General features: G+C 40.8%; 9 protein-coding genes and 2 long non-coding RNA genes across 12 annotated transcripts; 7 read left to right on the top strand and 4 right to left on the bottom strand.

The window, feature by feature from the left end:
* Window positions 1-3240: 3240 nt before the first annotated feature.
* Window positions 3241-24574, top strand: LOC145453771 (uncharacterized). Its single transcript, XM_080331763.1, has 14 exons — window positions 3241-3387; window positions 4583-4726; window positions 4797-4964; window positions 6685-6801; window positions 6871-7009; window positions 8542-9549; window positions 13094-13402; window positions 14103-14311; window positions 18330-18667; window positions 20768-20927; window positions 22539-22722; window positions 23397-23541; window positions 23933-24092; window positions 24154-24574. The coding sequence occupies exons 1-14, from the start codon at window positions 3324-3326 to the stop codon at window positions 24378-24380; spliced, it is 3372 nt and encodes a 1123-aa protein (XP_080187889.1). The 5' UTR covers window positions 3241-3323; the 3' UTR covers window positions 24381-24574.
* Window positions 20929-21668, bottom strand: LOC145453772 (uncharacterized). The gene has a single exon (XM_080331764.1). It carries the CDS (start codon window positions 21572-21574, stop codon window positions 21002-21004), a length of 573 nt encoding a protein of 190 aa, XP_080187890.1. The 5' UTR covers window positions 21575-21668; the 3' UTR covers window positions 20929-21001.
* A 14901-nt stretch (window positions 24575-39475) lies between the features above and the next one.
* Window positions 39476-45661, top strand: LOC145453605 (uncharacterized). Its single transcript, XM_080331573.1, has 6 exons — window positions 39476-40792; window positions 41868-42033; window positions 42392-42436; window positions 42497-43063; window positions 43462-43537; window positions 45014-45661. The coding sequence occupies exons 1-6, from the start codon at window positions 40610-40612 to the stop codon at window positions 45129-45131; spliced, it is 1155 nt and encodes a 384-aa protein (XP_080187699.1). The 5' UTR covers window positions 39476-40609; the 3' UTR covers window positions 45132-45661.
* A 2483-nt stretch (window positions 45662-48144) lies between these two features.
* On the bottom strand, window positions 48145-54462 carry LOC145453606 (uncharacterized). Its single transcript, XM_080331574.1, has 8 exons — window positions 54183-54462; window positions 53901-54011; window positions 53770-53824; window positions 53210-53254; window positions 52580-52762; window positions 51830-51895; window positions 50361-50436; window positions 48145-49201 (listed from the first exon to the last, which is right to left on the bottom strand). Exons 1-8 carry the CDS (start codon window positions 54354-54356, stop codon window positions 49078-49080), a joined length of 834 nt encoding a protein of 277 aa, XP_080187700.1. The 5' UTR covers window positions 54357-54462; the 3' UTR covers window positions 48145-49077.
* Window positions 54463-66473: 12011 nt separating this feature from the next.
* On the top strand, window positions 66474-68107 carry LOC145454779 (uncharacterized). Its single transcript, XR_013920227.1, has 3 exons — window positions 66474-66682; window positions 67059-67179; window positions 67737-68107. It is a non-coding gene; the product is annotated as an uncharacterized LOC145454779 (long non-coding RNA).
* A 422-nt stretch (window positions 68108-68529) lies between these two features.
* On the top strand, window positions 68530-70144 carry LOC145453632 (uncharacterized). Its single transcript, XR_013919851.1, has 2 exons — window positions 68530-68622; window positions 68977-70144. It is a non-coding gene; the product is annotated as an uncharacterized LOC145453632 (long non-coding RNA).
* Window positions 70145-70790: 646 nt separating this feature from the next.
* On the bottom strand, window positions 70791-85746 carry LOC145454010 (uncharacterized). Its single transcript, XM_080331985.1, has 8 exons — window positions 85228-85746; window positions 83788-83892; window positions 82789-82840; window positions 82606-82719; window positions 77510-77764; window positions 76365-76454; window positions 74131-74206; window positions 70791-73409 (listed from the first exon to the last, which is right to left on the bottom strand). The coding sequence occupies exons 1-8, from the start codon at window positions 85432-85434 to the stop codon at window positions 73328-73330; spliced, it is 981 nt and encodes a 326-aa protein (XP_080188111.1). The 5' UTR covers window positions 85435-85746; the 3' UTR covers window positions 70791-73327.
* A 10184-nt stretch (window positions 85747-95930) lies between these two features.
* LOC145454755 (alanine--tRNA ligase, cytoplasmic-like) lies at window positions 95931-99012 on the top strand. The gene has a single exon (XM_080332740.1). It carries the CDS (start codon window positions 95982-95984, stop codon window positions 98883-98885), a length of 2904 nt encoding a protein of 967 aa, XP_080188866.1. The 5' UTR covers window positions 95931-95981; the 3' UTR covers window positions 98886-99012.
* Window positions 99013-101573: 2561 nt separating this feature from the next.
* LOC145454756 (stromal interaction molecule 2-like) lies at window positions 101574-120599 on the top strand. 2 transcript variants are annotated; one of them, XM_080332741.1, is made up of 14 exons: window positions 101574-101786; window positions 103930-104033; window positions 104819-104939; window positions 105333-105444; window positions 105911-106020; window positions 107177-107363; window positions 107913-107973; window positions 110456-110626; window positions 112113-112193; window positions 113341-113441; window positions 114983-115122; window positions 116252-116333; window positions 116399-116467; window positions 117507-120599. In XM_080332741.1, the coding sequence occupies exons 1-14, from the start codon at window positions 101681-101683 to the stop codon at window positions 118087-118089; spliced, it is 2028 nt and encodes a 675-aa protein (XP_080188867.1). In that variant the 5' UTR covers window positions 101574-101680; the 3' UTR covers window positions 118090-120599. The 2 variants fall into 2 exon arrangements, with proteins under 2 accessions (XP_080188867.1, XP_080188868.1); XM_080332742.1 differs by lacking the exon at window positions 101574-101786 and adding an exon at window positions 101820-103072.
* Window positions 120600-120949: 350 nt separating this feature from the next.
* LOC145454757 (hedgehog-interacting protein-like) lies at window positions 120950-124566 on the bottom strand. The gene is made up of 3 exons (XM_080332744.1): window positions 124055-124566; window positions 122077-122269; window positions 120950-121295 (listed from the first exon to the last, which is right to left on the bottom strand). The coding sequence occupies exons 1-3, from the start codon at window positions 124559-124561 to the stop codon at window positions 121201-121203; spliced, it is 795 nt and encodes a 264-aa protein (XP_080188870.1). The 5' UTR covers window positions 124562-124566; the 3' UTR covers window positions 120950-121200.
* A 5952-nt stretch (window positions 124567-130518) lies between these two features.
* LOC145454747 (gap junction beta-2 protein-like) lies at window positions 130519-132304 on the top strand. Its single transcript, XM_080332732.1, has one exon. The coding sequence runs from the start codon at window positions 130857-130859 to the stop codon at window positions 132162-132164; it is 1308 nt and encodes a 435-aa protein (XP_080188858.1). The 5' UTR covers window positions 130519-130856; the 3' UTR covers window positions 132165-132304.
* The last annotated feature ends 11875 nt before the right edge of the window (window positions 132305-144179 follow it).

Raw genomic sequence — 144179 nt, 5'->3', positions numbered from 1 at the left:
GTGACATGCTGCTGCTATTTCCGAGGCACTGGTGGGATACCGCAAAAGCAGCGCAATCCGGAGTCTCTATCGAATTCGAAAGATTCCCTCATCTCTGATCCAGCTTGCTGGCAGAAATCACTCCATCGGTCAATATGAAGATGCAACTATTACGGATGGTCCAGATCTGACTCAACATGTTTCCTCGCTTCTAGAACAGATCAGTAATGATTCGGGCGACCTATCATTAACGAACAGGTTAAACGTTTTCAGCTATCATTACCACATAGGTTGCCATAGATTACCATAACGTTTTCAGATATCTGGATGATGATTCACAATCCCATATTATCAAGGTTTAAGCGTCATCCTTCATCACCTTGATTGACATGGTAGTCATTCATCCCATTTTCTTTTGTTCGTGCTGTTGTTAATATGAGTAAAAAAAAACAAAAAAATCAAAATAATCATGATTTGAATTATTTAATTGATTAAAATCGATTTTAATCAAGGGCAAAATGATTTAAACCAGAACCCTATTTCTTTGTCTAAATGGATTTTCAGCACTCGTTCATATGAAATCGAAGGCGCGGATTCTAAAGAAATGCAGTTGCAGAATTCGCTTTGAAATAATAAAAGACAACTCAATTTCTGCATATATATAGTATGATGTTATTTTCAAGAAAAGTCATTTTGTTGCTGTTTATCACTAGCCTACAGTTATCATTTGCAAAAGACAGATGGAGATTGTACGATAATTTAGCTAAATTTGACCTATAACTTCGGGGGGGGGGAAGGGGTCCTCGAAGACAAAAAGGTTGAGAACCACTGTCCTATCTGTTCATTACATCGCATTGTGTTTTATCGCATTGTACATTGTGTGCGTCTTGATCATATGAAAATATTTTTATTTATCTATTTCATGCATACAGCAGTGGGGGCTATCGCCTGTTAACGTCATGTTCTCCACGACAATGAATTGGTAACGGTCAGGATCTTTGCCTCCGTAATCCACACTCCCGCGCTTTCAACATCACTCTCTCTCATTTTGCGTGCGCCCAGAACTTTATCTTTGCTGCCGACTTTTTTGGCTCGGCTCACCACCACTCTGGGCTTTTTGAAACACTGCTATATGGCAGTGAGGTTAGCGATGAGGTGCCCGGATAAACCTCCGAAACATAGAAACTTGGTAGAGTCGAGAATCGAAACAACAATCATGTAGTTCGAGTAGATAAACCATATTTGAGTAATCTAAAAAGTAAAAGTACTTTGGCACTAACCACGACCGATAATATCTTCAACTTCATATTTGAATCTTTCGAGTCTCTCACTGGTGTATATGGCGTCATACTGAGTATGACACTCGAGTCGGAAACACCCATTTCTCTGTCACAAGACCGAGCAGAAATTGTGCTAATTTCATATTAGTATCACCATCTGTGTGCAAATTTTCGAAGGTTCAGTCTCCGTCCAGATAACGTAGATAGTCTATATACGCAAAATTAGTCGACTCTTCTGAATGGTTTGATTGAAACCTGCCATGATTGAAACTTGCATTCAACTGAAATAGACGACATTTTGATCGATACCTCATTTACGTCATGCTAAGCGTTGGAAACCCCGAACGCATTCCTTGAGGACTTCTTCGATTATCCGACCAAGAGAACGCTTCGGTCTCCCTCCTTTCTCTTGTTGGCACGAGTTTAAACCTTTCTGAGGCATATCATACAAATGGATTAGCGGTCAGGTTTAAGTGACTGTTTACCAAAAGCCTGCCAGTGCGTGGTACAAAACTTGAAGATTGCTTTCATCACGACATGCATTGGTATTGCAGGAGTACGTTTACTATAACTCGAATGGTTTTTGGGTGTTTCCTATCAAGAGTTATCAGCACACATTAGGTTTCAATCAGATTCAAAAGTGAAACCAATATGACAATCAGTATTACGGACCATGAAACTCGCATTCACAGCCTGTGATTTCTATCAATAATCAAGTTGTATCATGGTAAACAATCGAGAGAAATCACTTTCAAACCCCGAGGCATATGACTCGATTACCAGGAATATACTGGTACACGAATAAGTTTCGAAATGGTTCCTTTAATCAGGACAATTTCACGAGTGAAGGCGTTGTAAACGCGGATTGTGTCCCATTATATCTGCCGAAACTTTAACTGTTCGTAGCTAGTCTTTATCGGCGTTTCGAAGCGCGAGCAATCCTACTACTTAGCGGAGGTAGTCTGCAGTTTACCAATTGATACTTCAGCAGATATTCAGAAGTATGTTACATTCAAAAACATGTATTTAAAGAAAGAGCGTTTTTCGTGTGTGCGATTGTCCCAGCGGATCGGTACTTAGTACTGCGATTCAGACAACGAAGTGTTACGCCGCCACAATTTAACTGGTCTTGGGACCTCCCACGCGTTTTGCTCGCCACCGTTTGGGTTTTGGAAAGAGAGAGTCAGCGGGGACCGAATCAGAGACCTATGATTTGCGAGACCCGAGGTCCTGTCACAACATACGCAATTCGATGTAGGCCTACTCCAATTCGACTATACGTGCAGAAATTTGACTGTAGTCCTATATGTAGCTTTGCGGTGACGTCGAAATTTAATTGTCAACTAGGGCCGGGCAGCATTGAGTACCTGCGTGATTCGATTGTGATTCGCGTGTTAGTTATCAGCACGTCATAACTGTGGATTATATGGGAGTTCAAATGCGTACGACATGCACGTTTATGCGACCGCAAAGAAAATGACGCCAGTTGCGTTCCACGTTAAAGAAATTTCATGTTTTTGGACCGTACCTAGATTTCATTGCCCTCTGTCAAAATACTACGAGTCGATCACTAATTCACAGGAATGCTGTGACTACTAATGTGTGTAGCTTTGTGGTAAGTGTTTGGGATGCTGTGACGCGACAATCAGATGTTTCAATGCTACGACGGCGGGAACGAAGTATCAAAGCTATGATTCTCGTTGACAATATGACTCTCAGTGGCAATACTTTCTATCTAATAATAATAATAATAATTAATACTCGATTGATCCCAATTGTATTGGTCGCATCGTATCTGATCATGGGCGAGAAGTTGAATGTTTAAGTCAAATTTTTCAAAGATTGAGGCCGTTGGTATCTTGAACATGCTTTTTTGTTTTATCGCGGACCGAGCTTTGACGAGGCAATGTACCGGCGTAGTATCATGTCAGAGTCAGAACAGTGAGTGAATGTCACTCCTCGCCTTCCTCACTATTTGAAGTTGACAACCTAGTTCACCTCAACAATGCTTGTAAAACGCATTCTCTGCACAGATAGATGTAACTATATAGTTCCAGTACTACGATGTCATACTTTGTTTTCTTCGTCGGTCTTTTAGCATTCGTACCGAGCATCAGATCACAATCAGGTAAGAGGTGATAATAGGAATGATTGGTTACGTCCTTAATTAGCGATTAAATTCGTGTAATAACTCTAATCGCGAAAAGGCGGTTCAAGTGGATGAATAACGCGACCAATAACGTCTGATCTCAGGTCGCTAATTTGGAAACGGACATTTTAATTCCAAGACGCAAATTTTTGTCGCTGTTGTTACCTAAATAGTTTTTGTGACGTGAACCACCGCAAAAACTGATCGAATTATGGATGATGTGTTATTTATGAAAATCTTTGGTGTATCACTGATCTCTAGTGGTCGCACTATAGTCACTGATATGACTCAAGTATAAATGCTTACTCACTCAGCAGCGTGTCTTTAATACGCCTTTAACATGCTGATCCCCATATATTGCACATGCATATGTCTGGAAATCTTTAGCGGGCAATGTTTGATCCTTGAATCAGACATCTATAAATAAGACTGCCGCATACAACACAATTGGCATTTAACGAGCGTCAAATCTTGACGATTAGTGACGGAATGTGGTAAATTGTAAGTCGTCATTACAATTACGCACAATTTAAGATATCATAAAACATCAACTGTAATAGTATCGATATCATCGAAAAATTTATGTCATTTGAACCACACGTGCTGGTCAACTCACGAATGGGGTTGTGTTCGCGCTGTCATCCAACTCTAATCGTTTCAGCCTGAACTCTATATTCGGATTCGAGAAGTCACGGTCAAGTTCTAGCGTGGTAACTGATTATTATCGTATAAAAATGCCATGCGTTAGGTATATAGGTGATCAGTGGTGACCCTATCATTGGGGAGGGCGGTCGACCCTTCCAGGAGGCCCTTATCTATATAAAGGTCACGTCATTTGGCGCTATAAACTTTATTCACTGTAGATTAGGTATAGACATCAAAGTACGCCTATCTGTAAAGATTATTTTCAGCTAATCGCATAATGAATAAGATACATGAAAACGAAGTAATGGGGACCACCTCCAACATTTGCAGAGATTTGATGATTGACCCCTGTGTACGGTACCCACCCCACCCCATGTTAATGTGACAAACCTGTAAGGGAATATTTTATGATGCCTCGGCCTTTTATAGGAGTTTTTGCGTTACAAATTTCGAAAGTGTAAAAATGTGGTGCCGCACACACTTACAAGATGAGCCGAACGTCGCTTAACATCTCAATATAATATTCCAGGATGTGGTTGTCAGACGAATGTGTGGAATCGACAATTTTGCAGGGCGTCGCCATTCGCAAGGGGCCAAGTCGCATGCGAAAGAGCTGGGTGCTGCTACAACCCTTCGATATTATCCATAGGTCCTCGATGCTACAGCAAAGACTGTGAGTATATAATGCCGCTTCCGGAGTCGGAATTCCATCCATCATTTCATTACCTTTTTTCCATACATAGTGAGCCAATGTCAAAATCAAAACCCACCCTCTGCTCCGATAGGAGGCGTTCCGGACACTTGCGTCGCTGCCACGCCCCTTCAGTCATGCATATATGGGGCGGACAGGCAGAACTGTGTGCGAAATGGATGCTGTTATAATCCGCAGATGTCTCCTTACTGTTTCCGAGGTGATTATAGGTTGTGATGAGTGACTGTTATGTCAAATCTGAAAATTTAGAAATTGTGGAAGTGCATCTTAATGCAAAGTAATGTAGTCTCTATTCATTATGCGCATAGGTGAGTAGTCAGCGTAGCTACTCAAGTAGAAACAGAAGTAACGCCATAAATTTCTGCACAATTACAAACGTAGAAATTTTCAAGACATGTACTTCAATTGGAGGTAGCAAGTGAAAGATTTCAAAAGTACTCGAGTATTAAAAAGTATAAATTTTGCGATCAGAGGTGGCTGTTTTCAAAGTTGCAAGATTTATCTCGCGACCAACGCAAAATGACTATTGACACTCTGTAGTATGTACGTACGTACATAGGTAGAATATTTAGAAATAGATTCAGTTACCCTGATACAAGGAGTTATATTTCAAGCGGCTCTTATGACAATGTCTCTCATAGAAGTGAGAGAGAGAGATAGAGTCTTTATTTTCATCCAATCAAAATACATAAAAAAAAACAGACGGCAATGATGGTGGTACAGAAAATATGCATGCACAGTATTTGGTATCAGATAGGAATGATCGATATGACCGTGAAGGTCAACTAGTCTGATCACACCAGCATCAAACAGGTACACTTGACTCTATACCAATGGTTCTCAACCTTCTTTTAGACACGTCCCCCTTTATGATAGTGGAAATTTTCGCGCCCCCCTTATCGTCATATCACAAAATCCAACCGGGATGCTAGCAACCCCAACAGATTGTTTGATGACATCGAAGGTTATCAATGTTGATGAGAGAATTCAAAAATATGAAAATCGGTCTATATATAGAGAAACACGCGTGAATTGGAGGTAAATCGCGATGAACGCGAAAATATTGTTCAGTTGACCGCTTCTTCGCGCCCCCTTCAGATGCTTTCACGCCCCCAAGGGGGGCGTGCCCCCCAGGTTGAGAACCACTGCTCTATACAGCCTGGCTGTAAAAATGTTGGGTTGAAAGGGAAATTAAAGAAAAAGTAAACGATGGTAGCAAATGATCAATGAAGCAATGTCTGGGCGAGGTGGGGCAACAGTGTTAGTATAACAACAAGAGGTGATTAAGTAGGTCTTTTTTGAATCTATTGTAAGGCAATTCGCGGATATCTTGTGGTAATGCATTCCAGATGATAGGTCGTGAGTAGTCGATAGATCTCTTAGCTAGGTTGCTATTCAAGCAGATTTACTATTGGGTTTATTATTATTGGGTGGGGGCAAGTAGATATTTCCCTTAGATGAGGATCTCGTGTATTGGGAGTGGACATTTTTAGCAGGTACGAAAAAGTCATCAAACACATGAGGCAAACTATTGGAGAAATATTTGTGTATAACTTTTGATACTTCGAAGCGATATAGTTCGTCAACTCGCAAAATTCGATGCTTGCGGTAGTAAGGCGATAGTGAAGTGGTGGAGACGTATATCCTAAGCTGCTGTCTTATTTTCAAAATCCAAATTGTAAAAAGTATGTAGTTTTGATAAGATGTACTGTAGAACTAGCAGTATAGTCTAAAAACTCTGGAGTGCACTTCCTATAGGTAGTCTAAAATAGGAAAAACTAACGTTGATACTACTATTTGGCCGTCCTTACTGAACACCTTTGGATTCTAATCGCGTGACTGACAAAAATGCGACGGTCGTAACTTAATTCGAATATAGAGTAAATAAAAATTTGCATTTCGTCCAACACGCTCTGCAGCTATATCATTGGGAGGCGGACAACAGCCAGTTACGACAGAGTGGGGACAATGGTCGGGTTGCTCATCGCTGTGCTCTACCGGAACTATGACAAGAACGAGATCGTGTTTGCTTCCTGGTGAGTTCCTACGTAGTTCGGATACAGGTAAAATACATACTTCGGCAAAAAAAATCCTCCGTTTATCAGATAGTTCGGCGTGCAATCTGCGAGGAATTGATCTGACGGAAACTAGCATATGCAACGTGGAACTTTGCTCCCAGTGGGCGTTATGGACGAATTCACAATGCTCCGTAACTTGCGGATCAGGAACTTACACCTCCACCAGGTAGGCTACATATGTGTCAGAAAAGATTGTTGCCTCATTGGTGTCTTCTGTTCAACATGCGGCTGTAAGATGTTGCCAAAAACTCCTAATGGCCAGTCATGCATGAATTATTTATTACTTTCAAGTTCCGAAAGACGAACATTTAGGCAGACGCTTTTCGGTGACATCATGCATGCAGTATATACGCAAAAGCCATTTATCATGAAGGATGCTACTTTACCATCAATGAAGACCACACTGTTAAAAAAAATCCGCCAAATTACTGGACTGGTCCTCGCAGCAGTATATTTCGTTGCGGAGACCAGTAAATTTGAAAACGCCATTCCCGTAAATATCATTTCCCGTATGTTTTTTATTAACTGACCATAGAAACATTAACGAGAAATTTCCATAATAGGGTTACATATGTCATCCTTTTTCAGGAAATCGGAAATGTCCTCCAAGGTCGCCGAAATGTCTCACTTTTTTGAAATCCGTATAGCTTTGACACCCAGCTTTGACAGGCTGAACTAAAAGACGCTATAAATGACGTGAAATCTGTAATGCGGACGTTCGAGCGGGTCATTCGGAATTACAAGACTGGAAAATTGCCTTTTTGTTTTAGTCAACACGTATACCACATCAGTGGGTAATTCGGGAGTCGAGCCGGAAAAATTACTTTTTCAGTCATCACAAGATTTTTACTACTAATTTTGAAACCAGCAGTTTTTCCGGTAATCTGACTTTTAGGATTTGTAAAAAGTGCCCTCCATTCCGGATACAAAATATCGTAAAACTATTACGTATGGCGACCGTATTACGTATACGTAATACCAATACGCTGGTCTGGTCCTGGCAATAGTTTGAAGTTCCCTAGACCGGCCAATTTGAATCCCAATTACTTGGTTCGCAATCCTTACACACAATAAAAGTAGAAGTGAAGAGAACAATAATGTATATCCAGGCTTTGGCGAAGGAAGGAAGCAGAAGTTCTCAAAGTCAGTTACAGATTGATTGAAGTGTGTTTGTATCACAGTTCCATCAGCTTTTAAAGATTTATACTTGATGCCACACTTTTTGGTATAGGGTTCGAGTCCTGAGCAAAAATCAGGCAGTAACCGTTACAGTTACCATAAAAACAAGGCCCGATAGTGTTAAATATTGAAACTGTCCAAATTCATGTCACTGTCCTATGCCGCGTCATTCTCGAAAGCTCTTTGTATTGTTTTTCCATTGCATGACATGCAAAGATCGACCGCCATAATTATAATCCATCTTCGTCACTGGCACGGCCGAAGTCATGATTTAGAACGCCAAAGCAATGCTACGCTTTCACTTTGGTATAATTCCAAACAAGTATACTCTATACTTCACAGCAATAACTCTCGTAGGCATAAACTATCAGCGAAACGGACTGAATAAAATGATACCTCTAATATAAATATAATGCTCGTGTTGTTTAAACATAACTAGCCTACGTGTAAGCAACTCACTCATCTATTTAGATAAACGAGTGCAACGCCACACATTTAACGCCGTCTATTTCCATTTAGGAGATGTCTGGGATTTGGCAGTCTTGGGCCAAGCAGCTGTCACTCAGTCACAGCCCAGTGCACTTTTTCCCCGTGTCCCGCCCCCGTTCGCCCGGTCTTCCGCCCACCTTCTGTAGCGTGGTCTCAATGGGAGCCGTGGCAAATTTGCAGCAACGCGTGCGGACCAGGGAGACGCGCCAGAACTCGTCAATGCAAGCTGGGCGGGACTACAGTCGCTGTCGACCGATGCAGTATAGTCAACGGCGTGTCTTCCTTCGAAACCGAGCCATGTAACGTAAATCTTTGCTCGTCGTGGACGAGGTGGATCTCTCCGACGGGCTGCCCAGTGACTTGCGGCTCTTTCGCCACTCGCCTCGCAACTAGAGAGTGCAAAGACTCGCTTAAAAGAGGCGCGGACGCTACTATAATCAGAAGTTGTAGCCGTCGCCGCGAACCGTGTGTGCTATCACCTTGCCCGGTCACAGACAAGGCTAATTTTAGAACGACTGTCCGTCCCCCTCGCGAAAGGCAAACGGTAACCACGACAGGCCCTACCTGGATATTCACTGTGTCGATACCAAACCCTACCGCGGCACCGTTTCAAACACCCTCTAGCACGGAAGGTTCTATATTTTCGATCAGCTGGACACCGCAGTCGCGTAGGCCTACAGCAGGCGGTTCGCAACTCACTTCCTCGGCGAATTTATCACCGAATCCTACGGTTACGAATACTCCGGTATCGCGAACTTCTACATCGACAGTACGAGGGAGCGGTAGAGGCGGTAGCGAGGTAACTTCCGCATCATCGGTAGCGACGACGGTGGATTTGGACGAATTCAAAACGACCACGCCGGCTTTTGGGGCTACTGCTGTGTCCGGAGTCACTATCACTCCAATATCGACTGATCCTGGTGATAGTAATGCCGTTAACGACCTAACACCATCCTGGCAACCTTGGGCGGCTTGGACGACGTGCTCTAAGGACTGTGGAGGTGGTTTTCGTGTGCGGGCTAGGATTTGCACGTTGGGGTAAGTGTATGTATAATTGTATGCGCAAGAAAGGCATATCGAGGCATCAGTATGGAGAATTACCCTAGATCTACGACATTTGTACGTTGAGCATTGTCGCGACACAAATCACATTGATCGTATGTCAGTTCACGATGCGAATTTTAGTGTCGCATATACAAAAGTGTGATCAAGATATTTCTGTACATTGATTTGGGAAGTTCAGAAAGTAAATGTAGGTTACACAAATACACATAAACATAGGATTAAATAGTATATTCATATTGAAATGAACCCGAATATTTTCGGCTGACACTCGTCAGGGGTAATCGTCAGCAACTAGTAGAGAATTGGAAAGAACATTGTATATCAACAATCGTATCACAAAATATGACGTCACCAGCATGAAAGAGAGAGCGTTCAATGTACTATTTTTAGGTGGTACACGAACTCCTTTTGTTGACAGAGTTTTGGTTGGTGTATTTTGATAAAAGTTGATTCCAAGGCACACAAATGGAATTGTGAGCGGCCTTGTGTGCCTTAGAATCAACTTTTATCAAAATACACCAACCAAAACTCTGTCAACAAAAGGAGTTCGTGTACCACCTAAAAATAGTACATTGAACGCTCTCTCTTTCATGCTGGTGACGTCATATTTTGTGATACGATTGTTGATATACAATGTTCTTTCCAATTCTCTACTAGTTGCTGACGATTACCCCTGACGAGTGTCAGCCGAAAATATTCGGGTTCATTTCAATATGAATATACTATTTAATTGTATATTGAAGTTCTGTACCTCCAAGAAGCTCTATAAACATAGGAGATTTCTATAAGGTTCTTGTATAACTGAGCTGGGGAAGCGAGTGGCGCAGTTGGTTAAGCACCAGCGTCACGACACCAATGGCAGTGGTTCGAATCCCGATTCGGACCGACTTCTATGTGTCGGAGGTTTCTCTGGGCTCCTCATCGCCGACCTCACTGCAGTTGCAGTGCATTGAAAAGCCCAGATTGAAAGTGAGCTGTGCTACAAGTCTGCAGCAAAGACCACGACGGGGACGTATGGGTGCGAGAGAGCATGATGAATTGATGATTGACTGAGAGAAAGGTTGAAGAATTCGTCCCCAAGATCACCACAGACAAAGAAATATGAACATTACAAAAATTAGTGTCGTGGTGCACATAGCCTGTAAAAAACGAGAAGCACCACTTTAAAAATGTCAATATTAATAATAATATAGTAATAACAATTTGACTGCATTACTGAAATTTTAAAAAAATTACTCCAATCTCGCCATTTTCCTTTGGGTGCAGGTTGCTCCCCGGATTATGTGTGTATTGACCAGTTTCTTACTGTGAATGAAGAATAATAATAATATATAACTGAATGCCGTCGAGAATTGATGGATGAGAAATTTCGCAACAATGGACGACGAATATTGGTCAATGGACATGCATTGCGTATTTAGTGATAGGCCTACCTAACAATCATTCAGATCAGGGGTGGCCAACCCGCGAGACGGTTTTGAGTGACCCGCACGCATATTTTCGAAATGAGTTATCTTATTATGTTATCAAATTCTTCGCTTAGTTAATTTATGGTTAGGGTTACCATACGTCCTCTTTTAAGAGGATTTGTCCTCTTTTTTGACTTTTTTGAAAGTGTCCTCGGAGGACGCCCTTTCGTCCTCTTTTTTGAGATTTTGTCCTCTTTTTTGAAAATTTAGGTCACATTTAGAGCAAAATGCGAGTGATATGCCGTAAATTAGCACAGAAGTGACGCTCCGGCGGGTATTTCGGAGTGAAAAACGGTGACTTGAGCTCTGAGCGAAAAATTGACCTTTTTTTTAGTCAACCACCTAGCAATGTGGAGAGAAAAACGGTAGCGGAAAGTTGACCTTTTTTTTTTAGTCAACCAATCACAAAGTGGGAAAAATTCAGCGATTTTTGAGAATTCTTCTCCGGTTTTGCAAGTCTCAAATTTCTGAAAAAGTGTCCTCTTTTTAGATTTCCAAAATATGGCAAGCATATTTATGGTGAGCTTTCATTCCCTGAAATTTCCATGGCATGACGTGCCGGCTACTAAAAAAAGGTCAGCACTTTCGTCCAGTTCACGGTCACCGCAAAAAAGCTTACTGTTGAGATTTTTTAATCATCACTTTCGTCGAGTCACGGTACGCGCAATCATTCGTCAACCACATGTGGCCCTTTGGCCTAAAAGGTTGGCCGCCCCTCGGGCCCTGATTAACATGGGAATTCAAAATGTGAATGCTTGTATGGAAATCGAATGACGGTTTATATATATTCGCGGTCGGACACTGTCGTCAGATGTTCAATTGCGCTGAGCATAGTTATACCAAAACTGTGGTCGACATCTTTGCCGAATATGATCAATTAATCATGGGATCGTTCCACGATTATTGATTTTTGGCATAATCGGACTGAATCACCATTTACAACAGTGGTTCTTAACCTGGGGGTAATTACCCCCAAAGGGGTAATTTACCAATTTCTGGGGGGTAATTCAAATCTTTATACTTATAAACGCCGCACTGAATTATTTTCAAACGTACGCATGAATGTAGGCTAACATATGTTTTTGCGAGCTTGTATATATTTCGTTTCACTGAACACACCATGCCTGCTGTGATATTATAGTAACCATTAGGGATTATGAATAACAGGTCCGAATGTAGTTTAGTATAGTGCTAGGTAAGTCCAATTTATTTTGCAGTAGTGCGGATCAAATAGTGTTGCGCATGCTGAAAAATTGAAAAAGAACAAGGGGCGTCTAAGTTTTGCTTTACACCTATAATGCAGTAGCAATATGGTAGAAATATAGTTGTTAGGATTGAAAAGTGTAGTGATGGTCTAGTCTAGTCGGTAAAATTAAGTCTGAAATCATCAAAAAGCCTTCGAAGAAACGAGGAGAAGATTTCGGAACATTTTGGGTTCGCCTTCAAAAATGAATAACCAATCTTTGTCATAATGGCATTGAACCTTCTGATTGAATTTCCTTCAACTTATTGCTGTGAAGGATGATTTTCTGCAATGGTATACCTATAAAAACGAAATGAGTTTGTGATTGACAATTACATATTACATGAGAGATGCTGTCTATTATTATCGTCTCTTTTGCCTAGATTTGACCACTAGTGGATAACACGAAAACAGCATCGGTATTCGCATTGACTTGATATTTCAACAGTGTAGATCTCAGTGTACATTATGACGTCATATTTGTCATATTTTTGAAAAGGGGTAATTGCATCCCGTCATTTTCTTCCTGGGGGTAACGACATGAAAAAGGTTAAGAACCACTGATTTACAAGATGCCTAAAGTGATCGTGAGTGGGATTTTAACGAGACTCTTGTGATGGAATGGATTCCGATTCAGTAAATTGCAGAATCCGTTTACCTTTAATGTGGAAATTCAGTCTCCGAGAACTAACGTCTGAATATTCAGGGTCAAGAAATTTAGTACGGTCATCGCCGTGGAATGCTGACACCGAAGCATGTTTGCTGATTGGTTATCGGACATAGTATTTCAGAAATTATTTCACAGAAATGGAACCGAAGCGACGTCCGCATCGTTTTGCGGTAACGATGCCATCGACGCCGCTCAATGCAACACCGACCCCTGCATCGCATCCTCTAGCACAGTAGAAGTCATCACCACAACTTCAACAACTCCCGAAACAACCACCACCACCACCACTACAGCTGCGCCTATAGTGACCACTCGGTCTACCACGACAACGGAGACGCCGAGAGTGGAAGTATTGGCTCAGTGGGAAAATTGGGAGGCTTGGTCCGTGTGTTCGTCGACCTGCTCACCCGGTTTGCGAATTCGATCGAGGGTGTGTAAGGATATGTAAGTCCTCGACTTGTTGTGAATGATTTCGAGTGCTTTCAGTTCGGTATGTCACAATTAGAGGTGGTCATAAAGTCATTTCGACTACTTTTTGGAAGTACTCAAGTAGGTTTTGCCTTCTACTTCTACATCTAACCGAGTACTAACGATGGCTACTTAGACTACCCTGGTCACAGTGCACATTATCGGTATTATTTGCGAAATTGGGTACGAAATAGAATTTGCCGAATACATCATTTACATGGCGAAATTACAAAACAGAAAAATATTGGAGAGGAGAAAATAAACTTTCAGGACAATGAAACGTCTTGTAGCACGACCCCCTTCTAGGCATCGCTTGTTCGCTTGATATGGCGAGCAGCAGTCTAGATATAGGTCCTACACTTAGATATTAATGTTGAAATATTCTAGCGGCAACAACATATGACCCGGGTATACATCCTATGCCGTTCCCTTCTTGTTATTGGTCTGTATAATCTACGGAAGTATTTAATCTAGCATGAACTACCCGTATTAATTTACATATATATATAGTCGTACAGAAGCAGATAGCCTACTATCCATTTTTAAACTTTGATGACCCTATACGCGTCGTAACAGGACCTGTTTCTACTTCTTCCAATTTGTTGTTTTATACTATTTACTGCGAGTGAACACGTGCTATAATCAGAAATAATTCATGTCACAACTCACAATGCAGAGCCAGCGGAGAGGAATTGGATCCGAAGGAATGTGATCGCGCCGATCCGGGTTCTATGTTTGACGAAAGCTCATGCAACACAGATCTGTGTCCCATGTGGACGCAGTGGAAAAGTACCGGATGCTCTGTCACCTGCAACCGGGGACCGAACGAGCCTCCGGGCGTTGTGCTGAAGCGGAGGAGATGCGAAGGAACCGAAACGAAAATAGGTACTTTTTGCGCGTGAATGCAGTCTAATCTATAGCCTGCAAAAGGTCGCATTATGTCTTTACGTGATGCGTGATGGATTGTAAATGAGAGAGATTGTCTGATTGCTTCAAATGTGGGTGGAATTGCCAAAGTGGATCAATGATCACTGCAGTGTGATGCGCATCATGATTTCACTGAAGATTTATGCCGCATATACCCTCCCTACCGCATCCCTACCCACTTGAGACCTGGTACTGGTTGTGCTCGCCTTCTCATCAAATCCTGTCACAATCGTAACATTTCATTCACGACCTATAACCTCTTAGATATACCTCCAACACTTGAGTAGAAATTCTCAAGTCCGACCGAGGTCGACTCCAGAATTCTAACCTAAAAGGGTTTGAGGTTTATTTTATAGGCTCCTTCTCGCCATCTCACACGTGTAACTATGGTGACTTATTAAAGCCTAGAGATGGGCCGTGCTACAAGTCGGCAGTTACGATATATAAATAAAGAAAATTGACCTGTTGTAAATGACCATATAGTAGTCGACAAACGCCATGAATATCACAAACAACAACAATCAATCATATATTTGTCACACCAGCGAAAATCCGGTACGGACCAGGATGACGACGAGGGGCCGCAAGGCCTATGTACACAGTCGTCACCTGTAGGAGTGTACACAACCTCTTAAAGTCCTGCCTGAGCTATTAACTACGGTTGCCGAGCTTATGATATGGTGTGATAGTTTCCATTAATTTCGACCCGTATAGGGGAGATGTGGTTCCGATGAGACAGTGGAACCGAAAATACTCGAAAAATTCTCTGTTATAATCCCATGATTACAGTACGCGAATTTGTTTACAATAGCATGCTGGCAGAATCTTTCCTCACGTGCAAAAAACCTAGGGGGTCTGTGACAGATGATTTATGTTTTGGGGGTTGTAAAGTAAATTTAGATCGACGTATACATTTCTCTATATCACCTTTCACACTAACAAACCAGCCATAACAAAATGAAAAATTCGAGTTTTTGAGCGTATATCTCATAGGTCTCATGGTCGTGTTCATAAATATTTTTTGAAAAGGCGGATATTCATGTAAATGTCCGCGATAGGTAGAGCTTGGATCAAAGTGTTGAGCCAGCAAAAGATCTGCTATTCTCGGCTGAATATTTGAGGGCCAGAGATCATTTTGCAATTTTTGATCCATCGGTACTACATCTCCCCTAGCAAAAGCTAAATAGTAGGGATGGTGTGAACGAGAGGTTCACGTTCGCGTTCTGTGTGTGAGCCTCGGAAATTTAGAGGTTCACGTTCGCAAACGAGCCCTGGTAGGTTCTGGACTGTGAACCTTTTTCATATATTACAATTTTCACTTCATTATAACATCTTTGGTTGAAATTTATTGCATTTAACTGCAGGCCACTCTATACATAGCGCTGGCAGCATAAAAAAAAATCAACACTTAACGACCATGCCCCTTGACAATCTTAAAAAAAATTACTTGTTTTGTTACAAAAGTTTGCTCGAAATATCCAGCTTTCGGTTGGTGAATATTTAGTGACTCTCTGATGTGAGCTTCACCCGCTATCACACAACACCAAGAGCGAAATACACTACATGTAGGTAGTCAGCGAATGATGGTTATTCAGCCAATCAATGAAATTGATATCGTTGTCTCATGTAAAAAATCTGGCAGGTGTAGGGGTCAATCTGTACTTCATATGTTTATTGTATCATAAGAACCATTATCCATGCGATTGCGGTATTGCGTATAACTTGTTAATGGGGTAATATCGGTAGCAAGTATGGAAACCCGCTTTACACTTCGCTCAATATAAATAGAGCAATTCTCAGACGCCGACTACATTGCCCGTTCTGGCGTAAGCTTTTATTCCCTTGCAGTCTTCGTCGAAATTGTCGGCAAAGCGACGGAAGAAAGTGATTTTGTGGGATTATTATATCATTTGATTGGCCCAGTTCATACATTTGGCGACGTTTAAAATGTCAATATGTACTTCAGCATTGTGGCATTATGTAGCCCAAGTCGTCGCCAGGTGTCGTTTACTGTACTGTACTGTACATTAATATAGGCTATCACTTCTCTGAGATGTAAGGCTGGAATTAGCAAAATGACGTCACGTGACGTCATGAGGTTCACGTTCGCGTTCACCCAGAACCTTTCAAAAAGGTTCGCGTTCACACGAACCTGAACCTTTCACAGGTTCACTCCATCCCTACTAAATAGTGTTCCAGAGTAACTTATGACAGAAGCTAGTTAGACTAGTTACAGACCGTGGCGCACCAGTCCCTTATGGGAGATAAGCGCCACAACTACTTTTTACAATACTAATAATGGTTGTGCTCTCCAGGGGCTTAGATCGTGGGTACAGTATTGTAGGAATGGGTCCTGTAATGACTGGACTTGACTCGAGTCACTTCCGAAATTGACTTCACGTGACTCGTCTTATGAGAAATATGAACCGAATCGATGTCAAATTTTTGCGGCAATTTTCAAGTCATCAAATCTCTGGTGTTTTGTAAAGCACGTTAAAGGTGTCTGTGAGAAGTGACCGCGTCGTTGATAACGTAATAATTCTTCAGTTACTGTTGCTGATTCAAGGATGTTTATTCAATCATTCAACAGAAAGAATTGGAGCTTGTCGCCCGCTAGTATTTACCCAACGTGTAATGAAAAAAGCACAGTGTACATAGCACAGCAATATATTATATTAACTAACGATCAAAGTTCGGAGTTGAATATCGACACTCCGAAAAAATTTTTACATAGTATATATAAAATGTGAATGAACAGATTGCGATGACTCGAAATGGCTTAATCTCAACACTGCCCTCTGGTGTTTGAGACCAATCGTGTTAAAACAATACAGTGTCTGTCAGATTATAGATAACTAGGGCGGTTTTTTTTTTACCTAAAAAAAAGAAAATTTTGACCTAAAAAATCAAAATTTTGACTTTTTTTGACCTAAAAAAACTGAATTTTGACCAAATTTTGACCTAACGTATGCAAATTAGGTGTTTTCCCAAATAATGTCAAAATTGTACCAGTTATCTACATTTCCGGTTGTAACTGGCTGTCCCAACGAAGTAGTTTGACCTGAAAAAACGTTTTTGGCATAGAAACAGGCAACTTTGTACATACAAAAAACAATATTTTAACGAAATCTGGCCCTATGAAGAATTCCAGTGGTTGCAATACGTATTATGGTGGAAATAATTTAAAAAAAATTGTAGTACAACGAGAGATACTTTCCTATATTCTTGGGTAAAAAGTGCATGTCCTTACTTGCCAAGGACGTTCAACAGCAGCAGTTGTAGGCTGACAACACTCAAGTTGTGCATACACTACTGGTGACACACCATGTTGCTTCATTCTGACAATGTTGTCTATTACAATTTTTCATCATGCGCTTCTCAATATAAGAATGATGCCCCAGTTAGGATATTGCGGTACGTTGACCATAATACCATGTCCACCTATTTGTTTTATTTGACCGTTGATGATTCAGTATGAGCAGACAATTAGCCGTTTACAACAGTAGGCCTATAAAGTAGGCTACAAGCTTTAAAATATCAAATGATACGTTCACCGACAGTGCAAAATCTACGATACAATACAAACGAAATAAAGACGTCAAAAATTTTTTGACTTTATGAACAATTTTGACAAATTTTGACCTAACGCTACAATTTTGACAAAATTTTGACAAATTTTGACATGTCAAAAAAAAACCGCCCTATAGATAACTAACCTACGTAGGTTAGTTATCTATAGTCAGATTGTGAACATTCAATAATACGTCTGCTTGTTTGACTACAGAAACCCTATCCATATCTGAAATAACTCGAATTTACACTTATTTAACCCAGCTTCCCCTAATGTACTTTGCATGCGAAGTAACTTCGACAGCATGTGTACGGTGTGTTTGTGTATTTCACGATAACGATCCGATACAATTACGGGATGAGACCCGTTATCCCAGTTTAGGCTAACACTCGATTTCTCACACAGCCGCATCAACCTGCTACCTGATCTCCGATTTGTGCAACGCCACAAAACCGTGCCCGGTACCCACGACTACATCTACAACAACTACAACGACCACCACCGTATCCACCACCACGTCTACGATCGCTACCACCATGTCTACGATGGCTACCACCAAATCTCCTGAGCCCACCGAGGCGAGCGGTAACATATGGGCACAGTGGGGTGAATGGACGCCGTGTTCTTCGCCTTGTGCGCCTGGGATACAAAACAGAGTGAGGCAATGCCTACCCGGCGTGCCTGAACAGCTGTGTGTCGAAGGCGGGTTCAGTTCCAGAGAGTGTAACCGGGAATACTGCACTGTAAGTCGAATATTATGGCTCTTACATTCCAGACTTTGACAACTATAGGTCAGGGTTCGGGAACCTTTTTTTGCTCGGCGAACCGGTTTCAAAATGTTAATTTTTTCACGGACCGGTCTTCAAACGAACGTCTATGTCTCATTTCGCGTCAAGAGGTTCCCGCCAGGGTTGGTACGATTGAATAAACAACAAACCAAACCACGCGTAAAATCCAAGTCTCAAATTCATTTCTTACGCAAATTATTATATAAAATTTGATTTCCATAGCATATTTTAACCCAATTCAATATTTGAAGAGCTTTTTTGGGGGTACAGAACTTCAATATACAATTGAATGGTATATTCATATTGAAACGAACCCGAATATTTTCGGCTGGCACTCGTCAGGGATAATCATCAGCAACTAGTAGAGAACTGGAAAAGAACATCGTATATTAACAATCGTATCACCAAAATATCACGCCACCAACACGAAATTTCGATTACGAGAGCGTTCAATGTATTATTTTTAGATTGGTTCACGAACTCTTTTTCTTGGCACAGCCTTTGGTGGTTGGATAATCCCGCTTGTGCGAAAAATTATCGAGAAGACAGATTTCGTGTCGTTGGGAGGGGCCGTTAACACTTTCATTTGTGTGCCTTGGGGTCGACTTTTGTCAAGATACACCAGCCAAGGCCGCGCCAACAAAAAGACCATCTAAATATAGTAGGGCCTATACATCGAACGCTCTCGTATTCGAGAGTTCATGCTGGTGACGTCATATTTTGTGATTGTTGATGGCAATGTCTTTTTCCATTCTCTACTACAGTGGTTCCCAACCTGTGGTACGCGTACCACTAGTGGTACGCGAAGGTCTTCCAGGTGGTACGCGAGCATTTTCCCGTGAAAACATTGATCACCTCTCAATGCTCAAGGCTGAGTTGAATGTTCCATTGTAACGGAGGTTGGTATTGTGATGCAACCATGCCGTCTGAGGCTCAGGAGCAAGTCCGCACGAGAATGAGAGTGCGAATGCTCAATAGGGCTCTTCAAAAATGACTTTTTTTCTCAAATCGTACTGGCTACTTGATAAAATTGTTAGGTTACCTAATTTAAGCCTACACACAAAATTTGGTTCAATTCCAACCAGTAACCGCTTTGCTACAGGAGAAGAAAGTTTCTATTTATTATATAAAAATAAATAGTAAAAAATTTGAAAATTTTCTGTTCACCCCATGAAAGTGTTAGGCTGTCTATAGAAACGATGCTCACCAAATTTGGTTCATTTCCAACCAGTGGAAGCGAGGTTATTGCCATCGAAAAAATTTGGATTTGAATAAAATAGTATTTACGGTGACCGATTCTTTGTTTATTTATTATAGTTGTGCTCACCGTAAATACTATTTTATTAAAATCCAAATTTAAATTTTTTATCAGTGATCGTATAACCGCTTTAATTTTGAACTTTCACATAATTTGCGAAAGTGACATTTTTTTCGAGGGCCAGCGGTTGCCGACCACTGAACTAGATAATTGCAACTGACTATGTAATCAGACCAAAATGGCGGTAATCTAATTTGTGAAAGGTTTCTACGCTCTCATTCCCCACGTGTGAGCCTTGAAACCTCAAATGGTCGTATCATAGCATACAAAACATAGACTACAATGCTAAGTATACTTTAGTGAAATATCATTTCTCTGAAGACGCGACCAACCTGAACTCCAGCGGCATTGACACAAAACCCAATGCGATAGGTACGGTCGTTGAAATGCCAAAATTTCGTAAGCTATGTAGTACTGGTATTATTTTCTTTTTGGTCGCATAAAAAGGCCGTACGAACTGTCCACGTCATCCATTTTATTACGACGTCACAATGAGTGGTGCTCGTTTTTGCCCATAGCTCTACTTATGAGAGGGAACTCTTATTTGATATGAACTGAACTTGATTTTTTGTACTTAATTTTAATTCGGAACTCGTAATTCTAATTGCTCATTAGTTTGTACGATTTCAGTAATTCTAATCTAATTTCAGAAAAACTGTGTTACTTTAATTCGAATTTGGAACAAGCGATAATTTTTTGGTTGTCCAACTATGACATAGACTTATACTTGTACGCAGGGATGGTCCGCTTGGAGAACCACCCCTTGCGACAAGACATGCGGAGACGGCGCCACTAAACTGAGGAGAAGGATCTGTCTCAGCGGGCAATCGACCGACGCTATGCCCGAGTCTTGCCATCAAGAATCGCAGCCCTGCGAGGAAATAACGGCATGCAAGCGTAAGGCTAATGATTTTCAATCCGAATTACATTTCATTTAAAAGTTGGTATACATAAAACCGTAAAATTATTGCCTAAACCGCTGTCGAATCGTCTGATAAAAATGAGTTGTCAGCAGACGCGTCCTTACCACTTGGGGTTGACTGTAAAGAGTTAACGTTAGTGCCAGGCGTGCTCTTGGTATTCTTTTTAGTATATTTCCTTTTCACGATCGGAGCGCGCGGGCTCACGCCTAGCAGCTTGCACACTTTAGTTACTTGAGTTTTGCGGCACATGGTGCTCATCAGCAGAGCCAAACAAGCCTCGTACTCCCGTTCCGGTATGACTTGGTAATCTTGCTCGTCTTCGAGGATAAATTCGGCCAGATTTTCCGGCAGCACGCCGCCGCCGTGCGGGTTGCCGTACACGGCGCTTCTGCGATAAGGCCGCTTCTTTTTAGTGGAGCTCGGGGGAGTCGCTCTTCGCTTTTTCTTTGGAGATTTCAATGTCGGCGTCGGCTCGTACCAGAGCGGATTAATGGTGAATCCACATCTGTCGTCTTCGATAACTTCAACCTCTAACTTTGGTTGTATGGTTATTGCGTTCTCGGCAGTGGGACTAGCGTCGAATAACTCACGGCTGGCACCGCGCTTGCGCAAAATATCCATGCTCGAAGAACAAAGCCTGTCGACAGATAACTGCTAACTTTGAACGAGTAAAACTTTTGGCCTGTTTCATTTGGTAGGTTTCGTGATGTAAGAGGTCACGACCTAATTTCAATTATCTCCAGTTATGACGTCACAAAATGTCTATTTGTATTGTTTCGCCTGCAGTCAACTGTATCGAGCATAGGAATTTTGAAAGAGTGGCAGTTTGATCATAGCCTTCATAAATGCTATGGTTATATAATGAAAATACAACCACAACAAACAAATACAACATTTTGCAGCTATACCATCCTTATAGGCAATACCGCGCATTATATGTATTAAAATGCATTGATATATAGAGCATGAAATTTATGCTATAATAAGTTTGAAACAGTTTCTTCTGTCAAGAATAAGTTGGTAACAAAGTAAAATGGCCGAACAGCCGGAAAGAAGCTGGAACATCAACAGAACGGATAGCGGTAATGCTCATATTTACAAAGGAATAAAATAGGAAGGTAAACAAATATAGCAAGTTGTCAATTTACAAATAAATATGCAAGTTGTCATGTCATGGAAATACGATACTGCAAACTGCATCGTACTAGATGGAGATGCAAGGAAAACTGCACCAAACTTTAATACGACATATGTATAGATGGCATTCAAAATGGCTACAGGCCGAACTGTGACCTAAGAAGTTGTGACACAAGCAGAATGAAAAACAATATTAAGCGAATTATCAAGGGAATTAACTATGAAGTAAATAAATATACCGAGTTGTCAATTTATCAATCAATGAACAACTTGAGTTGAAATGATATGCTTCAATCATAGTTCTAGATATCCATGTTTTCTATTCGCTGAACATCACAGAGAGCTGTACTGCTCACCGATGTGTCTTGTGAATACAGTATGTATAATTGTATATACCTGATTGCCCAATTACAAATCTGCATTGAAATGATCGGTCATGACTCTTAAGGTTCAGAAGATGGCGGTGGTCTGTATCCCAAGTTGGACGTACTGTTCCTCGTGGACTCTTCAACGCACGTCGATGACTGCGACTCCATCGTAGACGAAACCGGATTGTCCCCGCCGCTCCGGGCGCATCAGCTTCCAAATACTAGCGCACCTACCTACGCCAGGATAAAGAAATTTCTGACCGAGTAAGGGATATAGGGGCTTTGAGTGGGGGAACCTTTTGGGTACGCGGTCCAGATTACGTTTTATGCATCAAATACCGTGTAAAAAGCCTAAAGCACACTCGTGATGTCATGTCGAGAAGAGGTGGTCGATAATGAAGTATACTTCTACTTATTCGGGGTACTCAAGTAGGTTGTGGCTACTTGCAGTAGTTATTCAAGTGGTTTTGTTTTAGACTACTTCAACATTTTAGACAAAATTATTAGTTTTACACTTTTGAATTTAAAAAGTAGAAAATAGTTTTGGATCACTTATAAGCAAGTCAAAATAAGGACAAATCTCAGAAATATGGCAACCTTGCCTATAAGAGTGAAATAGTCATAAGAACCGCGTGAAATAACCCCGTACCACGTTAACTCAATACATATTTTTGTATTATTATTTTGAACAATATTTTCGAAGATTCTTCCTCTTTGTATAGCATCGTATATCATTAGTCGCGAAGATGCGTTCCGCAATTTAAAAGTGGCCACCTCTGATTAACGGCTAAAGTGTGCGACTTGTAGGCCTAATTGAGTAGAAATTCACGGCATTTCTACATGTGTAGAAACGCTTACTACTTTGACCGCCTCTGAATGCTAACATCCAGTTGCGTCTGTACTCTCTATCACCAACAGCGGCGTAACATTTCATTCAGTTTTTCAAACGCATGGCAAGGGATATCGAACAACGGGACGAGAGTCGGTATTCAGCTAATCAGCGGTTTATGCAACGGAAGGACAAGGGCCAATTTGTACGTGGAAAAACGATACAACGAAACACACGAATTTCTCAAGGAATACGTACGTCTTGTCGAGTAAATCCGTACCAATATACCCGGCGTAGGCGTACTTGTACAAACTAGACCTATATAGTTAGTTGACGGTCAACTAGCTATACTGGTTTGTTGCGCATAGGTCTAGTTCTAGTTGTGGATTTTGATAAGTGTGTAGTTTAAGTTCTAGTTGCACATCTAAAGAAATTAGTTGCCGATCAACTCGAAAACACCTGTCGTCGTTTGGCTTGATTCGTGACACCCGTGTCCTGTTTTGTGATGTTCTAGCAGCCATTGCTAGCTCCCCGAACCGTCACTGCTAATAGTGGCGTGTAGCCATGGGATGGGTTTTGGGGGTCGAAACCTCTCCCATTTCAAACATATTTACCATTTTCGAAACACATCGATTACGATTACAGATAGCCGAAATGCCGTACTTGTGCGGGGACTTCTGGCTTGATTGGGCGATGCAGTGTTCGTATACTCCAATCATGTCAGAGAGATTTGGCGATCGGAAGAACATTCCCAATATTGTAGTCGCTATCATTAGCGACGTGCCGACCGCATCGCTTCCGAGAGGTATTTATTCACTGCGTTCCGGTTATCACTAGTTTCTAGCTATCAATTCCGCAAATTTTAGATTCTCTCTTGCGACGGGTGACAAAACGGTTACGGACCAAAGCCACTATATTATCAGCCACCGCAACGCGTACAACGCAAATGGGCGCGGATGCCCGCAAACAATACATGGAAAATACGAGAAAGTTATCGTGCGATGGCGATGAAGATTGTCCCCGCTTTCTCGGATCCATTTGGGACTTGGAATCGTCTGCGGTGGCGACTAAAATCCGGGACGCCTTGAAATAACTGAAATCGCACTGCCGTATCATTCATGAACTCTATGACTTACGTGTATATCAGTAGAGTGATCTGTTCCATTCTCTTTTACAAGTAGACACTATTTATGCTTCGATCACTATTCGCTAATATTTGGAAACAGCATCAATGAAACGATCTAATCTTTGCGTTGAAATATACATAAATCTACGTACAGTACAGTACACTACACGCATCGTCGTTCTTACTATACAACAAGGCGTAGAATTTTAGTCCAGTCAAGGCCCAGTATAGAAGCGAACTAATAGAATATCAAAGACCCTGGGATGAGTGGCAAGATAGCGTAATCCACAGCTGCAACACCAATTGGTTGCGGGTTCGAGTCCGACTGAGGTTGACTCCAGAATTGTTGGAGGTTTATCTATATAGGCTCCTCCTCACCATCTCAACCGCGTAAGCGGTGTCTTACACAAAGCCTAGAAGTGGGGCGTGCTACAAGTCGGCAGTTACGGAATAAAAATGAAGAATGTCGGCCTGGTGTAAATGACCAATTGACCATAGTAGTCGACAAACAGCATGAATACCGCAAACAAACCATGGGATGAATTACTTTGATCAGTCAATCAAACAAATTGCGTTAATGGCATTCTTCCAATTGCGACACTTGCATTGTGTCGTAAGAACGATCTCATTACATTTTTTCGGAGTAAAACCAATTTGTTGAGGCTACTTTATTAATCGGTGGATGCAAAGTACACTGTACTGTAAAGTGTACAGGTACAGTAACTCTGTATGACACTGAATTTATAAATGGCTATGACTAGAAATACTAGAAACAGAAATCACCTCATATTGTACCGACATATAGGCTTGTGACTGCAGGAATCTCAACAAGTTCATAGTGAAGTGACAACACCAAATGTACTCTCCGGTTTCGTCACAAAGATGCTCGATGAGATTAGGTCCCAATCAAGTCTCAAGCTGAAGCATGCTTCTTTCTGGTAGATAGTTAGTACAGCATGATTTCGACAGAGATGAGGCATAGTTTATGAATGTTTATCTGACTTCAGTTTTGCTGCTCGGTAGCTGCCATTGTGCTAGGATCTGGAAGTAAGTAATGTACTCTTATAAACACGTGGGTTGTTCTTTCTGGTACATTATTAGGCGCTTACGTTGGAATAGTAAATATAACAATTAACAAGTGATGCATAGAATACTTTTTGATGTTTCATTCTTGTAAGTTAACTTTTAGTTAAGGTGCGGATTCGTGATTTTCGGTATTGCTTATAGCAATAATACGAACAGCTAATCGCAATTTATTCAAATTATATTTGTTTTGACGGCAGTACTAAGTATATATTGTATCTCAGTGGTTCTCAACATTTTTGACCTCGCTTAACGGTAAAACTCCAAAACAAATCTTGCGTACCGGTGAACCATCAAAAACTAAAATTCACCTTGCATCTCATTACGACAACTTGGGTGTAATATTGGAGATTCGATTTATTGATGCCTTTTTGATACTAGATTTATATGTGGTTCTATTGGAGTTTCTGCAAGGCGCTGTTCGCGAAGTCCTGTTGAATACCAATAACTTGATTGTGATTGTTTGGTGTCCTTTGAAATAAATGTGACTTTGCTATTTGCTGTATATAGGCTCTATTATACTGCCATGAATTGCATAATTGAAATTTGTTTTAAAGTCTCGTTAGCTTTCACATATAAATTTTTGTCCGAAACGAGTAGCGGGTTGCCGCTACTTTTTGACGGTTTCTTATTATAACACTTGTACCATTGTGACGAGCGCCTGCAGTAGACCATGCACTCTCTATTGCAAAACCATGCGAGGCCATAACAAAACCACTTCTAAATAAATTTACAATCTGATGTTCATTCCTCTAATTAATGGACAAGCAGCCAACTTCGTGCATTTGAGAATTGCGATATAAAATTCTTATGTATCTGGCGGACCGGCAGAAAACCTGTCACGGACCGGCGGTTGAGAGCCACTGGTATATACTATATAGTAGGGACGGTGTAAACGTGAGGTTCACGTTCGCGTTCTGTGTGTGAACCTCGGAAATTTAGAGGTTCACGTTCACAATCGAACCTTGGTAGGTTCTGCACTGTGAACCTTTTTCATATGTTAGAATTTTCGCTTCATTATAGCATCTTGGGTTGAAATTTATTGCATTTCAACTGCGGGCCACTCTATGCATGGCGCTGGCAGCATAAAAATCAACACTAAACGAGCATGCACTTTGACAATCTCAGAAATTTTACTTGCTTTTTTACAAAAGTTTGCTCGAAAATTCAGTTTTCCGTTTGTGAATATTTAGTGACTCTCTGTTGTGAGCTTGACCCGCAATCACACAACATCAAGAGTGAAATGCACTGCATGTATAGGCAGTCAGCGAATGATACTTAATCAACCAATCAATGAAATTGATATCGTTGTCTGATGTAAAAAATCATGCCGGCGTGCTGGGTCGATCTTGATTTCATTAGTTTATGGTATCGTAAAAACCAAATCTGTTCGATTGGGTGTTGGCTACTGCTATATAACTTGTAATATCGGTAGCAAGTACAGAAACCCGTTTTACACTCTGCTCAATATGAACGTATAGCAATACTCAGACGCCTAAGACAATGTCCGGTATTGCCTAGTAGACCATTGAGGCGTGAGCTTATAATCCCTTGCAAGCTCTCGTCGAAAATGCTGGCAAAGCGACGGAAGATGTTGATTTTATGGGATTTTTATATCATTTGATTGGTCCACTTGATACACTTAGCGACGTTTAAAACTTCAATATGTACTTCAGCAATGCGGCATTATGTGGCCCGAGTCATCGCTAGGTATCGTGTACATTAATATAGGCTATCACTGAAATGTAGGGTTGGAATTAGCAGTATGACGTCACGTGACGTCATGAGGTTCACGTTCGCGTTCACACAGAACCTTTCAAAAAGGTTCGCGTTCACACGAACCTGAACCTTTTCGAGGCTCACACTATCCCTAGTATATAGTGCAGGGGTGGGCAAACTACGGCCCGCGGGCCGCATGCGGCCCGCAACACCGTTCTGTGCGGCCCGCGAGAGTCTGAAGAAACTTATTCAAAATATTGATAAAATGCTTACTAAAAATCGAATTAATGCAACTTTTTCTTAGTATATTGCAACATGATTATTCTAAGGCAGTGGTTCTCAAACTGAGCAGCTCGCCCCCTTGGGGGCGTGAAAGCATCCGAAAGGGGCCGCGAAGCTGATCTCAAATGAAAAAATTTTTCGCGCTTTGCGCGATTTACATCCAATCCCAGTTATGGCTCTGTGTTTAGTATGAATTTCATATTAAAAAATCTCTCATCCACAGTCGTCATCTTTCATGCCATCAAACTATCCGATTCGTTCTCTATATGCGTAGAATTAGGGTATTTATATTTTATCTACACATAGTAGAAGCGTGTTTGATGCTAACATGGTTATGATGCTGTCAGCATTGTGTGTGCTGGCACTAAACCAAAGTGGAATTAGTAAATCTATGAGCAGTTAGCTGCTCACATATTCAAATTTCAATCCTGCTCTAAGAATAGGGACAATCGATTTTCATCTCTACAGTTTTGACACATTGGTTATTGAGTTCGACCAGCCTATGAAATCTCGCCACTGTTTCTGACGCGTGTACGATATCATCGAAGCAATGTTTGGTTTTAAGCCTATAATATTATCTCCATGTCCTCGCTATGTGATCAAATACCAATATTGCGTTTTGCTGCGGCCCGCGAATGGATTCAGATGTTGAATGCGGCCCGCGAGCTCAAAAGTTTGCCCACCCCTGATATAGTGTATGGTTTATCTTCATGCTGCTAGGACTTTACATTATACGAGCACTAAATGCTTTTTAAGGCATGTTGTATCGTATGGCTCAAGGTCAGAGGTCATTTCATTTTATTGAGCACTACATTTCTAGAAATTGTGTCGTTGGCTGTAAATTAGAGTGTCTAGCCATGTAGGAGCTTGTTTACGGTACACCGCTATGTCATATGGATGACAGTAACGCCTATATCGGCGTAGACAATCTATGAACTGTTGTTCTATCCAATGCATGATGTTTGAATACTTTGACGCCCTCGTGATTCCATTGTCACTATTGAATGGTGATGTAAAATTCATTATTGTATTATAATGTTCGCTCTCCGTTTGCACATAATTTGTATGGCAGCGCCCCCTTTGCTGCGGTACTCTTTCCTGGGAGCGAGCAATTATGTTTCTACCAGTAGGCCTACTATATATAATATATTATATGGTACCGGTGCTCAGTGGCGGCTCGTGACAATATCGGGTGGTGGGGCAAGGGCTGCAAGCGACTTTTTATCAAGATGACGTCACAATGGCGTTTTCCAACGTAAACAAGTAACTTAATGATGGTACGGTAACATGAATTTCCCGGCAACAGTGATTTTAACGTATGTGCCACGAGAGGTCCGCTGGTGAGCTGTGACTTGAAGTGTGGTAACTGCGTAAACGGCGTACGGAACAAAGATTCAACACGGTTCATGTTCGCATTAGACCTGACTAATTATCTGCAGAAATGGAAATGACTATAACTCGAGAGATAGCGTAAGCCTAATTGGAAAGGTCAACGAATTCGGACAGATACGCAATTGTTATCTCATAGATTGGGCCTGTCCTATTGAATCCAAAACATCATTGTAAAGGACTAAGAATAGCAGCCTCGGAAATTTGGTCTCGGTACAGCATAAGAGATTTTGGCCTTGAAACTGGAGACTGTAACACGACACATACGTTTTTATTACTGTCTTGTAGGTCTGCTGCGAAATCGCCTTTGAAAAATATATTACCGAATAAATACGTGGATGAAAGCCTTAAACTTGGTACACTGTTACATGACATTATCGAGAAGTGGCCTCATGGCCCTTTTCGGTATGGTACACTGTCAAAATTAATGCGAACAGACCAACACCGAATTTTGCGTAAAATTTACTGAGGAATAGGCTGATCAAGTGACGAGGGGTTGTACGCAAATGGCTTGAAGGCCACAATTTCACGGTGAAATTGACATTGGAGAATATACGATCAAAGTAAATATTTGAATGCAAACTGAGAATGATATCATCATCTCACTTAACGTTACCGCAGATACACCGGCTTTTGCGTGAAATCCGCAATGTGTTGTAGGCTAAAGTGTCAGATCGGAGCACATCTTTACCATACTCGACCTTGATAACGGAATTACTGCCCTAATCATTGAGTGTCAACCTTGAGACTTGGCACAGCGTTCGATACTAAAATCAAGACATACCGTGCAAAAGCTTATGACGGATCTAGGTAAGGAGCATCGTTAAAATCAATAGATACCAATACCGGCTTTGCGTATAATCTGTTAGCGATAAATGACGAGTCAGCTCTCACTCGAATTAGGAAACGAAATTACCACTAACACAGTTCAGTGACAAACTTAAAACTTGGTACAGCGTTCGATACTAACATTAAGACGTACCGTGCCAAATGTCATAACCGATCTCAGTATTGAACACCGTCAAAACCAATGGATACCAATACCGGCTTTTGAGTAAAATCTGTTTGCGATACATGACGGATCAGCACACACTCAACTTCGGAAACGGAATTACTACCCTAAACTTTAAGTAGAAACCCTGAAACTTGGGGCAGTGTTAAATACCACCATCACTACATGACATAACAAGTTTCAAGAGTTTTCATGGTGTGAAACCCCATTAAAATCGACCTATACCAACAAAGGTCGACTAAACGCATATGACGGTAACAGAGTTCAGCTATAGATACGATTGTTACATCACACCTTAAGGGCACAGAGCTATCGTGCCCCGGTTGCTCGGTAATTTTATGAATAGGAGAGAGTAAATCACCGTTTCTTTATTATGCGCGGTTTTGAGAGAATAGACAGTGAAAGCTTGTTATGAGCGCTACCGGGGCAAGCCCCGGCTAGGCATTCGCAAAGCGAAAACACAGAAGAGAATTTGATTTTCGCATAGACTTCGCTATATATGGGCATTTACAAGCGAAAGGACAAGAAGTATACGATTTTCGCTGTGATTTCGGTTTATATAGATAGGTGTGCGTCTATAAATGGTAAAGAATTGTTATTGAACAGAATTTTAGGTGGGGCAATGCCCCAGTTGCCCTATAGGACGAGCCGCCACTGCCGGTGCTGCCTCTTCAGTCATCACTCTACTTTTCGGGCATTGCTGCAATTCTCTTGTGATGCTGCAGCAATCAGTAAGTGATTTATGCGACGCTGCGAGTGCGTTAGCGATCTTAACGAAGAACAGGAATTAATTTAGCACTGCAAAACTTAAATTAGGATCGTCTCTTTGAAATAATGCTCGTATTTTATTGTACAGGCTCAAGTTTCACAAGACCCGTGTCGTTAGTAGACTCTCGGGACTGGTTGTTCCAATTGAGAGTCGGTCAATAGCAGTGTAAACAAATCAAACTTGCTGATGCCGGCGAATACGCCATTCAGATCATTGTCTGCTTTAAACTAAGTCGAACAATATAGCCGTAATCAAAAGAACATCGTGTTCTAAGCATTGCGTCGTAAATGCATACTGCGCTGTTGGACTAATTTGGCGGGAATTACTGTTCTAATTGTTTGGTAATATATTGTAAAGACTGCCGCCAGGGCGTAGGATATCATGTCTAGTCGGTCACTTTGTCAAAGAATACATCATGTATCTCGTTCTTATGCTTGCTATATGGTTTGTTTGTCATATTGTCATGGTCGTCAACTGCATGGAAATTGAAACAACTTACTCAATATATATCTATATATGCATATTGTGTCGCAATTAGCAGAAATGATGACTCAATGTTCAGAATCATATGGGGGCAGGATAAACACGTACACTTTCTGTCCATCTGACACGCCGGTGCGTTTTGCATTATAAAGTCCAAATGATAGCATGAATTACATTACTTAGTAGTTACCATCCAAGGCTTTTAATTCTATTCGGGAGGTATATATGAGTGTGCGGTTGTGCCCGACTAAAAAAAAAAGGATACCGGACGGTAAAAAATTTATAATTTTCAATACACATCACTTCTCTGGTGATTGCACAGAGCATAATCTTGATTCTTGTCTGCGTGACTGTTAAAATTTGGGAACTGCGAAGTGCCAACTCAGACACAAGTGAGTAAAGTATTCCTGTAATATCTCATCCAACAGTAACTGCACATTTATAATCGCGTGTGTTATGTGATCGGATTATCGATAAAATAGATGTAGTTGTCCGATGGATAATCCTTTGCAGTCCTTCAAGGGCTGTCACAAAAATATCAGCCTACATATAACAGTACATTGATGGATTTGAGCTTGTTTTCTTTAACCTTGTACAAAATGCGATCAATTATTTATTTCATCCCTAACCACTCACTTATGATGCCAGAGTCATATTAACGACTATCAATCCGAAACGGTTATATATATCATTCATTATGTTTAACGCTTTTTTTAGTTGAACGACGCATCGAAATAGATGGCACCTTGAAATCATGTCCCTCTATATCGGGTGTCCGGTCAATACCGAGAAAACCATTACCGAGAATGCAATTACCGAGAATGGACACCACCGAGAATGGACATTACCGAGAATGGACACCACCGAGAATGGACATTACCGAGAATCGACACCACCGAGAATCGACATTACCGAGAATCGACACCACCGAGAATGGACATTACCGAGAATGCAATATATGCAATGCAGGCATGTTATGCACATGAACACTATGAACAGGGGTGTATGTGTGCACCACGGCGTTGCCACATTCGGTATCGATGCTCACTGCTCAGGTATAAATTTCTCGACTTCGTCAGTCCCAGTAAGCTATATTCTTGACATTGTCCATTCTCGGTAATGTCCATTCTCGGTAATGTCCAATATCGGTAATGTCTATTCTCGGTAATGGCATTTTCAGTATTGTCCATTCTCGGTAATGGTTTTCTCGGTAATAGCATAGAACCCTATATCGCGTTTTGGTTCCGCCAAAGCTAACGCCACGCGTAACCTCGGCCGATCGGCACGCGCGCTGCCATCTGGAAGCCGAGATCACCTGCAGCGCGCGACAGATCGCGAGTGTAATATCTGCGCGCGATCGCCGAAGCCGACAACAAAATAACATGACGCATTAATTATGCAACATTTCGCCATCGATCTATAAAAGACGGATCGCTCGGAATATTGATGTCGCCGTATCAAAGGCGCGTGTCCGTAAGATGCCGGAATAATGACGGTCTCTGTGGATATAGTATTTCCGTCGCGTCCGGTGTAGCGAAGGCTTCGTTCTACTAATCAGTTACATCACCGCCGACAAAGTGTCACTATCCCTCGAAATGACTACAACTCTGATGCATAGTGTTATGCATATCCTGTGTTACATGATTGGGATTTTTTGGGATCTTTCAACACGATTACATATAGTTTCAACTCAGGTGCGATTCAATGTAATCTTTTCGAGCTTGTAGGTCACTATCCCTCGAAGTAACTACAATTCCTTATCGCCTGTTATGCATATCCCATGCTATATGTTTAGGATTTTTTGGGATCTTTCAACACGATTCGGTATAGTTTCAACTCAGGTGTGATTCAATGTAATCTTTTCGTGCATATAGGTCATTATATTGGCCTTGTCTTGCACCGTACCATATTCGGTTTTCAAGAAACTGGATTCGGATTCAGACTTGCAAATGTCTTTTTTTATTTTTCAAATAATTGGCTTTCTCAAATTTTCATCGTAAGCCACACATATGAATGCTGGTGTCCAAATGCTATTAGAGTCGATGGAAATGTATACGTATTCAGCGCATAGGCCGAGATTTACCACTGGCTCTCATTATTATTAGACTATTTTGTTGAATGAACAATCGATAACATTGGCCAATCCCACGTACAAATCACCCGTTTGAATAAACATTCAGACAATCCGCTTAATAGAAAGGACACACGCCTTCCTAAATTCACGACAAAGGCAAATTGGATGTCTTGGGGTCACCGTTAGACCCGATTAGACGCAAACACATTCCAGATTTCGACTCCGGACGGAATAGCTTTGCCTTCCGCATAATGTGCAATTATCCATAAAATATTCATAAAGCCAACACAAACAAAACGCGTGGCATTTCCTTCTTCGTCGTTTCATCCGTCAGCTGCATTTGCAGTACATTGTGCACTACAGCAATTTTGAAGAATGATGCATTGCAATCAACTTCATGACGATACGGATGCTAAGGGCTTGACGCCATTTTGCGTTATCGCAAGAAATATCACAAACAGAAACCGCTTAAAAGGTACAAAAGTTCATTATCGATGATTACACGACATAAATAAATTATGTGATATAGTCAACCCGCAGATTTGATCAACCCCTGCTTTCCTTTGAATCCATTGTCCTGTTTCGAATGATTGAATGCGCAGTGAGTCAAAAGTGCATTGAATAGCGTTTCCTTGCTTAGTGCAACGGTGGCCTGCATGCTTAACACCGAATCGAGACACGGGGCATATTCGGATGCGCTGTGACCCGGTCGCGAGGGGATTATCATAATGCACATAACTATTTTCGAGACGTGAATTCTGTCATGTTCACTTTTCCTGTTATTGGATTGCGTGAGACTTACGATGTGAGTGGAAATTTTGTGCTGCAATTGTAAGGAAACCTATATCCTGGCGTTAGTGATCTGACAATCTGACATCGACATCGTGCCGGTATTACGATAATGCCTGTGTGAAGATAGATGCTGTATTGACATCAAGGAGTACTCATCAGGCCAAGAAACATATTTGATTACATGGGTTATAGGTAACAGAATAATTCGCACGGTGAGGTGACGATTCCTTGCATCTGTCACCATTCAGTTCATATTTCAGTATACTCTGTTTTACTATAGAGATTACTAACCTCCGTAGGTTAGTAATCTATAGTTATACTGATCTTTCTTTAACTTTTCCCATACCTTCACGCACTAGCGCTATCGCAATCAAGTTCGTAGCATTAAAATATCATTATCAGCCCTCAAGTAATAACTTTCCAGGCAATAAATTTCATCATCGTTACAGGTATGTTTGATATAATTCGACTGTAAAATCGCTAATTGCCTCATCTTGTTTGTATTGCTCTCAATGCGATAAGCCGGCACTTGAATATAATTCGTCTTGAGTAGACTGCAATTAGCTTCGGTTATGGCACTTTTACAGTAATACGATTACAATACTTATTAAAATGTTTATTGCACGGTTAATCATCAAGTCGGTCGGATATTTTGCGTGGAGCACGTACAGATCCTCTTGAAAATTATTGTAATGTGCCACACTTTCACGTGAGGCTTTATGTGGACATCCGGTGGCAATATACACAATTTCTGTTCCAGAAACCAGACTTCTCGGCAACTAGACTTCAGAACAACAATATGATTAGCTTGATTTTGGTTTCGAGACCAATAATAATATAATCCGCGATCCGTCGGCAATGAAACGCAACTTTTTCGGGGCACCCACTTATCCCTAGCGATTTCATCTGTCTGCCAACACGCGCGGCGTGTGATTATATTGTATTCCACACAGCGCAGACCGTATACACAGCGACACGCGACATCGTAGCTGCCCATCGCATCAGTATGACAGAGCGGGTAATTCATTTGCTCGCGGCATATGCTAAGCGTGTCCCGACGCAGGCTGCCGGTACCAAAACTGACGGGCAACAGATTCCCCTTTCTTCCCGTCCAAACAAACTGACTATACACAAAATCCATGGGCTGATAAAAAGCTATTTTCTTGCGCATTTAATCTTTTAATATTTCTCCCGGTTCGGAGTTAAAAGACGAACATCTGCCACGCATTTGCTATGAATTTATGTGGAAGTTTGCCACGCGGCTAAATCCATCTTCGGGTTAGCCTGTGCCAGATGTCGTATCGATCTATGAACCGCTAAAAGACGGATAACAAAGATAAACCGTCCAGAGTAAAACTGTATGATTAACTGGAATAATATAGGAAACGGCATACATCAACACAAGCGTTCGATTGTCGTTGATGATTTAGTCATAAAGTAATAATGACAAACCAGCGAGATCCATGTAGCCTGTTACGGATTTTATGCTGAAATCAAACCCCATCCTGTATTTGCGATGTGTAACTTACCCGAAAAAGTTATCGCTGATAGACAAGACACGGACTGAAAGGTAATTCCATACTTATTCTGTCAGCGAAATCGGACTCCAAACACCGATCTAACGTCGCGAATACGCGTGATGACCGCATCTTCTACGACATACATTCTCGTGTTACTCATGTTATTAGATATCGTGTTTTGTGAGTCCCGCCTTTTTGTAGACTTCATCGGCAACAGTTGCGGATCGGGCGGGTATCATTGCCGCTCGTGCGGAGTCCGATTGCCAACGAAACTACCGATTTGCACTTGTTGACATTAGCTCAAAAGCTCAATTTATATTTGACCTTCTGTCTGCCGGACAGATTTCGGCGCGTGAAGATGTTGCCAAATAGTACTTATAATCGAAGGCATTGTTTCCGCAGACGCAATTTGTTTGCGCATGCAAACAATTGTATTGTTCGGTTTTAGGCACCCGCTGGTTTTCGCGAATTCGTGAACGCACCGATGTTTTGACATTGCATTTCACGCCGAGACAAAGATTACCAAGTATATTGGCAAACACCTGACAAATAGTAATTACTCATCAGAATGTTTGCTAATGTCAACACTCAACATTGATTTTGTAATCTGATGAGATTCAGTCGAAAAGCTTCGAGTGGAACAAATTTGGCAGTATTAATATCAGGGTCGTGGAGTCGGTAAACTTGAACACCGACTCCAACTCTAACTCCGAATCCAGACATTTTCAATAGGCCGACTATAAATCCGACTCCCGAAATTTAAACGCACCGACTCCAGCAGTAGGCCTACTACAAATATACTTCGAAAATTATCGGCCACGGTGACGGTCATCGTTTTTATGTAACCATGAAACGTATGAAAACACAATATCATGATGGCACGGTCATTGTGGCACTACTTGAAATGCTCACTGTGAAATTAGCATGTCTGTATTCATTTCGAAATATGCTTCCTTGTTTCATACATAATAAGTTTTCATAACATAGACAAGCCACATATACTTTACTATGTACGAATCATTCAAAATGATATATCCCATCCTGTATAATTATAATGTGGATAAAACAAAAAAAGTGTAGCTGTTGTGTGCGGCAACTAATACAGAGATTTACAAATTCTCACACCACACACCATACTGATGACAGGCACACGATCTCACTACCCCTAAACGGTGCTGATCACAAACGAAATTTAGGGAGTAGCGAAATAGCATTTGTCTGCATGCATTACTTATAGTCAAGTAAGTATTCATGAACTATACTTGCACTATTTGTTCGACCTAAGCGGCCGAGCTACTAGATATTAGGGATGGTGTGAACGTGAGGTTCACGTTCGTGTTCTGTGTGTGAACCTCGGAAATTTAGAGGTTCGCGTTCACAACAGAACCTTGGTAGGTTCTGCACTGTGAACCTTTTTGGTAAATTGTAATTTGCACTTCGTTATAAGATCTCTTTGGTTCAAGTTTATTGCATTTCAACTGCGGGTCACTCTATGCATGGCGCTGGCAGCATAAAAAATCAACACTAAACGAGCATGCACCATGACAACCTTAAAAGTTTTACTTGCTTTTTTGTTACCAAAAATTTCTCGAAATATTCAGCGTTCCGTTTTGAATATTTAGTGACTCTCCGCTGTGAGCTTGACCCGCAATCACACAACATCACGAGCGATATACGTAGTCAGCGAATGATGCTTATTCAACCAATCAATGACATTGATATCGTTTTCTGATGTAAAATATCGAGTGGGCGTACGGGGTCAATCTTGCCTTCATATCTTTACTGTATCATTAAAACCAAATCCGTGCGATTAAGGTGCTGGCTACTGCTATATAACTTGTTGTTTATGGTATCGGTAGCGAGTATAGAAACCCGTTTTACACTCTGCTCAACATCAATGTAGCAATACTCAGACTCCGAACACATTGTCCGGTCTGGCTAAGACCATTGAGGCGTAAGCTTATATTTCACGGTAAGTCCTCGTCGAAATTGTTGGCAAAGCGACGGAATGTATTGATTTTATGAGATTATTATATCCTTTGATAACCGCGGTTTATACATTTAGCGACGTTTAAAACGCCAATATGTAGCCTACTACAGCAATGCGACATATGATGTGGCCCGAGTCTTCGCTAGGTATCGTGTACATTAATATAGGCTATCACTTCATTGAAAGATAGGGTTGGAATTAGCAATATGACGTCACGAGGTTCACGTTCGTGTTCACACAGAACCTTTCAAAAAGGTTCGCGTTCACACGAACCCGAACCTTTCAGAGGTTCACACCATCCCTACTAGATATGGAAGAAATATTTGATTATATTTGCATCATCTTATAAGTGATGTCCTCGCCCACATAACTGTACAATGCTTTACTCTTTCACAGTTAAGACACAATTATAAAAGTTGCACCAATTTTGGGTTGGTCGCGAAGATGCATTTTGTATTAGTCTTTCTAGTCCACCTAAAAATATTGAACGCTCTCTCATTCACGAAATTTCATGCTGGTGACGTCATATTTTGTGATACAATTGTTGATACACAATGTTCTTTCCAATTCTCTACTAGTTGCTGACGATTACCCCTGACGAGTGTCAGGCGAAAATATCCGGGTTCATTTCAATATGAATATACTACTCAATTGTATATTGAAGTTCTGTACCTCCAAGAAGCTCTTCAATTCGCAATTCGCAAATAATATGCGTATGTTTTTAAATAATGTCAATAATATCAATGATATTGGTTGGTACATACAAATCCTATTTTACTTACTATTGGCGATTTTCAGACTTCATATTAAAGTACATGTAGTTGGAGTCGGAGTAAGGAGCATTTTTACAAACTCCGACTCCGTCCAGTATTTTTTTACCGACTCCTACTCCAACTCCGACTCCCAGGAGCGCAAACAAATTTTTGTGACTCCGACTCAGAGTCCACAGCCCTGATTAATATAATATTTGTTGCGATATTGAAGTATGTGTTTCTGAAAGCCTACAATCTTAAAATACCTCGCCGACACAAGTAAAGTAAAGTTGTGCTTGAGATTGTGACAAGTCTCCATTCTTGTTTGTTCTGTACTTGTTCATTGCATTGCTTTACACGCGTCGCGATCAATAGTTGAGGGTGAATAATTACCTCGGCAAATGCGCATGTGCAAAGCAGATGTTGTCGTGATGATTTATCAGATGATATCAAATGATAAATCGAAATCGTAGCCTTCGTCAGCGACAAGAGTATTTTAACCGCGCCGAATATGAAGCATCGTAATGTCTCGCGTGGCCATTTGAAAATTACGGTTCATTCTATTCGCAATATCGTGTGATTTGAGATTCTGCCTGTGGAATTCGACAGCCGTTATGAACGTGAATACTTGAGTTTCGACATTTGATTGATCATCACCCAATTTTGTTGGATTATTTGCGAAATAGAGCATGTATTAACGCAGCTATTGTATTGCTAAACCACATGGTCGCAATGCATTGAATTTCCATAAAAATACCACCAATCATTACTAGGCGATCCAATTGCTGCGTCTGCGAGTACCTGGACATGAAAGGGCCACTGCGCTGCCGCTAAAATTAGGAACGCCTTTGAAAATTACAAGCTTCTAAAGAGGCGTGTCTTGTTTCCATGGGCGCAGATTAGCCGCTTCTGCAGTTCATATTATGTTGCGCAAATCGCCGGCCTGCGATGACCGTTTTCGCGATTAGGGCCAGGTGTTTAGATATCCCTGTTAGGGCTTGCTTTCAAACGCCGCTGTTTTGATAGCGCGTGCGCCAGCGAACGTCTACGCTTATCGTCTGACAACTGCCTGCCGCACGCAGCGTAACACAGAAAGCGGCAGACAGCGAATCTGGAAGGCGCGTGCTCTCCGCGGAGAAAAAAAGGACCGCGCGGGTACTTATGTCGAACTGTCTCAAGCGATCGCTATTCATGAGTCGGTCTTCATGGCGGCTGGTGCCTGGTGACGGGGCGCACTTGAAATCGTAAATTCGCAGATACCTTTTAGGAGTTATTGGGATGAGTAGTTGCAGATTTGCTCGGCAAACACGGCCGTCGTGAGAAACGGGCGAACTTTGGGTGCGAAAGATTACTGTCGCGGTCGAGGGTTTTCTGTTTGGCTTTAAATGTGTCGATTTGCGCTATTCTTTCGTATTTAGCTATCTAGGCTCTCCAATACACGTAGCGGCTCGAGGCGAAGGTTTTTATAGATATACTCATATATTTATTATATGACGATAAAGGATTTCTCATTTGTTGCCGGGAAACTATTATTTTCTGCCAGACAAGAACAGATTTGTTAATGAATAATTTATCAATTATAGAGTTCATCAGGCGTATAAACTTGTAGGAAAACGCGATGCGGATGAACGATACTCCGATTTTGATATTAACGTACTTATGATTTGAGTTATTACTAATCGGGCGTATTAATGAATTATGCGATGTAATTTAGTATCATGAACCATTATCCTTGTAATTATTTCTCTTGCATATTATCAATGTGAACCCGCATATCACTTATGCGTAGTTTACGCATTACCGAACTCATCCGATGAGAATTGCAAGAATTTTTCGACCGCAATTCTAATAATGTAATATTGAACCGCTTTATGACTATTGCTGTTGTAGGAATAATCATATAGTAGTGTCTGATAATCCGTCAAAAGTATGTTGTACGGGTGTTGTGAACATCTGATATATGCATTTGACATTGACGATGGCACGTTGTATAGCAAGGATAACATCCCGTATACGTGTTGTTATCGGCGAAAAGTAGTTCGCAATTCGAGCCGTATTTGTTCAACCTGTCACGGTGCAGATGGTCAGCGCGAGTGAAGCGGCCGGCAAATTTCGCCGAATCTCAGAGGTTGATAACTCTCCTGACAGCAACTTTTATATAAATTCGCGCACAACGCGCGTGACAGCTGTCTACGTATCTAAAGTAGCAGATGCTCGATATTCGTCGCTACTAACACAAATGCGTTACTATCGTATAATACCTCGCTAACGTCGTCTTATGTTGCAGTCGATCGATTTTTAGCCTAAGAACATTACATCTTAATTGCTATCATGCGAAGTTACGTGTTTCCCGTTGTGATACTGCTGAATGCCAGCGCTGTGTTTGCGTCTGGGGAAGATTTCGCTTCGAGACTTCGAAGAGCAGCTCGTACTACGTGCGAATCGTCGTTCGCGAAATGCGAACGGCACCAACACTGCGGCGCCGCGCTCGAAAAGTTTGAAGAACGATGCAAAGTAAGTGACCTGTTGTGTTGATTTGGGATGTAAATCTGTTGGGGGATCAAAACTTCACGGACGTAGCATAAAAATGCATATCCGCGTCCAGTTACCAGTGAAAATGTCCAGTCCTTATAGCATTGGTCAGCGTCAGGGTGAGATGTAAGCTACCATCGATTAAATGTGAAAATATGTGAGTAAATATAGTATTGTCTACGTGACTTTACAAGACACTGAACTGAATTATTCACAAATTTCCCACAAGTTAATGGCTCCATTTCCACATCTCGAGGTCTCATCTTTTACCCTGACGCATAAACCTCTTCAGAATTGCACGAGGATGATACCATAAGGTGTTCCTGTTCTTTTACACCTCATCTGCAGATGATTACGTATAATCCTTGTACGATACGGGTATTATGGGACGTGAGCTCTCGCTACACAGTCTCTTGAGAGTGGAGAGCGAGCGGTTGCAGCACTTGCAAATCCTGCGGATGGGTTTTTAATTGGGTATTTCCTGCGCGATTCATAAACAGACGCATTTGTGATTTAATCCGGTTGTGACGTATTTATCCCTTTTGCAACTGTCCTTGCGCGACGAAACGGCATGCTTCTTCTTGTAGACTTTGTTGAGCAAAAGAGAGGATTTCTATAGTTTATAACGCACTGGACTGATTGTGCATTCGACCCACAATTTGATATCTTCGAATTGTGGATAAATCTGCAAACATAATACTCATGAAATTGCAGTGTTATCCAAATCACTCTGAGTCAATGATTTTAAATTCAAACCAACAAGTCTTTCGCCACATCTTCAGAGGTTGTCAAAGTAATCATTGTTTGCACTCAAATACAAGTATTATAGACCTAGTTTTGACTAAAAATCCTTAAACTGCCTAGAATTAGAAGTTACTTGAACCTACTTGAGTACTTCAAAAAAGTAAAAGTACCACGTTAGTGACCGCCTCTGCACACATCTGCGCTCGATCGCATCATAAAAGTTCCGTTTTCAATTAAAGCAGTGCTTGGCATTTTCGAATTTCCTGTTTTCGTGTCGAGCGGGCTTTTTACGAATCAATATCAACCATTCCAGGTAACCGAAGGCAGATGCAACGCCAATATGAAAGACCTTCCCAGATGCGGCCTGATCATGGATCATTTATTTCGCTATGGCTTTCCGATGGAGAAATGTGCGTGTCTCGGACACGACGCGGATTGCCTTCACAATCGGACGAGACTCTACGAGAATCCTTGTTTTGGTAAGCATACGGTTTTAGAGCACTTCACAACGCAATTTGTAAAGCTAGTTTGTGCCAATAAGTTCTAGATATCCTTACAACAGAAAGAGTTCATGTACCATCTAAGAGTAATACATTTAGCGATCTATTCGCCTTGATTATACAAAATTCCATGTGTGTGACGTCATATTACTTAATAGGATTGTTGATGTTGATATGCAATGTTCTTTTCAATTCTCTACTAGTTGCTGTCGATTACCGCTGACGAGTGTCAGCCGAAAATTATTTCAATATCAATATACTATTCCATTGTATATATTGAAGTTCTATACTTCTGAGAAACTACATGTAAATTCACACTGACTTTTTATCTTTACAGCCGCGATTCGAATGCTTCGCAGTCAAAACTTATTTCCAAAGAGCAGTAAGTCAAAATTGCTTTAATTTTGCTGCAAAATTACTTAGTATTTCATTCTTTTTCTAGTCGATGCGTATGATAAAGTCGCGAAACCAGAAACCACCACCACCACCACCACAACAACAGCGCCTACTACGACTGCGCTCATCGCAGCATTGTATACAGGAAAATTCAACAAGCCGCAATTCCAAAACACAGAGATTAGCGCGGACTCTATTCGACATACAGATGATAAAGTATCTCATCCGTCTGGCGACAGTGCTTTCACGCTCACTGCAAATAACGTTGAGGATATCACCTCAAAAAAAGATGACACCATTCATGACGAACAACACACTGTCGTCATCACCACTGAATCACAAGGTGTCGCTATGGAAAAAGAATTTGAGCCATTCCAAGCTAGCAACAACAAACCACAGTTTCCCGACAACGACTACCAGCGATCCGTAATTGAAATCCCTGTGCAAATCCCGCCTCGCGATCCCAACAAGTACCACAACGAAGGCCGTTCACGAGAGCCGTACACGGTGAACAACGAAAATGAATTTAGATTGAGCACAGTACAAAGGCGACTCTCCGGGGAGATTGTGCTGCGCAGGGAATTAATAAAGACCGCCACTAACACAGATTACAGTAAGTTATTTTACATTATTACGGGCATGTTCATTCTGGTCGTACAAGATTTCAGAAAGTAATTACATAAACTCCCGGTGGGACATTGTTTTCTCACAATTCACGTGGTTTTAGCGTTCAGGTATTTACCAACCGTTTCTTACTATTAGATATTTAAGTTGCAACCATCATCGTGGCCTGTAAAGGATTATATTTTTGATAGGTTGACTTATAAAATGATTTTACAAATTTTGAAATCTCGATGCAAACAAATGCATCCACCACATTGAAAATATTACTGATCATTATAAAAATTGCCGTATTACCACTTACCAGTTGTGGTGTGGCAGGTGTTGTTGTGCACCTGGGGATATCATTGACTTGGCAATACTGTAATATATCTCATCATTACCTTTTAGAATCGATGGCAATCATACTGGGAATTTTGCTGGGCTTGGTCGTTTTATGTTCGGTTATCATCGTCTTATGGACAAGGTAAGCATACGACAACATTCAAGAGAAATTGTCCCGTTATCGAAACACATCTAGTACCTAATTATGGGTTACTTAAAAAGTGCTGTATCCACTTGCACTAGCTGTTTACATATGTCTCAATTCGAGTACGCTTCGCGAGCTAATTTTGCGATAACTGTGTTTGCAAACAATCTCAAATTTCATATTTACTCGCCGCTAGGTGTACTACTGTACAGTACACGCGCACTATCATCCCCATTGTCCATTCAGAACTTAATGACTTACCTTAGACCCGACAACGGCGCCAAAATCAGGTAACTTGACCCTGTGAGAATGTTTGACTCAACGTAATGTTAGGCTCTATAATGACACCCGAACAATGGCTAGCGGGCTGTACAGTAGTTCGCGCACAAAGGATGGGGTAAAACTAGCAAATCGACGAAGCCGAATGGTGTATATTGCGCGTTGAATAGGCACGTGATTACTATAATTTAGAAATTGGTATCGGGTGTCATCGCGGAAAATATCGTTGCGTGACAGCGGTGCGTGTACGGTGTGGTGTATTGAGTCTTGCTACAATGCTGAGGGCTTGTGAATGGAACGCGCTAATTGCCGTATAACATTCCAGTATCATCAGAATCCGATATGTAACCCAGATAGGTAAACTCTAGGACACGGACACGCGGGTCACCAGCGCAGACTAGTATATAATTAGCAAATAGTGGGTATATCAGATTTCCGACATGTTTATCGAGTGTTTTGTGGTCATTTAATCGGAATTGCGGTGCTCCATACGTGGTGTTAAATGATGAATCGACTTGGACGATCTTTGCGTGACTCGGAAACGCAATTTCCAGATAAATTGGGGGTTTGGGGCGTATCCCACATCAGACCACTATACCTACTATCCAACATACTCACTTCACCTGTCTTATGGTGGTAGTGACGTAGTCCTCTCGTAAAAGCAACAAGCGCTGTCGTCATTCTTTCCAATGTTGGTGTGAATCGGGGTATTTACAAAAAGGTCTATCGTCGAGACTAACCCAAAATGACTAATAATGACACTACAAATAGGTAGCATCTTCGAAAATATATTCATTTACAATTTCACTCACAAAAGTAATACAAACATGTTTATACTTTTCAAAATTCAAACTGTGAAAAAGCGAGTATTTTGCCTAAAAAATGTTCAAGTAAAACGGGAAGCAGTGTAAAAACATAACTACTTTAGTTAGTAATGGAAGTAGACTAAACCCGCCGAATATGCCGCGCCTTAAAATAACTTACCGCGTTGATGAGAGACTCAAATTAACATTCTGTTCTACTATCACTTAGACAAGGAGATATATTTATGCTGCAAAAAGAGCGGCCCTATTCACGAGCAGGTCCCATTAGCTTGACTGCACCAGCTGCACACTGCCTTGCTATGCATTTACGCCGCCATACACAGACACGAATCAGGCTTCGGCAAACTGTAACATTAGCCTTGCTTTTCAGATCAAGCGACATCATCTTATATAAAGGAGCAAAGTTCATGAAAGATCGGAGGTCTGACGGTGACGATTCGTTCTCCACCGTACAGAAGCTACATCCCGCCAGCCCCGCCCGGTCTTGATAACGAACCGAACTCTGCGAATCAGCATTCCGAATCATATTCAGATCATGCCAACTACACTAGTGCAAACTACGACTGTGCTACCTTATTTCTTTTTTATGCTTCGTTTTTATTTTCGTTTAGTGAAACGCGCGAACCGTCTGCTTTCGGAGAAATTGTACTGTACTATATAGACTGTACTTTGCAGCATGCCAACACCAAAGTGTGTGGAAGGTCTTCTGACAACCGTTTTGTCTGTTGTAAATAATATTTTCTGAGGGAAGAAATCATGGACCGCGATCATCTCGTTGTAAATACAATTTCGTTTTTGACTTTCTACGTTTTCTGTACGAACATGCGTCTTCACATCCCTTCGTACCTATTGCCTGCTACCCGACTTCAGTCTGATGCTAGTCAAGCTTTTTTTCAGTCTCTTTTCTTTCGTCCGCCTTTTGAGATTTTCCTTACTATACTTGATGTTAAACCACTGATATTTTTATTGAGCGTGATTTCGTTTATATTTTTAAAATAAAGTTGACACTTGAATCGAATCAGCGCGTGTCGTAGCCTAAGATACAGAGTGTCAGAGATGAAGTACTTGGACTTTTTAGGAGTACTCAAATAGTTTTTAGCTATACTTGCACTAGAGCAGTACCATGGGCTACTAGGCCATATGTTAGTACTTGCAGTATAGTAAACTTACTCAAGTGGTTATCATTTAGACTCAGTGGTTCTCAACCTTTTTCACCTCGCGGACCGGTAAAATTCCAAAAGATATTAGGCGGACCGGTGGACCTTAAAAATTGAAATAACCCAAAATGTAATATATGCAGCCGTTTTTCCGCAAGTATGGTACTAGTGCAGGGGTGGTCAACCATTGTGCTATTCGCGGCGGCATTTCGATTAATTATATGGCCTACGGCCGCATTCTAGGAAATAGTCGTAACGAACTAACTGATGGACGCGAAATTTCCACGTTAAACTGCCCATGTCCATTTCTATGGGCTAATCTACCGTTTTGTATCGTCTTACTGTACGCACCGAAATCGCTACATAGGGAATTAATTTTCGGATTCACGAATGAATTTCGTCATTAACATTCGAAGTTTTTCATATTACGATCAAATATTTATCCTTTCTCAGCCAATGCAATCAGATTCATCGGATGAGTTGATAGAGGGTGTGTTGTCGGAAATTAAGGGCAAGTCATAAATGATGATGCATTCTCGGGTAGGCCAATTGTTATTATAGTCACTTTGTTGCGCGTTCCTTTTTCTTGACCTCCCATCAGGATTGTCGGTATAGTGGAAAGATATTGGAATCTCTCAAACGTACCAGAAACAAATTTCTTTCGTGAGGAGCGCACGATTCCAAGTATAGGTATTTCTGTATGGGGGCGGCGCATCATTTCCCCCGTTGTTCGCATCTGTACTGTGGGCTCAGATTGCAAAGGGCACTACGACTATATTATAATCGAAAAATGAGGTCTCTTTGAATCTCTTTGAATATCAAAAATTGGGAGTCAATTCGTAAATTGAATTTTCTTGTCGACTGCCGCCAACACATACTAATTGAATTACTAGTCCACGGCCGCAAAAATTTCCTTCTACGGCCGCAGGTTGGCCACCCCTACTTGAAAGCGACATTTTGAGTTTTTCTTTCGTAATTAAATATGATGATGATGATGATGAGATGGTATAAATGTAATTTTACTGTATGTGTCTGCTGAGTGCTGAGTCGAACGGAACGGAACGGAACGAACTCGAATGATATTCTTCTCTTCGACATTATCCAAAGATGAAGCGTTTTGGAGTAGGACCAAGCACCTTGCCGAGCTATCTTGCTTATTTCCCAGTACTACCAGACGTAGCCTATTACGAGTACAATGCGCCGCACGAAAACACCTGGCAACCAGCGATACTTGGCTATCCACAAAATTAATGAATCGAAAACGAATGATCGTGCGAATTGCGCGGTTTAGCGAGTCGGGTCGTACTTTGCGAGTCGGTCGTATGTCGTCACCGGAGACAGCTTGAACTTCAAGTCAAATCGAACATGTTTCCGAGCCTAATCTTACCTCACGAAGTTCTGCATCAGTTCAAAATTTGACGTTTTCTATATTTTACCAATGGACAAGCCTTCTTGGATCTTGAAATTATGGTATAAAATCCTAATGTACTTCGCGGACCGGCAGAAAAGTCGTCGCGGACCGGCGGTTGAGAACCACAGATTTAGACTGCACAGTTTTTGCGCAAATCTAGGCCTAGAATATACCTACAATTTTAGAAGACTTGCCGTTTCTGCAGATGTTTTTTTTTGCAGCAGGTCATCAGATAACTATTTATCGGAGTTATAGGTCCTACCTTTAGTAGGCCGTTATCGTATAAATATGGCTTAACGGACATGACTGAATTTTTCAAATCTTATTCTGAAGCTTCAAATTTGCGAATCTCGAGTTTCAGAGATGTTTTGTCCGGCAAGTTCATATAGGATAGGTTTTAAGCAGTGGCGTAACCAAAATTGGACGGATAGAGTTCTCGTCGCCATGTTCGAGAGTTTTATGCCCGTTCCATACCCTGCTGGTTATTATTTAGGATTCGCGAAAAGAATTAGATTAAAATTCTCGACCATCGAATATTCCTTATGTCCACACGCGCTCTCACTCGATTTCGAAGATATGAAAAGAATCCGAGCAACCTCTACAACCTCCACGGAGCAATAGTACGTCCACCACGCACCATGCGGCATGACCCAAAGGTGCACGCATGCGTCACCATTCACCAATCACCATATGACAGCTATGCGTTACTGACAGTCCTACCGCTGTTCTTACGTTGCAAACAAGGCTATCTGGTCTACGAGTCTACGAGACTGCTATCCCGGTTCCCGGTATTGCTGAAGACTATTGCGGCTTTCCCATTGACTCCTGTGAATATACGTAATATATACAGCACGGAATAGGCTACCTAATCTCATAGTTACTGCAACTCCACCCCCTGTCGCCCTCTGGCTGCTACAGTATACAGTCGAGACATTGACAAAGCTGTCGAATTTTCTTATGAAACACGCTTTAAGATCACACACTAGATTGCACAGGTGATTGACGAAACAAAATAGAGAGTACAAGATCAGTTGATGGCAGAATGTGAACATCTACAAAAAATACGCTAAATGTACTACTGAAAGAAGTTTAGAACAGTATGTAGAATACGTAGTCCACGAAAGAAGATGGTGGCAAACCGAGGGGATAGTCGGCTGGTCTAATGCTTTTCCTTGCGATTAGCCGCGACGCGACGCGGTAACAATTCAATTCAATAGAATAGCAATGCAGTTTAGTTGTCTTACACAAGAACACAATGTGTGCCTGTGCACGATCTTATGTGTTTGTGTATAGTGTACGGTAGCCTGTCGGATGATTGTAAAGTAGGCCTACGTCCCTACGATTACTGATGGAATGGGGAATCGGCCATGCACATTGCACAGCACATCAGTCGGATCATTGAGAACTATAGGTATAGTAAGAGCATAATCAATGAGCATTGAGCAATTTGAATTCTCCATGTTAAGTGTTCCAATTACTTCATGGGAGAGAAATCCCAACGATTAACCATTGAGCCAAGGGGCAAGGGATATGGGCTAATGGGGTGGAACTCGATTTATTGATGCTTCTATTACCAACATGCATGCCGCATTTGGTTGACTGTATGTTCTCCACGCGGCAGCTTAGCCGAAACGCGTCATTCGGAATAAGTAGAATGAAAGCAGCTCGCTGTATCGCCACGTAATAGTAGAACGATTCGTGAACCACATCGGTTGCTGAAATTCAACACTGACGGGAAAAGTTATCAGGATACCTAAACAGGCGCTTCGAAGTGACAGAGTATATAGCCGCTAATCTGCGCGCTCCGGGAATTCATCCGTGTCAAGACGAATTTGCTTTTCGTATTTGTTAACGAATTCAGCATCTTCAATGCTTTGTTATATTGTTGTTTGATGATGATCTTTTCTTCGCTTTTTGCAATGATCCTGATCGCTCTTCGGAACAATTATTAGCTTGTTTACCGTCTGTGTAAATCCACTTGTCCCTGACCCTGGAAAAGTAATGTGAATGCGGTTTATGAGCTGCTATACGTGCACGCACAGCGGATATTTGTGCTAGCGCATGTTTTATTGTTTATTAACAAATCGCAAAATTACATAATCCGCATTCAAGCTAATGAGTATATCTCAAATTTTCGACTTGGGCGAATCATGCATTTCAGAAACCAGATGTTTAGAAATAGTCCTCAATAGCATTGGCGGACACTTCGTGCAGTCACGTGTAGTAACAAATTGATTCCGATTTGCATACAGCAACTATGGTACGACTGATAAAATCGACCGCAGTCATTCATTCATTCATTTGGTAGGCTATTTAATTTATGATTAATACAAATTACATATGCGGCTATGAAATTGTGTGGAGTCGAATTAAAACAATGTAGTATATGCTTGAAATATTTGCCGTATACCGGTCAGGTGTAATCAGCCTGAGTGGCGGTGTTGCGGTTAAAATCGTGATTCGTACATCGTTCGCAATTGCTTTGGTGTTTGGATCTATTCAGTCTATATTTGCCGATGTTGTTATTTACAATCGAGATCCGTTGTTACAGACTGTGTGAACCGCGTGAAATCCGTAACTCAATCTGCGGTGCAGGGTTACTGTTTATCGAATTGCCCATTCTCGAATTTGTTCTACACCAGTTTGGATTCAGACAGGGTTTCAGATCCCTTTGTTTTCGACACAACCATCGTTGGGGTGACCATTCAGCTATCGCTGGGTCAAGTTACATCCAGAATACTTCTCACACCTCTCGTAATGCTAAAATTACCTTTAACGAAAATCGCACTGCATGGGGATGATTTTGATACACGACGGTATGTAAACCAGGCAGGACGGCGAAATATATAGCGAAAATGTAGTGTAGCCATTATGCTATATTTTCGCTTTATGTCATCTCGCCAAGTTTACATACATTTCCACGACAAACCTCTCTTAGCAGAGTGACTGATTGGTATGAAAACGTCTACGACAAATATTACCCGGCAAGATCACACGATCATCGGCCAGAATTAAAAAGTTATGGCTTGTTGTGGGATGATATGGTGCATGCGCAAGTGATCTTTTGGCAATTCGCGCCTGTTTATCCATAAACCCGCCAGAACGCCCTAGTTTTGTCATATTGAAGGAGCAATAACACATCCACCCACCTCGTCCATGCGAAGAATGTAACGCCGACAACGAGGAACAATCCAAGTAGGGACGCGAAGATAATTGTAAGTAGCTCTGAAATGATAATAGTATACTCAGACCCATGACGTCATACGGCGCTGGTATGTTCTTGAAATGAGCAGCGCGACCGAGAGTGACACAGTATACAAATACGCGACACTTGAATTTATATGTCCACTTTCACCCGGTGAGAGCCCCGCGTTTTGAGATTCCACGGGATTTTCAAGTTGCCAAATCGACGCGGGACGTATAGTCGATCTCTTACTGACTCATTGTGTTATCGACGAATAAGTAAAGAAGTTCTGGGAAAATATAGTCTGCGATCCGGTACACCACTTAAGTGACATAAGATGAAGCGAAATTTCGTCGCGACTGTACCCTGAGTACCAACTCGAAATCTGTATACAGTGTATCGGTAGGCAACGTGGTGCGTTCAATCACCACAGTATATATGTAGCACTTATAGTATATTATTCTAAGGATGGACGAGTTCTAATATCTCTGAATCTGATCCCGATCCGTCGAAACGTGTTGTACCTTTATTTTTATCCGCAAGAAAGTCTGAACCAACAATCGCATTGCACACTAATTGCGCGCTAGAGAAGACCTCTGAAACACATTTAATTCTATAGTTTGACATCGAATTTTGCAGTGAATTCTTGAGAATCGGAATTTAAACCGTTCGCCATTTACTATTTGATCTGTCACGATTAAAATCTGTCACAGACACACTTGCTGTCTGTGGTCCAAGATATGATTATTTCGTCGGCGACTATCTATAGGGTCCGTGGACATATGAGCATGCGACATTACAGCATGCGAGACTTCGGCATGCGACAATTTGGCATGCGACACATGAGCATGAGGGTTAAATTACGGGTTAGGGGTAGGTTAGGGTTGGATTTATGGTTGGGTTAGGGTTAGGGTTTAGGTTAGGCTAGGTTAGGTTAGGATAGGCTATGTATCGGGTTAGGGTAAGTTTTTGGGTTATACAGTCATATGCTGAACTGACGCATGCTGATGTGTTCCATGCTGAACTGTCGTTTTCCATTGTGTCGCATGCTCATATGTCGGGCAACCATCTATAGAAGTAACGCATAACCAATCTTGTCGAATACCTTTTCTGAAGGAACTCGTACCGAGACTCAATAGTGAATATATGTTTCCGCTATTCACAATCGATTGCGGTAAATATTTTGTTATTTCATGACGTAATATCTCGATATTCCCACGCTCGGTCTGACGCGATTTTGCAAGATTGACAGGCTTTAAACGATGCATATTGTTATATACACTATGCAGAGACTGATACTTCGTTGGAGTAATGATCACTATATGTATGTGCCAAACGCAATAAAGTCGTAAATATTAATGAATTCCAGCTGTGGTTACAATCGTGCGCAATCATCCCTATAATAGAATATTTCTTTATGATTATATTACTTACTATAATCGGTTTGGTCTTTGTCCAAAATTTTCGTTTTATGGTCCTTGTCGATGTCTTGCAGCTGACCTTCATTGATATGGATACCGTTATTCAGGCATATATTATAATTATTCACGTTTAGGGAGCACAGACACCATGAACCTGGTGAAGATGTGTGATTATATAATCCGAAATGCTCAATCGTAATGCTAAGAGATTCGAAGTAACTTCCCTAACTATACGTCAATGTCGCGGTGTGGTGTTTCAATCTAGCAGGGAGGTGGAAGGTTAGAAGACTTTCCCGTATAAGTAACATTGGAGATACAAGCTATACTCGGAGCGGAGCACGATTACCGCCGTTAAATGGCTGACCAGACCTGCAGGGTCCTATCATTCACTATTTCCAAACAGATAAATTCCAATTTTCCAATACTAGTAAAATCGATGTTCATCATGACCGGCTATGATTAATTGCAGGTCTTAACACCAATGCTACCTAGACCGCGTAACGAAAAAGTCACAATAAATCGAGTTCATGGGCGAGGTGAAGATCTCGTCTGTTAAATTGGTATACGTATGTAATATGGCTGCGTCGGTATAGCGTCATATTGATGCCAAAATTACCCGTAGATAGGCGACTTCGGACAAAGGGGATATCTTCAGGGCTACAATTTATACTTATTATCGAGCAAATTTAATCGTAAGCGAACTTCATCTCGCACAAACGGACCCATGAATTTTGTATGATATACGTCAAAATGGTGACATTACCTATAGTTTTCGACACACCGACAATCGTTGTTTTTGTAGTAGTAGATAAATCGGCCGTAATTTCCTTATGGGCGGTATCCGTTGGTCTTTGATCTTTCCTCTTCTCAGTAGATTGCGCATGCGCATCATTCGAAGACGTGGATTTGACATGGACTGGCTTAACAGTCGGTCTACTGTCCGTCACTGTCAAACGCATAAAAGACATAAATTATTTATATTATACATATGTAACAATGCTTGAATTCTTTCCATGTAACACGGGTGATTTCATTTCAACACCATATCGGATGTTGATGTGACGCGTTGTGTCGACGCAGTGTCGTGACCTAAAATCTGTCCTGACTGATGCGACTGTGAGCAGGACACGAGAATGTATCCGTCTTATTCGGAGATGCCACTTTTCGGATATAAGTCCACGGTTTCGTGACATCGTAAGTGGCTTCAATCAACCTCCGCGGAACAGCGGTTACGTGATGGGAAGTGTAACGAGTTAATTGACTGGGGAATAGATTGTTGTCTGTGCATTGTCGGCTTTTATCAGAAGCCTCGTCCTATACTTCTTGACAAAAATAGTGTTCTTTCGCACTATCGTCACTCCAAATAGAAGCATAGTTTTTCTGATTTACTCACCATCATGCGGAAATAAGTCCATCCGTCGGAGGTGTTTGATTGAAACTGAAAAATTGATCCCGCATTTAGGGACAAGCGGCTGTTACATTACTACAACGATGCGTAATAACAGCACAATTCCGAGGGTCGCTTCTTTCCTATTCGAAATGTCATAACATTGTCCCTTTGTTCACGGTTGACTTTACCCGGTTATATGCGGAGGTGGGAAATTCGCATTCGGTGCAGTGCCAAAAAGCTCAACTCACAAATTTGTTGCTCGAGCACAAGAAGTTGCCGATTAAAATTTTATTTGTCAGAGAATGCAGCATTGTCGGGTGATGTAATTTAGCGAGAATATGAGTGACGGTTAAGGTGTAAAATTATGTGATATTTTCAGAGATGGTCTCATCACTGGTCAGGTCAGTAACGAATTCCCTTTTTCGGAGTTCTCGAATACATTTTGCCTAATTGTCATTATTTACACCAGGCCGCTATTACTTAAGGCTTATGAGATTACTGATGATCTGGTAGTAGTAGTGATTTCTTTTCGAAAAGCGAAAAATCCAAAAAGGTATTCCTACCGAAGCACGGATTCTTATAGATCTTTTCTTGTATGTCCCGACACTTTGTGGTGTCCTGTACAAAACAATAAGTAGCGTCAGATATCCGGCGTTAAAAATAATAATCTTTGGGGAAGTAAATTCCCGCATACCTTATCGCAGACACATCGACTCTCTGGAAATCCGTACGCGAAAAGATCGTCCATAATCTTCGCGCAAGCTGGCAAGTGCTTCATCTTAGCCCCGCAGCGGCCGTCGATAACCTGGCATTTTATGAGATTGTCAAATACGCGCTGCGAGGATTATGGATCGGAATAATCGGTTATTCGCTATATCACGGCATCAATAGGGAGCATTTATTAGATATAATCTGATTTGCTGGGTAGCTTGGTCTTCGATTGAAGTATATATACCGTATGCCGTTGTTATCTTACCGTGCATGTACTTCCCACGTTTCTATAGGACGAGCGACAGGCCTTTTTTTCTCGACATTTTTGGTATGCGTCCATGCAGTCCACATGATTGATGTTGTTGTCGGTTATTGCTTTCGCGTAAGACACGATCAGTAACGCACACGATACGAAACAAGGGATAGCAAATCGAACCATGGCTTTTATTAGCGATCGACTGTTTGTATCTAACTATGTAGAGTTGAAAGTATGAAAATGTAAATTGGGGGCAAGTGACCAAATCAACCTGTTGCATCAACAATAATGAGTGAATGCGACAAAAGGTAACCGAAGTCGAGTTGATATCTACCTCGTTTTAGACTTCACCGGACCGGTTTCATATTTTAGGAATGCGGCCGGAGCCAGATTGGTCTCCGATGGTCAAAGTATAGTCGAAGTCGAGTTGATATCTACCTCGTTTTAGACTTCACCGGACCGGTTTCATATTTTAGGAATGCGGCCGGAGCCAGATTGGTCTCCGATGGTCAAAGTATAGTCATCGTTGATACTCAAAAATTCGAACTAGTGATTTCTAAGTGTGGAAAAAATAAATATTCTGGGTTTAGTTTTGCCTAAAAATTGAACACTATCCAATTAGAAGTAGAAGTGGTAGTCTAAATTCATAACCACTTGAGTATGTAGTGCAAGTGGACAAAATCTACTTGAGTACTCCGAGAAAGTACAAGTACTTAGTTACTGAACTCCTCTTTAAATGTAGAATGATCTGTAGGTAGTTTCTCTTAATAAGGTGAATCGTCGTTCTTCAATTTACATCTCGCTAACAATAAATTCAATTTACATCTCGCTAATTCCACCTATACCCTTGTCTTTGTAATGGTGAGTACCATATCATCGCAAACATAACCACAACGCGGTATCAATCCCATGATATCTGAGCTTTCATGCGATTTATTGCCAAAATCACGAAATATTTCTTCAATAGCACGATTATACGTCTTTGAGCTAAAGCTCTCCTACGCTTAAACAAGAAACACACACAACATTTCAGGGATATCTAAAACTCTGTATATCTCTGTCAACATTTAAACGCGTATCTCGCTCGCGGTATCGCACCACATTCGCTCCTATACCGGTATCATCCAAACGCGAAACCCAGCACGTAAACCCCGAGCGCAGAACCGCCAGAAAACACAAGCGACCGCTCGCTCGGCTAGTTACGAAGTAAATGCCGACGCACTTTTCCTTTCCCACGGTGGCGCTTTCTCAGCTGCCGACGCCTTTTGTTGGTCGGATTCGATTTCGTCTAATTGACGTTTTGTGCCTGGCTTCTTTGAATGCGGAAAAGTGAGCACTATGCGATGTCGGTTGATAATAGTCGTGATAAATCATCACAAAAGATGGTCACTAGTATTTCTCTTGTCGCGTAGACTTCGGGTGTCCCGTTACCGACTTACATGTTATTCTACCACAAAAAGAGCTGATTGATTCGTGCCAATTTTGGGATTATACGTGAATTGCTTTAGCAGCATATATTAAAAGTGCAATTTCGGGGGAATTTGAACGGCTGACCATGTGAATGTGATATTGGAACCCGGAAAAAACTGGAGCAATCATTCCGATAACTAACTCATACCTGAATGATGGCTTCCTATATTGCGCGGGAGATTGTGTCTCGAGGATTTTGTCGTAATGCAATTTTTTCATTGTCCAGCATGCTCACATTGTACTGTACTGTCTATACAAATGAGCATCTATATGTCGTGGACAACCACCGTGCATGTACCCTATAGGTTATTGGTTCTCAACCGGGGGTCTGCGAAGCATTTTCAGGGGGTTCGCGAATCCTCCACATTTGCAAAATGGTTGATAATCTTATTTGTATTTCTTTATTTGAGAAATCACGAGGCACTTTCGCTTCATAACAAAGTTTTTTCCAATTTCTACATGAATCGTTGGTGACATGTTAATTTCGAGAAAGGTCATATGGCTGCTGTTTATCACTATAGCCTACAGTAAATATTTGCACAGGACAGATGACGGTTGCACTATAATAGAGCTAAATTTGAACTAAAACTTTTTTTGGTCCGCGAGGGTCTGTGACGGTCCAAAGGCGGCCCGCGAAGACAAAAAGGTTGAAAACGCTGCTCTAGGTGTCAGTTGCAAATTTAGCGGCATCATCTATATTGTGACATACAGTGGGACCATGATTTTTATTTGTGATTGACTATTCCGCCTGTATATAAGTCGCTGCTTTTCCACACCCGTATTGGATTCATTCTGGGTTCACCTATAAGTCACGGGGTAAAACTCCTTAGATTATGAGGATCTAGTTATCAACTTTACACCAGAAGAAATGTGAACCGCTCTCCATTCTGCTTGATTCATTGGTAAGTATCGGTGTTTACTATACTTCAATGTCATTGATATACGATATAGAAGATATCAAAATATGTATGCTACTTTTAAAGCGGTCCATTTTCTACTTGTCCTTAACTTTTTCAAACCTGACCCACTCAATAGAGTGGGCGATTGTTTTCCGGAAATACCCGCGCCCACTCAATAGAGTGACGGACATGAAGTTCACGATTCCGACGACCGTCGATTTCGGCTTAGGTGCAAATGATCCTGTAACATTTTATTGCAATAACGTTATTGTCGATTTCGATAATAGGTATTGCTGAACCTGTTGGACGGAGATCGGCAGCAAACCGCGCTGCACAAATCCGCTTGGTTCCGACACAAGAAGATCTGCGAGCTGCTCGTACACGCTGGAGGCAGTCTCACTGCGACAGATTATAAAGTACGTTTTGTGCATTGGCTCGTGTGGATGGTGTCGCGCTAACATGATGTGCCGATATGCTAACTGCCTAGCGCGGTACAGACAACAAAGAAAGAACGCTAACCCTTCCCTATATCGGTTTACTCGTGATTTCAATTCACCATGAGATTACTGTGCAACGAAATCAGTCTTTTAATGATCTTACTGATTACAGGGTTTTCCGTGCGAATAGCGTCTGGTACATTTGAGTAGATTTATGCGCATTTCTTGCAAGAAAACAGCTATATTCTCTGACTGCATTGACCACTCTTGCTTGCATAAATATCCTTGATAATACCGAGGTCAATGCATGGGTATCCCGCATAGTCACGTTTATCGTGGTGTAACTGTAACCTAGTCGCGACTCCTGGTTCTCATTCTAAAACTAAATGAAATTTTCGGCATACCAGGTATAGTTTTCCACGCATTAGATTCTGTAATCGAGATCCGCGCGGTTACCGTGAAGCTAAGGTCGCCTCTTATCTTTCGCCACAGTGATTAAACTTACATAGCTCAAGTAACTGTTCGAAAATGCGTGATATTTTATCGATGCCGATAATGCGATAACTGGTCTAGTGCTGATTGCAATGCGATTGAATCGCCTATAAGCGCATGGATAACTCGTTGGAGATGCGTTGTGGTAATTTGGACAACTATCAACTATACAACTACTAGATTATTCTAGTTGTATAATCATAGACTAATACAAGCGAAATGCCGGTAATCTAATTCTAATCTAATTTGCGAAATGTTTCTATGCTCTAGTTTTTATTCTAAACAATTATTTCTGGTTTTCATGAAAATGCTACAGCGTAACTGTGTAGTGAGAAACGAGCCAAGATTTGTGTAGCCTACACTGTACAGTGTACAGTACACTGTACATACATTTGCCAGTATCATGCTATGTGTATGAACTCTGAATTTGGAAAAGCAGAAAACTTTCTAGTTGTCCAATTTTGGTTGTGGATGTTGTGGTGAAGTCGAACAAAGCTCGTGATTACATTGGGGAAGATTGTTCCTATTACCCGGAGATATTCCACTACGGCCCCGACAAAATACTCTTCACACCTACGACTATAGCTCCAGTTTTGGACATCGGGTTCTTGACTATAACCGCAGGTCATATTTGATCACGGATTCCAGTCTTACCGGGGCGAGAAAAACCTCAATATTCTCAATATGCCTTGATTCACAAACAGGCTATATGCAATAAGTTGCAAAAGTCAACTCTCTCCCGGAGCACGACATATATACTTCCGATGATTGCCATAGCCTATATAATTCGTATGTTAATTGCTGGATTTATATTGCCAATACATGAATTATACAGTAGGGCTCTTCAAAAATGACTTTTTTTCTCAAATCGTACTGGCTACTTGATAAAATTGTTAGGTTACCTAATTTAAGCCTACAAACAAAATTTGGTTCGATTCCAGCCAGTAACCGCTTTGCTACAGGAGAAGAAAGTTTCTATTTATTATGTAAAAATAAATAATAAAAAATTTGAAAATTTTCTGTTCACCCTATGAAAGTGTTAGGCTGTCTATAGAAACTATGCTCACCAAATTTGGTTCAATTCCAACCAGTGGAAGCGGAGTTATTGCCATCGAAAAATTTGGATTTGAATAAAATAGTATTTACGGTGACCGATTCTTTGTTTATTTATTATAGTTCTGCTCACCGTAAATACTATTTTATTCAAATCCAAATTTTTCGACGGCAATAACTCCGCTTCCACCGGTTGGAATTGAACCAAATTTGGTGAGCATACTTTCTATAGACAGCCTGACACTTTCATGGGATGAACAGAAAATTTTCAAATTTTTTATTATTTATTTCTATATAATAAATAGAAACTTATTTCTCCTGTAGCAAAGCGGTTACTGGCTAGAATTGAACCAAATTTTGTGTGTAGGCTTAAATTAGGTAACCTAACAATTTTATCAAGTAGCCAGTACGATTTGAGAAAAAAATTCATTTTTGAAGAACCCTATTATACAGTGCTGCACCCTTTGAAGTCGATTCAATTTATCATACGATATTCAGGCGATGAAAACTAATAATGTCAGTCTCGTGAAATTTACCAGCGCGACTATACGGTACTCCGTCTAGCATTCCGCGGGGATGTTCGTTTCAACCAGCCCGCGGTTCGAGTATCTTGACGATTGGATTAATGATACCAGGCGACAGCGAAGTGAGATTAGGCGACAATGGCAGGGTGATTTCGTTTGGTATCGAGCGTGATGTAACCGTTATCTTCAAGCTACGTCGAGGGGTATTCTCATGGCCCTTCGTAATTTAGACAAAGCCTGTTGAAATTCCTGATGTGCTACGATTTGCATAACTCGTGTTTAGCGTCCAGCAAATCACAGTGCACGTAACGGTGGAATTTAACATGCCACCAGTATAAAAATTCAGGCAACATATGCGTGGCGGTAGGCCTATTTATGGATCATGTGTCACAGCTATATATTTCAATAACATAGATGTGACTTAGACTCTCGGAGGCTCGAATCCCACTTCTGAGATCCTTACACAAGCTGGATACTGCACACTACAAAGGTTTCTATTCGCCCAAGTGAATATTGAGGAAGGAATAAAATATTGGACAAGCGATAGGCAAGACCATCAAGTTGATCAAATCGAACATATCATTGATCATAAATAGCGGAATTGGTTGGCGTCGATGTTATTTGGTCAAACCATGGATCCTGTAAAGCTGCATGTTATTCAAGACTTCCGAGTTTGCGCTAAGCGTCAACGGATGTGCCGATGGAATCAGAATAAATTTATTGCATTCTATATGTAAGTGTGTGACTGTACGATTTTCCCTCGTTTAAAAAATGCATCAAAATCGGACGCTCTCATTTGTCGATTCGACTAACCGTTATCACTGTGTCGGTACGTGATTATCTTCCTACATATTCGTTAGACAAGGACAGGTGTTACGACATCAAATGCGCTACGATCGATCGACTTGTGAATTGTCCTAGGAATAATTGAAACGCCCCCTGGGATACGAGACACGCACGCGACAGATGCTGCGAACCTTTCTGCTCTTCGCGGGTCGCGTAGAATTCGCTATGGATCGGTTGTAGCTTCTGTCACCTGCGCCACACAGCGCATGTATTTGCGAAGACTCGAAGGGAAAACGCTCAAGAAGTACAAGAAATACTTCGTTACTTGATAACACCCGCTTCAATACGAACTGCTACGATACGTTACAATCCTTGTCTGAGAGAAGAGATAGATAGATAGAGAGAGAGAGAGAGAGAGAGAGTCTTTATTTTCAACCAACCAAAATACATAAAAAACTGACGTCAATGATGGTGTTGTAGAAACTATGCATGCACAGTATTCGGTATCAGATGGGAATGATCGGTACGACCGGGAAGATCAACTGTAGTCTGATCACACCCGCAGCAAACAGGTACACTTGACTCGAGTTTAATTGTGGGTTCTATTTTTTAAATCGTGTCCGTCAGCAATTGACAACGCTTAGCGACATTAAAGTCGTTATGAAATGAACGGCGTGTGTTTCGCTACATTCACTCGACTCATCTACGTGATTCATTGATGAATCTTGTGATAATGTGCCCGGAATATTCTGTCACACTCAGACCTCTCGAGGTCGTTGACATAGTTTTCTCTCCTTACCCTGAAAATTCGCACAAGGACGCGATTTGGCAAAACTGTTTTACCGAAAATTTGAGGAATTAGATACCGTTGATGTGCGATCATCTTCAAATTTTTTTTAGCCTTGCCCTAATTAAATTCTCAGCGTACTTTTGATCGGGCCGGTATGCCATCGTTGTAAAGCTGAGTATGGGCTAGTTTTTCCTCTGGAGACGCCACTAATACTGCCTCATATACCTACTAGGGTATCGTATCTGTTAGGATTGTGCGAACCCCTGAAAGGTTCAGTTTCGTGTGAACGCTCACCTTTTTGAAAGGTTCTGTGTGAACGCGAATGTGAACCTTATGACGTCATATTGGTAATTCCAACTCTACGTATCAGTGAAGCGATATATAAATGTACGTACGTCGTACACGATACTTAGCGACGACTCGAGCCACATTATGCCACAATACTGAAGTAGCCTACACGTTGTATGATAGTTTAGTCTTGATATTTTTATGCTGCCAGCGCCTTGCATAGAGTGGTCTGAAGTTGAAACGCAAAGAATTTGAATCAATGATGAAATAATGACGTGGAAAATTGTAATACATGAAAATGGCTAACAGTGCAGGACCTACCAAGGTTCGTTTGTGAACGTGAACCTCTTAATTTCTAAGCTTCAGACACAGAATGCGAACGGGAACGTTCATAACATCCCTAGTATTTATACACGTGGGGTGATATTGTCTACGACGCGATTGCACTTCGAACACAAGTTCATTGCCGCGACGTCAGCTGATCCCTCTCACTCTCGCCGCGCAGCTGCTATTTTGCCCCTGGGCTACGCTCTCGTTTTGCCAGACATCATGGCTGCGTCACAATACCAATTTGCAATTTCCATAACAATGAAAAATTTGAGGCTGATTGTGGGGGTTCCAGGGCCAAGGGCGCAATAAAATATCGATTTTCGTGATCAGTACAGCGGCACCTTTCGATTGGTACCCGTTTTATCCAATTTAATGCTCGGCAAGCTGGTCAAAAATTACCGTCAAATTGCCTTTAGACAAATGGAAACTGTGACGTAGATCAATTTGACTGAGCCGTGAGATTTGCTCGTGTCCGAAGTCCGAACCATATAGGATACTATGGGTGACCAACCAAATATAAAATCCATGCAGAATGCAGCCTTTGCAAAGCAGGAGCCTGAGTAAGGATAGAACTCGAGAGTCGGATTTCATTATCGTTCTACAACGCCCACTAGCGATGGTAGCTACACTAGCAATTCCGTGTTGTTCCGTCTTCCGTGTTGTAAAATATTGTTTCCGTAGGGTGTCGGGCTCCGGCTCAGATTCGTTGCAGTCATTGAATGTACCATTGTACCATACAACCAACATCTTTGATAAGCGTCTCCACTCCCCAGTCAAATAGTTTTGACGCACTTCGACTGATTGAGTGTGTTCTTATCTCAATCCGTATGAATAAGCTTTGCGAATATGACCAATGTTGTGGTAGGTCAAGGCGCATGTCAGCAAAGTTTTATGCAAACATTGTTGCTCTGACTGCTCTCTTGCTGCTGAGGTGCTCGGTGGTCAAGTAGGCTATAGTCATTCATCGTTGGTATTGGTAATCAAGCAGAAGTGGCAGTAACGATTTCTAAATAGCCTAAGTAAAATAGGCCTAGTTCTGCCTAGAAAATTGAAAACTGAAGTAGAACTACAGCAGTCTAAAACAGGGCTGTGGAGTCGTCGGAGTCGGAGTCTGGGTAATTTTCGCTTGATGGAGTCGGAGTCGGTGTCGTGAAAACTATAACAGCTGGAGTCGGAGTCGTGGGGAAAATACTGACTGGAGTCGGAGTCGGAGTTTCTGAGAATGACCCTGACTTCGACTCCGACTCCAACTTCTCTATCATGAAAACATTTGCTTTCAAAGAATTTTCAATAGAATTTTTATGTACCGCCAATCGCTGTTATTAATAACCATACAGATCAGGTGCGGCCAGCCCGTGGCACGCAGGCCAAATTTGGCACACGAGAAGGTTAGGTGTGGCCTTGAGGTAATTCTCGAAATTATTTATGACATCAGGTACAATTGCAAGGCCAACCAAAATTTGATTAGCATGACCGCGAAATTTGATGATGACTAAAACAACAGTTCTGACGCATCGACGTATCCAGGGGCCAGTCACATTTATCCCAGATCTTCGTATATAACCGTAAAGTAGAACATTTCATAGCAGATTTATTTGACTTGAAATTTTTCTCGGTACTTCGCATGATTCATTATCACTAGATTTCTTGCATTCAGTATTTGAGCCCCCTTCTGAAAATTATAAATATATATTATTCACAGAATTGAGTCTAACTATATTCGCAATTAGGAGATAACGTGTCGTCCAACATGCGGCTTCTCTTGTGCACTCGCAGCGAGATCGTCGACAAAACATTTGCACAAAATGGTAGGGGCATGTTCACTGATACCGTCGATTTCGCTATGTCTAAACGTCGAATAATCCTGTCCTTGCCAAATGAGCCCAGTGGTATACAGATGCGACCCCCGATGTATGTTAGCAACATATTTATTAATTAATTCAGTCATCATCTTGCAAAAAAATTTCGCGCGACCAGGGCCTGATTGCGCACTGCACAGTTGCATGACATATATTGTTATCAATTTTAGATCGTATTAATATAAGTCTTATTTGCAATGTTACCTAATTCGATTCGCTCCTATCGGACGACTAGAAAAAGGTTATCAACATTTGACTACCTAACTAAATTCCATTTATGACCAATGTCTATTAATAGTAAGAGTGTGTGTGCTTGTAATCAGGATAGTGTGCAATGACAAAATTAGTAAGTTCAATCTCTTCATTAGTTGCTGACTCATACACAAGAGCTACACTTGGATTTTTTATCTACATTTTTATTATAAATGATTGGATATCTGCCATATTTGAATGATTCATACATTTCAGGATATTAGAGAGTCCATGTTATAAAAACTTGAAAGAGGAAGGATATTTAGCAAATCTTTCGTTCATGTTAATTGCATATAGAGGATAATTCGAGCTGTGCCACAATGAAACAATTTAGCATGCCACCGTTTATCATATGTTTGCATATGTTTTATGGTTGTAGTCATTCAACCGACAATGTGGCATACAACTTTCGAAGTAAATTGGTAATAATGCTGGAGTCGGAGTCTGGAGTCGGAGTCGGTACGCTTAAAGACCCAGGAGTCGGAGTCGGTTCGTTTAAAGACTCAGTAGTCGAAGTCGGAGTCGGTATATTGAAAATGTGTGGATTCGGAGTCGGAGCCGGAGGTAAAATTTACCGACTCCACAAGCATAACCACTTGAGTAAGTGTAAGAAGTACTATAGCAGGAAAAACCTACTTGATGCCTCCAAAAGTATAGGATACTTCGTTACTGACTATACCTCTGGTCAAACGACATGCAGACTGCAGAGGTGGTGAATATTACGTCGGTCGAATCAATATCCTCAATTCCCCGCAACACCTCATTCTGCACTCTAAATCCGCAAGGTCGTATTGAACACTTCATAACACTTTTTTCTGCGTACAGACACACTTTTTGGGCATATAAACGCATTGGGCCATTATCGTCGCAACGCTTCTGCGTATTTCTCCGTTTACATGTAACACTTCGCCACTGCGGCTTATTTTCAAGAAAATTTATACTTGATAATTTATCATCAATTTCGCATTCATAAACCATCGATACGTTTGGAGATCACATGAAATCATGGTATATGTAAAATAATATTACTCAAATGACCAAACACTAAGTTTAAGGGTAATATTTCAATAAATATGACGCAGAGGGGTCACCACCTTCGTTACGGTAGAGCGCGCTCGATTTCAGTTTGGAATTTGAATTGGTGGTTCGTCAGGCTTCAGGCAGAGAGTGGGGTACACGAAAAGACTTGGTGGAATGGATATATTGAAGCAGTTTCTGCTGCCTGATGGCGTAAAGGATCATAACATCCATGTACTGTAAGGTATGGAAATGCGGTAAATGTTATTGAATATATGTAATGTGACAATAGTCATAAAATGAGCTCGTTTTGAGATTGCAGTAAGGTCATTTGTTTTAGATGTTTTAGTAGACTACTGATATCTCTTATTAATATGAATGTTCTTTAGATGTTTTGTGGTATATGATTCGTCTGATCTTATTGCTGGATGATCGAGCTTCGAATCTGATAATATACCAGACTGCGATCAGGTCCAGTACTACGGTACTGATAGGAAGCTGCTATCGAACTAACTTTTTTGACATATAGATAAAGGGATGTTCTCTCTATCCACACTGAAATATCCCTATGTAGGCGATATTGTGGTCCATTGTGGACAAGTACTGCAATGTCAGCAATTAAATACCGGTATGACAGTCATGCAACGGTTTTGATTGTTTTTCGACTGCAACACATTTTACACTGTATTGTTTATTCCAAGTGGTAAGGTGTTAACTAAAGCGATTTTTTTGACATGTAAAAATAAGTCTAAATTTTGTCAAAATTGTACCGTTAGGTCAAAAATTGCCAAAATTGTTTACAAAATCAAAATTTTTTGGCAACTTGCATTTCGTTTGTATCATAGATGATTGCACTGTCGGTGAACTTATCATTTTACAATTTACATCTTGTAGCCTACTTTATAGTCCTACCGTTTTAGACGGACCATCGTCTGCTCATTGTGAATCATAAATTGTCAAATGAAACAAATGCTCACTGTAGCCTACTGCACTATCCTAACTGAAGCGAGACTGCGTGGGCATTGGTTCTTCTAATAGAAACCGTATGATGAAAAATTGCGATGTAGACAACTTTGTCATAATGAGAGATAGAGAGAGAGAGTGCAGTGTACGCACAACTTCAGTGTTGCCGGCCAACAACTGCTACTGGTGAACGTTCTTTCTTCATTCTTGCCAAGCTACTTAGTTGGGACAGACACTTTATACCCGAAAATGTAGGAAAGTATCTTTCGTTGTACTACAACAAAGTTTTAATTATTTCTACCATAATACGAGATGTAACTAATGCTGGAATTCTTCACGGGTCCAGATTTCGATAAAATACGGTTTTTTCATGTATAAATTTGTCAGTTTTCCTGCTGAAAGATTTTTTCAGGTCAAACTACTTCGGAAGAACAGACAGCTCCAGCCAGAAATAAAGATGGGTACCGGTAGTACAATTCTAACATTATGTGAGAAACACCTAATTTAAGTACTTGCGGTCAAAATTAAGTTTTTCATCATCAAAATATGTGTGAATTTGGATTTTTTAGTCGAAATCTTCCCTTTTTAGATCCAAAAAATCGCCCTAATAATAGCACAGCCAAACAAACAATCTTTTCAACAAACCATGGATCACAAAGGGTAGTATTTGTTTTGCCCAATCCCCAAATTTGACTTTTCTGAGTTTATTATGATACGGTAACTGAACTAAACTCTATTTTGCAGGTATTATGTATTGAAATTGGCACCTTTTTGAAATGCATTTGCTGTATGAAATACTGGTAAGCATCACAGTGTTTTGTAAGTGAACTGGTATATCCTTAGAGAATGAATTTGATTCTGTTGCATTCGGTTATCTTCGTGATAAAGATTTTTATGAATGTTCGCTGATAAAATTTCACTAAAATTGTTAACAATCCAGGAAGTATACTACCTGTGCCGGAGTAAAATTGGTGGTAACGTCATGTGTAACTTTCCATTCCATTACCTAATTATTCTATGAAAGACACCCTTCTGTCATGCACAACTTATTGCATAAAACAGCAATTGTATCCAATATGATATCTGCGTGATTACTGAGTAGTTCATTTGCAACAAATGTTGCGAATTTTTGCAACAAATATTTTCTTTTCAATAGTCTTGGATTGATCCTCAAATTCGTCCAACTGATGTCGACTCTTTGAAAAGAGCACCCTGGGTCTACCGTGCCTGCGCTATCAGACAATGTTGACAGTGACATGAGGAGTCGTTCGTAACGGGTTTTGTGCCGGCACAGTCATCTTATGCGATACAGACCTTTGTCTCAAGAACCCATGGATACATGTGAATATGTAAGCCTATTCATTCATTTTATATATCACCATTGATTATGTAATTTGCTGGTTTTTGCAGTCCTACTTTTCTTACGAGCTATCTCGCAGAGCAGCTTACGGACTATTCGATATGAGCTGAAAAAGGCTTCATCTGTGTACACTCAACCGTGTACACTGAACACTGAACAGAGATGTAGTTGAACGAAATGAGCTCGTGTAACTTGTACTTTAACTATTGCTTACTGAACTATAATGGGCTAGGACAGTGGTTCTAAACATGGGGGGCTGAGCACCTCTCCGGCGCTGCGCTTCTGTATCCTACCTGTGAGAAATATTTATATTTACTTCTGCATAAAATGTACAATTTTCCTTTAGTATTTATTGTATTTTCTAGGAGCAGCATTTGGATTTGACCTGTAAAAATAAAGAGCCGCCACGGCACGCCACGAATCAGGGACTCATCAAGCCTGGGTTGCGGCTGATGGAAAGAATATGAAAAATGCCCTAATGTGCAGGTAGTATGTATTGCAATTTGCACCTTTTTGAAATGCATTTGTTGTTTAAAATACTGGTAAGCATCGCAGTGTTTCGTAAGTAAACTGGTATATACTTAGATAATGAATTCGATTCTGCTGCATTCGGTTATTTTTATGAATGTTTGCTGGTAAAATTTCACTAAAATGAATAACAATCCAGGAAAGTATGCTACTCGTGCTGGAGTAAAATTGGTGGTAAGGTCACATGCAACTTTCCATTACAATAATTAATTGTTCTATGAAAGACACCCTTTTGTCACATACAATTGTATCCAGTCTGATATCTGCGTGAATACTGAATGCTGGTGACGTCATATTTTGTGATACGATTGTTGATGTACAACGTTCTTTTGAGTTCTCTACTAGTTGCTGACGATTACCCCTGACGAGTCTCAGCCGAAAATATTCGGGCTCATTTCAATATGCACATACTATTCAATTTTATATTGAAGTTTTGTACCTCAAAGAAGCAGTTCGAATATTGAATAGTTCCCTTGTATTGCAAATTTTTAAAACAAGTATTTTCTTTTCAACAGTCTTGGATTGATCCTCAAATTCATCCAACTGAAGTCGACTCTTCGAAAAAAAAACTGGTTCTACCGTGCCCGTGCTAACAGACAATGTTGATAGTGACGTTAGGAGTCATCTGAACGGATTTTGTGCCGGTTCAGTCATCTTTTGCGATACATACTTTTGCCTCAAGAACCCATGGAAACATGTGATTATGTAAGTCTATTTATTCATTTCATATATCACCATTGATTATGTAATGTGCTGGTTTTTGCAGTCCTAATTTTCTCAAAAACTATCTATATATGCGATATGAGCTGAAGAAAGGCTTGATCTGTGTACATTGAACAGAGGTGTTGTTGAATGTAAAGAGCTGATGTAACTTGTATTTGAACTATTGCTTACTGAACTATACTTGAACTATTGCTTACTGAACTATACTTGGACTATAGGTGAACATCAAATTGAGATCATATCCCATGTCGTGCTAATTCCAATTAATTTCGCTAGTTAAATTTAATCAGGAAGGAAGGATTTTGAAAGATTGAGAACAGTTACAATTACTGCAATGAAGGAAAAGTATTCAACACCTTCGATAAGATGTCACAAAGTTTTTGTACTAAAGACAATCAATGTGTCCTTTGTCTGATATATTTTCTCATCTCAATTCAAAGCAGCTATAAAATCTTAGAATCAAAGTTACATGTAAAGCCTACTGTATGTCAATTATTATAATGGAAATCCGAACCCATAGGAATAACGATTGTACTATATTTATTGCCGGATCTTGTATGCAATCAATTACATTTTCAGCAAAACTAGGTTGATGAAGTCAACTGTCTTCTTCTCCAAGATAAATTGAGAGACAAACGAATATAATCCAAGACCCCAGCGCATGTCTTATTGAAACAGGTACCGTAATCTTTCTTTTTTGTGCACCTTACAAATTTACATAGACCTGCGGCGTTCTGCTATAAATTTCATTCTGAGTTACAGTTCTGCATTCTCACTGTTGCCTGTGCGTCTGAATGTCAATGTAAATGTCAAAATGGCCGAATTGAAAAAAACGCAGACCTGATTCAAGATATTTTTATTAGTCGTTATGCTAATTTTAGTCCTTCTCAGTGATAGGATTTCACATGTATCCGAGCGCCTTTCTTGCGCTTGTGTAACCTGCATGTGTGAAATATTTATATTTATTTCTGCATAAAATTTAGAATTTTCATTGACATATTCAAAACTTTGGAATTTAATCACATTTTCAAGGAGCGCAACTTGGAGTCGACCAGTAGAAAAGAAGCAAACACCATGGCACGCCACGAATCAGAGATTGACCAAGCCTGGATTGCAGCTGATGGCAAGAATATAAAACTGCTTCAGTGAAAATGGAGTATTCAGAAACATTGTTGACGTTTTGAGCTGCTATGCATTGGATTGTCATACCCTAAAGGAGTGGTTCTCAAACAGGAGAAAGCATTTGAAGGGGTGTGAAGCCGCTGTCAACTAAAATCTTTTTCGCACATGGCAGCTTGTAGTTATTTCTCTGTGTATGGTCAGAATTTAATATTTGAATATTCTCTTATCAACAACCATCACCGTCACTGCCATCCAACTATCTGTTGGGATTTCTAGCGTTCTGGTTGCTTTTTTTAATTTTATGATACGACGATAAGGTGTGTGTGAAATTTTTTGCTATCATAAGGGGGCGTGTCCAAAAATGTTTAAGAACCACTGCCCTAATGACTTCCAGATTTCATATTTTGCAACAGACTAGTAAATAACAACAAAATCTTTTCTGTAAATCTGCAAAATTTGTATGGATTCAAAGAAACGATTTTTTTGTTATTTAAACAAAAGTGATTGGCATTAACCTGATATAAGTACTTGTAATGCAAGCCCTAGAATATTTTTGATGCCTGGTTAGCAGGCCCAATTTCATTAAGAGTAGAAAAATACTTATGGTTGTTTATCGTGGTAGTGGTAGTGATACTGATACATTCATTGTTTGTTTGTTTGTTTTTTTATAATAAAATTAGAAATTTACAAGCCATAATTTGATCAGTTTTAAATAAGTTGTAATGATTTGTGTTGATCATGTTTTCCGCTAACGGACGTAACCATTATGAATTTGATTCCATGCCAATGTCACGAAAGTTTAAGATACTAAATGATATTTTGTTATCACTATCCCTATGCATTCATTTGCATGATTGAGCGAGTTGCATGATATTTGTAGTGAGTTTGCTCTTAATCATTTGTGATGTTCGTGATTTCATGGGCTATTCCGGAAACGGTTTCAACTGCTGATCTGAATTTATGAAACCCTGTCACAGCAGCTATTGGAAATTTCAATGTTTGCACGTATTTAATCACCCAGGTTGGGTATTATAAGCGTCATTTATTCATGAATCAATAAAATCTAATTTTATTTTGAGCTCTGCGTTCCGGTGACTGGTCAACCAGCCACTTTGAGACTAAACACTTTTTAGGTAAACACTTTTAATTTAAACACTTCGCAACACTTTTAGGCGTTCAATTTTTGGATCACGTTTCGTGTTCAATTTTCCGGGTTGAGCAACACTTCAAAACTTAGAGTGTGACATTGAGCTACATTGAATTCACTTCAACGGAGTGCCTGCGCGGCATATCCTCATATTTAACAATGATTTTATTTGTTCGATAATACCACGGGCTGAAATGCAAATTTAAACACATGGTCTGCAGATCTGATTATTTGGAAAGTGCACATAATCACGCTGACATGGCTGAAGTCCCTTTGATCCACTCTTATTGGCTCGTGTGATTTATCTTTCTATTCTCCTTTTAGTTATAGGCCTACGATAATAGAATATTTGAGTTGGAATGGGTGGATCCATAGATTGTCAAGGCGGAAAGCAATTTACATTCCGAAATTTGGATACCTAATTATACACAGTATACGGACCGATTCTGATTGAACAATAAGTTACGAACAGGATAAGCATTTCATCATGTTCATGCTTGCGAGTAATATGTATCACTTCTCTTATTAGTCTTTCATGTCTATCACAATCTGCTGCGCACAACCCACCATAACGCGATTTAGGTTGAACTCTTTAATAGAACATATTGCACAAGACATCGGTAAATCTTCCGGAGATATATCCGATCGTAAAGTAAAAGGAACTCGAAAACATGCATGAACAGACACAAATCGAAAAGGGCATTTTCCTAACACCACAGTTAGCGTGCCTAATTCGCAGCCGAGGACGAGAGGCGGGGGATAATTGGCATGAAATATGCAAAAATACGACGACGGAGAAATAATAGCAAGAAAATTCTGCGGGATAATGGGAAAATAACGACCGCCATTAGCCAGTCAAATTTTGATCACTTTGTGATATGAGCGGCTTGCGTTTTTTTGCGATTTCGTTCTTTCGTTTGATCCGGTATGTTCCGAATCTCTGTCTTCTCACTGAATATTTGCAATCGTAGCCATTATGGTATCAAAGAGACAAGCATCGACTTATAACATCGTGGAGAAATCCCCCTTGCAGCACGCCTTTCGAATTATATAGATCTTAGCAGTTTAGACACTTGGCAATTGTTTTGTTGTGATATGTTGTTGCTGGCAATCCGTTCAAGTGAAGCCTACAAATAACGTGTACAATGCACAATTGCGCATGTCCACGAACCATGCGGTACGGTGCTGCGATAACCAATAATAATATTATGAGCATTGGAATCTGTTACTTTGACTACTCCACAAAACGTATTGTCGAATTACAGATTCGTAGAAGGGATACACACAGCATTAAGCATTAAGCAAACACAGTTACACACGTCAAGTCGATTCAATAAATTAAAGCAACCGCATGGGCCTGACACTAAACCAAATACACGTCTAATCACGCGCCCACTAGGGCGTACTTGAAGCATAATGAAGCACAGATCAACAGTTCACGAGTACACTCGAAACAAACACAATTTTGTGTCGTGGATGTGTGAACTGCACAGGCACATAAACATAGTCAGAGCTACCGACTGCCATAACAAAGCAGCACGAATTATCGCAATGATTAATGCGATGTCCAAGCAACTTGGGTGCCCAATCTTGAAAGCTGCCTTTCTTTGGGCTATAGCTGCGCCGGAAGGTAAAAGGAATTGCCATCATCCGTGTAACTAATGTGAGCGGAAGAAGAGAGACACCGCGAGTCACGCTTCCTTCTTCAGTAATACAATTCATCCATGAATCATCAAAAGAAGACATAATTTTTCATTTCACGACTGACTGATTGTTAGTGGCCTTATACATGAAAAGGTAGTTTCCGGATCTTGTGAGGAATGCTCCCGAGCACAGGAAGAAACGAATGCTTCGCTTCGCTATTCAAATATAATTACGGAAGATACCGGAAGATGCACGCATTGGTAAATATCTTGAAATGTAAGTAAAGGGCGCAGTGTGATGATTACTATTCCAATACAGAGCGACGTGCGCAGCACCCGACTGTTGAGGGACTCAACGTGATTACCACAGGTGGCATCATTTTTATACGAAGCATGATTTTACTCACACTTGTTCTTAACAATCTAAAGTTACATGGTGACGTCACATTGGTGCCGTGACACGCACTCGTTGAAATATTACTTTCTTCCATCTCCGATTTTTAGAGTTGCTTTCCGATAATTACCCGTATAATATTTACTTGCCATTTTAGTATCAGATTTCAACACAGATATCTATAACGAGGGTACTCTGAAAAATAACCTAAATATCCTATGTCGACTAAAATACCATTTCGTAACCGCAAAACGATAAGTTATCGACGACTTCAAAATCCTATAGAACAGCTGGGGACGAAACATGTTCCAACTTGTGTATATTATGATAGTAACGCGTGATGATAAATAGGAGTGACGATTCTATGCGTTGAACGCATAATTGAATATCGCTATGGCAAATTGCTTGTGAGAATGATACAGAAAAATAAACAAGTATTCGCGATCGTGATTAGGAGCGGTGAGAGTGAAATTTTCCTGTTCCGGAAAGCGGCTCGGACTGTAATTGAGGCAGATTGAATCAGAAAATAAACACACACAGACGCTGAACGGAAATGATCGAATTCGCCCGCAATGCGACATTGTCGCGATCCGGGAGCTACATGCTCCGCGGAATTTAGAAATGTTTTCGAGGCAATGAGATCGCGCCGCTTAACTCTGTGACCCGTGCTTCGTCAATTGTGCATGACAGTGTTCGCCTTGGCTCGCACGGAAGTGCGTATAGATTGGTTTCGATAACGCAAAAATAGGTATGTGACGCTTTTCTTAGTCGGACACGTGGTATTGAACGAATAAATGCTCCGTGACAATGATATTGAAGTTCAAAAAACATCCCACACGCAATACTCATATATCTACGCCTGGCGCTGACGCTATATGACATGATTTGCAGTTCGACTGTTTCTGCTTTGTTACCGAGTCGCAGGCCTTGGAGGTATTCATTCTTCCTGCTGATGCGTACATGATAATGTACTGCGATCCATTTTCCCTATTCAGAGGTAGATATCTTCATAGACATGATGCGTTTTCGATGACATGAACTTGCACCCATCGTGACATAATAACCGCGTTGCACGCCTCACGAAACCACGGAGGCGTCACGTTTTTGCTGGTGATGGATAATTTTGCCTCTCTTGTACGGCATCGTCGAACGGTAGATCCTGCGAAAAGCGTCGAATTTACGGTGAGATATTGTGGTGCTGTCGAGAATAGTTTGATGGAACGCGCGTTATGCGGTCCCGTGTTAGCTCTTACTGTGGTATGCAAATGTTTATGGGAGATGCCTTTGTGCAATGTGCACCAAACCAAATCAAATGTGGTGGCGTATAACCTCAAATTTAAGCGAAAAGGTTGATGTATTTCGCATTACGCAGAAACACGCATATAGGTTAGCATGCAGCATTGTTGCATAGGGATATATGCCTGGATTTACTCGGATTTGCTCTTGACTTCATCGATAGTGCATCCGTTACCCGCTAAATTCTTTGCATAATGCGCCGAGTTGATATAATAGACCGATAATGATCTTAAACGAGCTTGATATGCGACATATCTTTATCTCGTAATCCGGTTGAAGGCTACGATTATGCGCTAATTATATCCAACAATAACCACGCCGCTAATCATAGGGCTTAGTTTCCTCCATGCTTGTGTAGACAGGAAGCTATCGCAGTTTTCGTGTATGTATAAGACGGTTTTGTGCATGAGTTGTAGTTGTAGGACCCGTAAACACCCGGGTGGTCGATTGCGTGAGGTTGACAGTGTCATCAAACGCAATCTTTCATCAAGATCAATTATATCGCCTCAAACTAACAGTTTGACTTGTATTTCTATACGCACGCAGCTGAGTGCTTCGTGAGCGTGTCCAGTTCTTTAATTTACCTCTTTCCGGCGAAACAGATGATTCCTACGAAGACAACGAAGAGAAAGAGCGAGCCGATTACAATTGAGACGATACCTGTAAAACGAAATGGATTATAATGACGTGGAGCGAAATTTGTACAAGGTCACCGCTAGCAGACTAAGCAATTCAAAGGACCCGAAACAAACAATGACAATAGTTACATAATTTTCGCCACAATAGTCCAATTGGTAAGGCGCTGTTGTCATGCCACAACCCGCTTACCAGACGTTATCGTGAATATTTATGAACAGTTACGATGGTCTGACGAAGCAAAAAATTATTCATCCCATTTCAAGCGTTATAAATTGGGATGGTGCGAACTTCCGGTTCACTTTCTTAAAAGAGCCTTAGAATGTTCTGTCGGGGCCTACGATATCGTAGGCGTCGGTACGCTGTGAACATGTTTGTGTAATACCATATTTTATAGCAATCTAAAAATTTGGATCAGAATTTCTTGAATTACAACTTGCTATCATCCGCTGCAGCAAGATTGTAAACAAACAGAAAACTAAGATGAACTCTACATCGCCAATCATTGTGGCGGTTCTCGAAAAAAACTTCTCAAATTATCACACAGCTCCTGCTGTGCATAATAAATTTGGCACCACCCTTCCCGCAGAATAGCAATCCCATGCAGAACAGACCTGGAGACCTGGAGAGTCGTAGGTGATTGATTTATTATTGTGATATCACCAAATCGTGTTCGCAGCGATTCTTATGCAAAAGTGTTCACACGAACCAGAACCTGTCGAGGGTTTGCGCCATCCCTAGATAATGACCGCGTCACACGCTAATCACTGTTGTGGTTAATGCATGGTATTTAGTCGAAAGTCGTACAACAGCTTTGCGTGTTGACTTATTGTGCAGCATGCGAAAAAGTTTTGCGTATAAAGGACACGAAATCAGTCAAAGCTGTCAAAAACGGAATGCAGGTATACCGCGTGGCGTTGTAAATATTTTATCGTATCAAGGTTAACTTTAGATGCTATTTCCGATAACGAGCCTTGGCCGGTGCGATTTCTTGCAATCAGACGCGACATCCGAAAATCGCGAGATAATATACGTTCACGGTGCCCGTTGGTTTTCCAAATGACCGTTTCGGCAAAAGTCCAAATCAGCGGATCGTATACGGAATTCGATTTTCGCCTGTCTGCTTGACGGATAGGCGTAATTACCGAATTTTTCTCTCCGAAATTTGCAGATATCGCTACATTGTATAACGTCGCGCGGCCACAACTGTGGCGGCCGCTGACCGCATTCCTCGATACCGAAGAGTTGGATAATGCAAACTTATAAACAACATACGCAGGCTGTGTTGACTCACGCTTTCTATAGTAATGCGGTTTAGCGTCATGGAAATTTGTAGGAAATGTCACCGAGGCTTTACCCAGACCATCTATCATCAGATACTTTCCAGATGTGCTTTGTCATATATTCAATCTGTATTATACATAATCCGTACGCGTGCTAAATCACCAAAGTAAATGATGGCGAATGTATAAATAACATCCTATTTACACAAATATTTGCGTGTATATATAGTCAAGGCACTTCGTGCTTATTTCAACGGTGGGTTTGCTCTTATCTAGGCATCTTTGACATTTCTATGACATAACAACTGGGCGGAAATGCTTTTGTGAGGACACATTGCACAAAATACGCTCGTTACCAGTATTTTCTGTTTTGCATATAAAATCGTCTATACAAAGACTTGTCTCGAGTTCAGACTTCAGAGGATGCGCAATGCGCATCGATAGTCTCAAGTGCGGAAACACTGAAGTGGGGGGACACTTTCGGTATTAGTATCATATTCAAAGTATGAAATTTCGGGCACGGTATCAAGGGCACGCTGTCATCCACTACTCTCCGTTTGAATTTCGGTTATGTTAATGGTTACGCAGGTTTTTATCATAACTATGTGAGGCGAGGGAAATTTCTTCGTGCGGTCTGCTGCTACAGTGGGTCGGTGTACAGGTAATCCCATTAATTACGGGGCCCAGGTTGACACTATGAATTATGTTTAAATGGTAACCACCTTCATTCCGTGGTATGTATCTTTCGTAAACAGAAAGGCTAAGGCTATTCAGTGACCCGCGCCCCCTGATCTCCAAACTTCTAAGTCCGTATACAATCATATTTACATATCATTTCATGAAAGCAAACACCAACTCCCGCAATTACAAGGTAGCTGCTGAATAGAATATATACTTACGGTACTTCATGTCAGTTGTGATCTGCGATTGCTCTTTCATAAGGTTTTCTCTCAGCACGTCGAGTAGGGTTTTAGCCACCGTTGTCGCATCTTGAACAAACATGATCGTTAGCTATAGCGACTTGTCTCGCTCTATGTGTGGTTAAGTTGGAGGGAGAATTGGCGATTCCCGATCCATGTTTAATGGGAGAAAAGACATACATAGTAGGGAATTGAATTTGAATGAATATCGTGCCAATTACCCATATTCTCCTAAGACCCGGAGCAGAAACTCCCCCCTTCCCGTCCCCAGGTCCATCGTGGCACTTATAAATGAAACTCTTCAGCGATAGCAGTGTTTCTCAATCTATTTATAATCATGACCCAATATTCAACTTGAAAATGGTCCGCAGCCTATTTCTAAGTCACTGAACCGTATGAATGAATGTCGGATTTGCACTGTCACAATAAAATGGAAAGAAACGCGATTATAATGCAATGCTTTGTGGCAATATGCAATAATCGTAGCTATAGATAAAATCTACCAAGATGAATAAAAAATTACGTTTTTTTTATTATTCTGTGTCTTGAAATCCTTCTTATTAACAGAAAAGCTTCAGAGGTAAGTAATTCACAATGACCGACGTTGACTGATATACTATTGACCTTGAACCACACCTAACAATAAGCATTATTATTCCACGTTAGTGTACACGGCGTAATGGAAACGTTGTGGTAATCTGCTCCTTGTTCTCACACTTTTGATATTAACAACCAGTTCGCGCACCCCTTCTTTAACACGACGTAAAATATGTTGAACTTATGTTTAATTATCCATTGTTTTTATGAGGAACAAACAGGAAAATCCTATTTGGCACAGAGTAGTATTCGCGAAGGGCAGCAGTACAAGGAAGACCAGTAAATTAATGCAATGGATGTAGCGAAATAGGATATTCTCTCGCTTGCGGGCCGGAGAAGTCAAAATTATGCCCAAACGTTATTATGGATGTTTCATTATAAAGAATATATATGCAGGATATATAAATTTGTCTGATCGTTTGACTTTATTCACAAACAATCGTCTATATGTCATTAGACTTTCCCCTTGGTTGCCACATCGGTTCAGTAATCCCCAGTCCAGTTGACATTTTGTTGTATAAACTCACCTATTTCTTCAGGTGTTAAAACCTTAGTATCCATCGGTGCCGGAGTGCTCGATGCTTTAATTGTAGGCATGGTCTTGCGTAACAGCTGGGGATCAAGCCGCAGCACATGCTGAACCGGTGGCCTTGTTTTATGGAAGCCTGAATCACCGAATATCTCTTCCGTTGGTATAGCGGGATCGAGCTCTAAAATTGCCTCTGTTTTAGCGCTGGATTCCTCATCATCAGTAAGTTTTTTATCATCCGTACTTTTGTCATCTGGAAAAGAGAAGGAATTGGAAAATTTTCAACTGTTTAAAGTTCATTTCGCTGCGTGGTGCGGTGCTCTATTGCTTCGCATAAATATTTATATGTCTACAAAGAACACCAAATAATGAAGCGATTGTATTTGATAGTGTTTGTCGCCGCTGTAATCATGCCGAAAGGTGGAGCGATACCATCTTTAAAACCCTCAATCTGTTGTGATTTAATCTCGAATTTCCGTAGCGAAAAAGACGACTTCGCGAGATAACGCGTTGACAGTGTAAAGTGAACGGCATCATTTCATCTATTCTAAGATCCGCCCTGATGAACAACGAGGCGCGCGATTTGTTGGATAGCGTGTTGGGGGTATGAAATCGAAATTTCGCGGCATTGATGATGGGTCCTTTTGATGGTAGTATTTCAGTGCTAGCTATTTGTAACGCATAAGATACCTACGACACGATGTTAAAATCAAATTGAGGTGCTCTCCATCAAAACTATACGCTAACATGTTTACTTGAACATAAAATTTTCATAAATATTCAATGTTAGGCATTTTCACTAGCAAGTACATGGACGGCAATGATTTTTGGTGTTTTTTTTACATTTCTTCTGGTTCCTCTTCCATAGTGATTGACCATTAAGGTGTTAGGCAATCGAACAAGAGGAATAGTTTGGCTTCATGCAGAGGATAATTTGTAGTTGAATTTGAACTTTATATAGTTCTGTGTATGTCTGTAACGATACAGGTCTTAGCAACACTCCCTAACAAAATACATTGTCATGAAGCACAAAATTTCAATCTGATAAGCGTCACTATCACGGTTTCTCCAAGAAGAATGATAAAAGCATCCTCGCAGCTGGCACCTTGGCGGTGATAGCTGCTGCAATCTCTCCCAAATTACGCGGCGAAAGCTCCATCTCACCAATTTTGAACTAAATTCATTATTTGGTTATCTTATCCTGACGAAGAATTTGCTTTCCTGTAATCGTATATTTCTATCATGTCAGACATATGTGTTTCGCCATTATCTCGTACTCTGATTTATCGTTTAACACGTTGCAGAAAACTGCCATCAATTCTTTGACTGACGAACCAGTATGATTCGGAGTAATCGCCGCTCTATTACGTCACGCAATCGTTTGTTGTTGCATGATGCGCCTTTAAAAATATTGCTTATCCCGAAACATAGCTCTGCGGTAACGTTACAATGGAAACTGGAATTCGATGGGAGGAAATGTGTTTTGTTCGAAGGCAGATTTATTGATCGCAACGATTTCTGTTAACGTCACAAACAAGAGATTTAGCAATGCCATTCATAGGTCGAGGTAATCCCGTTAGGTCGATCACTGATATAGAATCAATCGATATTACATCCCATCTCATGATAAACGGTTTAATTCGGCCCGTTGTTTTGACACCAGAGTCATCTGTCTGGGATTGCAACACCTCAACGGTTTGATTTGTTGATTGAGAATTGCCGTGTCACGTACTGTGTGACAGAACCGCGTTCGCTGTTCATGACCTTCGATAACATCAGTCTTTTTGTATACGGAAAGCATACTCGAATAATGGCTGAAAGTCGTGTACGTTTGTTACAATTCTGTCTCTCCAGCATTTGCTCGGCGCAACAACTTGAGACGTAAGATGACGCGCCTCTTTCAGTTTCTGTTAATTAGCAAGATGTCTCGATCGTGACGGTTTTATGAACTTGGTATGAAACGCGAGCAGGTAAGAATGGGAGGTTGAGACACCTGAATCAGCAATAGACCAGTAGATGCGTCTTTCACAGGTATATTACAAAATATAGGCCCCGTTATGCTAATAGTACTCTCGTTAAGCTATGCGGTAAAACGAATGTCATGCTGTTCAGACGCAATTTGAGAATATCGAACGAATATAGCTGGTGTAATGATGAACTTTTGCATAGTAAATACCATCTTGAAAGGGGTAACCTTCACAAATTGCCATTATAATGAGATCAATCGGCACTTGGCGCCGGGATGATCGAAAATTCCATCATTAGTATTCCACCCTTAAAGATTTACTCAGACATTTACTCGAATATAAGGAACTCCTAATTTAAATACGAATATCGAATATTATGTCGTTCTTTTCATACACATCGACGCCGAGAAAAATCGAGCACGGTCGATTCGAACAGCAATTCCGGTATTGTTGCTCAAGGATCATTATGAATCCAATTGAAATAAAGTCCGTCATTTCTACAGGTTCGGATACGGATAATATAGGTAGGAGGGCCCATGGCGTATGATTAGGGAACCAACCCCATATCAAAATGTAAAGAACTGTTGAATTTGAAGCTTGACGAAGAGAAAAATTGCATGATAGTGAACGCGACTGGCTCCGCGATCTCAATATTTGGTATTACTGTCAGTTATCATCACGTAACTTCTGGCATCGAAGCCATTATTTTATCAGCAACGTTTCGTCCGACTTTATGACAGAAGAGCGCAACTGAATCGCATCTTTTTTACAAGTTATATAGTCGACAAGATATCTTCAGGCACGACAATACTCGACTGTCATATGTTTATGAAATATCTTGCTCAAGATAAGCACTCGTTACATTATTGTTTCGCAGTTTCGTGTAAATATTTCCGAAAACATCAATTTATCCTTTGTCAGCTAATTGTGATGTCAATTACCATTGCAACGCTGCATGAGAGCGGATGCGAAATGAAGAATTGTGGTGTTTTTGTTGGTTTAGTGATATACGTCGAGGTGTAAGATAGATAACGAATTCCGAATACTAGATCGAGTCCGGTGCGAATCCGCTAACACAAACACGCCCCCTTCGCAATTGATGAATCATGGTACTCGCATGCATATTGAATGATTCATTCGGAAAATTTTGCGCGACCGGATTTCTGCTGGCTACACGTCAACAAAATGCATTATCTCCTCCAGGTGCCAAATACCGCACAACATTTCAAGGAAATTCGATGACTAACTATTACATGGTGTAGGCGAGATCAATAGTACATTCAATTAGCCGTGCCATTTTTCTGCCACTGCCTTTTCATCCCAAAATGCATGTGCAATTGCGCATGCTTTTCTGTATTTGGAGACATGTCGACAGTATAGTGTGTATACAGGGTATATATTTTTATATATGCGGAGACGCGGTGCTGGAGATAGTGTCGATGACTGAAACGTGTCGCGATAAAAAATTTCACAGCTTATGCACGTACAAGTGACCACGCTTGCTTTGAATTAACAACACATGTGCTTTTCTGTCCCGTAGATATGCCGACTAAATGTAAATTCTTAACACATATCTCTACAACATGTTAGATTTGATCTATATCGTCTTAAAGATAAATCGTCACGGTTTAGGTGGTCCGTTAGTTTCCGGATATTGAGGGGAAACTGCTATGTCACATACCTCGCCGGCTATCCGACATAGTCGTCGAGCATGTCCACATTCGAGTCGAAATACAAGCAATTTCTACTGAATGGATACTAGTTAGACCTCACCATTTGCCAGACCACGACCTGACATATCGATTTCGTCTTCCGTGACTTGTTACTTTTGACGAAGAAAACCGCTACTAACGTGCTTCTAATTGTAAACACCGACCGACAGGCTTGCACCCGTAAGGGAGACGATGAGTAAATTGTACGATTGTTGTGTTGCTTTTGCCTTACACTATTCACATTGGATGCAACCAAATATCAAATTGGTTTGCTATCCGTCTTACGCTTGAGTCGAATTAAACTTCTGGCTGGGTTAGTTTGAAACAAATCGCCTATACAGGAATTATACTTATCGTTGATATTACTCAGCATAGAAAAACGGAGCGCTATAGTATCTAGTATTACCATATTAAAAAAAAAACGGGGGTTTGGTACGGTGACATTGCTGCTGCCAAAAGGTTTGAACCATTACCCAAGTGTTTGGGAACAGCCATCTGTTTTCTGGCGTCAGTACCCAATGTTTTGACGTCCTGGTCGTGTACTGTAATCTCGCGTTGCGATGGTAATCTGACATCTCCATTAACTAAATCCGCTATCGATCGGTTTAATCAGGAAAGCCTTTATCTTGCAGAAATGACTGACAGCGAGGACTATTTGGAGCAGATGGGGTTTATATTGGCGGTTAATTCATACCATTTACCTCATGCGCCAGCTACAAAAGAGCTTGAATCTCCGTGCGTAATTTGGAATCGTTTTTGTAAAATCATTGTATGTGTAGCATTTTACAAAATGACAAACCTTGGACGATAAGTATGTGTGAATTACCTGTAGTTCTCAAGTTCTCTACTTATTTGGTCACCTAGAGATTGAAACATATTTTTGTAGATAAGATATGGTTTGGAATATTGTAAATAAAACAATCCGCTAAAAATTGATATGATCTCGTGAAGTGTATCAGAACATCATCATTTACGATACACTTCTGTTCTATAATGCGACGTCACAATTCCGTAATCCAACGTCCTCTGAATTACTAATACACGGCTGGTACAACGGTTGGCACTCGTCTGCTATTTACTATTCGCGGATCATTCATAATGGAACTGTATTCGTTTTGAGACGTCCAAGTGCAACATATATTCGTAATGCTGCTAATTTTAGGGAAAGTAAGTCAAGTTCAAAATGGCGATAGCTCATTACAGATTCCGTCGAATAGGCCTATACTTTAACAGCGTAATCGTAGTTGGGGAAAAAGGCGCCAATTTCATGGCCACACTAAGAGCATCACGCCGTTTCAATTCACTCTGGGCGTATACGCACACCGTCTATCACCATGGGGTGATAGCGGTTCAAAATCATGCGACATTTACACCGGCACGTCTATAAGAAAACAGTAAAATTCAAGTCACGGTACCTTCTGGGAGTAAGTAAACAGTGACGGACTCTGGGCTAGTATTTGAAAAGGACTGGGGTTTCTTCGGCGATTCATCATCTGGCCGATGTTTGTGCAAGAACGCGTCGATGTTATCTGAAGATGAGAGTATATAAATTGATGAAGTTTCTATCTCGCATCATATCCAACTAGTATGCGGCTCACCGAAGCACGGGTTGGCGTAGATCATATTGGAAAGCTTCTGCCATCGTCTGAACTGTAACGTAGGGGTTGTCATTTTATTTTCATCCATACCAGCAGCGTGGCAAAGCACACTATATGTAATTCTTATATCCCGCATCGCATAATGACATATTGAATCGACCGGAAGAAAAGAACATAGAGCGATATCGCATGACTGGCCATAATTTCTGTTACGCTGTTGCATTTCTTTTCATCCCTTATCACCTGTTACATGCCCCTCTGAAAGTGCCGGATTGCAATCCGAATTTTTTAGAACGATGTTTAACGTGATGATCTCAGCTGGTGAGTCTGACCTCGGAAAATTTATAGAATTCGTGTACAGAGTCAGACTCCATTTTATCCGCATTTTTAGAGTTAGGCCAATTTTGTGACAGCTTTTCAATAACTATTTCATTGCCTGTATCGATTTAATCGACTCTAATATCCGTTTAGTTAAACTAAACGACCTTTGTGAATTTGCAATGACGTGGAAAATTTCTGTCCTCGGTCGCGACACACACGGAACCTTGAATTCGTTTTCATTGATTTTTTCTATCCCCAAGGTCGCATTAACTAAGTACACCGTGAGAGCTCAAGTGATTTCGGTCAGATCTAATCAGAATGGCTGGTAGATACTGCTAACGAGTCTCTGGATGGCAGGACATTTAATGATGGTGAGGTTGTTCGCGCCCACGCGGACATAAGCCACCAGCGCCCACGCGAAATATAAAATGGATTACTTCACATATACCGTAATTTGAACACGGCGCATAGACATATATCTCAAACCCAGGGCCAGAGGGGAAATCTGATCCAGCAACGCTATTTCTTGTTAAATTATCAGGTTCAATCGAGAAAGTTTCTAGCGGTAAAATTCAGTTGTAGTGACAGTTACAATTCCCTTTTTCAAAAATCCGTACTTTGCCCAGTTTAGTACCCCGGCCTAAATCTTCAATAACGGCGTATCATAACTTTACTCACATTACCGCCACAATTACACTTCTTATTCCGAGGAAATCCATGCTCGAATATCGTCTGTCTCGCTTTGTTACAACTCTTCAAATCCTCCTCCTCGCGACATGTTGCCTGAAAATCAACCAGTAATCGGACCAGTTTTCTATCAAGTGATCTGCAAATGACGTGGCTAATGATCAATTACATGACAATACGGTATAGGTCTAACTATGAATAAACATGCTACGGTTCGCGACTAAGGAAGAAGTCTGAGAGTTCGGGAAATATGTCTCACAAGTTAAAAATTGTAGTCATAACTGTCAACTCTATACAACAGTACGTTACTGCCGTATATAGCGAATGCTGTCTCTAAAATAGCAAGGTCGCTACGTAATTACCGGCTACGAAAGTCCCCAGTGTTAGGGGATCGGTTGAGGAATGTCTATACAAAATTTTCGGCTTAACTATAACGAGACATGTCGTCCAATCCCCTGTTTATAGGATTGCAGAAACAATAAAGTGGAACGGTTTTCAACGGCGAAATGTTCAAGCAATTTATCATAGACGAAGCGACTCCTCCACTAATAGTTTGGCCGAAGGTTTACGTCATTGATATACTATTTTCTTGGCCTTCATTCATTACTAATAACACGCATTCCATTTATTGCAGTACTGCTATTCGAGCATCAGGCTAAGGCATAACAAAAGCAAACGTGTAACGTGTACCGGTATTCGCAGAATGCAGACACCGCGCCAACTTACTCGAACCGGAGAGATTACACCGAAGTCGCTAAGATTTTCTTTTGCCCAAACTGACATGCAGTTTCAACAAATCACAAACGAATGTTATTATGGTCATACCGCCATCAATCGCCTCCTATAGTGGGTGATTCTCTAAATACATTTATATGATTTTTGGGTGTGTACGTAAAACACTGGTTTGAATGATTTAATTTAAGTTGGCAATCGTTTGTATTGTTAGGAATGACATTGCATATTCACATATTATTGAGTTGATACAGTGTGTATGTCCCTTCAATATTCTCTCAATAAGAATATTTCATCAAGCAATTCGTCAAACGAGACATAAAGATCTGTCATCGCCTAACCAATAAACCATGCCTATATTGTTCTTCCGTATAGCGCGACATTGCAATTCATGGATACATTCTAAAATCTAACATTTTGCAAACCCGCACACAGCCGTGCTTCAATGTACGGAAAGGTTATGTGAATTATTACGATCTGGATCGAAACCAGCGAAAAATCATGCAATCAATTTTGTAATTATGTACTAATTTGAAATTATCATTGCAACTGGTCCAATAATTGTCCATCGCATTTAGGAGTTGTTTTACAGATGAAATCGCAGCGAGAACACGCATAGATTATATTATCAGCGTATCGATTAATTGAAACAACGTAAATGACACCAGGTTGCATAGTTAAAATCATGCGGAATGGTACCTGGTTCAGATAACATTTCGTCCGTATTTTCTTCAATGCCAATTTACATTCCGTCACATTTCTGCAAATCCTGTTTGCGTCTACACATCTTATATCCGACGATCTTTTCCTGTGCTCCGCCATTCCCTCAGCCCGAAATGTATTCGAGTGGGCTTTAGCGATTGACAACAACGATAGAAGTATGACGAAAGTCACGTAGGGACTCATGTCTTAGGTCAATGCTATCGGCTGTAATATGGAATTATGCGCAACAACTGTTACCAGAAAGATGTCTGATTTTTTCGCAGCGCTCAACTGACCTTTTGACTCCGGGCCATATGGAATGCGAGTAATCAAATAATACATTCAATTTTCTATTATATTTACATCGTAATAGAATGCATCCGCATGTTATATACAGATAGAGCGTATAAGACTGTCTCGTAAATATATTGTATATTGTTAAAGCCTACAGTATCAACATCGTCCGCTTGAATACACTCATATATAACCTGCACAATATGCCGACCAAGAGGCTTTCAGTCTTCGACTGAGATACTATCCGAGTAGCAGCGCAATATAAATATGTGCTTTGCTCTCTCGAATAGCCCTCGAGTTATGAAATCGGGCGGAAAAAATGCCGAGTGCGTCGGCCCGACCAATCATCATAGTAAAGAATTCGCTTTATCAGTGTCCAATGCACAATGCACCTATAAACGATTGAAAGTTGAAACGATTGTCAATCTCGCACCCTTGCCTATTCGTGTAGATTTGCTTGCTTAGTCATTATCACTTGATTTCCAAGCTGTGTAATTTGTCTCGTCAGCCGGGGTATACTTGGCGAGGTGAAATAAGCCTACTTCATAATTGATAGCTCTCTACGCCGCATATGAGACAAGTCAGGATTAATTTTAAATGGGCATTGACGGCAAATGATGGCTGCTTGTGGTAAAAGTATAACATTTTCTCATATATCGGATGGCTGTCTGCAATATGAACCAGTAAATTTCAGACTAGATATCTACTGTTGACTGTAGTTTTGAACTTATGGCTTACTTTTCCAAACATCGTGTTCTGTCCATATTTTCCAACGCGATGGCTGCGAATTCGATAGCCTGTCATAGTGACCTATGTATTAATATACCAAGGTAACAATTAGCACCATGCAATGACGTGACTGCAGAAGCGAACACTACTGCCCAGTCCCGACACATCGTAATAACTAATGCAAAAACAATCGCGAGAAAGTTGCACTTAATTTCAACAAAAGTTGCAGTAGAAAGTTTAATTTATAATTTTTTTTATATTATGAGGGTATAAGTAACTCGAAAGGTTCCGTTGTATAACCTAGTTCCTGTAGAGCAGTCAAATTTGCTACTTTCATATTTCACTGTCAGTTTGGCGACACCGCCAAATATTACGTATTTCCAGGTAAACAGCAATAAGATGACGCGATGCGGGATAATTTGCCCCAAAAAAGCCAAACGGCATAGCGATAATCCACCCGCACTCCCCCTTAAACAAGTCAAATAACACACCCAAAACCCGCTAGGTCTGCAAACTTGACCCAAGGCATTGCAGAGAAACTCACTGTGGGCGATTTTAACAAAATAAATAGTCTTAAAAGGTGACCTAGAGAAAATCTAATTTTCGGCGGTCTCGCCTGGACGTTCGTGAAATGGGACACTATCTCAAATTTAAACGACAGAATTTAAAAAGCGAATAGTGTACATATTGTTTGGGCACGATGGTGCTTGGCAGGGGTAGTATAACTTCTTGCTTGCAAGCCATTGTGTCACATATAACATTGAGATGTGGCTAACTCATCATATAGCTGTTTCTTACACAAATCAAAGAGACTAGAGCCAATTATAAATAGTTTATAATATGTTTTTTAAATCACTCCTTCACATGTTACGCAATATTTGATAAAGGTTACAGTAAATATTGCCATGAAAAATTGAGAAAAGTTGCAAAAAGTTGCACTATAAAATCCCTCCAAACAGCTTAAAACGTCATAGTACATAGATTCTGAGTATCTAGGAAGCTGCCGGAAGCTGTAAAAAAAAGGTTCAAAAGCTGCGAAAACTTGCCCTAGTAATGAAATAATAGTGTATATCAAACATGGAGAGGTTTTATTGCAGACTGATAATGCAATAATAATACCATTTGCAGGAGAAGTCATGAATGTCGTCTTGTAACCTATATCCTGCGAATGACGAGTAAATTTAATCTTTAAAGCATAGAGAAGTACTATTTCTTCACATGATATAATCAAATTATATGAACTGTGCATTTGCGTATAGTTTACGGTTTTGAAACTATGCATGATCTACGGCCAGTCGGGGTTGGTCTCGACTCTCGACGCGATCGAGCTGATAAGAAATGTCTCGTTTCAGCGGACGTCATTTATATACTGCACGTGCACGTTTATGACGTAGTTGACGTCATTGTGCATGCAATAGCACATGTTTATAGATTTCGACGCACAAACCAAGTCATGGTAAAATATATTATTCGCCGCATGCAAGTGTCATTTATTTCTTAACTTATAATCGATTTCCTGAGGAATTTTTAATGAAATGCAAGTCGATGTAGGTGGACCTATATATGGTCGCCGTAGATTTGAGCATATTATTTGAACGCAGCTTTTACGAAGCGATCAAGCATCATCCCCCGCTACCAGCCGTTCAAAGCATACTTGACATCGCTTAAATTGTTTCCATCTAAATATCTCTATATTATCAGCTATAGGGAGAATGGATTTGTGCAAATTTGAAGCTAAGGTCGGGAAATTGTACGTTACTAAACACCGCAAATTCGGTCTCGGGCGAATCTGCATAACATAAAATAATATTACTAGCACCAATTTCACAGCCTAATTTCCGCAAAAGACGGGTTGTAATTGGCCATAGCTTATGTAACCTGTATAACAGTCAAGGGTATATAACCGGAAAAGGTTCGAGCGTCTGGTTTAATAGCATCAATAGTATCCGTTATGGCTTATACTTATGGATTAAGTCTGCGTGAAAGGGTAATCGGCGTCGCAATACTCGAGATACTGAATCAATTCAAAAGATGTTGACCATGTAATGCGGACAATATTACCGAACTATAATACAGGAGGTCCGGAAAGAAGAAAAATTTTAATTCTTAAAATTTATGAATTGTTATTCGGGATTACGTAATGATATCATGTAGGGGTTTAACACTTTACTTGGCTTTGAAGTTGGGGTATCGGATCAGAAGTTACGAGCAAAGTATTGCCCCAGACCTTTCTACTTCCCACCATGGCCTACTAAAAACATAGTAGGCCATGTTCCCACTGACATCGAATACTGCTGATATCAGTCTTGATAAATCGATTTCTGTGGTGCGATGGATTATTGAAATTTGATGTGTTCTCGAGTTGAAGGCTAACAGCAGAGAGACAGGATATAGGAGCCAACATATTCGGATTGCAATTTTTGTCAAAAATACTACGTACAAAGTTCCTTATTGCCGGTCAGTACATATATATTCTCTCTCGTTTTTAAATGGTGAACACTACACACTGCATAGTGCACAGTGCACAGCTGCATATTCAGCGCCCCGAATCTCGACCAATTCGCTAATTCGACTACCTCCAGCGAGTTTGTGGTAATATGGTAGTGCGGTAGCATTCGTCATTGCGGACAGACAGAGAGACAGACAATCAATTATTGATTAGTCAAAAATAAGATAGATCATAATATTATAGAGGTTATGGAAGGCAAAACGGGCAGGCTCTTTATCACGTTAGCCTTTGTGTATAGAAGTCCACTGGACTACAATATACGTCTCAAGAGATTTAACCGCGTCACGATAAACACAGTTGTGTAGAGCATTGTGAAAAAGTAGTCTAAATTAGGTAACCATCTGAAAAATTGATGAGGATATTGTAAGCGCGGAAGCACATAATACACTAGGATTAATGTCGTGTGCATTACCACACTGACGTACATACATGAGGATTTTCCAGCTGTTCTTTCCCAAGGTCACATCTTTTGCATAAGTTGCACTGTCTCTTGCATAAGCTGCAATGCCTGCTATGAATATTTAGTAGTTTACATTGTAATAGTACGACGTAAGATACGTGACCTCTACACGGTTTGCATTACGAGCAATAGCTCGATATCAGTGACGTGCGGTTAGGTTCATGACTGATGAGGGACGCCCCCCCCCCACACATACACACACAAACACGCACGCACGTAACAATAGCAGCGGGTATAGAGAGAATTTTCTTTGCGCACTGATAGCCGTTGCAATTCCCTGTTCTACAATACATGGTCGCTATTGTGCTGAATGGGCAGGTTTAGACGGATAATAATTACTATCTCTTCACCCTACCTGACATTTTCTCGGACTACTTTACACCTATCAGTGAACATCATTCTCATTTTACAAGAGGTTCTGTTATGAATCAGTATTTACCTAAGGCTCATCACAAAACCATTGCCTATCAAGGTCCTCTAATATGGAACTCCATTCCTTCGAATATTAGGAGCAATACATTATATGTATTAAAAACCATGTATCGTGCCTTCCTTATTGAATCATACAAAAGCTAAAATGTATTTTTAGTGCGAAATAGTACCGGTCAAAATATCTTGTTTGTTTCAGACCAGTACACTTACCATTCTTTTCCTCCGTTTATCCTAACATGTGCTCTTACATTTATCCTGTCAGTCTTACAATTCACTGTTGCAGTACGATGTATGCAATGTATATAGCCAATCTACTTCGATCAGCTGCAGTAGACTCGATGATCAACAGATCACTTCGCTGCAGCTTCATCTTGCAATCGTAAAACATATTGGCCAATTCTATGAACTGTAAATCGTATTCGTACACATCTCATTTGCTATGAAATTGACACTGTAACCATTTTTTTTGTATGTGTCCGTGATTCTGAAGTTTATGCTATTTTGTTGCCTGTTTTGTTATTTTACGATGATGAATAAAAAATTCTCTCTCTCTCTCTCTCTTCAAGTACCGCTATAAATTATTAGAAGCACATGAAAATAGCATATCCTCAGTTTCATTTTTTTTTCTGTAAAAAACACTAAATTTGCCGAATTTCGAAAGAAAATGCACTAGGACACTAGGTCAAGTAAAAAAACACTAGGAGTGGCACCACTGACCACAAACAACGACAACGCAGGCTACGTAAGTATAGCTATCACATACCACAATTAGGGGTTATAGCCTTATAGGTAGGCTATTGCAGTCGAACACAGCATTAAGGACAGAAGCAACGACAATGCAGCCTATGCAAGTAGCTATCACATACCACAATTTAACGTAGCTATGGAGGGAAAATACATAACAGCTACATAAGTAAGGGAATGTATTGGCTCCGCATTACGTATTGTCCGTCTCTACTATACATAATTCCTACAAGACTGTTGGATTCCGAAATCGATAGCGCGTTTCACTGCGCTTCGATTGTCCAATTGTTAGCGAATAGTGCATGAGGCAGATTCGTTTGTGCCTCACCTAGCTATTGTTTCTCTGCGATTGGCATTGTCTGTAATAAAGCCGAATGTCACCTTCATTGGCGATTTTTTTTGGGTTCTGGTGCTCTGACACTGTTAATATTTGGATTTTCGGAATCAGTGTGACGATAGCATTTGATTGCTACCAGTTATTATGAATTCCGACCCGCCCGTGCCTCACCTCTCCTTTCGCGCAGTATTCTTTAATATTAATTTTGCAAATTGATGATGTTGGGTGACAAAAATGCTCAAATTTATTTATTTATGAACATCGATGTAAAACATCAATAATCATCGGCTCATCGAGGGGTTTCACGATTTTCACTTTATCACCCAGACGACAGGTGAGGCACTGCCTCACCTGCCTCATTGGACCACATGTCACTGGCTCGATAGCACATAGGCTGCTACATTGCTTTATTCGTAAGTGTAGTAATACGTTCCACTCGGGATCGCCAATTGAAATGCTTGTAAGAGACAATGGTAAGCATTGTAAACAGATTACATCCGTACAAAATTGACAATTCAAAGGTCGCGGGTTCGAGTCCGGCCGAGGTCGACACCGGAATCCCTTTTCTAGTGTTGAAGGTTCAACTAGGCTCCTCTTCGCTATCTGATCCGCTTACGCGGTGTCTTATTAATCCTAGAAGTTGTCCTTGCTACAAGTCGGTAGCTACTGAAACAACTTAAATAATATAAACTTTAGAAACGCGGTGTAAATGACCATTGCAGTCGACAAAACACTATGAATGCTACAAATAAACAATTCACTCATCTCCAATCTGTCATCAGTAGTAAGCGTGCTGTCCATTCTGTCCAAGCTTGGCACATATTTAGCCTTCTCTTTTAACGACGAAGGTCTTGAGATAATAGGCGTCTTTTGGCACACAGATGTGCAATGTTGTGCACATGTGCAGTGTGCACTTCTGTGCGTGCCGCCGTGCGTACATCGGTGGTAGATAGAACAGAGATAAGCGAAGGCCGTGTTGAACCAGTAAACAACAAACTTCTATCCTTCAAAAACGACTAGTAGTGGATGGAAGTGGAATCAGCTAAGATTTTACGTAATTTCTAGACGATGAGTTATTTCCCAGTTACCCTGTAGCTTCTGATCGTATCTTTTCGGTACCTTTTGAAGTCGGTTTTAAATCAATAGCATTATTCGCTACCGAACACTTGATTTGAATGTAAAGCAAGACTTCTGAACCGCCTAATGCTAATCTGAATTACGTATGATGATTTTAGTGATACCTATCAGAGCTATTCCACATATATTGCTTTCATCGTTTTTTAGTTATATACTTTCAGCGCAGTCCGATAGTGGCTTGAGTTCCATGTTCAGCATTAGATACGGGAAAGCTTGCCGATCAAAATCACGTATTATGTTGAATACTTGTTGTTGTTGTTGTTATTGTTGTTTTTATTAACGCATACAATTGGCGCTTGCAACTCGTGGTTATTTGCGCCCACACAGTAAATTTCATAATCGCATAATGGCATATCTTCATGAACTTCAGGCTTTTTCTCGGCTCATATGCTGCCTCCTTTCACGAGTTCGGCTCTCTCTTCGTCTGGGCTTTTCAATGCGCTGTGTTACAGCGGGATCGGCGATGAGGAGCCCAGATAAACCTCCGACACATAGAATCATCGCAGAGCCGAGACTCGAACCATCAACCATCGATGTCGTGACTACAGTGTTTTAACCAACTGCGCCACTCGCTTCCCGTTGAATACTTGTATACGTAGTCAGTATTATATAATTTACGAACTCGTCGCAGCATCATTCTCAAAGCAGGAAAATGAATCCAACACAGGATCACAAATAATCTTGCCCCGTCCACTGTGTCAATTTGGAAAACGTCCATGTTGATTGGATGCAATTTGAGAACCTATACCTGAGGTGATTTCGCTCCAATTACAGATGTCAGGTTGGGTCAGGCACGCTTCACATGTAGGCTATGCTATTGCGTAAGCACCATATCGAAGTACAGTACTGTATATATTATTTGCGCATTTTGTAGAACGCAGTCGTAGGGAGTTTCTGAATTCGCGAGTGCTAAGAATGAAAGTCAATAATTCTCTACACCAGGTCCATGGTTATTTACGAACAAAACATGTTTCCCCGTCGATGTAAAACACGCAAGCTCCCTAATCACCCTTGAATCTCGTCCACTTAACGATGAATCATTGGAATTGAAAATCCCCTTGATGTAAGCAATCTTAAAACTACGGGATAAAACGACTGCAAATAAGGGATCACGATCGAAACAACAGCTTTTCATACAGACATATGGGAAAGAGCTCCGATAACGCAACTTTCAGCTTCATTTAAGCATAATTTCCTTCCAACCTATTTGGCGTGGTGGCAGTAGAACCCACAGAGTTGGATCATAGTTCAGCCATCGGAATAAACAGTGTACTATTTGTATGGCAATTCAATGATCAAAAAATTGACTCGGCTTCGATAATTCGATTTGATTCACTCGCGCTCATTCTCGGTACGCGTATTGCGAACCTTCATTGGTTCGCATAAGAGCCTTAGTAGGTGCTACCTTATGAATGTTTTGAGCGTTATCAGAATTTTTCTAAATTCCTGACATTCTTTATTAAAACATCTCAAATTTCGACTTCCTATCACTAGCGGTAAGGAAATTCACCAGAAAACTGGGACAGGGCCTACGATAACTAAGTTATTGTAGGCCTCGACTCGACTGGGATGAATCTTATTGTATCGTCAGAAATGATACTGATTTTCTTGAATTTTCTTGAAATAACACGTTATATTGATAATAATGTTTCGTTTGGTGTTCTGCGAGAATTTCGATACGTAGAATGTGTTCAACGGCGCTAATAGGTTGAAAGCAGTGGGTTAGAGTGAATCATGTAGATGCCTACCTGTGTCTTCTCGAGCATTAGCAAAGTTAACTACATCTACATCCGATGCAACCGTTAGTAAGATCATTCCAGGCTCTGAAAATTCTCCGAGCAGCCCAATAAAACTGGGTGCGAATTCGAGGCCCTTATGGGTCATGGACTAACCCAAAGTATCTATTATTTTACCATCAAATTGCTATAGCCTAAGACCATATGGTAGGATATTTTCCTCCAGTCCCTGAGACCAAACATACTCTGTGTAATGATTAGGGCAAGATTTTGTTGCAGTAAAATCCGTGGAGACTTGCACTTATTTTTCACAAAAGTTGCAGTGTAAAAAGTTGCATTTATTTTTAACAATAGTTGCACTAAAAAGTTGCATTTATGGAGAAGTTCCTTGAAATTATTAGGATATGAGATACTCGAGTCGATCCGTATCGAAGCCACTGTAGAAAAACTCAATGTTGGCGACTTCAACAAAATCTATTGAAAAAAATGACCCAGTGAAAATATAATTTTCGGCGGTCTAACCTGAATGTACGTCAAATCAGAAAGTACCTCAAATTCAAACGACAGTGAAATAATCAAGCGATCTATTCACATATGGTGCCGAATATTGCAAGTAAAAAGTGAGTTGCATGAAAATACAAATAAAGCTATAAAAAAGCTGCAAAAACTTACCTTAGTAATGAATAAACAGTTACTGACACCATAGCAATTTACAATGTAGCTACGTTGTAAATTGCTATGCTGACACGGACGGGGATGACGAAGACAGGACGTAAATTTTTTATTTGTGTTTGAATTTGGTTTTATCACATCACGTTGGCATAGCAATTTACAACGTTGTAAATTGCTATGACGTTGGGATCTTTCCAATCTTACTCCCAAGGTAAAACATGAAATTTAACTCGTGGGCGCCCACTAAGGATATCAAATATGCTTTCTTGATCGCCATTGTGATTTGTGAAGCTGTTTGAATCATAGTGCCTAATAAAGATCCATATATACATAAATTCGTATATATACCGATTGCAGGAACAACTAATGATGAGAACGAGTGATATCTAATTGAAATGATTGCATCAGACAGTTGTGTAATGTGTGTGTCCATCCGTAACGCCCACATTTCAACAAGTGACAACACAACCATTCGTGTTGTGTGCAGATCATAGGGATTGGGTGCTTAGGTTGGGCGCCTAGTTATGGCGGTAAATTTCCAGGGTTCTTTATTGTATCCCGAGACAGTTTTTACGAGTATAGTCGAGATAACTAAGTTGAGATGAAATTAAGTCACGAACTTCACCGGCGTACAAAAAGATCTATAATTGTATCACTTTTGTACGATGTGACTAAGGAACAGAGCTTGAGTAAACTCGGATGATTTTGCCTATTTATAATACAACACAATAGTCAATAGTTGGTTCTATCATTTTGATCCACTCAAGACAGCCAATGCGATGTAATGAACTGATAGTTAGTAAGTGGTGTCTAAACGGCCATGAGTGATGCTATTTGGTCATTAGTGGATCAATTCATGGCCTACTCGCTACTTGCATATCGAGTTATTCATGTCTGTTTGACATAGAAGCAACAATTGATGGTTTTTGTTACTTATGAAGTTACTGTCATGGAAATTAGCCCAAGTAGGATTGTAACGTCATGCGTAACTTTCCTTTTAATTACATACTTATTCTGTGAAGAAACCTTTCTGTCATGCACATACACAACTTATTGCCGAAAATAACTTGTAACAATAGTGCTGTTCAAAAATAACCTTTTTTCCTGAATCTTGCTGGCTACGTGATTAAGGTTGCCTTGAAAAACGACGCACACCAAATTTGAATTCATTCCAATTTCCAACCAATATTCGTGAATTTCGTACGGTTTGAAAGTTTTGAATTTGCCCAAAAGTCCAAAAAAATTTTTTTTTCAAATTTCACTTCCAGCCCCATAAAATTGTTGCGCTGTCTTCAAAAACGATGCAAACCAAATTTGACTCAATTCCAAGTTGTAGAAGCGGAATTAGTCGGAAGCGGAATTAGTCAAATTTGTTTTGCATCGTTTTTGAAGTCAGCGCAACTATTTCATGGGGTTGGCAGAAAAATTTGAAAAATTTTTGTTTTGTATTTTTTGGAAAATTCAAAATTTTCAAACTGTACGAAATCCGCGAATATTGGTTGGAATGAATTCAAATTTGGTGTGCGTCGTTTTTCAAGGCAACCTAACGATTTATTCACGTAACCAGCAAGATTCAGGAAAAAGGTTATTTTTCAACAGCCCTATTGTAACAACATGCTTGTAATTGAAATGGTAGGCATGACCATAATTTTTACACTTACACTTGCTATATTTTGTAGATTTACTAATCTCATCATAGTCATGGATTCCAGTCTGACTGCTTCCGATATTCGTCGCATGTTCATCGAATACTTTGTTGAAAAACATCGACACAAGTACATTCACTCGTCTGGAACAATCCCTCTCGATGACCCGACACTGCTCTTCACAAATGCTGGCATGAACCAGTTCAAAGCAATGTTTTTAGGCACGGTTGATCCGTCAAGTCCGTTAGCCAGAGAAACGAGAGCTGTCAACTCTCAAAAATGCATACGAGCTGGAGGTAAACACAATGATTTGGACGATGTAGGAAAGGACACTTACCATCATACGTTCTTTGAAATGCTTGGAAACTGGTCTTTCGGCGACTACTTCAAAAAAGAAGCCATTGATATGGCATGGGAGTTGCTAACTGGAGTGTTCAAACTTCCGAAAGACCGTCTTTATGTGACATACTTTGAAGGATATGAGCCTTCCTCATTAGAGGAAGACTTGGAGACCAAAGAATTGTGGATGAAACTCGGCGTTCCAGCAAATCGAGTGATCAAAGGGAACATGAAAGATAATTTCTGGGAAATGGGTGACACTGGTCCGTGTGGTCCTTGTTCTGAAATACATTATGATAGAATAGGAGGTCGTGATGCTGCTCACTTGGTAAACCAAGATGATCCTGATGTTCTTGAAATTTGGAATCTTGTGTTCATTCAATTCAACCGTGAAAGTGACGGTAGCTTGAAGCCTCTAGCCAAGCAGCATGTTGACACTGGGATGGGTTTGGAGAGAATTGTATCAGTCATTCAGGACAAGCGTTCGAACTACGACACCGATATGTTCACACCTATCTTTGATTACATTGAGAAAACCGTAGGGGTACGGCCGTATCAAGGTAAACTCGGGGCTGAAGATGAAGGCGGTATTGACATGGCCTACCGTGTACTTGCGGATCACGCCCGTACATTAACTATAGCCCTCACTGATGGCGGTCGACCTGACAATACAGGCCGAGGCTATGTATTGAGGCGAATTTTACGTCGCGCCGTACGTTACGCGAGTGAAAAATTGAATGCAAAGCCTGGATTCTTTGCCTCTCTTGTGCACGTTGTGATTGAAATTCTTGGCGGGGCATTTAGCGAGATCGCGAAAGATCCACAAACCGTCATCGATATTATTAACGAAGAGGAGGAACAATTTTTGAAGACACTATCGAGGGGAAGGTCGATTTTGACTCGGAAATTAAACACCCTTCAAGGTGATAAAAAAGTGCTTCCGGGTGATGTGGCATGGCTCCTGTATGATACATATGGTTTTCCGGTGGATTTAACCCATCTTATGGTGGAAGAAAATGGATTGACTATCGATATGGAAGAGTTTGAGAAAGCTAAAGGCGAGGCCAAGATCCGATCCCAGGGTGGTAGCTCCACAGAAAATGATACTGTTAAATTCGACGTGAATGCCATTACCGAGCTGCAAGGAAAAGGCATCCCACCAACCGACAACAACGCAAAGTACTTGTATACTGCTGACGATAATGGTGATTATAAGTTTGAAAAAGTACGAGGCGTGGTAAAATTGATACGGTGTGATGGAGAATTTGTGGATACCGTGACCTCCGGACGATTTTGCGGCGTGCTGCTAGACCGCACCAACTTCTACCCGGAACAGGGCGGGCAGATTTTCGACCAAGGGTATTTCGCAAAATGCGCCGACGACCAAACTGAATTCTCGGTGAAGAATTGCCAAGTGCACGGCGGGTATGTGCTACACACCGGCACCGTGGCAGGGACCTTGAAAGTCGGCGATCAAGTGGATTTGTTTATCGACGAAAAGCGACGTAGAACAGTCATGAGCAATCATACCGCGACTCACATGCTTAACTTTGCCCTGAGAAAAGTACTCGGCGAAGCTGATCAGAGAGGATCGTTAGTAGCGCCTGACCGATTAAGGTTTGACTTCACTGCCAAAAAAGCCATGACCACAGCTCAAATTAAGAAATGCGAGGAAATAGTCAACGAGACGATCGATAAAAACCAGGACGTGCACGCTAAAGTGTCCGATCTCGCCAGCGCGAAAGCCATACAAGGCCTGCGTGCTATTTTTGATGAAACTTACCCAGATCCGGTACGTGTGTTGTCTGTTGGTATCCCAGTCGACAAGATGTTGGCGGACCCTACGTCACCCGCAGGAACGGTTACTTCTGTCGAATTTTGTGGGGGAACGCATCTACTCAAGACGGGCCACGCGGGAAGGCTGGTTATCGCGTCGGAAGAAGCTATCGCGAAAGGAATTCGCCGTATCGTCGCACTTACGGGTGACGAGGCAAGAAAGGCTGAGCGAAGAGCTGAGCTACACGAAAACGTTCTGAAAGACATTGAAAATTCGTTAGCCGCGTGTGCTAACGACAGGATGCTATCGAAGACAGTTGTAAAGCGAGTGACTGAGTTCACAGAGGATCTGGGCAACGCAGTCATTGGCCAGTGGAAGAAGGACGAGTATCGCGAACGTGCCAAGGCTATCAAAAAGAAACTTGGCGATGCAGAACGTGCTGAAAGAGCAGAGTCCATCAAAAAGATGCTGCAAGCTACCAAAGAGCAGATTCTGGAAAACGAAAACGCGCCGTTGATAGTAACGGAACTCGACGCGTCGTCAGATACAAAAGCCTTGAACGAAGCCATGAAGTTGTACAAGACCCACTCGCCTAAAACAGCGGTGATGCTTTTCAGCGTGGATCGGGATGCGGAAAAGATAGTGTGCCTGTCGCAAGTGCCGAAGGATGCGGTGTCGTCTGGGCTGAAAGCCAGCGAATGGGTTCAGGAGGTGTCGAAAGTTATTGATGGCAAGGGAGGCGGGAAAGATCTCAACGCTCAGGCTGTTGGGAAGAATTGGAGGGAGTTGAAGAACGCTATTGACGTGGCTTCCGCATTCGCCAAATTGAAAATTTCGTCGTGAACTTATATGTGATCGTGTCCTTGTTGATGTGTTGCGGTGATAGATAATAATGAAAAATGCACGTTCTTTGGTATGTTTCAGTTTCTTGATATGGCCTGCTTTGCCAATAAAGAGCCTAATAAATTCACTTGTCGCTTACTTGTTCATTTAACACCAGTCAAATCTAATCGTAATGAGAAGGCAAGATATGGGGTATTTTGTAAAAATAAGTTATCGTGGCGATATCTCCAAGTTCTTTGCAAGCCGATTGACGCTCTTCCTGGAAAAGATCGCGGCTGAGTTGCAATATGTGGGGAGTACTGCACAGCTTGCTTACTAGCGGGGGTTCGGTCTCACTCTCACCTAGTAGCTACCAATCAAGAAGCGGGATGCTCTGCCATTACACTAACTGATCGCTGTACTACACCATGAGCTCTCCCAACAATGGCCTAGTGATTTCATATGACTTTGATTGATCACCAAGTCTTTGAAACCTCTCAGTTCGATTTATGGTTGATAATTTCCTTTCAAAGAACACAAGATTGCGATATATCGAAAAGATAGCAAGGTGTCAAAGCGACTTGGAGTAGTGTAGTCATTGAACTCAGACGGCCAACTAAGTATTGAAATTCTTGTGGTGGATTGAATCTATTGAAGAGGTACTAAAACGATATTGATGTGCTCTAACGCTGTCTTGAAACCTGATGGAGGATATTAATTTTATCTCATTCGTCTGCAATCGGCAGAACGAAAAGGAGTAATCGAAAATAAATGATTACTGCCATATTCCGCAAGGAGCCAGGAGAGAGTTGTCATTTTACTTTAATTGAGCGACGTCAACTTCCCGTCCATCCATGAGAACGTTCAGTAGCGTTTGGCATCATCCTCTGGTTTGTTTTTGTCTGCACTGTTGCTGAATTAGGCACCGGTGCGTTCGTTTGCAGTTGCATGCGTGTTCGTGAGTGAAAGTTTATCATTTTCGCAGTAAGTTCGATGCCGTATGCATATAGCAACTTAACGATTGATAAGCCATCACCCTCATCCACCCCTACGGTATAATGGGCCTATACAACCCTCTGGTCTGGTACGGTAAGCTGTGATATTTATACCTTTGATTATCCAATACCTCTACGGCCTCTCTGACGCATAGTTTGTTACCAATATATGCATTTCCAGTTACCCATTTAGCATACATGGCTATAGTTTGTTACATCAGCAATTCCTTACCACGTTACAGCAATCGCTTTCTATTTGCATATGGTCTCATTGTTTACATTATGGTGGAAATCGCTTTTGAGTTTCCTTGCCACCCTTAGAACAAACTTTGTAAAACCATGCCGCGTCGTATATTCATATGAACCTTATACCAGCGTCTGGATATCCGCTGATTTTACTATTTTGTTGGGAACCTGGTAACAGAGTGAATTCTGCTAGTAAGAATGAATAGAGAATTCAATTGATTGTAGTATATAGAGTCGGTAGACAAATTCTACAGAATGCCAGAATGCTAGACATATAATATGTAAGGAGCTGTGTAAGATTGTTCCCACTCGTGTGCCATGAATCATACCAGCAGTTATGTTACAGGCAATGACATAACAAATTGATAACAATATCACATTATGCCTGGTATGGATTGCTGTTGATACAATAACGATTGAATCATGGCAAGACTTGTGATGCAAGTCCAGTATCAGAAACGTCTTGTTAGTCAACTTGAGTTCATGCAAATCCTATGAATTTCAGCCATGGATTAAAATTGATTTGTTACTACATGTCTATATTCGTTGGACCTTACACTGAAAATGAGACACCATAATTTTATTGTAGCGAGATAAATTGTTTGACCTTGCTGGTTAGCAATAGAAAATTATATGCTTCTTAATAATTCTCTTCAATATGACGTGTTTTTTTACAATTTTGCATGCATTAGGTATGCAGTCACGATGTGATGCAGTCTTTTAATTTGCTATTCATTCATTCCATAGGCATGGTAATCAGTAGGCCTATATACCACTCGAACTCATTAGACTGTTTTGTATATAGATAAGAATGCTATTCTCATTTCCCAATTCACCTACATTTGTTATACCCTAGTATTGTGGTCTTTTTGACTTCTCTCTTGAAATTGTTTTCTTTGATTCATGATGGTAATTTCTACAGCTTGTTTACCTCCTATTATATTTCAATGTGTACATTTGTAGTTTAGTAGGCCATGATTCCAGTGATTGTCATTATGAAACGGTTAGAAGCTCAACTACACCTATAGCGTCCACTGTAGTATACAGGTTCAGGATCCTATGACATAGTCAGGCATAGGGCCTAGTCGTGCATTGAGTGTTCATGGAAGCTTATTCAAATTTGACTCATTCATCGCAGGTTGTGAGGTTAATTGATAGTTAAGGAATTTGAATGTCAAGTCAAAGGTGTAGGATTAGGATATGTACAGTACAAGCATGTTTCTAATTTATGCAAGCTGTTGCACTGGTGTAATCACTATGCAAATGCAACTGCCATTATTGCAAAATTCACCAGTCAAACATTCAAATCCCTTTATCGTTATATATATATTACTTAGTGTTATTAAGTTTTATACTTGGTATGGTTTCGTGGCGCCCATTGCATATTGCTATTACTAATCTCCTATTCATCATGCTTTTCATATGCTTACACATTGCTATACATCAAGTTGTTATAGATGTTCCAAAATGACCTGTATTTCTATATGTATTTCAGGTTATTATATTAAACGTATCTGTAAATAGAGTGTGCAACTTCAATGTAAAAGCTTATTGTAAATATATGACTTTCAAAGGATGTATCGGCCATATTTTGTATTCCTGCTGTTTTTCCTCATTGCAAACCTGACCTCCTTTTCTTGGTCAAGTAACGGAAATAAAAGACTGAACATTCAATTTAATAGTAAGTATTGTGTAAGTACGAATAATTGACATGGTCTGTATTGTATGGGGGTCACAATTACTCTCAGCTCAATGTGATGAAAAATACCCTATCACTAAATCTGCCAAGCCGCGTTTGCTTGACCTTAGGGAGGTTTTGAGGTATGGTATTTTGTTCTATATTGAAGCGCTCACCATTATCTAAATTCGAGAGGGACCACTGATTGGTTTTGTATATACGTAATATATACGTAATCTTCTAGTGAGACTTGAAGCCGAAATCAGCGATAGCATTTTCCTGATGAAAGGATAATACCAATCCAATCCATGCCACAATTATAAAGCGATATAAAAGAAAGTTATTGCGCCAACTTGGTTGACCTACGATACCGTAGCTATGTTTCACCTGCAAATGAGTCGACTGAGCCTTGTCACTTGTCACTTTCATAGCCAATGTGGAATATTCCTACTACAAATTGTAAATAGTATGATGCAATTGTAATTGTCCACTGGCTATTGTTTTGTTGTAATAATTTAATGAAACGTCCTATTTTGGGTTAAGGTATTGGAGTTAAAATCATGTAAAATTTATGATGGTTGCAGTGCCGGTATATTATGCAATGCTGGTGCAGCATCACCATCTAGCTAGGTAATTGTCACAATCATTATGAGTCATCACTGTACAATGTTCATTGTATTTCTTCCAGGTATTGTTAGACATTAGCTCGTCTCATTACTCATAACACTTATCATAAATCTTGTCTATCAGCTGTTCAGTGGGTGTTTTTGACCAGAATTCAATCTATCATCAGTTAACTTTTTAGTATCGAAGCTTCCCCCAGCTTCTGTCAGAAATTTATTCCTCACTAAGTTAGTTGTGGCCGTGTGGGGTTACTTATCCGTCTTGAATAGTTGCTCAAAAGTCCCATATTGCTATTGATTTCAGCAATTGCCAAGGTTTGGCAATCCTAATCCATTATTCAAAGACCTTGCACTGAATTGAAGGGTATATTCGAGCCTAACTATGTCGATACATAAGCATTAGCTGCTGTTTTTTTAATGTGTAGATTACCTTTGTTTGGTTTTAATCCACTGTCATCTTGCAAATGGACTGCATCGTTGATTGGTACCCCTGCTAAGTCTTGATAGAATGTTGGTGCAGAAATAGAAATGGGAATTGCCATTATCACTATAGTTATCTTATAAGGTTATAGGGCATTCTTGGTTTGTGTACAAGACCTTATCAGATTTCAATTAGATATATTCCATGATGTCTACAGCTGTTGCTGAACTGAGCAATCCTACAAGGTAGGCTCAGTGGCGGTGTGAAGTTGGTTTGTTTTGCTAGTAGGTTTGGAATTCTTAACAAATATTTAGCCTACTTCATCCATGAAAATTTGCAGCTCCACATGCCTTACTTCATCTGGCAAACTTTTGTGTGTTTCTAGACCGGTACTGTAGCAGTATGTTGTGTTTCACTAACACGAAAATTCTAAGCATTTCCCTTTCAGATGTTCATTGCAGCAGCACTATTTTAGGCAATACATCATGCTTTTATTGATTTACTATTAGTTTAAGCAATAATTGGTCGGTAGTCTCGTTATGAGGATTAATTTGACATGATTTTCAATACAATATTATACATAGTGTTACATGTCTGGTCTTCATGTTTAGAATGCATTACGGGATCAAGACATGCCTTACTTCATCTTGCAAAATTTTGTGTGTTTTTAGACGGGTACTGTAGTAGTTTGTTGTGTTTCACTAACACAAAAATTCGAAGCATTTCCCTTTCAGATGTTCATGTAGCATCACTATTTTATGCAATACATCATGCTTTTATTGATTTACTATTAGTTTAAAAGCAATAATTGGTTGGTAGTCTAGTTGAGGATTAATTTGACATGATTTTCAATACAATATTATACATAGTGTTACATGTCTGGTCTTCATGTTCAGAATGCATTACGGGATCAAGCACATAAGAGATATTATGGTATTATACCTCAATCTTATTCTCTGAAAATTCATTCAAAATCCAACGATTCAATTACTCAAACTTTCAATGTATTACCTATTAAAACTACAAATTGAACATATTATACTAAAAGCACCAAGATAGTCACAGTAGTGTTTGTATATGTAATATTCATAATTTACTATAGATGACACATTCATGGACGAAATTTCGAAAGAAGCCATACGCAAAATGCATGATGAACTGGACACGGACGAAGATGGAAATGTTTCGATAGACGAGGGTGCTGTGGTATGTTATTGTTTTATTTGTCTACCCACACAATTGCATCGATATTTTGATCAGATCATCACCGGGAAGCGGTCATGAATCCTATAGCAGGCTTCCTAGCTTGTTAATATCGTTTCACATGCTGACCATGACATCTGGTTTTAATCATATGTAGTGTTGAAAGACCTTTTGAGGCTCTTTGCCAACACCGGTGCGACCTGGCTAGGAAAATTAAATCTCCTATTTGACCTGTCTTGATAATTTAATTCACGTGTGAAAGCAAATAGAATTACTAGTTTTGTCAACATCCAAGATGTATTGACCGTTTCCAGAATCTCAGTCAAGGTGATTTTTGCAACCTTGCTTCAAATACCATGCTTAAATAGTGGCAAATCATTACTACTGCCTCACATCTAAAGTGCTTTTACATGAATTATATCTGGGATGCGTAGCCTAATCTTTGCATTGGAACTTGACATCTTCAGTGAGTAATAGTTGAAGCAGACCAAGTTCCATTGATAGGCCCACTAACCTCAATTTCGTTGCAATTGTGACAAAGACCGAGGCTTTTCATGAAGACGGAAGAGATTTTGTGTGCAGTAAATTTGGGGACTCCCCAGATTTACTGCATGCACAACCTATTTGCAAAATGTAAGCAAAACCAACCCTAATGCACTTGCGTAATCGTGCTCAATTATAGTGTCATGATACAGGTATAGCATATAGGCCTATACACGATACAGTTATGAACTTTCAGTCCGTCTTTTGATATAATTTGCGTATTCAGAATGTGTCTTGCGTTGCAGTTTATGGCGAAACAAAAAGAATTACAAACGGAAAAGGATACAAATTTGGCTGGTTTCAAGACTGATGTTGACGGACGTATTTCCGAGCAAGAATTTTGGGAGAGTTGGATCCAATCTGAGGGTAACCCATCGTTTCTTTAAATCTGAATGATAAGTGTGATATAATAGTGCGCAATTACTTGCTAATGTGATGATGTTATGATCCTGCTAAGATCACCAACCACACAGCAGGTGTATTATGTACACACCTTATATTTATGGTTCAACTACCAAGCATCTTCTTATGTATTATTGATTACTATAGAAACTTGTGGGTCTTAGTTAGAGCAATATGTTTGACTGGTTTTATGCTCATTCATTATTTAAAAGTATGGATTTTCACGAGTCATAGACACCCATCAAGGCAGCTTTTATGAAGTCATGAGATTGATCTTTCATCTGATAGGCTTTCTGTCGCAGACAGACTTCATTTGACACTGATCATTTGTAACTGGCGTGACAAATTGTATTTTAGCACACAATTGGACAAACGCAGACATGCTGCGATGGCTCAAATACGAAGTGGAATTGCCGCAGTATTGCTTGATCTTTCAAACGCTGAATGTCTCAGGATCGTCTTTCCCAATGTTGGTATTATTTTGTGACATTGATATTTGCGCAGCGTCTGGGAATCTGGTGTTCTGTTTTGGGTTCCGTCAACTTGCCTAATCACTTATTGTCGAGGCATTTGAGCTTTTGGCATGCTTCGTTTTAAGATTTCATAGCCGTTTTGTGTCAATAAAGTTTGATGATACCATTCGATGTTGTGATAGCTTGCCCAATGAATCTGTGCTATTTATGATATAACTGGTAGCTTAATCGATGGTGATGATGTGAAATCTAGGGCATTTGCGGTATTGGAAATTTACAGCAGCTATGCTTGCAAGTTGACGGCTTGTGAGATATTGATTCTTGTATTTACATGTCAACGTGTGGTGTTGAACTGTTGACGTTGATATCGAGTATTTGCATATATTGCTAAACTTGGTGTCTTTTTGCATGGTTACATTGAAAGTGAAAGCATCACGCTTAGTGATATTTTTTGTTTGCCAGCTTGGCTTGGAATGGCTCCATCGTAACAATTCTGGTGGAAGGTTCGAAGGAAAACAAATTGAAATTGATGCTGATCGCAAAACAGGTGGTGCTGTTCGGACCGTCGAAGCGTGAGTATCAGTACCTGTCCCTATCTGATAAAATAGTTCAGAAGAATTAACTCGAGTGTTTTCAATGGCTTACTACAACTCTGAATTAAACTTGTGATTCACCTACTAATTCCTATCGTTGAAATGGTTAGGCGAAATTTGAGACTACAATTTGTAATGGTGGTCTGTGTTTGATATTATTTGTCAATTTCATTCCAATGTTCCGATAGAATGTTGGAGCAACTGTTATTTGGTGTACTTCATGCTTGGATTGGTGCTGAGTTATGACTATAAGGGAAGCATATGGAATGGGTTTTGCGTTTTATGATGATGGACAAAGGAATCGATAGCAGTGAAAAATCTTTCAACAACTTGATGGGAACTGACAAATATTAGTCTATAGAGGCCTGCGTAATCGACAGTGGTATTGGGAAACTCTATAACTTGCTGCCGAACTGAATGAAATGATTGTTCAGTTGAACTACTGGCGACTAAGAATTTTGGTAGCACCGTCAAGACAATACGCTGACGGGCATACCCAAGGGTCTTACGCCGACCTTCGGACTCAGCCATTTGTCTCATATATGTCACAAGCGAACTTGGTGACCTGAGTTTCTCAATCCTAAAATTGAAGGCCCTGATCCATAGGTATTGATTTTCGATAATCCTATTCGTCTTTATTTCAAACATGGCGCAGTGGGTTGCTGTGCGATATTGTACACTGCCTCTAAATTAAATTTGATATAATGTCAATTGCACTTATGGTAAAGGATTTTTTCAGTCCAGTTTGTATCGTAATGGATCTTTTTCAGCCAAGTTTCACGTATTGCAATCGATCTTTTTTCAGACAAGTTTAAGTATAGCCTAACTTGTAAATCGCCATCACAAGAAGCAGCAACTTGACAATATAGCCTATTATATCTTATTTGTCGGAGTCTTGAAATTTACCTTTGTGAGAATTGTTTCAGTAAATCAAGCGTCTACTTACTATGGATTAAGGGGGTGGGCTGTGGGAGTGAATGGCAGAGAGTATTGTAACAAAGGAAGCTTGTTGTAGTTGTTGGTTTCCAAAGCTAGCGGGATCTGTTTAATGAAATCAAGCCAGCATGATTTGGCTTCCCACAAATCGTCACTGCCGCACGGCGCTCGGTCAATTCACGACCGTATCTTTGCACAGCGAAAACGAGCTTTTTCAAGGACGCCCTTCTTACCATATCGCTTCTAATGGCATTGAGCGGAATGTTCTACGGCGTGCATGTGAAGCGAGACTCTAACCGTACCATCGAGAATATACAGGAGAAAATGAAACTGCTGCAGTCCAGCATGGACACTATGCTCGCGGAAACGGAAATCGATAAAATTTGGTAATAAAACCTTCACTGCTTTTATCCGCTTTTGTTGGTTGACCGGAGTGGTTTCGATGTGTAACGTGGCACGTTTCTTTGAGGGGTGTTTGATGGAGCGTTGTATATTAGTCGATGCATTCCGCGCATTGTGAAGGAAATTGCTGTGTTTGATTGTATGGTAGCTATTCCCGGAAACCAAAATATATTGGCATGAGATGATTTTGATGGACATATGTCCGTTCCAGTAGCGGTATATTAACAAGCCGTTCTGAATTTGGAATCAAGGAACAGTTAACAATCGTGTGTGATTCAATATTCTGCAAAACTGTAGTGTTCAAAGTAGATCATTCATTGAATAGATGTCCAGGTGCGTGAAACTCATTAAATAGAAATGGAAGGCCTACATCACTGCTTCCTAATTGGCAACACACGTGCAGTGTATCTATAGTTTGTTTCGGTGCATGCCAGTCGCACTTGTTTGACACGGTTTGACACCCCATTGTCACATACGTCATCGGTTGTAGTGCGCTATTTTCAAACATCAATATTTTGATGTAATATTTTCAGGACGCGGGATATCACACATAATAATGACGATGACAGAAGCGGAGGGAGTCATAGCGGGGAGGTGAAGTGTTGAATTTTTGTTTTTCGTTAGGCCTGTAGATTTATATGACGAGCCACGTATAAGTGTTGCCATTGATATGAAAGTAGCCTCGCCAAGATATTTCTGGAGCCTCATTCCCAGCTGCGGTGTTTTATTTGTTATTCTTGACTGGGGTTCACCCGAACGCCAGGGGCTCAAGGAGCCAGTTTCAGGGGTTCACTGGAGGTAAAGCTTGCAGCTTGGCGTAAAGGTGAAGAACCACTGATCTAGCTATTGTGAGCTGTGATGATCACAGATTGAGACAAAATATGTGAACACATCAAAAATAAGGGCAAATCATATCAGGGTGGTATGGTAATCAATCGTTGCATCCGCTATGTGTTTACAGTTTGTGTAACATAAAATGATTCGGTCGGGTATAATTGCAAAATCTTGCACCAACAGTACAAATCACTATGCAATCGTTGTATCATGTGTGGTTACAATTTTCTGTCTGTAACTCCGCGATTAAATTGCAATTTACTTGGCATAAGACGACTGAAACGAGATACCAGACTTATCCGGCTATTATCAGGGATAATGTTCTCCCTTGGGGGACCTTCGCCACTGTGTCTATAATCCTAATTGATGTCTACGTGGTCTAATCCCAGATTCTATGCCATCTGATGCTGATGTACGATATACACGTGTCCTTAACGCGACTTCATTGTCCTTGACAAATATGATCCGCTTTTACTGGTCTTCTGGTGCAGTATTTGGTTATATGATGATGATGCGTGGAATGACTGTAGGCGTTGAATTTAAGGATTAGCAGTCTAGAAGGTCAAGAGTTGATCACTCTAAAACTTCTTGTACTTAACTGCTTTCTTGTGAACTGTATCTGGCATCTCGACTGTCTTGTAGCTCACACAACTTAGTAGGTGTTGGTTGCGAGATTGATACACCGCTGCTCATTGAGATATGTCTGCAAAGCCGAGTGCTAACTCGATCAAACGTTAAATAGGATTCTCACTGAGCCGTGACTTGTCAAGTTCGATTTGCGACCGCGACTCCGCTGTAAAAATCAATGGTAATGCAATATCCAGGCACATTTAGAATCCATAATGTCATCATCCTGTCTCAGGTGTGGATAATTAGCGCAGATTGTGGCTGTGGACTCTCAGGGATATAGTTTCTAGGTTATTATGGGATACGAAAATTAGATTGTAGGAACTCGCACGCGCAGTAATGGATACGCACCTTGTGAAGCAGAATAGGGGAGATGGCAGGAGTTGTCGATGATGCTTTGTTTTGTAAATATGTTGCAAATCCATGTAAAAATAAACTAGAGTTGGTTGTGAATAATAAGAAATTGAAGTAATGCAATGGAGGTAATTATGAATTACAATGTATCTCCGCGACTAATGTGAAGCGACTAATGACGCTAATGAAACCAGTTGCTCACCGGCAAAAAGTGATTCGATCCTATCTGAAAACTACATTATACGTTACAAATCAAGAAAAAAAGAAGTAGGCATGCTTCAAAAACTTTCAATTTGAACCGGAAGTGACTTGAAAGCAGAATCGCTTGCGTAAGTAAGCGAACCTGTGCCGCAGTACTTTGAAAAAGTAGAAGTATTGATGAAAAGGGGAAGGGATGCAAGCCTATCACAAAACTGCTTTCTACTACTCAAAATTCAAAATGTCAAAGCTATTCTAGCAGAATTGGAAGTATGTAGTTCAAGTTGGCAAAAAACATGTTAGTAAAAATATTTTGTTACTGACCACTTCTGGATTTTACCGTTACCATTGTCACCATGGTTCGCCGAAACCATATTGTCCTATATGGTGTCGACACAAGCAAATCTCACGCCTCAGTGAAATTGTATCACGTCACAATTTCCATTTGGCTATAGGCAATTTGACGATCATTTTTGACCGGCTTGCCGAGCATTAAATTTGGTAAAACGGATATCAATCGAAAGCTGACTCTGCACTGATTACGAAAATATAAATTTTATTCTGCTCGCGTCCCTGGAACTCCCACAATCAGCCTTGAATTTTTCGTTGTTATGGAGATTGGCATTGGGACGCAACAATGCTGTCTGGCTCTTTTTCTCTTGAGCTACTCTCTCGTTTCGCCAGACAGCATTGTTGCGTCCCAATGCCAATCTCCATAACAACGAAAAATTCAAGGCTGATTGTGGGAGTTCCAGGGACGCGAGCGGAATAAAATTTATATTTTCGTAATCAGTGCAGAGTCAGCTTTCGATTGATATCCGTTTTACCAAATTTAATGCTTGGAAAGCCGGTCAAAAATGACCGTCAAATTGCCTGTAGCCAAATGGAAATTGTGACGTGATACTATTTCACTGAGGCGTGAGATTTGCTTGTGTCGACACAATATAGGACACTATGCCGAAACTGTTTAACGCGCTTTAAATCTTATTCATGTCCTTCTTTGGTCGAAAAATTTTGGTTATCATTTTATGTCGTAGTCTCACACTTTTGTGTCGTCCCCCAGAGCGAAGACTCCGTTATCGGAATGTCGGTGGGCGAAGGAGAATTCGGCAGCGTCAGGTTGGCCGGGATCATGAAGGAACTGGACGCGACGAAAGAGGCGTTGCGGAACGCGGAGAAGAAGCTGCAAAGAAAGGCGTCGGAAATACCGTCCGGACTCTACGATTGCCTTAAGGTGAGAGGATTGCGTACTTAGAGGAGAGAGGTAGGCTATCCCGTGCAGAGGTTGTCAGTAACGGAGAACTTCTACTTTTGCGGAGTGATCTACGGTAGTAAGTGTTGCCTACTTGTCGCTGTTTACCGGAACAGTTATGTTTTGCACTACATCCAAAACTTGCAGCTGAATCACGGTAACTGAATATATTTTCAAAGATGGTACCTATTTGCTGTGTCATTAATATGCAACCCCTCGACCAAATGTACTTGGTGAGACAACATACTTCAGTGCATTTTGGACCTTATTTCCTGCCTCCACTTGAAATAGTTAAATAGTTTTGACAGATCATTAAAATTGTTATTTCTCGTAATTGTGTAGAAATTTATGGCGTTACACATACATGAGTAGCAAAAAATCCTTTTCAACGGAACATGATTACATCAAATATTTATCGTCGACCCTCTTGTCTTGTACGTATCGACGTGCGACGTCAAGCATCTTAGAATCGGTTTTGTTGTGTTTGTCTTCGGGGACATACATTGTTTCAATAGAAATGCATGTTGTTTGGTCTTCGCGATGTCGTTCGTTGTTCGAAGGTTAATATTTGAACGAAGGATTGTGGATGTTTCATCTGGTTTACTTCTTGTAGACACATACATCAGGTCTCTGCCTTGTGACAGTTGGTTGCAATAGTGACTTCGTGTATCCGGCTGTCATCCGGTATCGTCGGCTGACTTCAAAATATGAAACAAGTCGAGTGAGATCAATTTGCGCCAGCGTCCTTGTGTACTTACTATTGTGAGATTGCGAACTGAGATTTGATATAAAGTTTTTTTTTTCCTGCCGCAATCCACAAATTACACGTCTCCTATGGGCGACTTCAGTCAAAGCGTTTGCAAAGGAATTTTCTCAGCGTGTCCTTGCCGGTTGAGTGCCCGTAACTGTGAACTTTCTCGATATTGAAGTATCCCTATCCAAACTTCATATTTACAGAGTGTCTGGGGCATGGTGTCGGTGATTGAACGATTTTGATGAATAGTAAGGCACACTGCGGGCCGTTATAAAAACATTATGCGCTTGATTTATGATAAATTTGCGACTGTGAAAACCAGATTGTTTGCATTACTGCAATGATGAGAAATGCTACCGCATATTGAGGTCCCATGAAGTGTGGAGTTGTGGTCGTAATAAGAATTGCCTAGACAATTAGTTTGCGACTTTCAGCTTGGAAACACACCCTTCATACACCTCTTGTGCTTTGTAACCCAAACCGAGGTATTGCAAACAGCAATATACGACTGTAAATGTACACAACGCTCTGTGCTGTACGGCATGCAAACGCACAGTCATGCCGGAAAGAAATTGCCTTTCAAAGTCGGGCAGACGCCATTCACATTGTAGCAAGCAATGAGGGTTCAATGCAGGAACCAGGCACGCTTATACAATAGACGCTTGCTGACGCCGCATCACTTCCTTGATGTACCAACTAATTGCCTGTCTCTAGGCGACGTACGATGTGGAATCCAAGTTATTCGAAATGAAGCGGAAGAGAGTGCAAGAAGACTTGGAGATGACTAAGGCGCAGGTTTGGCACAAGCTCCCTTGCTTATTTTATGTTTCCGTAATGCTTTAGCAATGCTGAGGGACTTTGACCAGAAACCAATATATGTGTTTCTAATGCTGCTATCGAACAAAATATCGAGGTATAAGTATCTCAAACTGTCATTTAGGAACAATATGCATCAATACAGTACCGTAGTGCTATCATTGCAAAGTTGATGTTTAATACAATATTTTAACAAATTTTCCCCTCTATATTGACGGGTAGGGAAAGAAAATTCACTGTTCATTTTACGTCCTCAAACTTTGTTTGGTTTACGTGGAAAGCAAGTATTTCAGGCGATTTCCTTTCATTTGGAGACAAAAACTATACATGTGACTAAAATTTTTGGTTTTCTTGATCTAAAACACAGTCCATTATTTCCAAATTGTCAATATCATTCGGCCGATCATATTCATTTCATTTCTCTGCAATTTATGGGGGACATTGGCCAGCTATTCACAATCAGCTAACATCGGTATTATTTACATAGTGTCAGTAACATCCAAACTGGTTCAATATGCCAAGGAAACGGAAGCTTCCTGCAAAGCAAAGCTGAGTGACTCTTTAAAGACTATTCACAAGATCAGCTACAAGGGCCGTGTGGATTCAATTTAATCATGAAATGTTACCGTTGGATAGATATTTATTTTTGAAATGACTGTAAAAGACCAAGTTCATCTTGTGTGGCATATTAGATTGCTAGCTGTGTTACACCGCGAGAACGGTGCTCGGCTAACGTTAACGGGTGATTTTGGCCACCGCAGGAAGATTTAAAAATTAGATTGTAAGCAGGAAAAAATTCTTAATTTCCTGCTTTATCCACTGCTGTAATCCATCCCCGTGTAACAAAGTTGAATAAGGCAGAAAACCATAACCTTACAAAATTATTTAGATATGAATTGGAAAATTGTCCAAAGTCAGCAACCTGTGTTTAGGCCGTTGTGACAATTTGGCACAATGTGTCAAAAACTGGTGGAATCACTTCATAAAAACGTCACTTGCTCAGTGATGGAACTTCTCTTTTCTGGTTTGATGCGATGGTAGTTGCTATTTTGAATCTGATTTCATACACATACTGATATTTGCCATTTTGAAAAGCAACCCCAAGTGATTTAGCATTATTTCGCAGTTTCAAAAGATTGAGAAAAACCGATCGTCGCTGCTCGGGATATTGCAAGTCGTTCACAGCCGACAGATGGATCGGTTCGATTCGAAAATGCAAGAGACCAGGTTGGTTATTAATCTTCACTTTGCTTTGTGCTCATCTGGATTTTAAATGGTATCTTTGAGTCATACTAAACGTAGGCCACTGGCTTTGAATGTTTTAAAAAATTTGTGCAAAGGTCTTTTCCTTCTCAACTAGCTATTAATGTAAGGCAAATTCGATGATAGAACAGAAGATAAACGTGTCTGGTTCACAACTCTTCCAGCATTGGAATTTAGGCAGATAAATTGTTTGTTCGCAGTGGCTGATATTGTGTTATGGGAATTAAAATATCCTTACTCAACCACAATAGTTGGAGAGGAGACAGCAAGAAAGAGCACCAACCATACCACATCATCCAGCAAACTGTAATCAGTTCTAACTGATATATAGTCATCATACCCATGTCAAGTGGCAAAATGTTCAAACTACTGCTAAATAGTGGTTGTTTAGTTTAATCACGTTAATTCAAGAAAGTCCCGTTAATTCAGGAAATTCCCTCCGCATTTTTAAAGGTAGGACGTTGCTTCCCAGAATCGAGTCCGAGAGCCGACATGTTAGGACGTAACCAAGAACGAAATTCCTGGCGATTGGAAAATTTCAGCCTTTACAGTGTCGCCATGACAGCCTGACGGGTGTTTTTGAAGGGATTTTTTGGGGCATGGACACATTTTGATATTCCGTTCATACCGAGAATACATAAAATCCCCTAGGAATTCACGTTCAAGCAGAAAATGTTATGGTATATTTGTTTCTACTTCATAAAATTTCATGACTGGTTTTATATTGTGAAACTCAAATTTTTCAAATAGGTCTCAGTTGCTGACGATTCCTCCCTCCCCGAAGAGTGTCGGCAATAGTCAGTGTCTGCACAAAAACTTTCGATATTCTCAGCATGAATATGTTATTAAAATGTTTCCATTTAGTACTACACCAAGTACCGTCTGACAATTAGATACTGCGTGCCGCTGATGATTAACAACGGATAAAGAGTGGGCAGGAAACTATTGACAGTTTACTAACAAGAACGAATCATCAAGAGTTATAGTGCTCTGCATTTTCGTAGCTGTCCAGCATGATGGCAAATGAACCTGTCCCTCGTCCCTCTATCAATCGAAAATCATGCAAAAATTTGTTTTCCAAGAAATTCAAAAATATGACATAGGAATGGGACGTTTGTACTTCTTGCGGCGTATGCGTCGACTCCTGTAGTCTAGCAACGCCATGATACATATACACACGATCTGTGCATATGCATACCGTGTGTCGTGTGTACATGATGTATATATGCCACTGGACACGTAAAGCTTTCTAAGTCTTCCTCTACCCTTCCACACTATCCTGGAAAGGCTGAGTGCCAAGCTTGAAAGCCACTGATACCAGTTGTATCAGGTATTTGGTATGACCTGTCCAGTGATTGAATCCACGACCTACCGATCAAGACGCTGGAACCGCCACCATTACGCTATCTTGTCGGTACAGATAGTAAACGACCACTTTGGTGCTGTCGCGACCCAAATTTATACATCTTTCTGTGTGCTTTGCACTGTTCGTTTTCGTCGCGTAGGGACGAGTTTGTGGAGCTACAGAGCATAATGAAGGAACGCAAGAAGAGATGGACGACAATCGAAAGCCTCTGTAAATTCCGGATCAAATCGAGCAAGACGCCGCGAACCAAAGGCACGCCGGAAGAAGACATGCTATCCAGTATGGGTTTCTTGGTGTTCTTGTTAACTAATCCTATAACCCTATGGAACGCTACTTAGAATCTTTGAAAAATGCAGATTTCGTTAGGAAATTTCGTATGTTGGTTAGTGGTCCGAGTTGGATTTTACTCGATTTTTCCTGGTCAAGTGACTTTCATGCAGTGACAAATAACGTCTACATTTTTCGAGTAGGCCTACTCGGTAGGTTTTGCGTACTTGCACTGTGAGTGGTTATGTTTTAGGATTACTTTCAACTTTTTTCAACAGTTCAGTTTTTTTGGGCAAAACCAGGCCCAGAATAATTTTACACACTTAGGAATCTCTACTTGTCCTTGCACCAGGGTTGTAATGACTCGAGTCATGACTCGACTCGAGTCATGATTTTCGGATGACTCGACTCGAGACAATCTGTGTATTGACTCGACTTGGACTCGAGTCATTGCGCATGACTCGAAGCAAGTCATTGACTCAAGATTCAGACGGCCAAGGCCGACATTTCATGGTAATTTCGAAGCCAACACACCATTGGGATTTCGTTTGTTGGTACTGGTGCTTGAAAATGCGACCAGAAACTGCTAAAAGTGAGGAAAATTGATATATTATAAATTCGAACCATTCAATATCACCAAACAGAGTTGAAAAAGTGGGTTTAGGAAGACTTTAACTGGAAACTGAGCAGTCAACACAATGACTTGGACTCGGACTCGAGTCATAATACCATGACTCGGACTCGATCCTCTGTTCGCTGATTTGGACTCGGACTTGACTCGGTGGGAATTGAAAATGACTCGACTTGACTCGAGTCAAAACTATAAAAGTGAGATTGACTTGTGACTCGGAGCCTTGTGACTTGGTTACAACCCTGCCTTGCACTCCATAGAAATATAAGACGCTACTTCAGGGTTTTAACCAGGTTCCAAGTCACAAGTCAATTTTGTCGAGTCGAATCATTTTCAAGTCAAAGTGCAAAGGGCCTAGTCCAAGTCGTTTTCCATATTTAAAAAATGACTCGATCCGCAAAAAATCTCCAGTGGATTCATGACTCGAGTCGTTACAACCCTGCGTTACTTCTACTTCGGTACCACCAACGATAGCTACTTTGACCAACTCTGCTTTCGTGTACCTCTCAGGTTTAGACACCATGAGCATCGTATCCGTAAACTCCAGCTCTGCGATGCCGAGGCATAGGAAAAGTAAACGGCCTTCTGTGTGGTAGGTGAACGTTGTATACTCGCTGTAACTGCGCATCACAACTTATGCTCTGCATTGTCTTTTAGTACTGTGCAAGACGAGGATTTGGACTCGGTCAGTATGCTGAATTTTAATTCTGGTGCTCAGAGGAAAAGGTACGTTTTAAAATGATTTTTACATCATATTGTTTGTCCGATATATATGATTACTCCCGGTACTGTTTGTAGTTGAAGTCGAGGTATGTTTGTATTTGTAAGGCTATCTTTGATCGCAGTTTTTACTTAAGATGAGGTAGTTCTTTCAACCCGTGTTTCAATCACCTTCCCGCTGTAAAATTGTATTCTAGGTAGGTTTGCATGAAACTCTGGAGTTATGCTATCGGTTACAAACTCTGTATAAGTCACAGCAGCGTTCGAATTGACAGTTACAAAAACTTTTGGCGCTATTCAGTGTATAATCTGTGCATTATTTTGCCAGAAAATTTGACTGTAACACTCGTGAAGTCTATATATTTTCACGGCCAAGTATAGTTTGGAAGTAAAGCAACTAACTGTCCGAAAATACGGCCAGATTTTAACAATGGGGGCATGAAAACGGCCCAATATCAACCCTGATACATATTATTAACTATTCCTGTGTCATTTATTATGTGAAGAACGCTGTTTGTCTCGTTTATATGTGATTTGATAATACCGAAAGCAATGACACCATAATATTCTCCGACTGAACTAATTGGACGTTATAAGGTAGCGTGTAGGTCTGAACAGTCGTATAGTGCGGTATTGATGGTGGATTATGCGAGAAAATCGCGTATAATCCCACAATGAAATATTGGTACAGACAGATGCTACTTAAAGAACAGCTGTTCTTAACAGGGTTAGAAGCTCACCCCATTGGTTTGCTGGAGGTAAAGATACACACTCGGCTCATACAGCAGATGCCACATATAATCTTTTTGTTTTGTGTGAAAATCTTGTCGTAATTGTTTTGTTCTTTTAGAACTATTGTTGTGCACTAGTGTTCCATGGTAATGTATGAGATTTTTGTGTATTTCTTGACTCGGCGAATATTTTGGGTTCTCCAAAAGCTTGCAGATTAGTGGAAGGGTTCACCAGGTTAAGAATTATCGAATTAGGAATTATTAAATTTTGGTCGGTCATCTTTTAATCCGTTTTCATGTTGAATACTTTTCAGTCCGAACCCGAGTCGAAAATTCGGAACCATGCCTTCAAACACAAGCGTGCCCGTCAACTTGTCGAGTCACGCCGACCCAAAGAAGCAGCGCAAAGGCTCCCAGCCGACCAAGGAAACTAAAACCATCGTCCACTCGCAAAGCGCCAAAGAGCTTCCGTCGCATTTAGAGATACCGGAGAGCGGCAACCAAACATTCCCGAAAAGATCGCCGGTCGCGAAACGCCGAGCGCAGTTGCCGGACTTTACGGAAAACGGCGACGCGGTAAAATCTGAAAACGATGATGCGGCGAAATCTAACGGGAATTCCCCTGTGACGGAAAAATCTGAGACGACGAATTCGACCGAGCGGTTGACGGCGTCGAAACGTTCCCCCAGTGTGCAGTCCTTGCCTGCTGTGAAAGACAACGGCGTACGGTTGGCTAGCTCGCCGAAGCAGCGTACGGAAACTAACGGCTCGCTGGACTCGGCCAGCTTATCTAGTGCGGAGAATGTATCTGTTGTTGGCGTCGACAAGGGCAGGAAGACTAATTTTATAAAGAGGACATTTTTCCAGAGAAAAAATAAGGAGAAAACGGGCAAGTAGCGAGACGTTAGCGCGCGAATCCGAGAGATTGGAGATGACGAGAAAGTTTGGTTCGTGAAGACGGTTTCGTACGCGATGCGGATCTTCTCTCTGTGCCTTTGGCGTGGTGGGAGGCTGTCGCCGAGTCGGTGGACTTTATACTTGATTTGATACTGCGTTAAATTATCCCGGTTCACGTTTGGAGACGTCGGGAATCTTGCTGTTTTTGTTGAGTAGGACTGGGCACTATGATTGAGTATTGATTGCAATGATTCGAGGCGTTTTTTCGACCGCTGAAATTACACGAACGTCATGATCAACCCGTTGTCACAACGTGCCGTGGAATATCCATGGTCAAAATATTACCAAATTGTCATTATGTGGTGAAGAACTGGCGATATTTTTTCGTGGTCACTCGAAATGTGCATGTACCATAGGGGTGTTCAAAAATAACTTCTTCTTTTTTATTGTACTGGCTACGACGTAAAATTGTTAAGTTACCTAAAAAACTCCGCAACTCAATTTTGGCTCAATTCCAGCCTATAGTGGCATCGCTATAAGAGAAAAAGTTTTGGATTTATTTAATGATATAATATTATTTGAAATTTTGTTGGCTTCCTCATGAAATTATTAGGTTGTCTGACAAAAAAACGATGCACAACCGATTTGACTCGATTCGAACCAGTAGAAACGAAGTTATTGATGTTTAAAATTTGAGATTTCAAATCACAGTATTCACGGTGGGTAGATATTATAAATGAGTAAATACTATTTTTTCCAAATCCAAAATTTCCTACTTTGCTTGTACTGGTTGGAATCGAGCCAAATCTGTTGTGCATTGCTTTTTCAGACAACCTCACAATTTTGTCAAATAGCCCGTACAATTTGTGAAAAAAAAGTTATTTTCGAACACCCCCGTACAATTGTATTGATTTTAACTTTACACAACATCCACACCCATGACAATTGAACATTCGGCTCGATCTACTCTATTTTGAACTGATTCACACAGGTATTTGGATTTTGCCCAGCCCCGTCAATGAATCGTATGGCTCATTCGCTCACGGCACTGTTGTATCTCCGCCTGTCCTCCAATTTCCTGTTTTTACTGACGGTTATTTGTGTTTATGTTGTAGTTTGTTTAGTATATTCATATTGAAACGAACCCGGATCTTTTCGGATTATTCGGAATTTCATGCCAGTGACGCCATATTTTGTCATACGATTGTCGATATAAAATGTTTTTTCCAATTCTCTACTAGTTCGGTCGATTACCCATGAGGCGTGTCGGCGGAAAATATTCGGATTCATTTCAATATGCACACAGTATTCAATTGTATGTTGAAGTTCTGTACCTTCAAGAAGCTCTTCGGTCTTAGTTTATGTTGATTCAGTAGCATTGGTTGTTTTAAATGTGAAACAACTCGCCGCAAAATTCGGGTGCGGGATTTGTTCGTTTTGTGGCTTGTGAGCCATAACTGGACGTCTTCGTGACTGTAATTGTATGTCTCAGCACATGCATCAGTGTCTGTGCGATTTCACGTTTTTGTGGGAGTCTCTCGATGGTAAATTGTGAAATTAATATTAGCTGTGATGTTGAGGTTGGGACCCACATCCTTAATATCTGCTGGTATCATTAGTTTCAAGTACTAATTTGGAAGTTGGCTAGAAGTATAGCACAATCCACTGGTGCCCTTATTTCGGTGTGATGTTACAGATTGATTTCCCAATGTTATTATTCACCGTGAATCCCTTGTTGAAACATGTAAAACTGTTACAGATTAATCCTTGAATTTGAATGTGGTCTATCGCTGTATCTTTTGCAATGCACAAAACTACGGGCTGTTATAGGCCGGCTACGCTTCAACGATGGTTCCTCTGCTACTGTGCTATCTCTCTTTGCGTGTTCACTCAATACATATTAGCGCTTGGAAGTTACTTTTACCGCTAACCAATCATTTCCTATCAATTTATCTTGAAAATTTAATGCAGTAACATAGGATAGGAATTTACTCCGTTTCCAGTACAGCTTTATCGCTGGTCATATTTTCTGTATCGCCACGCAATTCTGTGTATGCTGTTAATGGGCTCCTGTTGTGCAATAAGAGGTATACGGAATTGTGTGGTTCAATTGTGATCAAAATTTATTTCAGAATATTTGAAACCTGCTTTTGTTGTCAGTTCACTGGAGCCTTTACATTCTGCGACTGATATTCCTTGGAAACGCCCTTGTCCGTCAATAATATTGTGAAAGTGTCTCGTCATTCGTGGAAAATCACTGATTAATATCTAAGTATGAGGTGGAATATTTGGTGCGTCGATACGGAGCGCTCTTGTTCATGATTCGTGTGCTACCTGACAGTGTAAGAAGACCCTCCTTGTTGCGTCTCACGAACAAACTCCGGCTTCTGTCGATTTGTTGAACCTTTCTTATTTATGAATTTTTGTCGGAATAGAGAAATTTTGTTTATTATCTATATTTCATTACCGATGTATTGAGTTACGGAAAATACAACTAAAAACGTTTTCAAGTGGCGTTTTTCCTCTCGCGTATGTCTCTGTGTGTGTGATGGGTCAGGGGAGACAAAGATCAGTGCCATTTGCCTTGTGCGTGTGAAGTTGTGTGATGAGTCGCTGTGAGATTTTCTCAATTTTAAGGTTATGGCGAGACTGAATCTGAAGTTGCTTCATACCTCGCGTTATATTTCTAGCCGAATTAGGATGTATTATGAACCGAAATTTGAGGATCCGCTCGCGTCTTATCTAGATCGTCTTCCACTGCATATGGACGAAGATAAAGTTACCGGTTTCATTCTAACTTGGCCTTTTATAGCCTACTCTGTCAGAGGAATAATTGCAGTCGTGTAGAATAACATCCGGCGGAGACATGACGTCTAATGTTTCGCAGACTAAAATGGTGGAAAACCGTCAAGGATATACAAAGTGATTTGATTGCCTACTGGTATATACAGAGAATTGTGGAATATATTGGGTCGTACTCTTCCACGACAGATTCGTCGCAGCCTCTCAACTTCAGAATATCATATTATTGCTTGGTGCACGAAAGGACAGGACCCAGCTTGAGCGCCTTATTTACACATATATGCATACATCTAAGAAACGTCACGCAAATTAGTCGATTGATCCACGTCGAACGACAGAGTCAGGAAAGCATGGGCCATCTTCATCTGTGGTGTGATATTCGCAAAAATCGTGTCCTTCCAGGCCTGCAAAATGAGATGCTCATCAGGTTTTGGTGCAGTCCAAGTCCATCTCCCCACATAGAGATCTTCGCCCTTTGGTTACTGGTCACACTACTTAGTTGACTACGAATCCACGACGAATAAATTTAAGTAATCACACTTATTAATACAATGGCCGCCAAGATTGTTCCGACCCCAGACATGGCCACAATGAGCAGAAAATTTCACGACCACACGCATTTCAACGAATATTCACCAGGTGCGCCGAAATAATTTGCCCGATAGGCCTACCTACATCTAGCCTGGTCTACTGGATTGCGCAATACTAAGCTCCTCGAGGCCTTCGCTTTTTAGTATATTTTTATCAGTGACTTTCAATATGCCCAGAGCTACTGTGGAGCGAGCCTTGCCGAGGAGGTTTTGAGATTGCTAGGTATAGGCCTACCTGGAAACGGTTGTGGATTTTGTTGACGGATATCGATTGTGTTTGGAATATCCGAGATTTTTCAAATCAAGAAGCAGTCGTCACCAGTTATAGTAGCCTGCAGTCATACTATAATCTTGATCGCATAAGTGTTGATAATCCGCAACATACGCTACAACATGCAGTCGATTGGAAATCCTTCTGATTGCATAACATTATTTTGATATTCTATGAAGGATTATGCATGATTTTTTCGTCATTATATTTGTTTTGCCTGAGAAAAAACACGGCCTGGTATAGCTAGGCCTACTTTACAACTGAGCACTGAACTGACAATATCAATGCCAACAAATTGATAATTTACAAATGCATGGTGCTTACCTGCCACTGAATTTCTGCACGCCCCGTGAAACCTTTTGCAGAATGATGGGCACATGATTGGAAGAACTCTTTTGTGAGGCAGGCGCATCCTATCGGGAGCGTGAAATAACCGCCACGATCTTGGCGAGCAGTGAGCGCACCGTAACTTCATCAACATTCTGGCACACTCGTGCTGTGGGATTTCCTCCAATATCTGTAATACGTTTACTGTCCGAATTTTGAAGAAAGAGTGTTGACCTGCCCCAACATGTAGGAATCAGGTAGGCTATAATAGGCCTATATGTAAACGAAAGTACGGTAACGATTTTGACGAACTAGGCCTATATAGGTGGAATAGGACCATGCTCCAAATAGTTGATTGGAACCAAACATATTCTGATGTATTTTCTCATATGCCGTTTTCAGGCTCCCAATCGGTTGCTATAGCAGCAGAAATGGTATCTAGCAAATTCGAAGGAAAATTGGATTGCTGGTTTGTACTTTTGTGCACCAGTAATCTATAGTATAGATGTGTGTTTAGATGTGTATTGTGGTAGAGTGTTAACTTAATGTAGGCTTACCATACGTCCTCTTTTAAGAGGATTTGTCCTCTTTTTTGACTTTTTTGAAAGTGTCCTCGGAGGACGCCCTTTTGTCCTCTTTTTTGAGATTTTGTCCTCTTTTTTAGGATTTAGAGCAGATTTAGAGCAAATTGCGAGTGATATGCCACATATTAGCACAGACGTGAAGCTCCGACGGGTGAAAAACGGTGATTTTAGCTCTAAGCGAAAAGATGACCTTTTTTTTTTTTTTTTTATTTAGTCATCCATCTGGCAATGTGGGGAGAAAAACGGTATTTTGAGTTCTGAGCGGAAGAGATGACCTTTTTTTTTTAGTCAACCGATCACAAAGTGGGAAAAATTAACCGATTTTTGAGAATTTCACTCCGGATCTGCAAGTTGAAAATTTCTGAAAAAGTGTCCTCTTTTTTGATTTCCAAAATATGGTAAGCCTAACTTAGTGGCTCAGTGAAAAATTTGGATTTCCGAAGGCTAGTAGATTAGCGTCAGTGCTCCCCAGGTTAGTAAAGGTTAGAAACCACTGGGATAGGGTTAGGGTAAGGGGCACCATGATATCAGAAAACACCCGCACGACCGCATGGTATGTATAATATGGCATGGATACATTGGCAGATTGCTACAATAGTCATTCCGACAGCGATGCGACATGTATAATTATAGTGATAGCGCAGAAACACGCGCCTGGACGCATGTAGCGGCTGGTTTATTCTTTGTGACTTCTCGCGACAGCTCCGTCCAAATTTACTGACAATCCCAGAAATAGATGAATGTACCCCATAGGCCTACTTATGGGAGATTTTAATGGCCACGTCGTCTCGATACGCATTGCATACGTTGAAGTTCGAGCTGTAACTTTTTAATAAGGTGTCTAGTCTAGCTAGATGACTGACAAGGACCAAGAAGGTTAAATGCCTGTGTATGGGCTAATATGATATCGCAAAAGTGTGGTACGATTGGTGCAACATCCGTACATACTTTCTTCTATACAAACATTTTCACACGCCCAAAATGATCTGACGTATCACTTGTATGTGTGCTCTGCAAGCCTTTGAAGTGCCTCTTTTAATTGTCAGCATCTCGTCGAACGAAGTAACGTAACGCTGTGATTCACGGTAATTCGAGCCGATTACAAGTGCGATAAAAATGAGTATCTATTGTGTTAGATTTATTGGATAATACGGAATTTCGTGTTAAATGTTTATTTATTCTCCAGATTCGAATAGTCCCTGCGAAGTAATGACGGGAGACGGGTCCAATAGGGTGTTATGTTTCAGCATGAAAATACCTCAGTATGTTGAGGTATGTGTATTATCCAGACATATCGCGTCACTTCCAGCTTTCACAATATTGCGATTGTTTTGATTGAAAAAATTAAGCTTCTGAATTATGATACGACGAAGAAATAGATGTATTCAAACCTGGTCGGCGGTAACATCCATGTTCGTGTCGTGATCGTAACAGCAAGTCGAAGATGGGTACATCTCGCCACACATATAGCCCATCCCAGTATACTCTGTTTCGTTGATATCTTTCAAGTCTATCGGTCTCCCACCGTCAGCGCAATAATGCCACCCTAGCTCCTGATTATCGTGACTGATTTTCTTGTGTCGACGTTCCTTTCCCTTGTGACGAACCTTCAGTTTTCCCGTGGCATCAACCATTTTGGTATGTCTTCCAGTACGGGGACTATCGGATGTGTCCGCAAATGAAACGGGGTCTTTAGTTTTACCCGAGTGTGAAGAATAACGATCATGTCCTGTGGCCACGTCAAAGTCTTGGTAATTGCTAGATAAATTTTCTTCGCGGATTGGTTGATGAGAAGGTCCTGATTTTGGATTCAGAGCGGTCTTGCACGCCACGAATCCCACCAATGATATTACAAAGGGAATACTTTTCAATAGATGCATTTTTGCCAATATACGCATGAGTTCTGTCCAATATATGTCTGTGTTATACTCATCTAAAATAGACTATACAGTCGTCGTGTGAATATACACCAACGGCACACGAATCCAGAACACCGCAGACTTGTACTGAGGAATAATTCGAGTACAGCACTTTAATCCAAATTATGCATGCACGACGGCACGTAGTAACGTAGCAAGGTTTGCACGTCGACAAGGATGGGATTTGTGACCGCGATATAATTCTGATATCGTGACCACCGTTTTCGGTCCTTTGGGTGTTAATACAAACTATTTTCGCTGAGAGTGTAGTGGCGAGTTCAAAACGATTTCTAATTATCATTATTATTGATATCAATACAACAAATTGCAGTGACGGTTATCGCCTAACATGGCCTCGTACACCAAGGCAGTGTAGCTCAGGTATAGTAACTCCATAATATTCCTATCATATTGGTGTGAACCCGAATATTTTCTGCTAAGCGAAATTTCGTGCCGGTGATGTCTGTTTGAAACAGGGCGCGAACATGTTCTCTATTGTTTGTATTTTCAGTCATAACGTCACGAATCTTTCATTTCGACGTCACTGTGGATAGACATTCACAATTGAAAATATGAGCTAAACTCCATTGGCGAAAAAGGCTTCCGACCCTGTTATAAACGGACAAAGTTTAGCAAGACTATATATACATCGTTATGCAGCATTTTACTGTCGGGGGTCATCATCATCAGAACACCCGTTCAGTACCAATGAACTATATGCACGTGCACGTGCACGTGCTAGAACTGTTGAACCGACGACGATTTCGAGGGTTGCAATTTCCAACCATTCAATATCGTATACGGCGACTCTTCTAGTTGCTGGCGATTACCCATGACGAGTGTCAGCCGAAAATATTCAGGTTCATTCCAATATGAATATACTATACTCAATTGTATATTGAAGTTCTGTACCTCCAATAAAGTCCTTGACTTATAATGTTACTGGACTGCAATACGGACAAGATAGCGTAATGATGAAGCATCCGGCTTCTTGATCAGTAGGTCGTGGGTTCGATCCCCTTCCGGGTCAGACCAAAGACCTGATTAGTTACACATGGTACCCAAGTCTTCCCCGCTTGACGCTCGTGTATTACTGGGATACCATGGAGGGGTGGTTCAAGTAGGGTTGCATTTAAAACAAACATGCTTTAAACAAAGTTCTTTTTTAAAAAAAATGTGTTTTTGTAAGTTGTAAAATTATGCCATAGTTGTGTAAATACTATCCAAAAAACATGTTGTATGAGCCTACGGACAATTAGGCTATCACCCGATTCATCGACGTATCGATATGGTTGGTGGTTGGAACCCTCAAAATAGTCGGTTCAGCAGTTATAGTACAGATATTTCGTCAAAGGAGCTGTACTTACCCTATATTTCCATTAACAATGGCAATCCATTATGACGTCACAATTGAATATTCGTGACGTCGTGTCCTTAAGGAAAAAAATGTTTTAAATTAGGGCCTAGTTTTAAACATGTTTGTTTTTGATTGATTTTTGTTTTCAATGCAACCCTAGGTGCAAGACTTAGAAAGTCGTATGAGGCTATATCTACATTCTACACCAGGGGCGGGCAACTTCTCCAGTCGGCGGGCCGGATATAGGAAAATTAAGTACTTGGCGGGCCGGATTGCTGAATCGATACATTATACACCCATTTATCCACATATACAAGGAATAAATCGTTCTATTTTAACGACAGCAATGTCACTTCAAAGCTATTTCTCGCCGATAATGACGAAGACAATGTGGATTTGAGAATAACATTGTCATACAGGCGCCGCCATGTCTGCATCTCTCTGATCAATCAACACACGGTGCAATCCCTAATTAAGATTTCAAGGAGTTCGATAAGACCGGTAACCCTAATTTCCCAAGATATCAATTCATTAGGGTTGAGTAGGTGACGAGATAGCGTCGTTGTTCAACTGTGTGGCCTAATTAATCTCGATATTGAATTCATGCGGCCCGCGTCCTCTACGATATTTGTAAAGTGGCCTGCGACCCGTTTTGAGTTGGTGACCCCTGGTATAAGCGGTGCCTTGCAAAAGCCTAGAAGTGTGCCGTGCTGCAAGCAGGGCTTTGGAGCAGCCGTAAATTTAAACTGCTCCGGCTCCGGCTCCGGAGCTCTCTTCTATCATACATTAGCTCCGGCTCCAGCTCCTGAGCCGCATTATTACCACTGCTCCGGCTCCAGCTCCGGCTCCGGCTTTGAAATTATCGAATGGGCCTATCTATATCAGGGGTGGCCAACCCGCGGGCCAAATGTGGCCCGCGAGAGGTTTTGCGTGGCCCGCGAGGCAATTTCCTATTATATTATCGAAAATGAATTGCTCAGATTGTGAACTTGCAATGCCAACCAAAAATTACAATTCTGGCGGCGACACTTGGGATGTTGATGACTAAAATATCAGTTCAGACGCATTGGCAGATCCTGGGTCCAGTCACATTTTCAGTAAATCGTCGTACATTACAATAAACTAAAATAGTATAACGGCATTTTTCTTCACGCTTCGCGTGTTTAATTGTCACACGATTTCTTGCTTGGTAGCCTACCCCCTACTGACAATGAAAAAACGCCCAATTTACCCGATTGAGTCTAACTGTATTTGCAATTACGCGAGAAAGTCTTTTCGCGTTTGCGCTCGAATAAAGATCGTCGACGGTGAAATGTATAGGCACAAGATTATTGTCGCATATTGTCGGAGACCTTCAATAGACCCGCAATACTCAAGTAATAATATTATTGACCTATAGTTTATTTATAAACTTTGAAAATTTTATCCGCTTGGCGCGGCTAGTGGACCGCACACTCGTTCGTCAATTGCATGTGCCCCTTTAGCCGAAAAGGTTGGCCTTTCCTGGTCTATATAGATTACTAATCTACCCATAGGTTAGTTATCTATAGTAATCTAGAGTCTGTCAGCCGTCAGTAACATCCGATGTAGCAACGAAGACATATAGGTGCCGCCGTGCCGGCCTGTGACGTCATACTGAATACTTGTCAATTATCGACAACATCATAGTTGCACTAGAACGCACTTTACTTTGTCTATGCCATCGCTGTGCACAGCATTAAAACTCAGGCCTGCTGTTCAATTATGATAAATCAGCAGATGTGGTTGTTGCATATATATATATATATAATGGCATCTTATGAAATAGGTCGGAGCCGGAGCTACTCCTCAAATAACGGGCTCCAGCTCCGGCTCCGGCTCCGGATGAATTTTATGTAGAGCTCCGGCTCCGGCTCCGGCTCCGGCTCCAGCTCCGGTGAAAATGCACGGCTCCGGGGCTCCGGCTCCGGGCTCCGGCTCCGGCTCCAAAGCCCTGGCTGCAAGTCCGCCGTTACGGAATCAAAAATAAGAAATATCAGCCTGGTGTAAATGACCATTGTAGTCGACAAAAATCATGATTACCACAGACGACATTAGGGTTGAGTGCATCGTAAATGCCGATAATGCAAGTCTTCTCGCTTCGACAAACTTACGCGTAAGCTCCACTCTCGCAACGCTGCGCATACACGTATATAATAGCATACAGTCACTAAAATTTGACGTAGTAAGCAAGTAGTGGGGAATCTCGGCAGACTGGGGCCGCGGACCATATTACCATGCAAGACGGAAAACTGTCCACGGGCCGGACAAAATCCCTTCGCGGGCCGGATCCGGCCCGCGGGCCGTATGTTGCCCGCCCCTGTTCTACACCTTCCTTGTCCAGCGGCATATGCACGTCATGCACTCATGGTATGCATGTGCACAGATCGTAAAAAACATCAAGGACAAGAAAAAACTATGTCCTTTCCTTACTGGACGACTCCATTCACACGCGCTCACATGCTGTAATCTCGCTCGCTTCCATGAGATCGTTTCTGATTCTTTGCTATACCGACTTGTAGCACGACTATATAGTCTACTCATATAGTAAAGTCTATCTACGATGTGGGGCCCAGATAAACCGCCGACACGAAAAAGATAGAGGCACAACTTGGGTTCGAGCTCACTTTCGCTGCATGGTGTCATGAGATGATGTCTAGCCCACTACACCACTTGTTTGTCCAATATCCATTGTCCAATACGCGACGTTGTACCACGCATCATTTCCAAGACAATACAACAGACCGATAGATTTGTGCCTCTATTGATTCTCCGCGTATAAGCTTTCTTCTGTAAATCATGCATCTTTACAGTAACATGGCACCGGACCCATCTACGTTCATTTTTCAAAGCAATTAGTTATTAACTGTACTTTGATTGAAAATTTTAGAGGACACGTGGATTGTTTGGATTAGGCCAGTTGAATACATTCTTGACTTTGGATCTATAACACGCAGCAGCATTTGGAATTCTGCGATAAAAACTTATAAAAATGTTAAACAGGTCTTCGAAGTATATTTTATGATTACTGTGTTTCCATTTTAGTGACATTTTTTTATGGCGTTGTACAACGCAATTAGATATTAGCCAATTGCTACTAGCATTTGCTATGTTGGTTTTGATCAGCAAAATGAACATTTCATGGCTGTAATTTTCATTATTAATCAAATCGCTTATACGGGTTCTGGTTATCCGAGCCTTGTGATTAGGGTTACATTTAAAACAGGAGTTGTTTTTTGTTGAAAAATTTTGTACTAAACAGTGTTTTAAACACATGCCATTTAAAAAATATGTTTGTTTATATTTCAAAACCTGTATATACTTGTGTCAAAAATGTGCAAATACTTTCGAAAAAACATGCAGTATGAGCATTTGGGCGACTAGTTCTAGATATAGTCGACGCATACAATATGTAATGGTTGAAGCCCTCGATATCGTCGTCGATTCAACAGTTATAGCACGTAGTTATATATCACTGGAACGGTATGGATGTTCTGATGATGATGACCGCCGACCGCAAAAATTCTGCATTACAATGTAGTCCTTGTCAGCGATATTGTTTGGTCCGTTTAGACAGGGTCAGAAACGTTTTCCGTCAAAGGAGCCGTATAACAATGTGACGTCACAACCGCGAATTCGTGACTTCATGACTAAAAACATTTTAAAAAACAATAAAAACTTGTTTTAACAAGGTGCCACCCTGTGCTGTGTAGCCGTGAATGAAAAGGAAAATTGCTTGAAGTGGAATATGGAAAGAGGGTTAATTAAACCTCAGAATCACTGACAAAATATATAATGTTACTGTGTCTGATGATTCTGTCATACTTTTGATGAGCATGAGAAACACCATCCAACTGGCGGACTCTTGACATCAATTGGAGGCGACCTTTCATAATCCATGATTTAAGACTATATCCGAAATGGTTGGTCATAAAAGCGATTATGTTGTACAGAGAGTAGGATAAGTCGTCTGACGAAAAGATAGTAGGCCTATGTTGTATTTAGTGCCGGACAAAATCGACTACCCACAAGTCATTCGATTCGAGTCAGGAATTCGAGTGTCACTCATTATGACGTCATATAACAGTATGCATAATGTGGCAAGTTCAAATACCTTTTATAAGACCACCAAGAATACAATATCAATATTTATATCACATCAAAGATTATTCGTTATTTCTGCGACCATACATATATTTCATTGCACTTTATTGTAGCATTTCTGTTTCTGTGGGTTGATCACGACCACACGGAAATCGGGAAATGTCATTTCCACTAACGCGAGTAGCTTTTGCAGGCTACTTTATGTTTCGTATGCTGCTGCAATACGACCAATTACGGTTTCAAGGCTACCACAGTAGAAAATAGTATGGACCCTATAATGTGCATTGATATGTGAGCTCTTAGTGGCTATATAGGAACGTAATTTTAGTACGCGACAAAGTAATCTCTCACCGCTCAACTCGAATCATTATGATTATTACTTTAATTCATATACGAGTAGGCCTACTCAAATCATTGTGCCGATGGCCCTACTTATAGTATCGGAATCGAAATTAAGACCATGACAATTATGCATCATAAGATTACGACTCGCTGCGTCATAATAATTAGTAAATGTCCAGCACACACCGCCATTTTTATGATATGCGGCGTCCTATCATCATCATTGTTGTGGTATCATATTCGGTTACCCAATAACTTAAACAATGATCCGTAAACTCCTTGAAACCAAAGGGATAACAGCCCTTATTACTTGATTTGCCCTCTGTTGTGTCAAGAAGGTGTTGTAATGAGAGTTTATCATTATAAATATGATATTCGACATGGCGATATTTAATTTACCAAGGAGCTATTGAGACAATTCTGATATGAGATTGACAAAAACTCTCCATTGCAATGTGGGGTGGACTTGAGAAGATACTTGAGCATGTAACCAGCTACAGTACTAATGCCGGGAAAGTTTGGTATTTGTTGGTGTTTGTCTTCCGTCTGATCGTAGTCGTAACCGTGGGACAATCGGTATACAGCGACGAGCAGTCCGCGTTTCGTTGCAGTACAAAAGTAATCGGCTGCGACAATGTATGCTACGATAAATTCTCCAAGATATCCCATATTCGTTATTGGGCTTTTCAGCTGCTGGCGATATCTGCGCCTGCTGTCGTGTTCCACTTTTATAGCCTCAACGTTCGCGGACGAGTAGAGAAAGTCAGGGCGGCAGAAGGATATGATACTCAATCAGATTATGATGCTGACAATGGCGTGTATAACACCGAAGACGAAATGAAAAGAGCAAAAGCTGTGAGAATGAAGAAGAAAATGTTGAGGCGAAGAAAAAGCGTGAGCGGTTTCAAGGAAAAAAAGATTTACCAAAATAACAATCTGGTGAGCGTGACAGTAACGCGAGAGATAAGAATTGCATATCTTATCAATGTATTCATCAGATTTGTTCTGGAAGGGATGTCGCTATACCTGGCGTACAATCTGTATCACGTCACTGACTATACTGTCGAAGATTCATTCAACCCATTGAGTATTGTTTTGATCAAAGTTCCGCAAGTCTATCTATGTGAAGGTGAGAACGTAGAGTGGGCGTGTGGGCAGCATCTGAACTTGGGAAAGTATCCAGGATACGTTCCTTGCTGGGTCTCGAGGCCATGGGAGAAAACTATATTTATGTGTTACATGAATATTTTGAGCGCCATATGTTTCATTTTATCCGTCACCGAGTTTGTGCAGTTGTTATATCAACATATACGGAATAGGCAACGCAAAGTAGCTGACAGAGCTGCGGCAAAGAGGAAAATATCCACCCGCAGCGAAGTACCGACCTTTCAGTCCGTTGATTCGACTAGCGGCAATAAATTCCAAACACCATCCGGTCGTGAAGATATACCGCGGCATGCCGACAAAACTATATTTCGACATGGGAAGTCACAACCTCAAGAATTGCCTAATGTTGGTAATCAACCATTAGGGGTTATAGTTCCATTGAGGCGGCTCTCCAACCGTCACGGTGCAGGAAGAGATGTAAAGCCAAAACGGCGGAAGTCGAAAATCAAAAAGAAACCAACAGTAGGGATAACACTCCAGGGAGACAGTGACGATGAGTTTTCTCAAGGGTCTCTATATCATTCCAGCGAATACGAGCGATCCAGCGACGAGGAGGAAGATGAATCTCTCAATTCTGTGTCGATTCGATCCTAGTAATACCGAGATCACTTTCTAATCTTTCTCGTGGATTGCCAAGTTGTTTCAATATTCAAAATACATATATAAAAATTTGAATATGAGTATAGGCTTGTAGTCTTGGAACTACGGGACTGAGATAAAATTCATTCATTTTGCATCTGTTGTAAATATGGAACATGGGACGATGTTCTCCCTAAATGGGTAACGGCAGCAACAGGGTGACCAGAAATGCTCAATCTTCGTCTGTTAGAACTATATACGTTAGCTTAAAATCCAGATCAGCTAAAAAGGGCTTAGTTCAGGGGTGGGCAAACTTTCGTGCTCGCGGACTGCATTATGTAAAATTGGTATACTAATCCAATATTTTATATTATTATTGAATATATATTGCTGGGGTGGCCAGCCTTTTTGCTATTCACGGCCACATTTCGACCTACTCGCGTAGCCTATACGGCCTCATTACTAGGCATTTCGTCGTAATGAACTATAGCTGGACGCCAAATATCCATGTTAAAGTGTCTGTGGCCATTCTGGTGAAGTCCGGACTAATTTATTTAAGCATGGGCTTAATGTACGCCCCCGAATCGCGAGTGGCACTGCATGGTGACGGAATAGGGTTGCTGATAGTCGTGCAAGGCGCGAACAATTTTTCAGGTTCACTAATGAATTTCGTCATTAATATTGGTAGTTTTACATACTACTATGAAATATTTAACCTTTCTCAACCCATGTGATCAGATTCAACGGTAAAGTTGGTGGAGGTTGATGGTTTAGGGCAAGTTATGAATGGTGATTAATGATGATTAATGGTGCATCTTCGGGTGGGCAAATTGTTATTAGTCACTATATTTCATGCTGTTATTTCTTGACCTTCCATCAGGATTGTCGGTATAGTGAGGAGCACACGACTAAAGAAAATAGGTTCTTTCGTAAGACGCACACTGTTTTAAATTGGCATTTCTTCACAGGGCGCATCATGTTATTCTGCGAGTGGCATTTGTTCATGATGCTCAAATTTTAGGGACAAGGCTACGCGGCGAAGGTCCTTTTAGTCCATGTGGATATATGAACATTTGGAGTGGACGTATGCGTATCGAAACTATCGCCTACATGCGACAGTCACCGAGTCGCGGAGTCGCATGTTAGCTAAAACTTCATATGTATTGATCTCTCCTCGCGCAGCAATGACTAGCGTCTAAATGCGTGCTTTAATAAATTTTGTGAATTTCGTTTTTTGGGGCAACCAGTATAAAATTGTAAAATTAAGATATGTGGCGACAAGTTCGCGAAGCGCGAAGAAGTTAAATAAATCTCCCCAAAAAACTCTATTGTGACATACCTACGAAAGAATTTTGGGCCCCCTTCGAGTTAGCCCCCAATCGGGGTTTTCGGGTGAGGTTGTTAAGGCTCTATCTATGAAGCCTGACGTAACAATGTAACGCTAAGATTAAGAATTCTGTTTGTCTAGAAGCCGGGTTGTAGTTTTTCAACCAGGAAGAAACTATATGCAAGCAGCTGGCAAGCCTACTACAGTGGGTCGTATTATTGCTAACGAGAGTTAAAAATAGATGTAGGCTATTCCGATAAGATTTTATGGCGGCTAACCGCATGTTATCTTATAGTCACCATGCCTTAATTGATGCCAAGATCCATCATAACGTAATGTTACAAAATGCACGATTGCTAGTACGGATAAAAATTTCGGTTAGGACGTCATTGGTGCAGACTTGTACGTACAAACTACCCATTCAGTTAGTGGACGGTCAACTAACTAACGGTTTTTTAGTACTTTTAGTTCTAGGTAGTTGCGAGTTTCAAAAATTGAGTAGGCCTAGTTCTAGTTGCGCTTTTTGAAAACCCCAGTATATAGTTTGTACAAGTCTGCGTTAGTGGTGACATGGGATCATTGCAAATAGTTTGCCCTACACATATTTTAATCCTGGTTATGCAATACAGCCTAATGCTTAGCCTATGTATTGGCTACAAATGCTATAAATACCAGCCAGCCTTCAGGATTGCCAGACCACGCACAACCTGCTATATCGACCTCGCCTACCGACACACTCAGCATTCAATTTGTCGCTTTCTTATGCTATCCTTTCTTAAATCCAGTGTGCTCTGTGCTGGGCAGTGTGCAACTGTGCATGCCTCATATTAACATGCTTCATAGGCCTAGGTGGGTGTATGATTATAACAGACAGACAGCTGCAAGTCGTTTCGGCACCCGCCTATTTTTCATTATATCGCTATCTTGTGGTGTTTTGATTAGATGAAAATTTTAATAAAATGTTGATGATATTTTCTGACACGGATTGAATAATATTCTCTTTCAGAAAATATTTGAAGATCTTCTTGGAGATACAGAACTTCAATATACAATTGAATAGTATATTCATATTGAAATGAACCCGAATATTTTCGGCTGACACTCGTCAGGGGTTTTCGTCAGCAACTAGTAGAGAATTGGAAAGAACATTGTATATCAACAATCGTATCACAAAAGAAAAGTAGATCTGCTTGGCGAGTGACAAGATAACGTGTTTTGTGTGCACTGTGCAGTGTGGATTGTGCATGTGATGTGCATGCATGGATTGGTTAGTAGGGAGACTCGCCACTTGCGAGGAATAGGCCTGTTCGGCATCATGTTTAAATCACGTCAATCAATTACAAACTCTCATCCCAATCGATATATTACTCAGACATTTGGAACGGCCCAATCTCACTCTGTTTAGAGTCGAATTAGGTTAGGGTTGCCATACGTCCGGAATTTCCCGGATATGTCCGGAATTTCACTGTTCAAACTAGCGTCCGGGAGGAATTGCTAAAATATGCCAAATGTCCGGAATTTTGAAGATTGACGTAGGCTCATAATTTCTTTGTAAATCAAAAAATAAAAACAATATTTTTTGGGAATATTTATGTTGATGCATGATATTTTTCTTCGCGATGCGCGCGATTTACCATCACATTAAATCATTTTAATATGGAGACTACCACCCCCGCAAAAACTGCAATGAAATATAAATAAAAACAACCTTCATTTACTGGAATAAGCCTAATTGTAATCGCAATTATAGGAGATCGATAAAATTAAATGCTTTATTCAAAGATAGTGGTTTCAAACGGGGAGGGGGGCGTTTGCCTTTATTCTTGAGTTTGCGAATATGTTGAACGTAATCATGCGGCTTCCAACATAGCCCGTGAGTATACGTCTAGGCAAGGTGCTGACTTCTTGTGGTAATCAGCTGGTCAAATTTTGATCTGGGCCACGGAACATTTTCAAATTAGAGAAGGAGTCGCGACCATAAAAGGTTGGAAACCACTGGATGTGTTTTTTTTATAAATCTCCGTGGTGCGCACCGGCATAAGGCTGATAAAAAAATCTTATCGGTAGGACATGAACATGACTTAACGATGTGCAATTGCGTTCCCTGTATTTTCGACCTCATCATCCTCCACCACCTCTACCGGTAACTCTGATCATATGTGCGGAGAGTAGTATCTATATATTAATATATGGAACAACCAATATTATTGACAGAATTCATTCAAATAATTTAACGACCAGATGCATATAGAAACCAGATTCATATTGGAAGCAACACCCCCCCCCCCCATAGTTTGCATCGATAACCCTATAGTCTGGGCTCAAAATAATTGTTTATTTGGGCGGGAAGGGGCTGAAAACATGTGCTTTCGGTCCCGGTTACACGACACACAGCAACATACTCTTGAACCGGATCGTGACCACCTCTGGTATATACCAAAGAATGTACATTCTACAATCTACAATCTACATTCTTTGGTATATACGAGCAAAGCTTTGCTAGTGTGACGTCATAACTCATTTGGAAATCCAGTAGTGGGCGCTAAAGAGTGTCCGGAATTTAGGTTGCGAAAATATGGTAACCCTAATTATTAGGTTCAACGAACGAATGAATCTGATAAATCGCAATTAAATGCCAATATTAGAGATGCGGTGAAAGGAATCGGTTAGTAATTGGCGAGCCTCATCAAAGGAGAGTGTGGTAAATGTCAACACTGAACAAATGTGGAAATAGCGCCCTCCAGTAGATAACAAAACAGTGGGAAATTTGATTGTATTTACTGAGGCAACTGATCCTTGTGCTCAGGCCGTTAGTGTTCCCGTCGTATATTTTGCAGTCAAAATATGCCAATATTATTGAAAATATCGTGACATATTCTTCCCCTGTGGGGGAAAACGCCGAGTCGACGAATAAGACCGAGCTGTTGACAGCGTCGAAGCGTTCCCCCAGTGTGCAGTCCTTGCCTGCTGTGAAAGACAACGGCGATTGGCTAGCTCGCCGAAGCAGCGTACGGAAACTAACGGCTCGCTGGACTCTGCCAGCTTATCTAGCGCGGAAAATGTATCTGTCGTCGGCGTCGATAAGGGCAGGAAGACTAATTTTATAAAGGAGGACATTTTTCCAGAGAAAAAATAAGGAGGCGGCCAAGTAGCGACCCAGCAAACACCCGATATCCCATGGAGTTACTGGTATGTCCACAATTGTTCCCACTCGTCCCACCTCCCACACTTAGTTACGGAGGACTTGCTCAGCATGCCCAACATTGGACGTCAATTTATGTAACTCCAGGTGACTACCAGTGGAAGTGAATTTTAGAATGCTCCTATGCTAGTCACCAATTATCATTCCAGTGGATGTCATAATGGTGCGATGCCTGGATGCCACCTACACAGGAGGGGTCAAGTGTAGAATCCGGCCAGTGTTCCCCATGACCACCACCGATCAGTGTTGCACCTGAAACTTCAGTGTTGCACCTGAAACTGTCGGAATTCATAGTGCTTCACGTAGTTACCGACTATGCTCCCCACTAAACCCTATAAATACTGTCAAGGTTCCATATTATATCTTATCATATTATTATATCTTGAATTCACAGATACACATGCCGGTGACGAGCAAGATTACATTTTACATCGCTCGCTCGCATACCAGATGAACGGCTTGTACAAGAAATCGAAGGAAAGGGGAAAGGAAGCGACTTACTCCGATCTCTTCACCACATTATGTATTGTGTATCGCATTTTATCGAAAATTTAAAAAATAAAAAAAAAATAAACGCACGACGCCTATGCTGTCGAGTGTATCTAGTGTACTTTGCGGCTACTAAACTCATGTACAGACACTTGCAAGATGTGGGGAGATGGTAATGGCAACGATAAGCGCTCAAGGAAGCGACTTACTCCAATCTCTTCACCACATTATGTATTGTGTATCGCATTTTTATCGAAAATTTAAAAAATAAAACGCATGACGCCTATACTATCAAGTGTATCTAGTGTACTTTGCGGCCACTAAACTCATGTACGGACACTTGCAAGATGTGGGGAGATGGTGAAGGTTTATCTGGGCTCCTCTTCACCCGCGCCGTTGCCCAGAAAAGACCCGACGTAAGAAAGCACTCATGTATAAGAAACCCCCATAGTCGTGTATGGTATCTAGTGTACTTTTCAGCCACAAGACTTATGTGAAGACACTCGCATAGTCGCGTATCATACCAAGTGTACTTTCCAGCCACAATAGTTATGTACAGACACTCGCATAGTAGGGTATGATACCAAGTGTACTTTTCAGCCACAAGACTTATGTACAGACACTCGCATAGTAGGGTATGATACCAAGTGTACTTTTCAGCCACAAGACTTATGTGAAGACACTCGCATAGTCGCGTATCATACCAAGTGTACTTTTCAGGCACAATACTTATGTGAAGACACTCGCATAGTCGCGTATCATACCAAGTGTACTTTCCAGCCACAATAGTTATGTACAGACACTCGCATCGTAGGGTATGATACCAAGTGTACTTTTCAGCCACAAGACTTATGTGAAGACACTCGCATAGTCGCGTATCATACCAAGTGTACTTTCCAGCCACAATAGTTATGTACAGACACTCGCATAGTAGGGTATGATACCAAGTGTACTTTTCAGCCACAAGACTTATGTGAAGACACTCGCATAGTCGCGTATCATACCAAGTGTACTTTCCAGCCACAATAGTTATGTACAGACACTCGCATAGTAGGGTATGATACCAAGTGTACTTTTCAGCCACAAGACTTATGTGAAGACACTCGCATAGTCGCGTATCATACCAAGTGTACTTTTCAGGCACAATACTTATGTGAAGACACTCGCATAGTCGCGTATCATACCAAGTGTACTTTCCAGCCACAATAGTTATGTACAGACACTCGCATCGTAGGGTATGATACCAAGTGTACTTTTCAGCCACAAGACTTATGTGAAGACACTCGCATAGTCGCTGGAAAGTACACTTGGTATGATACGCGACTATGCGAGTGTCTTCACATAAGTCTTGTGGCTGAAAAGTACACTTGGTATCATACCCTACGATGCGAGTGTCTGTACATAACTATTGTGGCTGGAAAGTACACTTGGTATCATACCCTACTATGCGAGTGTCTGTACATAAGTATTGTGGCTGAAAAGTACACTTGGTATGATACGCGACTATGCGAGTGTCTTCACATAAGTATTGTGGCTGAAAAGTACACTTGGTATGATACGCGACTATGCGAGTGTCTTCACATAAGTCTTGTGGCTGAAAAGTACACTTGGTATCATACCCTACGATGCGAGTGTCTGTACATAACTATTGTGGCTGGAAAGTACACTTGGTATCATACCCTACTATGCGAGTGTCTGTACATAAGTATTGTGGCTGAAAAGTACACTTGGTATGATACGCGACTATGCGAGTGTCTTCACATAAGTATTGTGGCTGAAAAGTACACTTGGTATGATACGCGACTATGCGAGTGTCTTCACATAAGTATTGTGGCTGAAAAGTACACTTGGTATGATACGCGACTATGCGAGTGTCTTCACATAAGTCTTGTGGCTGAAAAGTACACTTGGTATCATACCCTACGATGCGAGTGTCTGTACATAACTATTGTGGCTGGAAAGTACACTTGGTATGATACGCGACTATGCGAGTGTCTTCACATAAGTATTGTGCCTGAAAAGTACACTTGGTATGATACGCGACTATGCGAGTGTCTTCACATAAGTCTTGTGGCTGAAAAGTACACTTGGTATCATACCCTACTATGCGAGTGTCTGTACATAACTATTGTGGCTGGAAAGTACACTTGGTATGATACGCGACTATGCGAGTGTCTTCACATAAGTCTTGTGGCTGAAAAGTACACTTGGTATCATACCCTACGATGCGAGTGTCTGTACATAACTATTGTGGCTGGAAAGTACACTTGGTATGATACGCGACTATGCGAGTGTCTTCACATAAGTATTGTGCCTGAAAAGTACACTTGGTATGATACGCGACTATGCGAGTGTCTTCACATATAAGTCTTGTGGCTGAAAAGTACACTTGGTATCATACCCTACTATGCGAGTGTCTGTACATAAGTATTGTGGCTGAAAAGTACACTTGGTATGATACGCGACTATGCGAGTGTCTTCACATAAGTCTTGTGGCTGAAAAGTACACTTGGTATCATACCCTACTATGCGAGTGTCTGTACATAAGTCTTGTGGCTGAAAAGTACACTTGGTATCATACCCTACTATGCGAGTGTCTGTACATAACTATTGTGGCTGGAAAGTACACTTGGTATGATACGCGACTATGCGAGTGTCTTCACATAAGTCTTGTGGTTGAAAAGTACACTAGATACCATACACGACTATGGGGGTTTCTTATACATGAGTGCTTTCTTACGTCGGGTCTTTTCTGGGCAACGGCGCGGGTGAAGAGGAGCCCAGATAAACCTTCACCATCTCCCCACATCTTGCAAGTGTCCGTACATGAGTTTAGTGGCCGCAAAGTACACTAGATACACTTGATAGTATAGGCGTCATGCGTTTTATTTTTTAAATTTTCGATAAAAATGCGATACACAATACATAATGTGGTGAAGAGATTGGAGTAAGTCGCTTCCTTGAGCGCTTATCGTTGCCATTACCATCTCCCCACATCTTGCAAGTGTCTGTACATGAGTTTAGTAGCCGCAAAGTACACTAGATACACTCGACAGCATAGGCGTCGTGCGTTTATTTTTTTTTTATTTTTTAAATTTTCGATAAAATGCGATACACAATACATAATGTGGTGAAGAGATCGGAGTAAGTCGCTTCCTTTCCCCTTTCCTTCGATTTCTTGTACAAGCCGTTCATCTGGTATGCGAGCGAGCGATGTAAAATGTAATCTTGCTCGTCACCGGCATGTGTATCTGTGAATTCAAGATATAATAATATGATAAGATATAATATGGAACCTTGACAGTATTTATAGGGTTTAGTGGGGAGCATAGTCGGTAACTACGTGAAGCACTATGAATTCCGACAGTTTCAGGTGCAACACTGAAGTTTCAGGTGCAACACTGATCGGTGGTGGTCATGGGGAACACTGGCCGGATTCTACACTTGACCCCACAGGAGTTCGTCAGGATGTCCCTACGTGGAAATCGTTTCTATGAATTCAAGTGTGCAATGTGCAATCAATGCAAAATAAGTTTTCTGAATACGCTCATGATACATTTCACCATTTGTAATCTATCGGAGTGAATACGAGAATGTTGATTGAAGATATGGCGATGACTTTCTATCGCGCGGAACTTCAGAAGCCCGGCTATCGATGATCGCACATTGTTAGAGATATAATGTACGATAGAGGCATAACAGCTATTTTATTGTGACATTACTGGATCGAAATGTCCACATCAGGGCAAAATATGTTATTTCAAATATACCGTATACCCAATGCATGTGAAATCTTCCGACATGAAAACTTGACAACCGTAATAATGGTATGGTGACTATTCCAATCACGGAACTACTCAGTCTGCCCGGCTATTAACGATAATTACGGCCGCACTGCGCAAGAGGCCAGCGATAATGCATATGGCGCCTTCCGATACCTGGTCGAGTGTCGAGCCGAGCACGCCTGTTGCTTGAAATCCATTCAACCATAAAACCAAAATACTGCGTTCTTCTGTCTGGCGAGCAGAGCATGCGCACGTGATTCAATTTGAATTTGCCAGAGCAGGTTTTGTAGTAATGGCGGAGTGACGGATTTATCACAGGAATGGTTTAGGTTAGAATAAGATACTTAACGGCGTGGAACGATTGTGCGTGCAATTGATTATTATTGATATTGTCGCTGTCATGAGTACTGGAAAGGCAGAGAGCACGGAAGCTTGGTAATTGAGTGCTATATTTATTAAACAGCAACAGCCTCGATCATCATTAACTGCGATATACCGTAATGAATTTCACTATGATTATAGTGGCACGTCTGCGCCGCGGTTTATCATGTACGAGGGAAACTAATCGACCCGCTGCTAATCGTAAACTTATGCAGTACTTGTACGATGAGTATAATGGTGATAATATTTAATATGCAATCATTGAAGTTCAATTTGCTGCACAGTGGGTTTCATGTTGTTGTAATAAATAACTTACTGCTTGATGTGTATATACTATGGAAAGAATTTCCAAAGACTGCACGATCCATCCAGCAAACCAGATGCAGCATCGATGAATGTATTATAGCCTAGTTTATATAGCTACATAATTTGAAAGTGTATTATAGGATGTTCCTTTACGGAATGTGAGATCGCTGAATTTGTGGCTGAAAACTATATAGTTGTACCTATGCTAATGAATATTTGCATCCCATTGACTGGCATATTTATTATCGTATTTGTTGTAATTTTGTGTTGTGTCCACAACAACATTAACCATTGATACTAATCGAGGCTTTTGGTAAACATGTCAAAATGTATGGCTTTAATATTAGTTTAATGTTAGAGTATTCTAGGAGCAATCATTATAGTTAACCGAACTTTAACCTCAGCCTAATTTAATGATACCCCAACGCTAAACCAATTATAAACTACATGAATTTTAACATGTTCATGGGGAAGACGGGTTGTCGCAATGTCACCGTGCAACATACTTAAAATGCTTACTTGTAACTTGCAATATAACGATAAGTTATAATTTACATATAGCTTATCTATATGATATCTTGAAATCCCTGTTAAGAAATAGTAGTCGCAAAGATTATAGTCGCATTTAGCTCATTGGATATGTTGCACGTTCCTCGTCATGTATTAATATGAAAGTTAAAAATGGGTGAAAGTAGATAATTATTCCATTTGAATTTTCACTTCTTCTCAGACGTTGAGTTGACATCGACAAAATATATTGCACGACAATAACATTGCCTACATTACAGCGACATTCACAAAGTAGATGGGCCCTAGGGAAAACTGATTGCTGAGTCATGTTGTCGTAAATGAGAAAGCACACTATAGACCCTTATTATCAATGGATTCTTCATACGGTTGAGGCAGGGGCATACCTGGGTCTGCGTATACAACATTGCTTCATTTTTAGCAGGAGTCTAAATATTGAACAGGCAATGTTATATAGTACTTTTCAACTTCGGAGCAACGCATTGCAGTCGTGGATTGTCCATGGATTAAGAAGTTGACTCATGTAAGTTGGAGTGATGAGCTACGAGGAATTATTATTGTTCATGTTCATTAATCAGTGATTAAATTAGCCTGAAAAAAGTGTCATAAATGATGCGCAAATAGACTCTGTGACGGGGGCTCCCGATCAGGATTTCGCCAGTGGTGCTCAAAATTGCTGCATGATATTTTGATATTGTAACTCTACGACTCGATGTCTCGTTGAATCCAAGTGTGCCATAATTCACAGTGACGCTAATCTGGTATGCATGATTTCTATAGATATCTCAGGTTGGCCGCATTACTTCTGTTCTGATTAGTAGGGCTTGGCAAAATCGAGCACCTGAGTGATTGATTCTGAATCTGGTGTTAAGTGTCAAGTATTCGATAATCACTCATTATGATGCTATAATCATAACAGTATGAGTATTATGGAAAGTTGAAAACGTATCTTTTATGTTTCCACTAAGAACATACAATTATGCCGTGTTAGTTTTACATCACACTAAATTACAGATATTTTGGTGTATTTTCGACCGATACCTATTTTATTGCACTTTGTAACTATGCTGTGGGTTAATCATGACTTCACAGATATGTCATTTCAACTAAAGTGAATACCTTTGTACTACGTATTTTGTATGCTACTTATGCATTGGAAAATAGTATCAAAAATATAATTTTATTCGATAACGGTACTCTTGGTGGCAAATAGCGTATAATTTCAGAGGGCCTACCTGAAAAAGTCATCTACTTGGCTCGAATCAATAGAATTAATGGTGACCAGTGAACTCGGCCCATGGTGACTTTGTCAATACAAATTATTATAAATTTCGTGAATTGTATTAATAATTGAAGGCAATGGCGAATTGGTGGTGGTGGATATGTCGTGTGAATGTTATTCCCACAGGAAGCGGTATCGTATGTCGGATGTATAAAATGTTATATTAGACATACGGAGCTGTATAATGTTGACAAAGAGTGCAGAACGTCAAGGATCAGATCGCACATGGCGAATTCGGTGTATCCCAAGATTGGGGTGGGAAGGGCTTAGGTTTAGGCTGAGTTCACCTCTGAAGGCCGAGCTCACCGAAGGCCGAGTTCAATGGGCCGAATTCACCATGGCCCGAGTTTCACTGGTAATCGAATTAATACTCGATTTAGATTCGAGTACTCATGTGCCCAGCCCTACTGATTAGTGAGTAGAATGTGCGAATAGCCAAGCTTGTACACCATTGTTTTTGTTTTTTTAACAGGATGTTATAGATAACTGGCTTGAGTTCTTGACAAATGCCTTCACTACACCTATTCTGATTATTTAAATTTTCTAGATCGACAATGTCTTCAATTAATTGCAACAACGTCAAGCAGGCTGTACGAAGAATGCCTTGTAGACTGGGGCCGACATCGTTTGGAAGAACTACTGCCACCTAGAACAAGCGTTGCTTTTACACTACAAAATCGGTGCTGCATCATGCTCGGGAAAAAGTCAAAAAAAAAACTATTGAAGGTAT

The sequence above is a fragment of the Botryllus schlosseri genome, chromosome 13 (genome assembly GCF_051294905.1).
Source record: "Botryllus schlosseri isolate E-star chromosome 13, Bs_hap1, whole genome shotgun sequence".
Lineage (NCBI taxonomy): Eukaryota > Metazoa > Chordata > Ascidiacea > Stolidobranchia > Styelidae > Botryllus > Botryllus schlosseri.
Note: the sequence above shows the minus strand (reverse complement) of the source record. Positions and strands in the feature narration are given on the sequence as shown.

Coding starts and splice junctions, on each gene's coding strand:
- LOC145453771 (XM_080331763.1), top strand. CDS start 3,324: ATGTCATACTTTGTTTTCTTCGTCGGTCTTTTAGCATTCGTACCGAGC. Junction 6,802..6,870: donor GAGATCGTGTTTGCTTCCTG/GTGAGTTCCTAC, acceptor TCCGTTTATCAG/ATAGTTCGGCGTGCAATCTG. Junction 14,312..18,329: donor AGGAACCGAAACGAAAATAG/GTACTTTTTGCG, acceptor TTTCTCACACAG/CCGCATCAACCTGCTACCTG.
- LOC145454757 (XM_080332744.1), bottom strand. CDS start 124,561: ATGCGTATATTGGCAAAAATGCATCTATTGAAAAGTATTCCCTTTGTA. Junction 122,270..124,054: donor TGGATGTTACCGCCGACCAG/GTTTGAATACAT, acceptor AACGTATTACAG/ATATTGGAGGAAATCCCACA. Junction 121,296..122,076: donor GTGCAGAAATTCAGTGGCAG/GTAAGCACCATG, acceptor CTCATTTTGCAG/GCCTGGAAGGACACGATTTT.
- LOC145454747 (XM_080332732.1), top strand. CDS start 130,857: ATGTGGGGTGGACTTGAGAAGATACTTGAGCATGTAACCAGCTACAGT.
- LOC145454755 (XM_080332740.1), top strand. CDS start 95,982: ATGGATTCCAGTCTGACTGCTTCCGATATTCGTCGCATGTTCATCGAA.
- LOC145454010 (XM_080331985.1), bottom strand. CDS start 85,434: ATGAGTCCCTACGTGACTTTCGTCATACTTCTATCGTTGTTGTCAATC. Junction 76,455..77,509: donor TTTAACACCTGAAGAAATAG/GTGAGTTTATAC, acceptor TGTTTGTTCAAG/ATGCGACAACGGTGGCTAAA. Junction 73,410..74,130: donor ATCTGTTTCGCCGGAAAGAG/GTAAATTAAAGA, acceptor CGCTTTTCGCAG/GATCTACCGTTCGACGATGC.
- LOC145453605 (XM_080331573.1), top strand. CDS start 40,610: ATGCGAAGTTACGTGTTTCCCGTTGTGATACTGCTGAATGCCAGCGCT. Junction 42,034..42,391: donor CTACGAGAATCCTTGTTTTG/GTAAGCATACGG, acceptor TTATCTTTACAG/CCGCGATTCGAATGCTTCGC. Junction 42,437..42,496: donor AAACTTATTTCCAAAGAGCA/GTAAGTCAAAAT, acceptor TTCTTTTTCTAG/TCGATGCGTATGATAAAGTC.
- LOC145453606 (XM_080331574.1), bottom strand. CDS start 54,356: ATGGTTCGATTTGCTATCCCTTGTTTCGTATCGTGTGCGTTACTGATC. Junction 53,255..53,769: donor CTATAAGAATCCGTGCTTCG/GTAGGAATACCT, acceptor TCAATTTTTCAG/TTTCAATCAAACACCTCCGA. Junction 49,202..50,360: donor ACATTCTTCGCATGGACGAG/GTGGGTGGATGT, acceptor TTACTTTTCCAG/GGTCAGGGACAAGTGGATTT.
- LOC145454756 (XM_080332741.1), top strand. CDS start 101,681: ATGTATCGGCCATATTTTGTATTCCTGCTGTTTTTCCTCATTGCAAAC. Junction 101,787..103,929: donor ACTGAACATTCAATTTAATA/GTAAGTATTGTG, acceptor AATTTACTATAG/ATGACACATTCATGGACGAA. Junction 105,445..105,910: donor TCAGGATCGTCTTTCCCAAT/GTTGGTATTATT, acceptor TTTGTTTGCCAG/CTTGGCTTGGAATGGCTCCA.
- LOC145453772 (XM_080331764.1), bottom strand. CDS start 21,574: ATGGATATTTTGCGCAAGCGCGGTGCCAGCCGTGAGTTATTCGACGCT.